This window comes from Carassius auratus, chromosome 36 (genome assembly GCF_003368295.1).
Source record: "Carassius auratus strain Wakin chromosome 36, ASM336829v1, whole genome shotgun sequence".
In the NCBI taxonomy this organism is placed as follows: Eukaryota; Metazoa; Chordata; class Actinopteri; order Cypriniformes; family Cyprinidae; genus Carassius; species Carassius auratus.
The window spans coordinates 14538835-14664405 of record NC_039278.1 but is presented as its reverse complement, the minus strand read 5'-3'; the positions used below and the strand labels follow the sequence as shown (position 1 = coordinate 14664405).

General features: G+C 37.4%; 5 protein-coding genes across 7 annotated transcripts in view; 2 read left to right on the top strand and 3 right to left on the bottom strand.

The window, feature by feature from the left end:
- Positions 1-17607: 17607 nt before the first annotated feature.
- Positions 17608-82574, bottom strand: LOC113055381 (signal-induced proliferation-associated 1-like protein 2). The gene is given in 22 exon segments (XM_026221655.1): positions 17608-18956; positions 19103-19184; positions 19323-19443; positions 22870-23001; positions 25894-26113; positions 27586-27715; positions 29334-29558; positions 31400-31821; positions 33263-33369; positions 33572-33666; positions 34275-34412; positions 35882-36106; positions 38520-38794; positions 41064-41596; positions 41599-41648; positions 42369-42526; positions 44522-44625; positions 46511-46685; positions 49723-49911; positions 53041-53168; positions 53304-55025; positions 82429-82574. Coding segments are annotated over 21 exon segments (5025 nt in total). The 5' UTR covers positions 54673-55025; positions 82429-82574; the 3' UTR covers positions 17608-18809.
- A 2796-nt stretch (positions 82575-85370) lies between these two features.
- Positions 85371-97907, bottom strand: LOC113055379 (uncharacterized). Its single transcript, XM_026221654.1, has 17 exons — positions 97251-97907; positions 95014-95181; positions 94820-94920; positions 94624-94738; positions 94443-94514; positions 94086-94201; positions 91942-92098; positions 91595-91707; positions 91357-91450; positions 90976-91254; positions 90668-90799; positions 89572-89724; positions 89070-89287; positions 88732-88900; positions 88476-88598; positions 87415-88161; positions 85371-87013 (listed from the first exon to the last, which is right to left on the bottom strand). The coding sequence occupies exons 1-17, from the start codon at positions 97671-97673 to the stop codon at positions 86447-86449; spliced, it is 3747 nt and encodes a 1248-aa protein (XP_026077439.1). The 5' UTR covers positions 97674-97907; the 3' UTR covers positions 85371-86446.
- A 2110-nt stretch (positions 97908-100017) lies between these two features.
- Positions 100018-110106, top strand: LOC113055377 (mannosidase, alpha, class 2B, member 1). Its single transcript, XM_026221652.1, has 22 exons — positions 100018-100165; positions 100502-100604; positions 100853-101026; positions 101657-101850; positions 102168-102300; positions 102560-102705; positions 102812-103011; positions 103125-103245; positions 103351-103429; positions 103512-103621; positions 103752-103859; positions 103952-104068; positions 104155-104337; positions 104835-104932; positions 105148-105390; positions 105504-105605; positions 105789-105876; positions 106089-106169; positions 107112-107333; positions 107439-107588; positions 109398-109494; positions 109572-110106. The coding sequence occupies exons 1-22, from the start codon at positions 100073-100075 to the stop codon at positions 109679-109681; spliced, it is 2952 nt and encodes a 983-aa protein (XP_026077437.1). The 5' UTR covers positions 100018-100072; the 3' UTR covers positions 109682-110106.
- LOC113055378 (tRNA (guanine(26)-N(2))-dimethyltransferase-like) lies at positions 109894-116791 on the bottom strand. Its single transcript, XM_026221653.1, has 15 exons — positions 116040-116791; positions 115735-115954; positions 114074-114261; positions 113636-113751; positions 113442-113554; positions 113203-113351; positions 112707-112790; positions 112528-112597; positions 111813-111947; positions 111612-111697; positions 111237-111345; positions 111084-111160; positions 110811-110930; positions 110609-110723; positions 109894-110416 (listed from the first exon to the last, which is right to left on the bottom strand). Exons 1-15 carry the CDS (start codon positions 116393-116395, stop codon positions 110339-110341), a joined length of 2016 nt encoding a protein of 671 aa, XP_026077438.1. The 5' UTR covers positions 116396-116791; the 3' UTR covers positions 109894-110338.
- Positions 116792-117556: 765 nt separating this feature from the next.
- The window catches only part of LOC113055366 (nucleus accumbens-associated protein 1), a 12251-nt gene continuing 4236 nt past the window's right edge, over positions 117557-125571 (top strand). The window contains exons 1-6 of one of the 3 annotated variants that reach the window (XM_026221636.1): positions 117557-118006; positions 122168-123186; positions 123978-124263; positions 124721-124818; positions 124937-125209; positions 125300-125571. The exon at positions 125300-125571 is cut by the window's right edge and continues 4236 nt beyond it. In XM_026221636.1, coding sequence (XP_026077421.1) covers positions 122193-123186; positions 123978-124263; positions 124721-124818; positions 124937-125209; positions 125300-125322 — 1674 coding nt within the window. In that variant the 5' untranslated portion in view covers positions 117557-118006; positions 122168-122192 and the 3' untranslated portion in view covers positions 125323-125571. Of the gene's footprint in view, positions 118007-118191; positions 119042-122167; positions 123187-123977; positions 124264-124720; positions 124819-124936 lie in introns of those variants that run through there. The other 2 variants (XM_026221634.1, XM_026221635.1) reach the window with 2 other exon arrangements.

Here is a 125571-nt window from a genome sequence, read left to right as displayed (position 1 = left end):
ACCACAAAGCTTGCTCACTTGATTCCAAATCAGAAGGACATCGACTTTTTTTGCGTTTGCCGCAAGCTAAATTATTTAAAATGAGCAAATTGTTGCTTGTGCATTACTGCTAATAAAACTAATGCCAAGAATCATTGGTCATTTATACACTACAGCTAAATTTGTTTGTCACTTCACCTTTTATTTGCGCATACCAGCCCCCGGGCCTATACAGTACACAAGGACAGTGTTGCCAGATCTTACTATTAAAACCTGTAATTGAGTCTGACAAAACAAGCCTGAAATATAACTTACCTAACAAAAATAAGCTTAAACCACCCAAATGCATGTAAATAACTACAAAAGCTACCCTCTCAACAAGAGTGTGTTTTGTTTAAAAGCATCTTTGCAGGCATAAACAAAATAGTACTACCTGACATAATGCACTTTTGGTCCCTGATATTACATAACTGGGTTTGACAACACAACCCAAAGATTTCTCTGTAAATGACTACATAAAAAATTATATTGCAATCTATTCATAAAGCAACTTTAAAATATAAAAATAGATGCTTATATAATAAAAATACATGGCAACCCTCAGTGAGACTGATTTGTTTAAAGGCAGCTTTGTGAGAATTAACAAAACAGCACTGTCTGTTGTGGTTGTTTAAAATCACCAAACATAATACATTTTGGTCCCTAAATAAAGCTAAAATTGCACAGAAAATTTGCTAAATTAGCCTACACCAAAAGGTTTATCGGCATTCGTTTTCTTGTTCACAACCATCCCTTACGAGAGGAAAATATATTTACCAATATATTTCTTAAAATATATGGTGATATATTGTAATATATTATTTTCCCTTTTTATTTTCTAATATTTTATATTTTTGTATACATTTAATAATATATTGATGATACATATATTATATAATATATTGCAAAATATACAAATGATTGCCGCTTTCAATATATTGCAATATATTGGAAAAAATAAATATTTATAAGAATATATGCCTAATATATTACATGATATTTTCCAATATACTGCAATATATTTTTGTTTCATAAGGGATAAGACGCCAGACATTGCTATGGTTACCAACACTGTTAATCATAACATCTTACATACCCATACACACACATTCATGATTTAGGTCAAGGATTACCAATAAAATATTTACTTATACCCCTGAGTTTTAAATTAATATTTCAATAATTCAGCAACACATTCACATGTTCACAGTTCTCTGTCAGTTCATGGTCACATGACATGCCGGTAAACAGATAAAATATTTCCAATTTTTAGTAAGTGTTTTGTATTCTTTTAAAATTATAATTCTACATTTTATTAATTTAATGAATCAGTAGTTTTCACACACAGACCTCCTGCAGTTATTTAACAAACACCCAGTAAGGGAATCTCTGAGTTAGAGGATTCACTCCATCATTTAAGTATGGTTGTCATATCCGAAATGTAGCAGTGTGTACATGTTCGCTCTGACGTTGATTTATATTCAGCGCACAGTTGAGTAGTTTGAAACAGGACCTACAGAAATGTCGGCCCAAGCTTCCAGCATGTTCTGTCTGTAAATAGCTCTCCAAGCAAAGCAAACAGAGTTGAATTCCTGATACCCACACAGCTCTTCGCTTTGAAGTCCTTCCATCCTGACAGTAGAGCCTGTGTGAGGGACGGGACTAAAATGTGTTAATTTTTTTTCAGCAGATAGCCCATCGACCTCCCTCCATGTTTCTAATTAAAATTACGGCTAGTCCCTCAGTACCTCCACATGCATTGTCGAGTGTTCGATGCCACTGTGGGTAATCCTTTGAAAAGGGGCTTAGAGATTTTCAAGGGAGTCTTCTTCAAACTAGCCACCACCACCTTATCCGCACTCACATGGTGATGGGGATAAATGAATTTCTGGAACAGCCTCGGCTCAAGCATGCACACATACACATACACATTTAGATGTGATTTTCAAAGGGAGATCATTACCATAGTGCATTTCACTGATTTCTGCACACAAAAAAAATGCACTCAAAGAATACAGCAGAGGTGGTGAAAAATTAGAAAAGAGAGTTCATTAGGATCACAGAATATTCAAAGGAAACAAATGAAGCTGACCCTTGAACCGCGAGGGAAATTACCAGATGGCCTTTATCCCCGGCTCAAACTAACAGATGATGGTTAATGACACTTTAAATATTTTAATGTCGGCTTGAAAAAACCTCTCATATTAAAGTCTGCCAATACAGAGAAACACAAAGATTAAATATAATCCAAAACAGCTTCACATGTCAGTTTATGCACGTAGCTGAGACGGAGTAAGTAAAAGTCCATCATTGTGAAATGCTGAAGGCCATTTATGTCAAATACTAACACTTTAATGTGTAATGTGATGAGTAGCACTTGAGACTGATCCAGTCAAGATGGAGGATTTTGGTTTCTTGATAATGCACTACAAAATGAATTCATATGGACCACAAAACAATATACTGTCTTCTAAAGTAATGCTTATTGAATGATTTTGTCTGGCAAAAAAATTTAATTTAATTTATTTAAAGGGTTCTCTCAGGAAATGCATTTTGATGTAAGTACTTATTTATTACATTAAATTTAGGGACGCATTATTGGTTCTATGTTTGTTATTGGCTGATAGAGATCATTAAATATGCAGTGTTGCATATTTAATTGTATCTTTGCCACAACAACGCTGAATTAAAATGAATATTAAAATCACTAAAAATAACTACTGAACGTAATTTTAAGCAAAAAAAATTTCATATTGTTAATTATTTTATGATGCAAAAATTGTGTAGCATTTATTTATTTTCATTACTTACATTTATTTAGGCTAAATTATAGAATTTTAATAATTAAGATTTATATTTTTTTCGGACATAACATAGGCTACTTTTAATATCGATGCACTGAATTTTTCAGTTGGCAGCCATATATGAAATATTTACAAACATTGCGCAAAATGCACAGATGTTATTATGAAGAAAGCTGAAACAGACGGACCTCAAAACCCCATGTAAATAGCTGTTTGGGTAATCATGAGCACATCTAGAGAGGTTACCAGGAGACATGGCTCTTCGCTGAGATCTATTAATCGCATTCATGAGAATAAAATTCAGGAAGGAGAACAGAGTCCTAAACAGCCTGTTCTATTAGAGCACAACAAGACAGGAGCACAACTCCAGATGTCTCATGCTCTCGTAGGACAGAGATACGGACAGAGTGAGTGGGAGAGAGGGAGGAGAAGAAAGGGGGAGAGGAAGAGGCTGAAATCACAGATGGTTGTGAGGCCCGCCGGGAGGAGGAACTTAAGACGAGTAGTTTTCCAATACTTCATAAAACACTTTTCAGAAATAGAAGTGAGTCACACGCATGGCAGGCTTTGTGAATATCAACAAGGGCAACAGTGGCTTGTGCCGCTCTCATGATTGTGTAGTCAACCGCAGATCTGGTGTAGAAACTCAAAATATGTGCAGTTAATTTATCAGAAATACATCAAATAATCATAATTTCTCAGGATGTTCAGAGTCTCTTCGTAAATGTAATCATTCAGTCTATTCACAATCTTAAACAAAAACCATGTTTCTCTGACCCGACTGCATTATGTAATAGAGGTGGGAGTCTCGATTTCTGTGGATCTTATTTCAAATAGATTAATAGATTTATAATACGTTGTAATACAAACCCCTAAAGGACTTGCAAAGTAGCACAATATAAATGCATTCTGAATCCCATGATATTCTCTCTTGCCATATGCTGTTTATGGGACATGAAATACTCTTGGGAAGTTGACATGTCCTTCAGAGTGACCATTGGTGATTTCGTTTAGCCAAATAGGCCTTTTATAATGAATAACAGCTTTAAGTGTTATAAAAAAGCTTAAAAAATAACATTTGTGTGATTTTGCGGTCACAATAAGGATCAGTTACTTACAAATGGTTTCATAGCTCTGTGAAACATTGATCTTGACATGGAGCAAATTACAGGTAATATAAGATTATCTCTAACTGAAAATATCAATACATAGTGCCTGTCTGTTAAGAAAAGTCAATGAATGTAGTGTCATTGTGGAGATGAAACATGCTGTAATGGACACAGATGTGTGCGATAAACAAGAAGAATGAAGGCAACCTACAGCAGTCTGTGGCTGCATGTGCAGGAAACAGAGAGATCAAATCTCCAGGGACCATCACCACACAAAGCACTTAAGAAAAGATATGAACTAAATGCCCAAGAAAAGTGTGTCGGAGGCTGTCTGAGAACTGTAGAAATGCTCCTGACCTACTTAAAGAGAAGGATGGAAGAAATGTGTGCACACACAGAGAGACTGCTCTTTCACTTCCTCTGTAACATGAGAATCTGTGGTCAACATCACTGATGTGGAAGATCATAAGAATTATTTGATAAAAAAAAAAGAAAAAGATGTTTTTATTTAATTGTGTATATAATATATTTATAATACAATATAATTTTTAAGTATTTAAATATTTTATGCATTTTATATGCTAGATAAAAGTTTTATATTCATTTTTTTTTAAAATTAAAATTATAAATCCATTCTGCATTAAGCATGGAGATGGTAATATCCTGTTATGTGGTGTTTCTCTGCAGCAGGGCTGGAGCACTTGTCAGGATAGAAAAATGGATGGGGCACAATACCATCAAATTCATAAGGAAAATCTGCTGCCCTCTGCCAGAAAGTTATCAGTGTGAACAAGTTTTACCTTCCAAAATGATAATGACCCAAAGCACATAGCAAAACTGAGCACACTGGTTGAAGGAGAAAAAGGTGAATGTCCTTGCATGGCCTCGTCAGAGCCCAGACTTAAACCCCATGGAAAATCTCTGGAATGACTTGAAAGACGGCAGTTCACAGATGGTCACCATCAAATTACCCAAACTTGAACAGTTCTCGCAAAGTCTAGATGTGCAAAATTAGTAGAGACATATCACAATAGACTAAAGGCTGTAATTAAACCAAAAGATGGTTCAACAAAATACTGTTCAACAAATTATTAACACATTGTGTTTTTTCTGACATGTTTCACTTTCACTGGGATAAGTTGCATTGATTAAATACAGCTGGATAAAGCAAAAAATGTGTCAGTCTACATTTCATACTGCAAAGCAACAAAATATGATTATTTTAAAGGGGGTGATTCTTTTGTAAATCCACTTTGTGTGTGTGTGTGTGTGTGTGTGTGTATATATATATATATATATATATATATATATATATATATATATATATATAATATAAAGAAAATATATTAATTAATATGATTAAAATGATCCTTTTCCTACAATGTGTATATATATATATATATATATATATATATATATATATATATATATATATATATATATATACACAGTATATATAGAAAATATCATTAAAAATCTAAATTTTATCGGTTCTTGTTGCCCCATGAATCCTGTTTAAAAAGTGTAATAAAAAACTGTCCCGGATAATGGATATACCTTCCGCAAAAGCCTGCGTTGCAGGAACATCCAAGCGCATCCATGTATGACCCACATGCCCGAGAGAGCTGAATTAGCACCATCTGCTAATGATCAGCAACCTTGGGTTCCCATCCTGTAACACACAGTGAAATGGATTAGAGGAGCAAAAGCACATATAATGCAAGACTGTGTATGTCCAGCCTCATGCTGAGCTCAGCTCTCCAGGGGGAGAGTTTACCCTCGGGATTTCATGTTCAAGTAATAGCCTCCGTGCCAGAAGGGGTCACTCTGACACTATCAATAATCTCTTCTAAGATGTCTTTACCAGTCAAATTGTCTATATCCTGAATCTTCTGTTTAAGGCAGTTTAGTGCATGTTGAACCTCTTGAATACTTGCTTCAGGTAACCAAATGTTCGCCCATATCTATCTCCTGTAATAAGACGGCATGTCGGCGATACCGCAGAAGGAATTCTATGCTTGTGTATTAAACTGGAACTGAATGAAACTTAAATGAAATTAACTGAATCTCAAAAGAGTTTGTCTCAGCAGATGAGTATTAGCAACTTCTAAAAAAAGAAAACAGTCTAAGAGGAACAACAGGGTGAGATGATAGTTCTGGAAAGCTTATGGTAATATATCTTTGCCCTTTCCTCGGGCCCTGTTCATGAAACATTAATGTCAGTATGTAGATTCACCACCTGCCTCTCCTGACTCACTTCATTAGGGGAGTGTTGCTTTGCTTTGAATTCAGCATGCCTATATATGCGAGCACCTGCATTTAGGAGAGAAAAATGTATCGTGCCATCTAGAGATGTACTTCATGACCTGATTTTTATGTGCTGGGACACCATGGACTGATGAGCAGGCCTGCCCAAAATCAGAGCCCGCAGAAAGCTCAGCAGATTTCAAACAGAATGCAAAAGACTTCCATCTACAAAGTAGTAACATCCCAGTTTATTAAATATTTCCCTTCATGATCGGAGTCAAAAAATATGTAAAAAGTATGCAGAACAGATAACCCAAGAAAATAGATCATATTTTGCCTTTTTTTTTGTTACATACAGATACTATTATGCATTAACTGTTTTTTTTTTATTTGCCTTAATATGTTATGATTTAATTATTTCTGTAAAGGACTTTACAAGAAATATGTTCTGCTCAATCAATCAAAGCACGTGTGATCTGATGAGCCTTCAGTGGGCATGACAGATAGCACACAACATTATATAATATTACAATATGTAATATAGCCTATAATGTATGATATGTTATTGATGAAGCTCTAATAAAACTAAGAAATAAGGTTTTATATTTTTCTAATAAGGTGGTTATTAATTTGATTGGCATATATGACAGTTGTCCATATAAATTATAAAACACTATGACAAGGTCAAAAAATGTTTAATTTACTAATATATATATATATATATATATATATATATATATATATATATATATATATATATATATATATATATATATATATATATATATATATATATATATTAGTAAATTAAATTTTTTTTTGACCTTGTATATATATATCATGCAGTCTGAACTCGGCTTTATGTCTCTGCAGAGCAAGACGCCCTGATCTGGTAACTCCCATTACTTTCCTGCAGAGACCTATACTTGAATATTTCGGTAGTCTCGCACATTCACTGGAAACAGCTTACAAAAAAAGCTAGTTAAATGACTAGTTAAAGGAATTTTGCAGGACAGAAGTGAAATTGAGAACACAGGAAAAAATACAAAATTTACAAGACAAACAATTCAATCATTTTTCTTAAAGAAAGGGGGAAGATAAGACAATCCTGAATCCACATGGTAGGTGAGGAAATGACAACAAACAAAAATGACAACAACTTCTCAAACCGAAGTAGTGAAATTATTTAAAACTTTTTACTTGTAATAAATCAAAATAATATATACTAAAAATATTTTGTTTCTCAAAATAAGAACATCTTTAAACATTGTGATTCTACTTTTTTATCTACTGTATTGATGGGGACAAATGTTCCGTTGGTCATGGAAAGCAATGCTGAATGAAATGGAGTTTTCCGTACCTGTGGGATATAGATTATGGTTTTGCATAGGCCAGTTTTGATAAGACATGTCTTCAAGCCTGTCAACATCTCTATCTGTAATGCTCGTCTGCTGCATTTTGTTCCCATACTGAGACCTAATAATAAGTGACTCTTATTTCACCCTCCGGCAACACCACCCTGTGTCTGTGTTAGCGCCTGTCAGTCTCTTCGCTCTCATGTAAAGCTGTGGCTTCTGTTTGTGCCTCAACCTGTAAATCAGTGGGAACCCAGTCACTGCTGCTGCGCGCCAACATGACATCAGTAACAGGAACGTCTGCAGGCCGGCTCCATATGTCTCTGTTCACCTTAACACAGTTGTATTTGCCTCTTATCTGAGATATTCATGCTCGGATACCCCTCAGCTACAGTGGCTCCCTTGTGCTGTTAACGGTTTTCCTTTTGTGGCGCGTCCCTTTTGTTTTGCCTGTTGTTGTGAGATGAGAACTGACTACTGTGTGCTTCTGTCATAGCTCTATTCACACGAAGAAGACTAATATTGTACCACCGTTGGTTAAGGTTCTCGTAGTCAGACAGTAAAGTGAGTTTGCCTATGTAAATTCTCATTTATGCAAATTCTGCCGTTTGCCTTATCTCAAAGCTGGCCAAGGGCGAGCTCCCTATTGAAGGGGGAGAAACTGCCTAAAGCTTTTCACATAACTGTCTGCGAGGCATTAACAAAACACAAATGCTCATTTTTCATGGGTCTCAGCTGGAGAGTCCCAATGTGCCTCAGAATGTGCACAGTGGGCCGCCTTATGTAAACAATATAAATAAATGCTCTTGATAAATGTTCTCACATTTATCGAAACCGGCCTGTGACAACCACACAAAACTGAATACAGTACTGGAGCATCCAAGAAGGAAGCAATTAAATCCTGTGTCCTGCTGGGCGGATGGAAATTCACCCTTTACAATAAAGAGACCGGGAATGAAGAGGGAAGATACCACTAAATGTAAATGCCATGGCAACTTCAAGCAACCGCTACACAATGTTTCCTCAACTGGATGGATGGCATTCCAAGACAGGCAGTGTGAGATCTGTAAATATTACATTTGAATCTTCTACTCTGGTCTCTGGCCATATTGACAGCAAAAAAGTAATGCGCATACTTTACCAAAATATTTATATTTGGTGAAACTTCTACTATATTTCATTCTAAATAATAATCTTAGACTTTTTACTCCACTATTTAAAAATTCATTTTTTTTATGTTAAAAAAAAACCCCAATAGCAATCATTAAGTTAAGTGGTTTAAATGTATTTATCTGTATTTATATATTCTGTGGAAGGCAAAGGACCAAGAAATGTATGTCCAATCAAAACGCTCAGTCCGAATGTTTTAAATTGCTTTCCTACCTGCCTGTCAACTTCAATTCAATTCAAGTTTATTTGTATAGCGCTTTTTACAAAATAAATCGTTACAAAGCAACTTTACAGAAAATTATGTTTCTACAATATTTAGTAGTAGCTAGTAGTTTGTGCACATTTGACAGGATTTTAGAAAAAATAAAAATAATAATAATAATACAAGACGTAGTCAGCTAGACGATGAACTATCAATATTATTAATTAAGTTATTATATGATTCAGTCACACATTTAGCAATAATTGTTAGTTCTGTTTGTTGATTCAAGGTAGCATCATCTGGGGTCCTCTGAGGGTCAGCATCATCTCTTCTCAGGTGTTCTGGATCCAGACTGGAGCTTGTTTAAATCCTAGTTACCACGGGATGTAAATCCCGTGGCGAAACATAGAAACAAAATACAGACATCATTAGCATAGCTGCTGATCCAACAAAGTAAAATTAGTTTAACCCAAGTTAATGAATAAAAATGCACCTTTGAACAGATGCAACTACACTCACAATTAAAAAGATACATTATTCGAATGCTGTTCAACGTGTGTATCTGCATCCCTCTGTGCACACTGTTCGTGCAGACAGAATACTTCATTAGCGCATTCACGCACGCTATGCAGACCGAGCTAGAATGGCAGACAAACATCAACTACCCAGTCTTCCTTCCTGGTATTGTAGTACTTTTAAAGTTTTCTCGCTGGTTAATGACACATGATTTAGCCCAGCGGTTCCCAATTCCAGTGCTCGCGCACATATTTTGCATGTCTCGCTTAGTTAACACACCCGATTCAGATGACCAACTCGTTAGATGTGAGCTACGTGAATGAACTGTGTTCCGATCGATACGATCCCTACAAGGTGTTCATCGCTCCCTACTCCCTGAGCAGGGTTTTACTTCACTTCGGAACATGGACTGGAATTGGGAACCGCTGATGTAGTCTATTGTAGTAAGGTTTTCTGGTATTCTGGTCTGTGAGAATAAATGCGTTGAGGGGGCGTGGCTTTGGATGATATATTATCATCTGCTGTATTAAACATATTGTCTTACTTTTTGGACACACTTTGGGAGCTGACACTCGAAACGGTTTAGATGTTCCAGACTTATAAGTTGTGGAAATGAATGTGTATTTATCATAGCTGTAGGGAACGACAATAAGATTGCAGAAGAACAAACAACCAAACATGACACATGAGCATATTCAAGCATATATTAGCCAGCATTAGTTCTGTAAAATCAAAGCAAAACCAATGTTAGTCACCTATCAAGAAGAAACAAAGCAATCCCAGCCTCACATTGAAGGCCTTCCTGCTCCTTGAGTTCTCTCCAGCGCTGGAAAGCTGATCCGAAATTTACACGTGTCCTACTTCTTGCCTTATCGTAAGCCTTCTTTTGTTCTGTAGACGTTTCCTCTTTTGTTTTTTGTCCTGTGCACTGAGCACTCTCTCCTCCACATCATGAGTTGCCATGCCCCTTAATGTTGATTGGCTACAAGATTGTTTTACTCCGATTTCTAAAGCGTTTTTGGAAGAAAAAAAAATACATACCCCACCTTTAACAAACCACTGCATATGTCTAGTCATAATTCCCTTTAAATTTGAATTGAAATTTAGGCCCATGTATCTGAAATCACATTTGGTCTGAGTAGTTACTACATTTGAATTTGAACTTATTTAGAGATTGTTAAAAACGTACATTATTTAGTATGAATATGGTTAGTGTGAAATTTGGATGTCATTTGCGTCACTTCTGCCATTCTTAAAGGCGGGGTAGGCTCGTTGAAACTTGAAAGTCTCTTCACATCCCAATTATCATCTGCGGAAGGTGTAGGACAATCAAATGTTCGTCCAATCAGATTCCTTGGCTTGAGGACTATGATAGGACTGTCCTACCTGCCTGTTAGTCTTATGTAGCTAGACCTTCAGACTGATGGCTGAAAGTCTGGAATCCATGGCAGCTTTCATTGGCCAAGGTGACCAAAGGTACCTTTTTCTGATCAAATTTTGAAGGCATCACAGATGGATCCTTCGCTGACTTTGATATCATACAATCCCATGTGTTCCATTCTGTGATGGTTGAGCTAAAAATAAAAGATGGCATCTGAAAGCTGCGTTTCGTGGTCAGTTTTTGTCTATATTGTATATGTAAGAGCATTAATTGTTTGTTATTTCTTATTGGTTATTCACGGTCATGTAGGCACAGGTGATCACTTCCATTTTCTTTATTATTTCCTTTGTCGGATTGTTTGTTAGGTTGAAAGTGGAAGCCAACTTTCTGATGACCGTATTGCATAGGTCTGATCATGTTTTATATGCTTTTATAAAATTGAAAGCACGTTAAGATCGTCAGTTTTTTCCTTTGATGAGAATGACCGAGTGTGAATGAGTCACAAGCACTTTTGGCACTTTTGCTGTTAGTTCTAGCCAGAAATCAGTGTTATAGTAATTCAATATTTGTTTAGTTATCACAGAAAACTTTTATATTTTGTTGTACATCATTAAACCATTACGCTGCCTCAGAAGTCTGTCTGAAATCAGTTTCGTGAGGTACCTTCGTGCAAAAACAAATCAGCTCCCTAAGTTTTGGGATGCAGCCCTAATGTGCGTTCGGTTGTAAAATGCAGTTTGAGGACCAGACAGAGTTGTCGGTGATTCTTCCCATTGTAAAGTCATGCAGTGTGTGACCTCCAGTTGCTGAATCATGAAATGTGAGCATAGCAGCAACTGAACCCTACCCCAGATAGTCATGCAGTGTGCAGACAACGTTGATCCAACTCATTTTATAATTGTGCAGTGTGAATTCGGCATTAGCCTCTGGTCTGCCTGTGCGCATTCATATGTTTTGGAGGAGGCATGGCTTTGAAAAGTAATTATGCAGTGAGGGTGGGATCTTATGCTTTCAAACAAAGCTAGCATGCTTTTGTTAGCTTCTCCGAAATCACTTATCCTACATTTTAATCCTCCTTCATGTGGCTTCTTGGGAAAGTATATTGTCCATCCTATGCACACTTCAGTTTTCTACTCCTGTTTTCAAATATTATGAAATTGGACATATTACTTTTTGGTGTGCTGTTTTGCATACTATAAAATGGGGAAATATTAAATTTCTGATGCAGCCCCACTCAGAATCCTGATAGCACAATCCTGACATCAATGTTAGTCATTTCATCCGTTTCTTCAACTCGGGTATAGATACAGGATTTGTATACCTCATCCACAATTTAAAATCGTAACTGCATTTATATTCTCTAAAGCCCCTCACACACACACAAACATGCACACACACGCACACACACACACACACACACACCCACACACACAACTGAATCCAATATCTCAAGGTAAGACATTCAGTTTTCCTTGAGCAACCTTGGTCAAAAAAGCTCTCATGTATCTTTCATTCAAATCTTTTTCTCTATACTGAAGATCACCTTGCCCCAAACAAAGGCTCACGCATTCAGAACCTTAGTGGCAAAAAAAAAGAAAGCAATGCCTTAGATGAAAAATACTTAAAAGACAGGGATATGCAATTGGGGATATTTACTTCAATAAAACTATGGTTTGCTTCATATTAATTTTCAGTATGCATTTTCACCAGGGGAGACTGGGAATAGATTGATGCTGTAAGGCGAGACAGCTTAGAGGAAGATTCATCTAGTTCATCCATGACCTTTGCTGCTGTGTACTCTGATTTGAAGATATATTCAAACTGACATAAAGTTCAGAGTCAACAATGTTGCAGAACAAACTTTTGAAGAAAGAGGCAGGCTTCATGATTCTGCACTAAATCAAAGTACATTATTCAGACTTTTGAGTTTGAGAAGCATTAACCAAGCAGAATGAAAAGTATAAAAAAGAATTTCTTGCAGCGAATGGATTTTCAGGATTTATAACATGAGCTATGAAGGAGTAGAAAAGTTCTTGGAACTGATGGGGCTGGTTTTTTAGTGCCATCTCTGAGTTCTAGAAGTACCAAGTTTGTGAGCACCAGTGCTTCTCAATCGCTGCCTCGTGGGCATTCTTTCACAGAGCAACCCTTAACACACCTATGTACTCTGAAAACTGAAATCAGTGTTGTACTTCTTTGTCAGACATGTTTCATCCTCCATCAACAGATAAGTCTGCACTTAAGCCACATACAAAATCAAGTGCTTTTGTGAAGAGTTTAAACATTCATGATGTTAAGATGGAGGAAGCAAGAGGGGCATTGGCACGTTACAAACAGCCGGCTTTTTGAACAGCAGTCACTATGCTTTATAACAAGTGTGTGTGCGCATGTGAGGCATCACACAATTGTTGACCAGCAAAGATTGCTTGGCAGTGCAGCCGCTTCATTTCCAATTACATGCTTTTTTGGCAAGGCAACCAGGGGTTGTATTCCAGAAAACACAGTTAACTTACCATCTGCTAAACCTTGAACTTTCGGTTGATTAACCCAAAACCTAGCTTACTCAAGGTATGTGGTTCCAAAGATGCATCCGGGAATATGTTCACTCAACCCAGAGTATATTCCTGGTTAAGGCCCTGTCCACACAAACACGGTTATCTTTTGACGTCGTAACCAGTATTGTAATCTCCACCTACTGGAAACTTGTTCAGGCTTCTGATTGGCCAACATGACTTTACGGCTGAGATTTTATCGCCACCTGTTGGCTTGGCATGCTATTGACAATTAAGAAAGTGATTTGCTGAGATGAGTGTTAGTGTTTGTCCCTTTTTTATATCTATCAGTACATTACATAACCATTGGGTATATAGAAAATTTGGATAAATAATCACACCACTGTTTTATATTAATAATTTATATATATTGTTTCATTTTAGATAACGTAATTTATATTTTAGTGGTCGGTCAGATTTCAGTTTTATGTCATTTGTCCTTGTAAAACTGATGTTAAAACAGCAACTATGGAGGTAACTTGCAATTTTATGATTCAACCACAAATGGTGATAAAACGTCTTTCTTCTGTGAAACAGAAAATAGGATATTTTGAATATATTTTGATAATATTTAGTCTATAAAGAAGAATTCAGACAAAACATTTAGTTAACAACATTCTTCAAAATATCTTTATTTAATGGAAATGTACAAAGTTCCAAAAGTGTTTTTTTTTTTTCCTTTGCATTCTGGGCTGCCCAAAGAACGTTTCAGTGAAATTTCAGTGCTTTTTTTTTTTTTTTTGGAATGGAAAGGTTACTTGGATGCTTCATGGATTCATAAATGCAAATAAAGAACATTTATTTATAAGAGTGTAGAAGAAAGTTATACAGGTTTGGAAAGACATGAGGGTTGAATGAGCATTTTCGTTTCAATGATACCTTATTTTAATATAAATGTAGCTATACCTTTGTTTCTAAAACAGCTTTGACTCTTCTTCTATCTGCTTTTTTCTTCTGATGTTGAAACATGACTTATATTTGCTCCCATTCAGACACAAGGGCATCAGTAAGGACAGGTTCTGATGCTGGGCTGCCATTTTTTACAATTTTATGTAAGAAGATAGCATAAAGATAGACTTAATTTTATGCATCTGTTAGGAGTGTGTGTGCATCAAGAAGTTATTTCCTATTTTATAATTTTAGCCCCATTGGCTCACCCTACAACCATCTATGAAGACCTTAGAAAGCATAGATTCATTATTGAACAGCAAGTAGAGAAAGATCAAAATAATCTATCAAGGCTTACAAATATCCATTTATGCCCTATAGTTCATTATTTCTACATGTCAGCAACAAATACAGGGTGGACTCAAAACAGAGCCCAGAGGCACTCCAGATTCAGGTAAAGTGTGGCTGCATAGCTTATCTTCATATACTCATTACATTTGACAGTCTGTGTACATCATGCTGGATCTAAAGGAGAAATAAAAAGCATCAAGGGGGCTGACGAGGCACATCCACCCATTTATGGCACTTCAGTTGTGGTTACAGAACCAAACACACAAAGGATTCAATTCAGCGTATGATTATGCTTGTCACTTATTCTGTAGCTTAATGTGGTTTTTAAGTCTCTAATCAGTGTTGTGGTGGTTCTATGACATGTAACACAAGGTGTGGCTTTGCTATTTGATCAGATTTATAGCTAAGAAAGCATACATTTCTTATGGTAGTTGTGGATAACTGCAATCTGTGAATTCGTATCCTTCATTTTTCTTGATGCCAAGCAGTGAAGCTTTCTAATCACAGGAGCTTTTGATTTCTTTCCCAGAGGCAGTGAGATTGACTCACTCAGCAGTTTTTATTCAAACTTGTGGTAAGACCTGAAATTTTTTGCTGAGCCTCCTTAGTGGAATACCACAGAAGTACTGGACTATAAAGTTTCCCAGTACAAATCAATGTAAAATAAACTGATTGTAAGTCAAACCACATGTTTGTGGTCTGAGAATAATGTGTAATTGTTGTGCTTTTATCTTTTCAATTTGTGCAGTTATCTATGATTTGCAGGCTTGCTTAAACATTTCAACCCAAATGTTTCCCAGATCTTCACAACAGGAACATCGTGGTTTGCCTGAAATTGTTCATAACTACAAAAGATCACACATGAGTAGTGTGCATCAGCTGACATTTACTGACCTCCACTTGAACCCTGCGGCAAGACATGAACCATTGCTTCGTAATGATGCTAATAATGTAACATGCATGCATGCACAACAGCACACAATTAAACAGGACTTCAGATGTATAAGGAAAGAGTTCAGAATAATGGAAGGCAAAACCAATAAAATAGATTTTGAATTCTGTCTCCAATCAAACTCCAATAAACACGTCTACCTCTTTTGGGAACTGAAATGGAAAAATATATATTAAAAAAAGAAAATATAACTTCCCTCTAAAACTTAAAATGGAAATGCATTTCTGCCACATAAGAAAATAATCATGCTTTGGTAAATCGTAATTAGGGTATAAAAGGCAAAATTATGACAAGCTGTCATACAGTATTTATGAGATTCAATTCTAAATTAAGAGGGTTATATAAGGGTATACAATATAAGGGTTATAATTATGCAATAAAAAGTAACTTTTGTGACGTAAAATGTCATAATCATGATTTAACAAGTCAAGTAATAAAAAGTAAGCTATGTCAAAATTAACAAATATCAATTGAGATATAAGTCATATGTTACGAAGTCAAAATTATGATATAAAAGTGGATGTTTTGTAAACATTTTTGTCATGCTTGATACTTTGTCATAATTTACTTTTTATTGAATATTTGAAACTTTTTATGTCACAATTGCAAGTTAATATAATTGCAAAGTTTTATGTCTCTCTCTCTCTCTCTCTCTATATATATATATATGTACCTTTACCATTGATTGCAAAGAAATAAGGCATAACATGTCTGTTTTCAGCAGGGGTTAAATTTGGCTGCCTAGCACCTTTGATTTAATAATAGCATTAATAAATAAATAAATAATTGGTGAAGGTCATGTCTTGCCAATAGGGCATCAGAATCACATTCAGATTTAAGGGTTTCCCCAAGTCTGAAATCCCAGTTTAACCCTTGGTTACTAGTCTGTGCTTATACAAAGATACAGTGAACGATATTGGAATGACCGTCAATCGTACACCACTGTTTCACCTTGTCAGTTCCCACAGGAGCAGATACACCTTGTTCCATGCCATCCATTACAGGTCACCTAAGAAAGTTGACATTTTTCCACTGGTTTTTCATGGATGTAAGGCAGTGCTGCCATTTCTGTTCTCAATCATAACCAGCGAAAGGAGAAATGTATTGATTTTTCTCTGCGTTTTCACAAATAACACACGCTCCTGAAATGGGTTGCTGACTATTGCACATTTCAGCTCCCCGTGTGTGTTCATCCATCTTCTCAGCTTAATCCATCAAAAACAAAACTACAGCCATGAATGTAGAACATGTCACAAACATCTCTGAAATGGATTGAATATGTTGGTTCTTGGTCATATTTCATGCTTGTAACATTGTAGAGAAGTTCATGGATGGTCACACTTCTGTCATGCAGAGGTACTACTTCCCAGCTTCCAAAGTGTTGGATCATAACAAAAGCCAGTATCGATCAAACACCGACTTTTAAAAAAGAAGCTGAGATGTATCGAGTTCATAAGTTCTTCAACATTAATTCCTTTAGATCAATGGATTCTAAACTGGTTCATGACACAGTTCACTGACAACGACCCAACACACTGACAAGTGTTTATAAAATTAAACATCAAAATGTATTCATCTTAACAAATGAATAATCATATAATATTTTAAACAATTAAAATTACCATCAACTGCAATTTGATGAGCTGATTTTGCATTTGAAACTGACCTATTGACCAATGATAAAAATGAATAAAAGTGTTCCTAAAATTAAACATCGTAATGTCCTCACTTGAATTAATTTATATAGTATTAAAATAATTAACATTATTATGAACTGCAATATGACTGGCAGATTTTACACTGGACATTGACCCAACACTGTACCAAAACCGACAGCGTTCCTAAATTATACATCAAAATGCATTAATTTTAATTAATTAATATTATTTTAAACAATTAAAATTTTCTTGAACTGCAATTTGATTGGACAAAAAAAAAAAAAAAAATACGATACATGTTTTGCAATCTTAAATATGCATACATAAATTTTGTAAAAAAAATTCCCCTGCTGTATATTGCAAAATTAAAATACAACAAAAACTGAATATTAAAAAGACAAGTCTACATTATTGACATCCTAAACTTTATTTTACAAAGGTAAGCTTTTCATCCCAACCTCAACAAAACAGATTTACAAAGAAATAAAAACCTCTTTAAAAGGCCATAAAAAACACATCCTGTCATCTAGCAGCATCCAAACTTCCCAGAAATAAACCATTTTATATTTACAGTTCCCTCTTAGCCAAGCTACACACAGTACTGCTGACATGGTACACGAGTATGGAGCCATTACTCTTTTTAGTGCAGAAAAGGAAAATACTCTCATTAAAATAACAATCTTAGGTTAAATAAGCTTAAATAAAAGGGGGAAGGTACAAGACATTTTTCTGAGGTACTTCACACCAACAAGCAAATTTGGCTTTTATGTTAAGTGGTTTACAGGTGCTAGTCCGCATGTACTCACGCAAGTTCAACCGTTTAATGTCTGTTGTTTGGATAAAACAAACTCAGTCGGCAGCCTAACGGATAAGAGCAGAGGGCATGGATTTTATAAGTACTTTGACAGTAATATGGATTAACGAAAAACAACCAAGAGATGATATTTTTTTACCACCAGTAACGTCAGGCACACAAAATACTATTTTTGCTTTTTTTGCTTTTTTTTTTCCTACATAAAAGCTTTTGAATACAACCAAACCACACTCAGTGCTAATCTTATGAACAACTGTGATTACAACATCAGCAAAATTATTGCTACAACATTTCTTTCAATGTGTTACTTACAAAAAATGCATTTTAAAATGGGTATACAGTACACCTAGTCTTGGCGAGCTTCGGACACTAAGGGACGTTGCGTCTGGCTGGTCTACATTTCGACAAATGATGGGGGTGGACAGCCACAAAGCAAAGGACTGAACTTGAGTTACGATGGTTGCTTGAAGATGTTAAGCCTAAAGAACTAAAGAATTTTGAAATCATTCTCTTTCACGATCACAACGTGTTCGTACCCTTCGATTGGTCATAAACTGTTTAGTTTTTCACTTCCAGTCCTTATCACATACCTTTTTAAAGTCTTACTCTCCCTTTTCTCATTCACATTCTCATGTCCTGCCAACTATGACTTAGTTTTTAGCGTGTTAGCGTATTAGCTCGGCACACGTTCACATTCAAATGCTGGAACATCTTTACAGTACGCTGGACTAGTTATCCTTGGGTTATGTAGTTTGCGAAGCACAACAACGGGAAGCTATGGCCTACTTCAGCTCAAGGTTTCATGTCCATTGTGTTCAGAAACAATTCAGTAAATCTCCTCAGCTGCGCAGCTGCTGTCTGGCTCTCTTCATGCAGTCGAAGGTTGTCTTGACGAAGGTGTTGAACTTGTTCCTGGAGCATAGCCTTGTCTTCTTGCTCCTTTGGAGAATAATAACAAAGCATGTTACAAATAACTACCTTGAAGTGAATGCTAACTGCTAACTGTGCTTGTTCAGCTATGTTAAGGATTTGTTTAAGGATTATGTTTGCACATTAAAGGCCTGTTATTAGTTTGAGACTCTTACCTTCCTTAGGTCATACTGCAATTGTCGAAGAATGAGCTCCAGCTTGTTAACCTTCCCTGTGAGCAGAGTAGGAGAGCCTTCCCTGTTTGGATGACAGACAGACAGACAGAAACAATTAGACACACATACGGACAGACAGATGTGCATACAGACACAGAGAAATACATAGATAGACATACAGATAGAACGATGGATGGATGATATCTACATCAGCACTTACCCTGCTGGAAGGGTTGAGGCGTCCACGCATGCCACTCTTCTGTTCAGCTCCTCAGAGAGCTCCAGGACCTGCTTGGTCTGCTCTTCTTCAGTCAAAGAACTCAGAGAGGTCGCAGTCTGATCTAAAAGGGAGCAAAGTCGAAACATACATTACCATATCTATACAAGGCAGTAACAGCCAAAGACTGTGCAAATGCTTATCATTTAATATAAGACTCTGCAGATTGTAAATCTATTATAAAACAACTCTTTATCACTCAACAGTAATGCACAGAGAAAAAAAAACTCATACTGCTTCAGTTGAGGTGATACAGGCTGATGTTTCAGGTAGGAGCTCTGAGCAACACCCAGAGAAAGGCTTATTAAATACGATCCTCCTTTTCAGCTCTTTGTGAGGTGTTAGAGCTTACTGTTACCCAGCTTCAGCAGAGCAAGGTGTTAATTAAGTGGGGAACGGAGCTAACGCAGAAGACGGTTTAATGGCAAGATGGGAGCATGGTTCACAAAGCTTTCAGGTGAGTTAAGCATTACACTGTCAGTCAGGCATATCATTAAGCATTCAAGACCAAGAACAAACTGATATAGTGCCTTTACTTCCACTGAGAGGACAAAAGGGGGGTGCAATTGTCAAATGTGCTACTTTTTCTGATAAGCCTAAAACAAAACTTTATAGATCCATTTTTAAATGTAATTGTCTGCTCACTGATAGCAAAAGATGGACCAACTGTTATTTGTTTTTATTGAGTTTAAATTAGAATTGACCCCATATCACTGGAATGTAACGGTCTAGAACTATATTTAAATTTCTATTCACTAGTGTTCCAAAGATGGACTAAAAGTTAATGTTTTTTAAATTGTTTTCTGGAGTTATTATTTGAATTGATTCCATATCATTGACATAATGGGTGTTTTGCATTTGGCTAAAACTATCTCAGTTTTTAAACCATTTTCTTTTTTCTTTTTTTAATGGAGTTTTAATTTGAATTTACCCCATATTACTGACATAAATGTGTTTTGCACTTCTTTTTTAATTACTTTTTGATTCATTTTTAAATACTAATTTCTACTGACTGATAGCAAAAAGGTTCATGACCATACTTTATGCTTTCTAATGTTTTCATTAAACTATAATTTAATTTACCTGATATAACTGAAATATAGGTTTTGTTCTGTACTTTCTACTCACTGATAGCAAAAAGATGGACGAAATGTAAATTTTTTTAATTGGAATGTAACTCATATCACTGAAATGAATGTGTTTTGCCATTGCAATTATCTAGGTTAAATTTTTTAAACACTGATTTTTATTTGCTTATAGTAAAACATATACCAGAAGTTAATAAATATGTTTTTATAGAGCTTTTATTTGGATTCATGCCACGTCACTGGCATACTGTAAAGGTTGAACGAGCAGAAACATGTAGGTGTGGTCTTAAAAATGGAGAATTTCTTTTGTTTCTTTATGAAGACCTACAAGCTCTTTGTTAACAAGAATGCATGTCACGACCCTTTATAAATATATTCAACATACTGTGAGCAATCTCACACGATGTTAACCTGCCATTGTTTTGTCAAACGCCAAGCTAAAAGCGTTTATGAGGTTCCTTTAAGAGCTCTCAGCTCTTCTAACACCTTTCAGCGCTTCCTCCACCCCCCTCTCTCATTTCATTTCATTAACAGGCTCACAGTAAGGGGTGTCATCTGAGCCAGAGTTGAACAGACAGATAATTATTAGCACTCCGGAAAAAAACACGCACAAAGCAGCACAAGAAATTCAACGATGTAAGCTCACCTCCTCCCCACCCCCTTCTAGTCAGAACCCAAACCCTGAGGCAAAAGCTAACTTAATCATTTCTCCCAGCATGAAACATTAGTTTCACGTTTGTCACTATTTTGGGATCGAGCTGCACACTCATTCCATTTTTCATATCCGTCAGGTCCCAAGAGCGAGGCTCTAAGGAGTTGCGAGAAAACCAATGCTAGCAGGGGGAGCCCGCACACCGACTACCTCGCCGGACGCCCCTCCAGCCAATCAAAGCCATCTACCATGTATTTCCCCGCCCCCTTGTTCCACATGCAGATCAGAAGGAAATTCTCGGTTCAAGAAGAGCTGTGCTGTGCCCTCGCCAACATTTTCTATGGTCTCCACAGCGACCGGTTGAAGGTGAGGGAACAGCTGTAATTGCACACGAGTAAAAGCGTCCAAAACCCAAAATCTGTAATTACAGCGAGCAATGGCTTGAGTCATTTCCCTAAGTGGTGTCTTGCTGGGCTCACATTGCGATAATGGCTTAATTTCTCCATGCTCAAAATACATTCTCCGCTTCTAATTAGCACCTTGCGGAACAATGCGCCTTTAGGCAGTCACAGGAAATGAATGGGAGGAAAATAGAGACGTGGTGATTTCGACATGGTCAAGAGCAGTGTTGGCGTTGGGTGCTGTTGTGCAACCTTCAGTTAACTTTGTTAATGGCATGTGGGAGTGGCTAAAGCTTTGTTCCGGGGGAACACCATGGTCAAAACAATTCAAATAATAGTACAATAAGGCATTTTAAGGTTTTAGTTATTTTCTATACTTCTCTAGCCTATAGTGAATACATTGAGCTCTAAAAATGTAAGGGGATGAATAAAAATGTTTAACTTGAACACGTTGTCTGTATTGTCTTAGCTCCAAATTCACTAAAGGAATTATGCAAATCAGGTAAATACACAAACACTAAGTTTGGGGTTAGTAAGATTCATTTTAATTTTTTATTATTAATACTTTTATTTAGCAAAGATGCATTAAAAGTGCCAGTAAAGACTTTTATAACATTACAATTTCTATTACAAATAAATTATGTTTACCTTTCTGTTTATCAGCATATTCAAATGATTTCTGACACTGAAGACTGGAGTAATGATGCTGTAAATTCAGCCTTGCTATCACAGAAATAAATTACATTTAAAATATATTAAAATGGAAACAGCTATTTCAAATTGTAATATTATTTTACGATATTATACTGTTTTTACTATACTTTATCAATTTGTAGCCTTAGTGAGCATTTGAGACTTCCGTCAATAAATCTTACAGACCCCAACATTTATTTTTATATTATTATATACACACTGCAACATTAATTGCGCTGAGCTAACAATTCTGACCTTTGTGAATAAGGCAATTTTTTATAATGAGCCTCATTTGCATTAAAAAGGCATGTTTGAGCTCGAAAAATTGCCAGTGACTAATGCCTGGTAATACCGAACTAGTTCGTAAGAAAGGTTTTGTGCTAAAATACTCTGTGCTGTTGAATGAATCTGCCCCATAGTCTTTGTCAGACAAGGAAACATTGTACTGCATTTGTCTGGTACAAAAATATCCACAGAGTCAAAGGCTCAGTGCTGTCCCTGTGGAAAAAAAATACCAGTACTTGTTTATCCCACAACAATAAGCAATGAGTTTATGATCACAAAGCTTGCCAAGCAGGTCAAGACCGTACTCTGCTGTGAATATGGTGTTTCTCAATGACAAGTCAGCATATAGTGTATATGATGAAAGCTTGTACCTTCGAAAGCCCGAGCAGCATCCACAAGATGAGACCAGACGAGACCAGAAGAGGGGTCAGGCAGGGGCATCATACCAGTGTCCACCAGCTTGGCCTTGTCAGCCAGTGAGCCGTCAGAGAACCAGAGCTCATCTGCCGAGACAGCACACATAGTTCATTAGAGGACAGTCAGAGTGCATGTTTAGATGGGACCCATCCCCCATTCTCACTGACTAAACATCATCTCACTAGTCTATAAAGAAACAGACTTTACTGGAGATTTAACCATTTCAGCATACAAGCAACATACTGGGACTTCCATGTTCACTGATTTTGTCTCTTTATTTCTTCACGATTCAGTTATTTTCTCATGTGAACATTCACCCAGTTAGAAGTCTCATTTGTAACCCATTTCGCTACAACATGATGCATCTAGGAGGGATTTTCTTTTTTTTTTATCACTAAATCACATAAAATTATATTAGAATGGAGCTAAATTTGCACTCTGGTTTGCTAAAATAATGCAGAGATTTCAGCTTGACAGAAAAGCAGTTGCCACTGCTTAACAGCCAAGGGCAGCTTTACCCACAATTCATTGTACTTAGGGCCGTTTCATAGTCAACATGAGCAAGCAACATGAGCAAGCAACGCGAGCGACGCGCTCCCTTTCATAGTCTAAACAGTGAACGCAAGCGTGACGGGTGATGCGTGTATACAATACACCGCTCACGCAACAGGGGGTAGTAGAGTCGGGTGATATTAGTAGAGTCGCGTCGCATGATATTCAAATCACAATGGCAACTGAAGAGGAGTGTATTCTGTTGTTGATGAACTATCATATAAATGTGGATGAATACGTATAAGTTCGCATAATTTTTCCCCTTCGCCCGCCATTGTATTCAAACCTTCTTCTTCGTAACGATGTGTAGCCTCGGGGACGCGTATGCTTACAGATGCGTTGACTATGAAACGGCCCTTATGGTGAAAGAATCAAACGCGGCAGGTTACAGAAGCAGAGTAAAATTAGCTCTAGGTGACCAATAGAGCACATGTACGCAAATTCACATAAAGTCTGCTCATGCAGGCAGACAGACAGGCCTTGTCTGCGAGCAGAGAGGTGAGATTGATTTGAATAATGAATGAAGGTGGCTGGCTTAGAGTTCTGCTGTAATCAGAGAGGAACTGTACTTTTCAGACAGCTGGAGAACAGCTCAAGTGTCTGTATGCCAAGCACGCCAGTAGGCATTAGGGTGTTCACAAAGGACGTGTTCTTGTGTTCCATATTTGCCATTTATTGCTTTTTCACTTGTAGGTCTATTTAAATGTGCATTATATGGTCTTGCTAATTTTTCAGCATCCTAAACCACAAGTACAATGTTTCTAAAAGTAGTAAAGTTAGAAAATATCTCCACTATTACATCCACTAATATGACATAACAAATTTGACAAGAAATGTAATTTTAAATATGTGGATAAAAAAAAATATTTTTCTATTTTTTTTTTTGAGTTTTTAAATGGTCGGAAATGTATTTCTTGTTTTAAAAATATTTAATTTCCAAAATAAACATAGAAACAAAATTAAATTAAATTAACAGAAGATAGTCCCCCATTTAAGGAAAACTGAATTATTGTATTTTAAGACGTCAAAAAAAAAAAAAAAAAAAAAGAAAAAAAGAGAAACCGTTTCAAGGATTGTCTAAAACATTAATAGGTTACTCCACCCCAAAATGAAAATTTTGACATGAATCAATTACCTCCATATCGTTCCAAACCCATAAAATCTCAGTTCGTCTTCGGAACGCAATTTAAGATACTTTGGATGAAAGCCTGGAGGCTTGAGACTGTCCCATAGACTGGCAAGTAAATAACAGTGTCAAGTTCCATAAAACGTATGAAAGGTCATCGTCAGAATACTCCATCTGCCATCAGACGCGCAATCTGGTTTATATGAAGTGACGGGAACACTTTTTGTAAGTGAAGAATAAAAAAATTATGACTTTATTCAATAATTCCTTTGTCAACGGTCTCCTCTGTGTCACTCATATCGACGTGCTGTATGTGGTCTTCTGTGTCATCCGCACCACAAGGATGCGCTGTTTCTACGTGTAATAAATAAAACAGCGCAACCTTGTGGCAGATGGAGTATTCTGACGACCACTTTTCATACCTTTTATGAACCTTGACACTGTTATTTACTTGGCAGTCTATGGGACAGTCTCAAGCCTTCAGGTTTTCATCCAAAATATCTTAAATTGTGTTCTTAAGACGAACAGAGCTTTTACGGGTTTGTAACGATTGGGGGTGATTAATTACAAAATGTTCATTTTAGGGTGGATTATCCCTTTAACGTAATTTTTTTTTTCACACTTGCTGATTGATGTTCATCAATTTTACCTGAAAATCACGATTTTTCTAAAACATACAAGATAGAAACATTGCTTACTTCACATATTTTTGCAATATTACATTTCTTCTCTTAGATGAAAACAATTGTACATAGAAGTTGCCATGAACGTGCCTTCTGTTCAATTGCGTCACGCTCCAGATGTTTATCGCATGAACATGTCCAGCTTTCAGTGACCAGTCCAGCATACTACAAAATTCATGCTATTAAAATGATTTTCCTATTACAGCACACTCTTCATCCTACTAGAATATTTCAGTAGACGTATTACAGTATGATTAGCACCAAGTCTCTTGAGCATTAGCAGCAGATTTATAATATCATTTCTTGCTTCATTACTAAGTACAACATTAAAGTCTGCGGAGGATAAAATTACAGTAACAGGAAGGAATGTGGTGAGCTTACCAAGGAGATGGAAAAATCTGTTATAAGCCAAAAAAAAGCTCATTTATTCCATTATCATCAACCCTGTCTTAGTGCTGGCAATCCAAGGTGTTTACATTATATGTACAGCTGGTACCATGATGCATTCTGGGATAAAGTGGACAGAAATTGAAGCCAGACTATATATAAATGTAACATGCGATCCTTAAAACAATGTTGGCGTCACCGATATGGTAACGACATATGTGAACACTCACTTTTGAGCTGACTGGCGGCGTGGTTGAGACCCATGCGAGGCGGTAGGGTGCTGTGGTAGGGCAGGGTGCTACTGAACAGGATGTCGTTGGGCACAGCCTGGTCCAGCATGGAGCTACGAGAGCTAGCTAAGGACAGTGCCCTCCGGTGGCTGCTGCACAAGCTCTCGTCTGAGAGCGTCCGGTACAGGGAGCGGCGTGGAGACTGACCCACAAGTGGTATCTGAAGTAACACAAAAAGCAGAGATAGACGAGAAGGAAAGAGATGGATGGGATAGAAATAGAAGAAGATGGGTAACAGGAAGACAAAGAGAAGACCGAGTGGGAGGGTGGAGAGCAAAAGATATTATTCATCAGAATATGATTATGTGGAAGGCTCTGCAATATTGTTAATAAAACAGCCTTGGCAATAAAGCACATATCCCTTAATTGAATTGTGGGAGAGAGGTGGGGGGTGGAGAGCAGGAGGAGGGTGAGCTAAGGGAACACGAGACTCAGCTGGGGACCAATCAGCAGTCGGAGTGAGTGACTGGGTCTGTAAGTCAGACCTATTAGAGTCATGGCGCGCTCATCAATAATTCAGGCGCGATGGACGCGGTCCTCACGGGGGGTCTACGGGCGGGGGGAGGGGCTCAAACAGACAATTAGACACATGAACGTGACAGAGGAGCAGAACTCAGAGATGGGCTGCTTATAATAGCCTTCAGGAACTAGAAAAATGAATACTACACTGTTGTATTAATGTTTGTGCAAAATGAGATCACTGAACTATGGATTCCTATTTTATTAAATGTCGCTACAACAGCAACAACGACAACAACTATAATAATAAACAATAATATCACTTATTATAATATGTCGTCACTGGAATATATTATTTCTATTAACAAGGATGACAATGAAGATTATGGTTATTTTTTATTATTATCATTAGTATTATCATTAAGTCTTCTAAGATAACTGGAAAATACATCATCATCATCATCAATAACAACAGTTAACTTCAATGACAATAATCATTCTTTTATAGGATAATAATGACAATAAAATCATAATAATTAGTACATCAGCAACAATATAAATGCAAATAACATCATTATTATTTTATTTTTAAATCCAGTTAACTTAATAAGAATAATATTTCCAATAGTTAATATAGTAATACTTATTATTCATAATAATTAATAACAAAATGTATTTTTAATAACAAAGCATTAACTCATGTTAAAGAATTACAGTAGCATGTTGTCTAGGAATTTCATAATTTGGATTTTGTTTCAAATTAAACACTTTGCCTTAAAAGCTGCTTTGAAACAATATGATTTGGGAAAAATGCTATGCAAATGAAGCAAATTAAAGCTTACAGTGAGACTAACACGCATGGAGAGCGTGTGGGCATATGCAGCTTTATAATCCACACTGCTGTGAGCTGATCAGGTGAGGAAAATGACTGATTGTTGTGACCTCGTTTCCTTTAGACACCTCCATTAGTCAACCAAATGGTTGTTACCCGGACTGCTGACTGGTTAGTTGATTTGCTTGTTATTGTAACACACCAGTGAATAATTTGTTTAGTGCAAAACATGCTTAAAATGTATAAATCCTTTGTTTTTCAGTGTTGCTTTAACATGTCCTAACTACAGCAGCACTTGCTCACTGCATTACGCAACCTCCAGGGCTCAGCTCCACACTCACCTTGCCTCGACCTGCCTGCCCCGGGGGACTGTCGGGTAGAAGCATCCTGAGGAAGGCCTCCTTAGAGAGCGTCTGGAGCTTCTCACCAGCACTGGTAACCACCTGGGATGGGTCTCTCAAATAGAGTCCCCTGAGAGAGAGACAGAGAGACAGAGACAAAGGAGGAGAAGAAGCACAAAAGAAAATGAAACAGATTAGACAAAAAAAAAAGAGAGAGATACATTAGCAGGTTTTGCTGTAGTATCAATCTAAAGTGAACTGTCCCTCCTCTCTAAGTGTTCCTGTAGATTTGGGTTTCTCTTTGTAAAGGTGCTACAGACAAAACATTCCAAGGACTACAAGGATGCAGTTACATTAGTGATGAAACAAAGGATTATGGGAATAGCCTTCACACAGTCATGACAGGGAACAAATCAAAACAGATCATTGACTCGTGTGACCTGAAAGGACTAATTCACCCAAAAATAAAAAAAATTGTCATAGTTCACTCACACTCCTGTTGTTTCAAACCCACATGATTAATTCTTAGTGAATTTTTCAGCCATATCCTGGTCGGCCCCTTTTTAATATAACAAAGGACTAGGACTGTTAAGTTTCAAAATTATGAAAATAAATCATAAAGGTTCACACCATTTCTTGTCTTTTGATGCCATATAAAAGCTTTATGTGAGGAACATACCTCAATCTAATATTTTAATATTTTCCCAGTAGGGTAACAGGGTCTGATTCATGAACAAATCTTTATTTTTTAATGAATAACTTGATGTCGTTCACCAAACAGGTCTGAATTCTGAAGACTTACTGACTAAATAACAAGTTACAGCTCACTAAAGGGGAAGATAATCAGTGAATAATGACTTAAATGGATTGTTCTTCCAATAAAACTATCCCATGACTCAAATAAAAAGAGCAAATGTGCTGGTTTTACGATACTTTTATATTGCTTTTGCATTATTTGTTTTGAAACTTGAAAGCTCCAGTCCAATCAAAAAGGAATTATTTAAATTATTATCTGCTATTATTTAAAACTCTCCTTTTGTGTTTTACAGAAAAAAAGGCATATAGGTTTGGAATGGCGTGAGGGTGTGTAAAAAATAACAGAATGTTTATTTTTGTGTGAACAGTCCCTTTAAGGGTATAGAGAGTGCCATTTTTACTGGACAAGAGGGAAGGAACAACACAGTGAACAATTCAGGGCCAGGTAATGATTTGACTACCTTGATTTCCTCAACAGTGTCTTTAGGAAGAAAGACAACAAAGCCTCTGACCGACTGAGGCAGCAACAAAGAGGAGAAAAAATGATTACACAGAGCTTTGAATCGATTTAGTGTCCATTTGGTGTTTAAACCTGGCACAAGAGAAATATTAATTTCCATCAAATATTGTTTGCATCAGGAAAACGTCAGCATCCCCTGGTGAGCCTGTCAATCAAATCAAGTCTCTGCTTTAATCATCGGAGAAACATTTATCAGGCCTTCAGTCTGATAATGTGAAGTGGCAGGTGTCAGGTAGATTCTGTCTGGATTCTGTACGATGGAGGTTACATAATATGTCTGTTGACATCGATCACCTCTGAGATGCTGCCAGCAAGAGATGTGTAACTGACCTAAAAGGTTTTCCGAATGTCACTGCTATGCACTGGTCAATGCATTTGTTAAACAAAAAAAGCAACATGATTTAATCTCACTATGAACTCCTCTCTAGCTCCAACGTTACATAAGACACATAAAACATTAAGTGCTACTCACCTGAAGTCTCTAGCTTGCCCTTGCTCCTCCAGTAAGTGGTCATTTTCTCCTTTCTTCCAGCCAGTCAAATACTTCTCCCCATGTGACTGGCAGCTAAGCGAATGATTTTCCCGCCCTCCAATTGGTGTCGTGTCCGTAGGAGAGATAATGTAGATTTTTGAGGGCTCGGTGGTGTTGGAGTTCTTCGAACCACGTTCCGAGGGGCTTCCAGAATGACGAGAACCACTGGGAGAAAAAAGGGGACCAAAATTAAAACAATAGCAGAATAAATAACTAATTTATCAAGTAATAGTGATGACTGCATTAGTAAGAACCATTCATTATCAGATTTTAAAGGGGGGGTGAAATGCTATTTCATGCATACTGAGTTTTTTACACTGTTAAAGAGTTGGATTCCCATGCTAAACATGGACAAAGTTTCAAAAATTAAGTTGTACATTTGAAGGAGTATTTCTGTTTCAAAAATACTCCTTCCGGTTTGTCACAAGTTTCGGAAAGTTTTTTTCGAGTATGGCTCTGTGTGACGTTAGATGGAGCGGAATTTCCTTATATGGGTGCTAAGGGCACGTCTGCCGGAAGAGCGCGTGCTCCCGTATAGCAGAGCACTGAGAGCACAACAGACGTTCACTGATCAGAGCGAGAGCGTCGCGAAATGTCACAAAAGAAGTGTGTTTTTGGTTGCCAGGGCAAGACAACCCTGCACAGATTACCAAAAAAAAAAATTAAGGGACCAGTGGATGGAGTTTATTTTTACAGAGCATCAACGGAGTTGTGCAAGTGTTTGTGTTTGTTCCCTGCATTTCGAAGATTCTTGTTTTACAAACAAAGCCCAGTTTGACGCCGGATTTGCACATCGTTTATTTCTTAAGGATGATGCAATCCCAAGGAAAAAGGGTCACGATCGTATGTCGGAACCGCAGGCGGTGAGTAAAACTGCTTCAAATATCTCTGTGTTATTAACTTAGCTATCGGCGCGTAAGCACATCAAGTAAACAACATGTGATGTTGTCATCAAACTGCACTTTCCACATGTAAAGCTTAAAAAAAAAAAAAAAAGACGACAAAGTGGAACTTAGTCATTTTCCAAAACCGATAAGCAAATATATACAGTTTCAGTACATACCACATAGAGACGTCGTTGCTGATGCATGTTCTTGTTAAATTTCAGCCTCTGGATCTGATTCTGGATCATAAATAAATGGCTGAATCTGACTGTTAGCCATGGTTTGTTTTGGATGTTTTTTTCCTCACAGTAATGTCACAGCTTCCAAACGCTCTCAACGCAAAAGCCTACTGGCGCTCGTGATTCTTTAGCTCCGCCCACACGTCACGCCTCCAGTCGGTCGTGTTTTTCCGGGAAAAATCGGTACAGACTATCTTTCTCTTATGAATATAATAAAACTAAAGACTTTTTGGAGTTATGAAGGATGCAGTACTACTCTATAGGTACTCAAGATTAACAGGATATTGAGTGAAAACAAGCATTTTACCCCCCCTTTAAGAGCATTCTTGTCAAGGCAAGAAAATGGTAAAAAAAAAAAAAGGAAAAGTAGTAGGTGTTCTTTTCATATAATCATTTTAAATTTACATTTGAGTAATTCTGTTGTGTTTTTGTAAAATTTATTCATTTGTTATATGTTATTAAATTTTTTATACTTTTAACTTTTATTTCAGTTTTAGCTGTAGTAATTTTTTCATCTTATTTCAGTTAGTTGCCAAGGCAACATCTGTTAATTTTAAAAGTTTTTTTATCTAATATTTCTATTATATTTCAGCATTTTTTCAGTTGCTGAAAAAAATAATTATGAATGGTTTTAGTTAACAATAACAACACTGTGCACAAGATACTTGTACTATTTGTTAAACCAACTCTATAGAACAGGAATTCAACTTAAAAAGATAAAAGGATCTTAGAAGATCTTAAAGATCTTAGCTTTCATTGTTATTACTTCAGGCAACTATAATACTGAAAGGACTAGGCAAATGTTGAATGAATAGTCAAGCATTATCCAACCATTAAAAAAAAAAAAATCTATAATAATTTTTCGCTCTCCTTCTCATCTCACCTAGAAAGAGAAGAGATCTCACTCAGATCTCCGGTGCTGCCATCCGTGGTATGACCGGTGGGTGTAACAGGAACATATCCTTGAGACAGGAACATCTTTGCCCTTCCTTCATCTGTCTCACAATCCTCATGGTATTCCAGAGGCCATGGGAGTCCCGACTCAACCCTCCCAGCCCTCATGACCATCCGAGAGGGTCCCATCCCAGTCAGGGGCAGGGCAGGAGGTGGAGGAGGCATGCAGGGTGCTGTATCAATGCCACTGTCAGTAGATGCCCCCTTTATGTAGATGAGACCCAGGGACTCTGAATCCATCGTGTCTCCAGGATCAAAATGTTTCTCATCGCTGCCGCTAGAAGCATTACTGGAGAGGGTGTTGTTACTGGAGTGACTGGAGCAATGACTGTGGCAGCTCTTCTCACGGGTCTGGAAAATTATGGAAGATGACTCTGAGTGTTATGGTAGAAAAAAAAATGAAATACAATACAGTGAAAAAGTTTGGGGTTGGTAAGACTTGAAATGTACTTGAAAGAAATCTATGCTCAACTGGGCTGTATTCATTTGATCAAAAATACAGTTTGAAAATGTTTCATGTTTTGAGTCGTAAATAAAACCAAGGTCACTGGAGAAAGTTTTACAAGAAAATACTATTGCAAACTTTCTAATTATTTCACATTTAATTCAGTGTTTTACTTCTGTTTCACTTGTTGCTTATTTGTGAAATTGACTAGCAAGTGAAAATTGTTTCAAAGTAAAGCCTACACAATTTTTCATCTGGGCATTGTGAAATATTTATTCAATTCACTGAATTTTCTATTTTTATGACCTGAACTAGGCAAAGAAACCATTTTATCAAAACGCAACATATGTTTACTCCTTGGTGAACATATAGCCCAACAAAAATGGATGAAGAAAGACCCCCGGGCGCTTATGTGCATTTAGAAGAGCAATAACAGCAACAGACAGAAGAACCAGCACTGCACCATTACCACCTACTGTAACCAATCTCATGGTAAATGAATAATTGATTATTCTGTTAAATTGCATGGTCTAAATTTATGCCCTTTCAAATGAATGGAAAGTGGATGATTTTAAAACTTTAATGCATGGTTTGCTTTGGAAGATCTATGGTGCACTATTTCCAAATGTCTCCTTTGGCTAAAGGCAATGTGGTCAATACACTACTGCAAAATCCCGACAGTTCTGTGAAGGGCTTTGCATAAGTAATACGAGAGAAACATGACCAAAAAATTTACTTCTTGGTGTTAGCATCAACATTGGTTGCAAACAGCAAGGGTAGGGTGACCTTTTCACGCTTGATAAATCAGGTGGATTTGTAGTGATGCACAGGCTCCTGATGTTGGCTCTCTCTAGCGCATGAAACGAGAGAATGTAGTGTCTTGTCCTGTAACTGGTGTCCAGTTTCGTACATTAATTCCCACAAGGATTGCATGACTGGATGTGACACTATGAGCCATCTGCCATAGATTCCAACCTCTCCTTACTCCAAACCATGACCTCCCCTCCACAACTACCCAACCACATGGAGAAACATGGTGAATTTGCAGCGCTGCCAACTACACGTTCCCGACTAATGAGGTCACTACACCCCTCAGCCACATAGAAACACTTGAACTGACACATGCATTCACTTAGCATATGTTCCTTCTGCTGTACAGTAAGACATTTACTGTATCTTAAGACATTTTCATGCTCCAATATCCAAAAGTTAATATGTAAACTAGGAAACTGAAGTCTGGAATGATGTAAACGTAGACAAGTGGAGTAATACAAGTCCTAGCACTATTAAAAAAAATGTATTAGTCAGAGGAATGGATCTAACAGTTTTATAGTACTGATCACTTACCCGAGGGAATTTACCAGGTGATTCTTTTGTCCCCTGTCTCTGCAGGCCTCGGTTCAGGATCTTGGTGGATGGGATGTGCCACTTGGCTTCAGGAACACAAGGCGATCCTGGAAATCGTGGATGTGTTGTTACATGACATTTATAGGAGCGCTGTGCATTTAAACTGATTTACAGAAAATAAACGTCTCAAGTTGTTTAATGCAGCTTGTTAAATTCAGTCAATTAAAGTGGGTAAATCAAGTCTATAAGTCATTAAAACGGATGTAGTTTAATCTGCACTGGTGCTTGAGAAAAACAATGCTTCCGTACCGGCAGATCGTGTCCTCTCCAGCTTGTGCTCTATATCCCTGTGCCCATCTGCCTCTTTTTCTTCTGGTTGGTCGTGAAGGGCAGGCGATTGTAATCTATTGGACAAATAGAGTTTAATGGTACACTGGCATTGCTCATTAGTGATATTTTGACTTTACTACCCAATGATGCTGTATAAGCCTCATGAATGCATTTCATATGGAGAGTAAACATGGCTCATTGTCTTAAAGGGGTCATATTATACAAATGAAAAAGATATGAAAGAAGTATTGCAAATATGACAACGCATTCACGTCAACAATGACGATTTATTGGTCAGTAAATTTGATTCATTTGGTCTCATTCAGTGTTTGAAAAAATACTTAAATCCCACGTACATGTAAAAGTATCCTGCTTTAATATTCAGAAAAATGGCTGTGATTTTGAATAGACCTTTCTTTTGTTGTGCGTCTGTCTGTGAATGAACAGCTGATGTTCACATAGCTGATCATGAAATATATAAGTTAATTCTGGACATGACGGAAAAGAGGACATAAAATGACACTCCAGTATCACTTCACTTGACTTAATCTTCTCCTCTAATTCTGTTTGTACCAAAGATTTGCACCAAATCTCATGTGATTAGACTCTTGTGATAACCTCTAAACTTGCTGAGCTCTTTGGTTTCTGAGTTACAAGGCTGCTTCGAACAGAAACTCATTACCCATCATAACCGGCTTTCTGAGCCCATGTGCCGCAGGGACCGGGGTCACTGGAGGTTGATTGGTTACTAGGAGAACTGCAGTAGTGCTGTCCGGGATTTCCAGACGGACTCTGAGCCATCTCGAAGTCCTGCAACACCCTGCAATGAGCAAACACAAGGTAGAAGCTCATTAATCAAAGCTCTGGTGGCAAAAGCAATGAGAGCGCTATAGCAAGACTCATTCATATTCCAGACCGGGGGAGGAAACACTGTCAAAAAAAAAAGAAAAAGTGGTGGAGCAGATTCTATTCATAGCAGGACCCCGTGTCTCTAGGGCTGGGGAACGTCTGTGCATTCCAGGGGGGAAATGAGAGAAACACACTCCAGGAAGGAATGACAGTCCATGTGCAACACGGATCCCAGAAGAGGATGAGATGACAGCCTGGGTGAAGAGGCCTCAAAGGTGTGTGCGTTTCAGACAAGGTGAAGACACAAGCATGCAACACACAGTCACTCAATTGCACAAGACGACACGCATTATGAAGAGATCCCAATTCTACAAAGTTCCCAATTAGATCACCCTGAAAGGCGTCTCCTGAGAAATACGAAAGCATGAATCAATGCCACACCAGACTATAACATAATCATTCCAAACTTTTTTCCCTTCCTCTAATCCACAGGGTGGCATGTATCATCCTTAATAGCCTCTATGTGCTCCCTTTTTGGGCTTTCCCAGTGGGAATGTCGGCAGAGATGTGTCTGGATAATCAAACATGACCGTTATGAATCATTGTTTCTTAAAGTTCCTGTTGCTGAGCCCGATAAAAAAAAAAAACAGGTGTTGCTTTTTGTTAAACTGTCCTGACACATTGACAGTGGCGACCAAATACAGCAAATATAGCTTGTACTGAGATTATACTGAAAATACTATATTTTCTCGTAGGCTTAACATCTGGACTCCATTCAAATGTATTTGGGACAAATATTTTTGGGTGAATGTGCCAAATATGTCACAGCAAAAACATGAGCCATATTCTCTCTCTATACATATATTAATAATATATTATAGAGATGTTATATATCATATAAAAGCAATTTTTTTATAAGTATGTATTTGTATAAGTATGCATATTAAGGTTTTACTGAATTTAATTGATTTAATTTTAATAATTTATGAAGTCTGGTTTAAAAAAGCAAACAAGATTTTTTCTGCATTAAGGAGATTGGGGGGTGGGAGGTCCTTAACACTAATTAAAATAATGTTACATGTAAAAACTAACATAGTCCTAATATAATTGTACTTTACTTGATACAGTGAATATTGTGAACATTAAAAATTCAATAAAGAACAGACCAAATTCAATTCAGCTTTAAAGTGAAACGGGATATGGGCATTTATGAAGGCAGTCCAGTATTTAAAGAGATAATATGACATCATTTAATCAATTTTCATTAAGTAATATGAGCCAGAAAAATGTTTGTCCTTGTATCAGACTTCAGCCATTTTTGCTTTAGCTGTTCATGTAAAATATGTAATGAAAGTATTTCCATACATAATCATGAGAGTTGGACCACAATATGATACACGATTGAAGTAATAGGTGATAAATAAGTCACATATCGCTGACCTGGATCCATCCTGGTACTTCTTATCAAAAGAAGTGCTACGCGAAATGGCAGCTTGGGCATATTGGAACATCTGCTGGCTCGGGGAGGGTCGATCTGGACCCTGAGTGGGAGAAACACGAGACAGCGGCAGCCCCTGGGGAACATGACTCATCCTGTGCCAACCAGGCCCGGGACCAACAGTCTTGTACTCCATGTAGGGGACACGATACAGTTCTGAGGCACCTCTGAAAAACACACAAAAAAAGGAAAAGTTCAACAGCTTTCTACAATATTTTATGGAAATGTATGAAAGTAACACCATCATAGTAAATACTATACCATTAAAAAGCTTTTGAATTAAGTCTCTTCAAGGCTGTATTTATTTGACATTAACATTGTTAAATATCACAATTTAAAATAAATCATTCTAGTATGCTAATTATTTTGTAGAAATGGTGCTACATTTTTTGTATTTATTTTATGTTCCTTTTTTTACAAGTTGAAAAGAAGCTAAGAACCACATTTATTTGAAAAATAAATCTCTACTGTTAGTTTTGATCAATTTAATGCAACTGATGGCCTCAAACTTGTTAGTAAAAATCAGCCCATCGTTTTATTGTTGATGACTTTGCTGACCAAGTATGTTATTTGTAGTGACTCATTTTGAACATGGAGAACGGTCATAAACTGATAAGTGCTTTTAGGTTGAAATCGCATGAACTTTTCTCTAAAAGTTAGCCAGCAGAAATTCCTGCTCTGATAATCAATGCAGCATGACATATATCCAGTGTTACAGGCATCATTAGTTCATTTTTCAGATACTTTGAGACAACAGTCAAATATGAAGTTCAAAATAAGTTAAGCTTGAAAACTTTTAGCATTTGGATTCATTTAAAGCAAATTTATTAAATTAATCATGTGACTACTTCCTCCAGCTGGTCAGATGTAACCAAATACTAACACACACAAATTTTTCGAATTTAAATTCCCACTCAAAATGTTATTCTAATAAAATCATTTGTAATAATAATAATAATAATAAAAGTGTATTAAATGAGAACAATGCTAAACAGAAGCAGTTGTACCAGTCGTCTCAGGCTTTTGGACCCCACTGTACATAACTGTGAGCTATATTTAGAGCCAAGCTATTTCTATGAATCCATTCCAATTTATTAAACTGGATAATTTTCCTAGTCAGTCTATTCAGCAAGTGAAATACAAAATTTAGCATCAGTGGAAGATCTTGTAAGTGAAATTGGCAGAATGTGTTAAATGATAATCACTGCAGGGCTGTTTGGCAAGAGAAAAGACACATCCACAAATGAGATGACAAATGGTATCAGATAAATGATGTACTGTATTTTGCTGCGATTATCTGTGGCGTGTGTTATTAGAGAGGAAGATACCAAAAGAACAAACAGAAGATTAACACAAGTCCAGCCCACGCCAGCAGGATTCACTGATGGTTAATGATGAGTTTCTGATCTAATCCACTCTGATCCGACTACAAGCACCAAACTACTTCTGAAACGAGTATCTCTGGGGATCTCCAGGAATGGAAAGCTGGAACCAGCGTGGGCTCTCAAGACAGATTCTCACAGCCTCTACAATGAGATAAAGTACTTCAAAAAGTACTTCAATGAAGAACAACACACTCTTAGACTCTCACACCCAAATTCCTGGAATTGAGAAATGTCTTACAAACAAAGTGTTGTGAATGGAAAAAATACGGATAGTTGCTTCCAGTTCAGGACATCTCTAAAGACGACTAGATTTAATCTAGATTTTTACAGAAATTGGAGTTTTGCAGTTGCTCTGAGTGGTCTTAATGTATTGCTAAGGTGCTGCAAGTAGCTTTAATGTGTTGCTATGTTGTTGCCCAGGTGCTACAATTAGTTAAAGTCCATTGCTTTGCACTCAAAAGGGTGTTACAAATTTAAAACAAATGTTTTTGTTAAATGCTATCCAGTTGGACGATTACTTTTAAACTCACTGTTCTGATCTTTACCAAATATAGCTCTGACTTGTCCGGGCATGCTTCAGTTAACTATAGTTCGCTAAAAACAACTTGCCCAAGATACATATATATATAACGCAGTTAAGGCTAACCCAAAGCAAGCAATCCTCTACAAATTTGTGTTTACAAAAAGCACCGAGCGCTTGATATCTCTGGCTTTTATGCCTTGCAGGGAGGCGATAAATGTCAATCCAGTTATTGACAGTCTAGAGGGCCACTTTAATCTCTGCCTTCAGATGTTCTTGGTAAAGCCCTCAGCTCTTCTGAAAAGAGCAAACAGAACATGAGCCACGTGTTCAACTAAATTCGACAGGGTTCTGGGTCACTTTATATTCCATGATAGTTCGTTGTAAGTGGTTTCTTCCATTTAAAGGCTTAAAAAAAAAAAAACATGAGCGGACTATGATCATATCATTCACAGATTATCCGAAGAGGATTAATTTTCTCTTCAGGAGATGACCTCTGTAACCTACGAGAAACTGGTGTGGCCCATCTGTCCATGAGTTACATTTAATAAAGGATAAAGGTTCAATTTTGAGGGTTGTAAATGTGGCCACAACATGACAAAGCTATGAATATGAACATGAAATTTTTTCACATTTAAATTTATCTGCCAATGTAAGATGGAGGACAAACTGTACCTTCTTGGGGTGCCATCCTCGTGTGGCTGTATGACCACCACTGTAACAGGTGTGGAGGTCCTCAAATATTCAATCATCTGCTCGTGAGTTAGAGTCCCAACAGCGACCTTGCAGATCTCCACCAAACGGCAGCCTGGGCGAAGTCCTGCCTGCCAGGCAAACCCGAATGGCTCCACATCGGCTACCACACCTTCAAAGTTGACATGGAAGCCCAGCTGGCCCAGGGCATTTCTGCGCAGGATCATCTCTAGCGCCTCACAACCCTTGGTGACCATCTGCAGGACAATCGTACAAATGTTAACCATCTGAAACAGGTTTTTTGTCACCTCAGTGACTTAAGATAAAATCTGTGCAGAAGGTCCGGCACATGCAATCATGCAGATGCATAAGCAAGTACGCAGAGATACAGATGATGGCTGAAGCCAGGTCTCTCTGGGATGAAATTAACCGACGACAAACCAACATGGGAGAACACCGAACAGAACAGACTGTCTCATGAATAACACAACCCAAACTGACAACCTGTGGCCAGATTCACTACTGTGAATACTACTAAACTTCTGTTTTCTTCTTATCTTCACTAAACATTCTTCTAAACTGCTGTTTTCTTCTTATTTTCTTATTTAGAATATTTTATATTTCCAAAAATACTTCTTTAAATGTTATTTTTAAAATTCTTGAAGAGCATTTAGAAATAATGTCTTACAGTTAGGATAATCTAACCCCCAAAGATGTTATGTGAAATATTTTTATTCTCCAAATTGTTGTAATTAAGCATTAAAACATAACAATAGCTACATATAATATTACTACTACTGTGGCGAAATTCTCTAAAGTGACAGCAATAACTGATAATATATAATATATAATATAATCATTGCGTCACGTGACTTTTTGTTGAATTCAAAATTCAGTAACAACTCAACAAAAACACGGATTTTAATGTAAGCTCATAATCATCATATAATTCAGAAACACAGCCTGAGTTGGCATGAGCAGTGAGTATTCAGAAAGAACCGCAAAAAGCCCAAGTCTGTAAATGTTTTTTTAAATAAGTGTTTAAAAATAAAATATGTGAGAACTTCTTTGAAACGGTTTGGAATTTATCTTAAGAAATGTCTTCATTTCTTTCTTAAGATTTTCCATGCATCTGAATCCTGACTCCTAAAACAAACATGTTTTGGACATAACAGCTTAAACCTTCTGTATGCAACTACTTGATCTGAAAAATAAACAGTTTTAAGCAAACCTCAGGTCGGCTTATATTACTCTGACTCTGCAAAGTTACTTCTCTTAGCACTCAATATAACAACAAAAACACTTTGAAGAGACTGAGGTGGTTAAAAAGAAATATAAGCTTCCTTTTTTTAGTTCAAAAATATCTGTCGCTCAACAATTCAGACATAACTTCGCTCTTACCACACAAAACCATATTCCACATATATACACACACAGTACTGTGCAAAAGTCTTAGGCTGCTAGTATTTTCACCAACAAAAATGGGTTTAAGTCAGTTATTTCTATGTTTTGCTGTAGTGTGTCAGTAGTAAATATCAGTTTACATTTCCAAACATTATTTCTGCCATTAATTGTAATAATCGAGTGAAATTTTGGTTTACACAAGGAGTCTGACAGCAGACAGTGCTCCACACAGAGATCTGATCTCATCAGTCTGTCTGGAATAACATGAAGAAACAGAAAACTGAGACAGACTCAATCCAGAAGAACTGTGGCATCCTGACCTGTATCAATTTCTTTCTTCTGCATAACACAAAAGATATTTTGAAGAATGTTTCAACTGTTTTTAATCAATGAAAGTCATTGCGTCCGGAGGCAATGTACATTGTTACGATAAAATCAAACAAACATTTTTTTTTTTTATGTTTATTCAAACAATATTTTTTATATGTTGACTTCAATAAATAAAAAGTCAGTCATACAAGTTTGGAACAACATGAGGGTGAATAAATGATGACCGAATTAAATTTTTTGCTTATTTCAATAAAAACGTGCTGATGGTCTGCTTCACAAATGCTATGATGATGACAGGAAACCACCCATTGCTATAAACACATTTAACAGCATGTTTAAGAGTCAAAGAACAGTATTTTACAAGCTGTCAAATCTCACAAGGAGAATGGACCACACATGCTGACTGGGTCCATCAACTTAAACACCAATTTAACCCTCCACTGCATTGTAAAAAGTGTGAGTCTCCATGTCTGGACCAACTGAGCATGAATGGGCAGCAATAAAGCAAGAAGCGGAACTAATATTGTTTTATTAAGGAGTGTGTTGATGTATGTATTTATCCCAGAGTGAATAAAGTGAACGTTCTGGCAAGCTTAAGGTCAAATAAGGTAGGGTAATCTGTTCCAACATGGTCTGTCTATCTTTCTAATGCTAATACATTGACCCTTGGCCCCTGATTGCAAGAGTAACTTGATCCTGTATACCAACACAGCTCACTTATTCACAGTAAAAGGCAAGCTTGGTGTAAGCTTCAGCTTAGACTAAACTTGATCTTGGATTGGCTACTCATACCTCTAATCGCTGTATGACCTCTCGAACTTCCTCTGGGCATCCATCCTGCACGGAAAACACCACACAGTCGCCGCGCTCGTAAAAGAGCTTCACCCTGCCCACCATTGAGGACGAGCTCCAGCCAATCACGTCCTTACAGTAACAGTTGAAAACCACTTCCCTGGACGCTTCCTCAATGAGCACCACAAACTCTCGGGAGATGGCCAGCAAACAACCAATATCAGTGGACTGGCAACTGTCCCTGGCAACCACCGACCATGTGATGGCTCCCGTACTATACAGATGAGCATTGTTCCTCGGCCGGCTGCGCTCCTTCCTTTTGGCACCTAGGTTAATGAAGCTGAATTTTGCACCCGAGGCATCCACAGGCGTTGCACTGGTGAAGTTCTCCACCAGGTCTTTGAGGTATTCCTGGCGGGTACGCGTCGCCATGGCACGGAACTTCTCAGACTTGTGGGCCGCGTTTTCGCCGTTGATCACCTTAGCCAGCAGGAAGTCCCGGAATACAGCAGATTTTGGAAACATCACTCCTTGGGTATGGGTGGTCCAAACACAGGCACATCTTTGGATCTGGCAACTGCAATGCTAATGAATAAAGAAATAACAATGAAATTAGTTTTAAAAAAATGTAATCAAGGTTTCCACAAAGATATCAGGTATCATATTAGATATTCCACATAGATATCAAATATATTTTAATATAATTATTTTATACATCCCTTTTTTGGGACATTTATCCAATTAGCCTATAAATAACTTACATCTATTTCCACATATTAATCTGGGATATATTAAACTGAGATAGTATAGCCCTCTGAAAGAAAAACACATAGAAAGAATTTCCGTTTGACTTCAACATTGACATCAATTCTGAAATATTTCCGCAGCAGTCTCTCAAAGATCTGCTCAGAAGATGAGATGGGCAATTTTGCTTTGAGCCAGGTTCCAGCCTCCCTCAGCTCTCTGCAATGTTACGCTGAACAAGCTTAAGAGGTACACACTGAGTAAATAAGACTGGAAATTGAATTCCCTTCTATCTTATCCTTTAATCCTCCCTATCGTTCTGAGAGGTCAAACCTCACTGTCACCAAGCTGTTTGGAAAGCATCTTCATCCCCCCCGTCCAAACAAGATGAAATCTTTAATTTACTAAATTGGATTTATTCAGGGTGGGTTGGGTATGACTTTGCGAAAAAAAAAACGTATTTTAAGCAAAGACTAAACTAAACCACCATCTTTATTGTAAAACAGAAGCATTTATTTTACAGGAATTAAAATTTGGAGTAATTTACATTTTACATCTTACCTGTAACATACATGCTCTGTGCAAGGATTGTGAACTTTGACAATGATGAAGATATGTTGAAAGTGAGAGCGAATGTTTTGGGGTGTGAATGGAAAAGCTCCTGGTTCCTGGAAAATGATGGTAACGATGTCATTTCCAATGTGCCTTTTCCTCAGTAGCTGGATAGGGGTACAGAAAATATGACGAAAGTCATTAAAGTGCACCTTTTAACAAGAAACTAGTTACAGATAATGCCACACAACCAGAAACCTGAAGCAAAAAAAAAAAAAAAAAAAAATTACAACTTTACAAAAAATTACAACAAAATACATGCATCGCATGAGAAATAAAATAATAAAATATAAAATAAAATAAAATGTAAAAATCCAAGATTGAAAACATCCACATGTAATAGTCAGTCAGTAGTAAGTACGTCATTCTGAATAATTAATTGTTTGTAAGAAAAATTAAGTAATGTGTAAATGTTAGACTTGAAAATCCTCAGACTCTTTGAGCTTCTGAAATATGGACAATACGATCACAGTGTATTAACATAAAGAGATCTGTTTCCAAATCTCATTTAGAGAAGATGATTTCTTACATTTGTTCCTTTTTATCCACTTTCTTCCATTCGACCATAATTCCCTTCACTTAGCTAAATTAGAATGGACAATAGCATAATATAATTTTCTACATGAATGCAAGTGATCGTCACATGTAAATGTAAAGGTTTAGCTGTAGTCTACTGTATATCCCTTGGGCTCATCTCTCTGTCACCAAAAGAGCGTGTACTGATCTGAGCTCAAAGCTGTGGAGATCTTCACCAGTTTATTTCCCAAGATAATCCCTATCGGACCATGATCCAATGGACAGAAAACTACTAATCCCACAAATTCAGCCTGACAGAACCATACAAGGGCTCCTTTACTTCTCTTTCTACACATTCTGTAAAAACAGCTTTCTTTTAAAAGCACAAATCTCAGTTTGATTATCCGACTGAGCTCAGTGTAGCCATGGGGATTTCAGGAAGTCATCGATGGAAAGCTGTTACGGCGGTAAATTAATCTGCGGCAGACTCTATTAGGATTGTTATTCCCATTGTAAACAGCGGATGAAGGAAATAAATATTTTTAAATTTGTTCCACCAAATAAATAAGAAGAGCCTTTCACATTTTAACTGCACTGGAAAATGACAGATACCTAATTATTTATCCCTGATATGTCCCTGCTCTTCACTTGTCTGGGCAAATGGTAAGGGAAGTTTTTTTTTTTGCTTTGTTTTGTTTTTTAAAAGATGAGGCATTCAGATGGTTGCCATGACAACATGGCCTGTCCGCTGAAGTGTTTACAATTAGCAGGATGCAGGACTATTGGTCTAGGTTCTATGAGGTCTGTAAGGATGCACAGATCAAGACCAGCCACTTGAACAGAGAGCTGACGAGGGCTGAAAGAGTTTTGTGTAGACAGGCATGAGTAAGTGATCAGACCCGAATCTCATTCGCGTAGGTGCATGTTCAAGTGTGCATAAATCAGCAGGATGGCTGATGATATTTTAGACTATCAGCTTTTTTTGTTTGCAGTAAAAAAATTTAATTGCACCTGACCAAGTTAAATATACCTTTAAATGAAAATGTTGTCATCAGTTACTTATACTCCATTCAAAAGTTTGGAGTCCGATTGTTTGTATATATTTAATACGTTTATTACAGTATAAACAGTTAACTATTTTAATATATTTTAAAATATCATTTATTTCTGTGATAGAAAAGCTGAATTCTCAGCACCCATTACTCTAGTTTGACACAAACCTTCAGAAGTCATTTTAACAAGCTGATTTTAATAGAAAATTCAAAAGCATTTATTTGAAATACATATCTTACATTTACTGTCATTTTTTTTTTATCAAATGAATGTCCTTACTGAATAAAGGTATTCGTTTTTGACCACAAACTTTTGAATGGTAGCGCACATTCAGGTAGTTCCAAACACTTCCATACAATACAATAGAAGAAGATAATTTATTTCTAAAGTCATGTAAAAGCTAACAGTCCAGACATTTTATCAAAATGATCCAAAATATGTCCTTTTGTGTTCCATCGAAAAAAATTCACATGGGCTTGAGTAAATGAAATGAGTATATTAAAAGAATGGAGTAATTATGAAATCTGACTCACTTGTTGTTTGTTGTTGGGTGTATAGGGCAGCATTGTAGAGACATGAAACATCAGTTCAAAGTCTTTATAAGTGGTGTAAAGAGAGTGAGTGCCAGTGGAGTCCGCTGCAGAAAAGATACAATTATATCACAGACATTGGCATAAAGGCAGTAAAATTATAAGACACATACACTGATGGTGAAATATGAAAGTTGTCTTTTGCAGTTCAATGTTAATTGCAAATGGCTCATCTGAACGAGCTGTGTTCAACCAAGTCTCTGCCATTCTCACACCGCGTCAACAGCAACCAGTCTGGTTTCAGAAGTGGACATTCAGCCGAGACTGCCTTGTTCTCAGTACTTAAATACTTTTCTTGCTGGATCTGTTCGCTGCTTTTGACACAGTTAACCACCAGATCCTCCTGTCAACCCTATTGGCAAAGGACATCTCAGGAACTGCACTCCAGTGGTTTGAGACTTATCTCTCAAATAGGTCCTTTAAGGTATCTTGTAGAGGAGATGTATCTAAGTCGCAACATCCACCCACTGGGGTGCCTCAGGGCTCAGTTCTTGGACCACTTCTCTTCTCGGTCTTCATGGCATCACTAGGTTCTGTCATTCATACCACTGCTATGCTGATGACACTCAACTCTACCTCTCATTCCATCCTGATGATCCAACGATAGCTGCTCACATCTCAGCTTGTCTAACAGACATTTCTTGCTGGATGATGGACCATCACCTTCAACTGAACCTTGCCAAGACAGAACTGCTTGTGGTTTCATCAAACTTATCATTTCATCACAATTTCACCATTCAGTTAGGCACATCAACCATAACTCCTTCAGACAGAAACAGACCGAAACCTTGGAATTATGACTGATGATCAGCTGACTTACTCAGACCACATTGCTAAAACTGCTGGTCCTGCAGATTTGCTTTATTCAACATCAAGAAGATCAGGCCTTTTCTCTCGGAACATGCTTCACAACTCACTGTTCAAGCTTTTGTTTTGTCCAGGCTGGACGATTGCATTGCTCTCTTGCAATGCTCTCCAGCCAGTTCTATCAAACCTTTACAATTAATCCAGAACAAGGCATCAAGATTAATTTTTAATTGGCCGAAAAGAACACACGTCACACCTCCGTTTTTCAGTTTGCACTGGCTACCAATAGCTGCTCACATAAAATTCAAGGCATTAATGTTAGCCTATAAAACCACCACTGGCTCTGCACCCTAAACCTAAATGAATTACTTCAGATTTATGTGCCCTCTAGAAGCTGCAAGTAAATGTCTCTTTATTGTGCCATCCCAAAGAGGCAAAAAATCACTTTCAATAACTTTTAAATTTAAATGTTCCCTCCTGGTGGAATGAACTGCCCAGCTCAATCCAAGCAGCTGAGTCCTAAGCCATCTTCAAGAATCAGCTAAAAACACATATCTCCCATCTTTGTTTGACCCTGTAACTCTAACACTCTCTATTTTAATTTTATTCTTTAATAAAAAAAAAAAAGAAACCAACACTAGCTTTTCTAATCTCTTTTATTATACAATTAACAAAAGCAAAAAATAAGGCCTCTAACACCAGCTTGCTCTCTCTTTTCCTATTCTATCTTTTTATTTTAATATTATTACAAAATTTTCGTTTTCTTTTTATTATATGATTTAAAAAAAACTTGCTATGTGAACTGCATTAAGCTGACACTTGCATATCATTGCTCTTTTGTTGATTTTAATTGCTTCTATTGTCCTCATTTGTAAGTTGCTTTGGATAAAAGCATCTGCTAAATGACTAAATGTAAATGTAATCTGCACAGACTAAGAGATTATGAGAAACTGTCCAATGCCCTATATGCACTGACTGAGAAAAAAATATGGTATTAACAAAACCCATTTAAAAAATGAACCCGAAGCTGCCAAGCAGCTTTCTGGCTTGTCAAAGACTCACAGCAGTGGAAGTGGATCAAACGTTCAAACATTTTGAGGATATCATCATGAGAGCAGCACTTACTTTTGTTGTCCAGCTGTGCTCTATACTTGTTGAACCCCCTCAGACGGACTTTCTGTCCCAGCAGCTCCAGAAACTCTTCCAGTGCGGGACTACCAGTCTCATTATTGTACATCTCCTCCTCTGTGCTCTGCCCAGCCTGGCAGTACAAGATGCCCGCTTTGTGCTGGTAATTCAGCTACAATTTACAAAAAAGTAAAACCTCAATCAGTTATAATCATTGTAATGATATTTGACAAGTTTTTTATGAATCACTTTTCAGTCTGAACCAGTTATTATATCCTAAAGCCCTAATTACACCTATTACATGGCTCTCTGGAATACTTGATTATGACTGACCAGAATTCTGGGGATATATATAATTCTGTGGTCAGTTTGTTTATATATATATGTACATAAATACACACACACTGTTGTTCAAAAATTTAGGATCAGTAAGACTTGTAATGTTTTTTTAAGGAGTCTTTATGCTCATCAGGGCTGCATTTATTTGATCAAAAATACAGAAAAAAAACTGTAATCTTGCAAAATGTTATTACACTATAAAATAATGGTTTCTATTTTGATACTCTTAAAAATATAATCTATTTCTGTAATTAAAATTAGAATTTCCATCAGCAATTACTCCAGTCTAACGTGTCAAATGATCCTTCAGAAATCATTCTAATATGCTGATTTATTATTAGAATTATCAATGTTGGCAACTGTTGTACACACACACACACACACTTTATTTATTTTTTTATTTCAGTTTTAGTTTCAGTTACAAGTACTTCAACTTATTTCAGTTAGTTACCAAGTTCATGTTTTTCATCTAATAGTCCTATTTTATCTAAGTTATAATTTTACTGCTTTTTTTCAATTAACAATATAAAAAAAATATTGCATAGCGTCCCTTACATATTACATGGCATGATTTATCATGTAACAGCATCAATTCTATAAGAGAACACAGTAAAGAGTGATAAATTTATATAATCTTCAATGCACATTGTACAGGAAACCTTCAAAAGCACTCTTAAAGCATATTATGGGACAGTGATATACATCGCCTACCACAAGTGGTGATTTAGTCATGTTAAGTGCTATCAATCTATGCAAAAGCCTGACACATAATGACATGCAGACTGGCCTCAGATGCCACTTTTGCATTATGTATGAGACAAACATACTAGCCATGAACTCAAGAAAGAAGCTAGGGTTTCAGACGAAAAAAAAAAAAAAAAAGAAACCAGCACAATTATTGAAAAATTATTAGAAGTATGCTACTTAACATGATAGTAAATCATGATAGTATAATAATACTATAATAAAAGCAATTGCTGATCGGATGACAAACTGAAGAATGCAGATTTACAATGACAAAGGAATTTTAAGAAATCTATTGTAATTGTCTGAAATTGCATGTAATTCCTAGCCTGTACCAATTTTTCAAAAATGGTGGAAGCAATTTTAGTGCTATTCTTACAATTGCTATGGCTTTTGTGCCATAAAAATAGTCACCAACAGTCTCTAGAGAAACAAAAAACACCATTATCAGAAATGGTAGAACTGGGAGAGAGTCTGGAGGCAAGATGGAGAAATGGATAAAGATGGGGACTCAAGAAAGCATAAGAGCAGCAATGATTTTCTTTTCTTTTCACCCTAAGTGTCGCTGGTCACAGGCAGCGTCTCAGACGGATCAAGTGGCTGTTATGTGTGGCTAGGTGGTTGCCATGGAGATTTTTCTGTGGGTTTTGTCGAATAATTTGCCTGGAAAACTAGTTAGCTTTTGTCTGAACGCTGGAAATGCAGACAATTGCTGAATTACCATTTTACAGTGAGGTCATCAGTAGGTATTCATTGAACATGATTAATCTGAGATGAGAAAATACCACTTAAAATAATTACCAGCATTCATTTTACAACTAACCTCTCTCACTGCATTCATTGTTCTACAGCGTTACTCTTCAGATTTCCCTTCTGGCCGTCGTGTGGCTGTAATATCGATCAAGACTATAACTGCTCTCAGATTCCATTCAGTCAATATAAAGACAAAACTGCTCATCTCTCTGTTCCACTCTAGCCCTGAGATGTGCAAGTCTGGGTCTGTCAATATGTAACTGGATCTTTGTTTTTATAAAAGGCTTCTTTAGTAAAACACGGTCTCTTTCTGACACACCTGCAATCCGAACCCTCAAACTGAAATGTTGCAAGGCCATCAGCAGGCATCTGATAGGCGCCTTGTCCAAAGGAACCACTTAACAAGCTCAATCTTGCTTAAGTTATCAAATGAACAACAGCTTTTAAGGACATCACATCATCAGAAGTAGTTTAAAACATCTGTTCCTGGTTTTATCAGTATGCATTAAAACTAAGCGAATGGGACGTATGAAGGATATAATTGATGGTTTTTTAAACCCCCACTTGAGTATGTCTTAGTAATTACAAGCCTTGCAGACATGTATGGTTCACAACATTGTACACAGTATGCAATGAATCATCCCTGAGAATGAAGGTTTATTCCCACCTGTCAGTTTGTGTTAGCCAAACTGTCTCTTACTGTCCAAACGGTAGTATGATCATTTTACAGCCTGGCTGTATTGTGGGAAATGCTTATTGTTGTATATCTTACCCATTTAAGCAGTTACAAAGGGTAGTTTTGGTAGTAAATGTAGAAAAAAAGTTATTTTTAACATGTTATATTTGTTTTATAAACTGGCATATCCGTATAAGGGAAACGGTGTCTCTTACATTCTGTAACTGCAACATTACTTTTACAAGATTTCAAATTAATTTTAATCAATAAACGAATGACTTTAAAAAATTCATTTTAAATTGTCATCCCGCGTAACAAATAAACAAATATATATTTGATGCAATCTCTGTTAATATATTATAAGGGCATAAAAACTGCTAAAGATCAAATTGTAAAATAAGAAAAACTAAGGTTTAAAAGACATCTAGATTAATTACAGCATGCCACACTATGGGAAGCTGCTTAAAATGATGTCAGTTACATATTTATTATTGCAGCGATGTGTGCTACATGAGTTGAACACGCATTTATAGAGGTCATTTTTCTCTTTTAGCTGAATACCAAAAATGCCATTTTTGGAGGATATTTTTCAGTGGCCGAAATATTGGTGCATCCCTAGTTTATAGTATTTAAAGTAATTTATCTATACCTTTTCTATGTGTAAAACTGACTGTAGAGCTTTTAGTACAGTACTTACCCCCTGCTGATCCAGCTTAAGCAGTTGTTCTGGGACTCTAAGTGAGTTGGTGGCCAGTCTGAGGCACTGAATGTTGACCTCGGGAACTACGTACTCCAGCACCTCTTTAAGAGGGAGTCCACGGGAAGTCCCATGCTTAGCCGTGGAGGGAACGGCATCCTCCATAATTGAGCCTCTCAAAGTGGTGAGCTGAAGATGTATGGAGAAAAGAGAGAGAAGTTTATATTAGTTAAAAGGAGGAAAGAGTCCACAACACTGGTTGAACTAGGCAAATGTATCCATTAAATGAATACACTGCATGTTGAACAGATGGATAAACCATTCTCTTTCATCGTTTTCTCAAATGGCAAAGCACTCTCTAAGAGTGTCCCTGCAACAGCGCTGAATGCAGCGACATGCCCTGCCAACCTTTTAGATGAATAATTGAGTTCAACTAACTGTGGCAAATGCTGAAGTAACGCTTTGGCTTTTAGCAAAAGGACTACTGTATGCTCAACCGCCAGTTCAGCAAACTATCCAGTCACCCTTAGGAAAACCCCTGGCAGGCCACATATGAAAGATCCCTTGCCATTTTGAAAACCACACTGTTTGGGACTTTTATATACCATGTCAGTGGTGGGAATCATGTAGTACAATAAGGTAATTTATGTCACCATACATGGAAAAATTCAATAGTACGACACAAACATCATCCATCATGAGCTGATTTTCAAAACAATCAATGCTATTAGTGAGGCAGCTCTGATTTGTATTCAGAGGAGATGATGTAAAAGCTTTGGGAAATGCACTTAATGGGAAGATGGAAGTCCACTCATTGCCTGATTAAAAAAAAATGCAGTAATATAATAAATATGCAGTATATATATATATATATATATATATATATATATATATATATATATATATATATATACACACACACACACAGCCAGTCAAAAAAGTTTGGAATCAGTAAGACTTATTTTTTTTAAATAAGTCTCTTGAGCTCATCAAGGCTGTATTTACAGTTTTTTTTTATTCGCTTTGGTACTATTTTCACAAGCAAGGTGTACATTTTCACAACTCATAGTACTAATATCACAACAGATCATCAAAAGTGCACTTTTTTCAAACATTTCAGCATATTTTCGATTGTGTTAGTACAATACACAAAACCACAAAGTATCCTTTTCACCTTTATAAATGTTTTATTCACAGTAACCACCTTTCATAAATCTCTTACTATCAAACTTTTGATTTGCATCTCTTCTCGTTCAGTTTAATACATTTGTTTATTATTTAATCCAACTGATCTTAATGGTTAATCACAGAACCGTTTGGTAAACCTTTAGATTTTAAATTGGTTTGTTAGCAATATACAGTATATGGATTTTGAGAACTACAGAAATAAAAATGTGTGTTTGTAAGAACATATAAATTATGTGTAACCACATATGACGAATACTCGTTATTGCTAATTCATTTCACATAGTAACCACAATTGGTCACTATATAAAAGTGGGGGTGTAAACAATTTATTTCAACATGGAGCAGGATAGACAGCAAGGAATAGAAAGAGCTTGTGGACAAGGGATCCATCAGAGAGGTGGACCCCAACAGAGAGGTCATAGAGGTTGGCATGGGGCCCGTCAAAGGGTTGGTAATCAGAGAGAGGGAGTCAGAACCAGAAACAGCTATCTCTGAAGATGGTGTTGTAGGACGTAAGCCATTACTTGGCTCCTATAATGCTCCACATCTTATTGAGTTTCTCAATGAAATTGAGCCAGCCTGTCAAGGTGAAGGGGTCACTTATGTAATTGTGTGGGACAATGTCAGGTTCCACCATGCAGAGGTAGTTCAAGCATGGTTTCAGGCCATCTCCGATTCATGACCCTCTACCTGCCTCCATACTCTCCCTTCCTCAACCCTATTGAGGAATTTTTTTCAGCATGGAGGTGGAAGGTCTATGATCGCCAACCCCTTGAGCGTGCTACCCTCCTTCAGGCCATGGATGATGCATGTGATGACACCAGTGTAGACCAATATCAAGCATGGATTCGCCACGCCAAAAGGTTTTTTACAAAGGTACTTGAACAATGATAACATTCATTGTGATGTGAATGAGAATCTATGACCAAATGCCCAAGACAGGCTTGATCCAAATTAATGTAATGTGCGCACTTAATGTTATGTTTTCTTCTCATTTAGTTGAATTTCATCATCAAGTATACCTATGTTACAATTATATCTGAAAAATAAAAACTAATGCGCCCAAATTATTGTAGAGGATGTCTTCATTGATCCTTCACTTGATTACACATAGGATGGATATTTTGGAAATCATAGATTATGTAAATGTTGGTTAATGTATTAAATATATTGGTATACAAGTGTATTGCCTAATGTGAAAACTGTGCAATCTGTCTTTTATAGTATTGTAGCAAATTAATTTCAGCACTTCTAAGGCCGATTTGAAACCAGTATCTTGCATTGTTTTCTGTTGGATGAACTGAATGTTAAAAGTACTAAACTGAAAGAAGATCATACTGTTGTGTTTCGGTGATTAAACCAAATGTTCTCATTACATATTACAATAATATTGTGTTTGAAACAATGATTATATGGAATGAAAACATGTGCAACTGAATTAAAGCATGAGATCAGGTTTTGAAAGAATGACTAGCTGTGTTACAAGTGTGATCAGTTTGGATTTTTGTACTAAGAGTTTTGAAAATGTACACCTTATTTGTGAAAATAGTACCAAAGCGAATTAAAAAAACTGTATTTGATCAAATACAGAAAAAAACAGTAATCTTGCAAAATGTTATTATAATATAAAATAATGGTATCTATTTGAATATCCTTTCAAATATAATTTATTTCTGTGATTCAAAGCTGAATTTCCATCGGCCATTTCTCCAGTATAAAGTGTCACATGATCCTTAAGAAATCATTCTAATATGCTGATTTATTATTAAAAATATCAATGTCGGCAACAGTTGCAGCTAATTTTTGAACTGGTACTTTTTCAGGTTTCTTTGATAAATAAAAAGTTAAAAAGAAAATAATTTATTCAAAATATAAATATTTTCTAACAATATAAATCTTTACTATCACTTCTTAACAATTTAACACATCCTTGCTGAATAAAAGTTTTAATTTCAACAGTAGTGTTTATTGTTAGAAAAGATTTCTATTTTAAATGAATGCTCTTTTTTTTTTTACTTTTTATTCATCAAAGAATCCTGAAAAAAAGTATCACCAATGAAAAACCAATGTTCTACAGAAGTTTGTTAAATGGTGCATGTTAAACACTGTGTTTTACAGATGCCATCCTACCTCGCTGGTCCTGAAGATGACCCTATAATTATACTGTGGTCCCTCCTTCCCCTCCTCAAGCTTCTCTCTCCGAAGGCTAACTGCCACTGGGCCCAAGTTCTCATCAACACCGAAGTAGTTCTGGTGCTCTTTGGAGAAAAGTAAGAAGAGTAAGAAGAGATCAACATTATATAGTGAGAGAGAAAAATTTTAGTAACCAAGTGTAGTAACTATCATTATAGTATGTAGACCAATCATATTAATGTTTAGATTGTAAAACATACCTTTACTGAAAAAGAATTTGTGGTAGTAGTATGCGCCCATGTCAGTGTGCTCAATGATGTAGCGTTTTATGCATTCCCGTGGAACAGCGTAGTTTTCACGAGAGGCGTAATTCTCACGGGACATTTCCAAGACGGAAACCCCCGCGTTGGTGCAGTTTGAACTTAAAGTAGACTCTATAGTATAATTGTCACCTACGTTGTTGTGTGGTCCACTGTTTGGTTTGGTGGCACTCAGTTTCCTTTCACCTTCACCCCCTATTTCATTACGAAAGTAAGGGCAGCTCAGCACCAAACCATTGCTCTTCCCATCCCCTTCATCAGGGTCTGTGGAAGCTTTTTGCCCTAGTTCCTCACAGCCATCCAAAGGAGACTCGCAAATAGACACGGGGTCAGGACTGTCCATTCCCGCACCAATTTGGTGTTGGGATGCTGCAGATGCCCCCGTGGTAATATTCTTTTGATATGCTAATTTGGCACGATTGGTAACATCCTCACTAACATTGAAAAGCACGCTCTGGACGTCATAGTGGGCAAAATATTTCTGAAAACTCAATGGACGACCATGTCTACTACAATCGTCATGTTCGCTTAGTTGCCGCTGTTCGCTCTTCATAGTCTTCAGTCTGCGGAAAATGGACGTCTCACCCTTTTCAGATTTCTGTCGCTGAAGGAAGGACTTCTCCCTTTCCCGACCGTAGAAGAGCGAACTGTCCACATAGTCTGAGTAGTTTGGAATGCAGAGAATGTCCCCCCTTGCAATCTGTGCAGCAGTCTGGAGACTTGGAGAAATGGCGGCCTCATATCGGCGAAATTCTGGAAAGCCATGCGGAGGTGGTGCGCTCGGTTGCTCCGAGAGTTCTGGCTGGTAAACTTTCAGATTTCCTAAAAAACCTTCATCGGGCAAACCCTGGTGATTGATGGAGGAAGCGCTTCCATACTCTCGGTGCAAAGTGGCACCTGTATTGGGGTTGACTGCAGTCTGATCCATGTCTTCTGCTCCTATATCGCTGATGGTGACATCACTATTGCTCCTCTTCTGGAGAGCGTGCCGTACTTTACCAGGAGAGTGGCTCAGAAGTTCACCAAGTCCATATTTTGCCTCCAGAAAGCTGGGATTGGGAGGAGAAACTGGGCTTTGTTTGACCACATCTTCCGACAACTGACTGGGTTGTCCATTCTGGAAGGTCGTCATTAGGCTTTCGTATCGGGGTGGTGGGCCGTGGCCATCATTCTTCAGTGGCCAATCTGACACTCTTGCACGTACACCCATCTTGGGCACTGCTGGTGTTCCCTGTGTGTTTGCACCAGGAGGTCCCATATTCCCATTCAAGGCTTGAAGCTTTTTGGCAAATAGATCATCAGTCTGCATCTCTGAGGTGAGGTGCTTCTCAAGCTTCTAAGGCCTCGTCTGCTGTATCCCTGGTCCTAAAGTTAGGGACATTCATACCTGGCGCTAAATTGTCCAGACCAGAAATTCCAACTCGAGCATTTTATGGAATAGAGAAGAAGCTTGACTGCGATGGGAGAAGTCTGTGAATGAAGACTGACCCACGTCAGGGTGTTCAGACCTATAGGTCTGTAATCCATAGGAGGAGAATGGGTCTCTTTATCTCGGTTTCACTGTCAAGGACAACTACTCACTCCATGGGAGGGAAAGCAGGAGATGCGGTCATTTCACAGGCATGTAGGCTTAACAAAGCCAGGTGGGATCTCTCTGATGCTCTGGAAGGAAACGAGAAAGAGAGAGAGATCATTAGAGAATCCATTTGGGAGGGAGAGATACCAATGTGACCTTGAAAGAATGCAAAGCACTCAAAATCCTCAACTGAACAAAGCATCAGCAAAAAAGCCAATTAATTTAATAAGGGTTTGAATGTCTATTCAGAAAGCACATTTCGATTTCACCTGAATGCATACAATTTCTGGATAATCTATATAACAAATGTACCACTTTTTTTTTTAGATAAAAATCTAATGAAAAAGCATTAGTGATCTAGGCAATCTACCACCTCTGATAAATAGCAAAACAGATACAGACCACTTTGCCGACAGTGTTAAGTCGTAATGATATTCAGTGTGGTTATTGAAAGAGGTTTAGAAAACTCTGAAAAAACAATGCAATTTTTGTTTCATTTACATAATTCATTTACATAGCAAAACAACATTTGAAAGTACTTGACAGATGGCCATCTTTTTAAGTCCTTTTCACAAATAGCAAAAAAAGATGCAAGGTGATGTACTTAATCAGAATGAATGGCGTAAAAATTCACAATGAAAATGACAATTTATTAAAACAATTTACAGATATTTATTTATAAATATAAATTGTTTTCCAAATTCATCACAATTTTAAAATCAATGTTCTTTCAATGAGTTCAGTGGTTCTCAAATAGAAAAGAAACAACATGATCAATAAAATGCAATAATAAAATGGCCTATGAACTTTTAAAAGGGAGATGAAAACACTTTTTTATTTTTGGCTTCACAAATCGTACATCAAATCAACTCATAAATAAAGTTAAAGTTCGTTATTAAATCAGTTCCAATTATAGTTGGCCTATGAAGTTCACATTAATTTCAATACATTTAAATATATGACTAAATAACATGTTTTAATTTTGGTATTGTTTTGGGTCACCACTTGATATTCAATGTAAAAATAAAAAAAATAAAAACTACAAGAAAACTCAGGAAAAGAGCTTTGCAATATCATATTATCCAACGGAAAAGAGTATAAATTTACAGTTCTGACAGACACTGCTACGGATACACACTGTGAAGTTCAACATTCTAAAATCCTTCGAAAGAAAAGCAGATTAAACTGGCGTTTATTAATATTGTATTTTGGACGCACAGTCCTGTGACCTGTCTGTCTGTTACATTCACACTGACCCCAATACCTTTAACCCTTTTAACCCTTTAGTATCAACACCAGCTGTCTGCTGGATTGAAATTTTCTCATTTAAAACTGCAATACCCATCTAGACTCCGGAAATTCACTGGATTCAGAACTGTGATTTAATGTCCATATGAAAACAAAATTGACATTACTTTTTTTAAAACCGTCCCTTTGGAATTATAAGGTTCTATCTGATATTTTTGTCAAAATTGAGTTATTCACATAATCTTATTCTGTCTCATTGTATTTACATTATGTGATAGATTTTATGTTGTGTACATTATGGGACTTTTTATTTAAAAAAACAATAAGGTTCTATCTACACGGTCGAATGGAACACAAAAACTTTGAAGCTCAATTTCTCAAAACAACTCGGAATGCAGATAGAACCTTATAATTCCAAGGGGACGAAACATTTGTTACATTTGTCTCCTTGTACACAATTCATGGGAGAATGTTTTTCCAAGAAAACAATAGTTTTTTTAATCTTTAATCGTTACATAACTCCTTTAAAACGACATTCCTTTTCAGCTGATATCTAGATAAAGCAAAGAGGAAATCTCTGTAATTTATCAAAAGACATGGCACTGACATTTGGAGAAAGTAACACACCCCCAGAGGACATGCAGAGGAATTATTGCTTTTAAAATGTGGGTGTAATTAAAACAATTTAAAATGCAAATGTTCAATGACCAAAAACATTCCCAGCAGCACTGCACACTGGCATTACTGAACATGGCATGAACAGAGAAGGCCTGTCAGGCTAAATTTAGCATTGGGCAACAGACAAATGACAAGCTGTTTCATTATTAAAGAATGCTGATAAATTCTAAAACGAGGAAAAAGCAACATGAGTATCTCAAAGCTTTGATAACCTGGCAAGTGATAGGGTGAACCTCATGAAAACGGCCAAAAATGGTCTAGAACTCTATTTCTATAATAAATTATACTTTGCACTAATTGTAAACACAAAAATGTTATTAGTAACATTTAGGAGACATTTAGACATTATTTTCATGACAATTATGCAAATGCCATAAATTCTCATTACCATAGTGCCATTAACAAGCTTTTAAAATATACAATGGTAAAATTTGTTGTATGGAATTTATTATTATTATCATAAAAAAATAGTAACAAGAATAATAGTAGTAAGAATATTTCTTACAGAAGTCCAAAAGTAAAAATCATAACCTAATATCCACAGCTCATAGCCTAAACTCACATCTTAATAACTGAAAGAACATCAAATGTTACTGACATGAATTATTCCCTTCCTTCTGTGAATCCACGGTGGTTTTAAAAATTCAAATGCAAGAAAGAAGTCTGTTTGTCCTCCAAGACATACAACATTACTGTCTTCCCTATGATACAACAATCTTTGACCAGTTTACTTTGAAATGAATGGAAATATGCACCATCTTTGGAGGCATTATTACATTAGTTTAATAAACCACCAATAAACCAGCCTTATCCAAAACAAGAAAAGAAAGGGAAATAGAACATCTGAAAGCTCCCACCATCTCCTGCTGAGCTTCAGAGCCAGGCAAATGGCCAATCCTGTCCCCTCCAACGTCCTCTGTCCAGCTGCAGTTCCTGTACAGGTCATTGATTACCATTATGAACCAGTCCCCTGCTTTCAAACGCTTGCTCACATGCATCGTGCCTCCCAAACAACAGAGCACATCATCGCTATCATCCCCCACCGAAAAGAAACACTGACCCAATCTATTTAGACAGCTGCCTCTATAGCGGAGACTGTGACCACACTGGCCCGTCTATCATTTCCAACAGCCACAAAAGTTAAAACGAGGCCCTGTCTGCCCAGGGTTTGATAGGCCAGAAAATATAAAGGGAATATTTTAACTAAAGGTTTTTTTTTTCTCTCTTTTTAGAAATAACAACTTTCTGACAGGCATGACTCAAAGCAGTTTTTTTCCACAATCAGAATAAGCAGCTTACATGAACACTCTTGTTTGATGTCAGGTGATAAATCTACAACATTTTGATTGTTTTCTCGGAAAACAGATTTGGTTAGTCGAATGTTACTTGAATTTAGACTACCTCAGTCTTTGCTGGATGATTGACAGGAAAAGCAGTCTTTTTTGAGACATGGGTTTTGAAGTGTGGTATGAAACGGATCAAAACAATGCTGGAAAGGAGGTCAATGCACTCACAGAGTCTGTCTCCCTCTGTCCAAACCACATACAAAAAGGCCCAAAAGTCCAAAAAATCTGGAATTTAAAATCTTATTTAAACCTCCAAATAAACAAAGTTTGAAGTTTTTAAATGAAGAAACATTTAAGATTCACTAATCAACTAATCTCGGCCAGAAGCTGCAAAAGAAGCTCTCTGGATCTTGAATCATGATAAATAATATAAACATTCAATTTAGCACAAACTTTTGGAGATCGAGCACTGCTGCCATTAAAGGGTTAGGTATTAAAGTTCAGTATTAAAGCAAATGAGGAAATACAATATCAGAAATTGTCAAATGTATTAAAAAAATAAATCTGGTCCCTACTGTGTGTTATATTTCAAAGATTGAAATACTGAAAAATTTTACTCCATTTCTGAGTAAACTGAGACCTTAAGTCCAAATCAATTCTACAAGGTTACACTATTGCTTCCTGTTCTGTCCACTTTTGCTTGCTCCTGGGTTTTACTGAAAAAACTCAAAACAAAAGGATGACTTTGACAGAAGGACTGAGTAAACTGAGCCCTGCCATTTCAGCAGGGAAACTGTGGTGAGCAGACACCTAGTAAAACCAGAAAGTTTTGTCAACAGCCTCAGTGAACACCCAACATGGGCACAACCCTGTCAGATGCTGTCAAAGCTATCCAGGCTCTTTCGCTTCAGCCCTGAGCTCTCCTACATTACCCATTCCTGAGATGCTGCCGGGAGGTCCTGTGTTCTCATTTCCCTTTCCTTGTTAGGAGTAAGGATGGAGTCTCTTTGGCGCTTATGCATTCCAGTGCTAGAGGCACTATAACAAGAGCCAGGAGCCGATGTGCCCTAATGCCTCACATGCCACGAACACTTCTGGATTTATTCCAAGCGACGGCATGCAGGAAACCTACAATACTATTTCACACGGATATTTCAACACAGAGTTCATTTGCACGGTCTAAAATCCATAAGACAAACATGGATAAATAAAAGTGCTTAACTTGCAAATGTTCTTAAAAAGAATAATATAATAACTAATTATATATTTTTATAGAAAACAATAGTTAAACATGATTAGACAGATACTTCGGCATCTGGCTGATTTATTTGCTACTTCACTGTATTCTACATATCTTTCCAGCAAATATAAAACTTCATTGCTAGAAAATAAAAATAGCTTATTCTCATGTGGCAAGCAGAACGGTGACTAGATATATCATATCTAGCTGTCTAAATTTAAATAAAAATATAGTTTTTATTATAAATAAAATATTTCAATTATATATATGCTGCAAACTATACGTGAGGATGTGAATGTGGGAAAGAGGGGAAAAGGAACAGACCCAATGAGAGATTGGCAAAGGACAATAAACAAACAAAGGGCAGGTCTCACACCCTCACAGGGAGTGTGGGCACGAGTTGAAAGGTTGGCTCCCAGGGGGTGCACTGAGGGGCTTTCTGAAAGGAATACAGCAACTGACCTTTACCATTTGGGTTAATATAATTTCCAGGTGTTTACCAAACGAACGTGGCCCTCCAACAGTGAGCAAACAGGCAAGGAACGGCCCGTGAGAAAGGGCTGTGGTTTAGCATTGGGTCAGTGTTCTGGCTTGAAGACAATAACCCACATTTCCTTCGTTTACAGTATGATACAGCCCAGACATGACTACTTCCTAAGTATTCTGCAAAGCGATATGACCTTTACTTGGCAAGATTTATGCAGGAATGCAGGCTTGTGTGCCAGAACTTGTCAAGATCTTGTCATTTTCACTGCCAGAACTTTAACAAGGAAAACCCATCATTTTATGCTAAAAGCTCACAGCTTGACTGTTTCTACTCCTCCTAATTTAGGCGGAAAAAAGGCCCTCGATAAGTCAAAGTGTGAGAAAACACTGTTTTTTCCCACTCGCTTTCATGACTTCAGACTCAGCTTTTGGCTTAGGCTGACCTGCATAACGTGTATCAGCTGTTAAAATGAGTCAGACGGCCCGTCAGCATCTGCTACACTAGAAACAACTGCTTGTGTTAGAGTTTATGGGAGACGATCACACTAATCTGTTAATCACACTAACTGCGAACACAGAATTTCTTGTATTCACTATCGCTCTTATCAATAACATCTGTAATCACCCTTGTTTAGACAAATTTCCCCTCATTCTCAGCTGCGACAGAAGTGGAAGAGACAGGCGAGCATTATCATCGAGATATTTTGCCTCACAGCCAGTTGATTCAAACATGAGCGATGCCCACCTCCTCCTCCAAACCCCATTTTTCCTCAATCACTCTAGGCCTGAAACATACTCTATGCAAGCAAGTGAACACAAGTGATTTTAGCTAAATGTGTCAGCAATTCATAACGCAAACCAGTACGATTTCTCAACAAAGCCAGAGGGGGCGTTTTACCGTAAACGGTTTTCTTAAAGCAACAGTTTGAAGAAAAACTTGCTTAGCAAGATAAAGTTAATTTAACTGTCAGCATATTTCAAGCTAGCTATCTGAGTAATAACATAGGTGGCAGGTATAAACTGACAAATATATGTCACAATAGGGAAGAAAAAAACAATTTCTGCTGACTTTAAGTAGGGGTTGACTAAAGTGCGTTAGTGGCAGCAAATGGAACCACTACTGGTGATGAAAATACATAAGACTACTCACTATGTAATTACAGTAAATTAGACACAAATTAGTGTATTAGTACATTAAAATTACAGAAATTATATTAACACAAATTTATACCAAATTTACTCTAATTCCATTTTTCTCTTTGTAAACATCAATAAATAAACACCATCCAAACCCTGCTGGTATTTTCAGAATCTGGAAAGGCAAAGCTTAAAAAAAAGGCAAGCTAAATTCCAAAATTCCAAGCTAAAACTTATGTTAATTAGCCATGTGGATATGATTATCAATCCCAACAAACAAACAAAAAAATAGGGAAATATCAGCCTGTGCCATTATGTACAACAAGCCAGCCACTTGCAATGCACAGCCCAAGCATTTTCACACTTGCGTAGTAAGTATGCTTTTGGCACACACATTCACGGTTTTACAAGGAACCCAACTATTCTGGCTAATGAGCTGTGTTAAGGATAAGTTATCCTAATTTTAACCCATTTAACGTCTTCCATATGACACATCAACCGCAAACGAGACCAATCTTCTGCGTAATGGAACCTTAAACAAGGCCATGAGGTAAATTAACCTCCAACCCTTCAGTCCTTTAAATACCAGAAATCTTGGCCTAGGCCCAAGAGGGCTTACTTCAACAATGCTCATCAGCTAGCAGCTAAAAAAAAAAGTAGAGTTAAGAGTTTATGTAAGCCTTTTGTAAGGACACAGATCCTTCTTTTCACACTCATCAATGAGGGTTTAGGACTGGCATAAAGGGCGATTCGGCCTAGTGCCTCGTTTAATTAAAATCTGAATAAAGCAAAAGCTCGCTCAGTTCGTGTACAGCTGCGGGGCGAAAGACAAACATGCTGAAAGTCTGACAGGAGTTTCGATTTCTGCGGTTCACCTGCTGACAACACTAAAAGGGTAAAAGCACATTCACGGGACACGACCAGACACAAATAAACATGTAGGGACTGGTTGTTTCACACATGCACGGCAAGTTTCGACAGCAATCGATGACACAACTCTAAATCTCGGCTTCTTTAAGGTAAGGGGAAACATGCAGAGGGTCTTTCACAGAACTGACTACAGAGTGGAAACACACTGCCTCCTTGTTTCTGCCATTCAAGTCGTTCCACTATGGCTTGGACAGCAGCAGGCATCTTTGTGGAAGCAGGACTGCTTTGTCCCACCCAAGCTGAACTAATTTCTTCTCGCGCTCAAGCGGCAACCTTCACTCACCGGGAGTTTCTGACGACATGCTGCACTTGAAAGAGCGGCTGAAAGGGCCTGTATGAGAGAAATCGAAGCAGCAGGTAGCTTTGGGTGTTGGAGAATTCTGTCTGTCTGAATTGAGGCCGGTCATTCCAGACAGCATGTGGTCCTCACCGCGGAGCTCGAGTCGAGAGTGGGAGAGCTTTTTGAGTTTAACAAGCACCATCTGGCATTCTGAGCTCCTCACAGCAGCCGAACACACACACACAGACACACACACACACACACCCAACACCCTGCTGCACCATCCCCGCCAAATACCTTAACCAGCATACACACACTCACTGCTGAATAAAAGACCTGGGCTCCTCGGGCTTATTAAAAATATGACCTTTAACCAGCATCCCTTAGAATTGTGCTTCTCAACTGGTTTTACAGAGCCAGATTTTACACCGAACATCAAATGATTTTTACAGTAATTAGCAAAACTACCTTGTTGGCTAACTTCTATTAAATAAAATATTTATTTGCACCCTTCAGACTAAAACATTTAAAAAAGATGAATTATTGTTTTAGTCTGAGTGCAATCAAACTTTTAAGGCGCATATAAATGTACTTCGTAACATTATAAATAATGTTTCTATTTACTTGCAGTTTATTTCCCAATCATTTGCTTATTTGCACTGGCACAAAAAAATTCAAGCCAAAATACAGAAGATTTAATTGGATGAAAGAGCTCTGACATAAACAACAAAGGACATGTCAACTGTTTTATATTTACATTTTAATTAGCATATGTATTGCAGCCATCATAACAGTTAGCTTTTTTTTTTTTTTTTTCATCAGTGTTTTTCCCCCACAACATCATAAGAACAAACATGAAACCTACTTCTGGATCATGAATGCAACCAGAATTTTTGACCTAGAACTTAAGAAAATACACAACTGAATTTCAAGACATGGTTTCTCTTAAATATATAAATTTAAGTTCCTTTAATTATTAAGCAGTGAAGATGTTTTGTTGAATTATTTTGAAAAAATAATAACATGATTATGCCAAACTATTACTATATAAATTTGTATATATATATATATATATATATATATATATATATATATATATATATATATATATATATATATATATATATATATATATACACACACACACACACACAGACACAAACACACACAGATATATATATATATATATATATATATATATATATATATATATATATATATATATATATATATCGTTTTTTTTTTCCAGTTGTATCCGAATAAATTATCATAAAACATAATTATAATGGACTAGTTGGTTGATGGATGATTCGTTGGCCATTGCGAACCATTCCTAACATAAGCACTCTACTGCCCACTACATACACCATCACTCAACGCTTTCAGTAACTAAACACACAATCAAAATGCAGAGAAATAAAGAAAAACAGTGTAAACACCCCTTTCACTGCTGAAGGGCATCTATCCAACACAGTTAAATGTAATTATACTGCAACCATTCTCAACATTACAGAGCTCTCCATCTAACCTCAGAAAAGCCTGCTGAGAGTGATCCAGCACGTTACAAATGTCAAACACAAACAAGAGCAACTCGCCAAACAAATCCGCATTCTTCTCCACAGCAGTCACGGATACAAATTAAGCACACATTGGCAGTCATGTCAGGACCGATCAGCTCAGTCAGTAGGTTTGGATCAATTGTCCTCCGCCACATCCTTACTGCAGAAAAACAGCTGTAAATCCATCCATTTCGGCAGAAACGTCCTCAAGGCCTTGGCTTAACAAACCGACATTAAACACCCTGCCAACACCTGGAAACCACACCCAAAGATGTACCTGGCAATGTATTATTTCTCACAAACAGCGTTAGATTTACCTCAGCCAATCAATACATTCTCAGTGTAGGCCGCAAACTTCACTGATATGGAAGATTGATGCTGGTTACTGATTAAGGCAATGTGTGTGTTGAAAACACGGTTAAGATAAAGAGAGAAGTGAAAAGATAAAAGTACTCATATATAGACAGAAAGAACAATTAAAAGAAAGCCAAACCTCATTTCCTCAACCCCCAACATTTCTCCAGACCCCTTTGCCCTCCAAACAAAAGTCCCTAACGAGCAGTGCCGCTGACTCAGATTAGCATTTCTATTAAAAAAAAAAAAAGCGGTACCATGGAATTGGTTATCGGACTGTCAGATAAACCCCTTTCCCCCACTTCTTTGAACTCAACCTACCCCCCCAAACCTATTCAGTCCACCTGCATTGATGCAAAAACCCTCAAAGAGGCACAGAGTCCACAGCTGAGGGGTTTCTACATGCTTTTTATTCTACAATTCGGTTTTGGGGGTTATTGAGGGGTGAAAGAAAGAGAAGTTTTAAGAGTAACAGAGAGTACAGAGGTGGAATAATCCCATGTACGAGCCATATGCTGTGGCGCTGTGAACTCAAGACTACCTGTGGTGGCAGAGGGCGAGTGGAGGACAACAACAGTGAGACAAGCCCTGACAGAAATACTCACACACTCCATTTTAAAAGTCATATGCCATTTTTCGATTTAAAAATAATTGAAACAATCGAATCGTGCCCTTGGCCACCTCTTCCAGCCGGGCCAGGGCTGGCTAAACGAACCAGGCCCCAATCGTGGCACTGAGCGCTCACACTAGTCAAACGAACCGGGTGCGGCTCAAAACACCTAGTGCGAGTACACCCTAAAAGTAACCTTAGTAAGTTAAGTATAAACATTGTTTGTAATAAAACGCTACTGTTTGTTTGAGAATCCCGCCCAGCACATCAACAGTGGCTCAACCAATGGTGCAAGTATGGGGGCGGGGATATCAGTAGTAACCAATAGTAAATGTAATGAGGTTTGTTCTTGTGCGTCAATCAAGTATGGTTGAGCTTCTGTTTATGTTCGCTGATCAATGAAAATATGCTAATAAAAGCCTAAACTAAATCTGTTCATATAAAGTTATCAGGTTTCTTTCTGAAAAGTTGGAGTAAACCACTGAATTCACATGGATTCGTTTTTTTACAACCTCTTTATAAACTTTTTGAAGCGTCAAAGTGGTAGGTGCCTAGACTGTCAACAGTGGGACAGAAATGTCTCAGATTTTATTACAGATATCTTTATTTGTGTTCATGTTCAACATGAGGGTGAGTCATTTATAATAGAATTTTGGGTAAACTATCTCTTTAATAAACGTAAAAACTGCATGATATTAAAACATATCACATTCTCATATCTTACGACAGCTTTGGTTACAGCTTTGGATCTGTTGTCCAGAAGCCAAACTTCTTAGTAATAATATTTACTATACTGCATCTGTTTTCCTCTGTTTACAGGAAATGTGCTATACAAAGTTTGATTGATGGACCTATTAACACACACTGCAGTATCAGCTCTTTACATACACTCCAAAACACAGTTAAACATTGAACAGCTCAAACTTCCTGTCAGTATAGGCTGTGCGTCACTAAAAATGCATCTAAGCAGACAGTGACAATGGGAATGAACCTTTGGTGCAGTTGGACTGAACCCCCAAGCACACAGTGCCGGACAGTAATGCAGTGTGATCGAACCACTGCAACAAAAACCCAGGATACCTCGCCTCACTCTGCCTACAGCTGCCCCAAGTCTCCAGGGGAATATTTACACTTCACTCTGTCAGGCTAACCCAATCTGTTTATACAAGTCCAAATGTAAGGAAAGGACACACAGTCCAAACTTCCTTCTCCCTCTCGTTCTCTCTCTACCATGTCAACTGAATCAGTGGCACATCTGAAGTTACCTCTGTGCATTGTGGTGAACTCTAGGTCTTCAGGGCCTTACCGCTTGTAAGGGTCTTTCTCTCTCTTCCAGGCTGCACTGTTCTGTTGAGGCTCTTTCTTTCTCTCGAACTCACTCGTCTTCATTCTCCCTGCACCTTGGCTAATGTGCTCATGGATCACTGCAGCCGGCTTTGTACATGCTCCACTGCAAAGTTTCCAACAGACAAGCCCAGAGCAAGTTAGACTAAGCGAACTGGAGCTACTGGATAAGTGAGTGCATTTCAAAATTTACATTTAATTCCAATGCTATTATTTGATTGGACACTTTTAATTTTGCAAGGACGCAAATTAAAATCCACAAAAATACAAGAGAAACTCAAATCAAATTAATAAGTATTTTTGTCTAATTTCCCAGTTAAAATATATAAAATGTACTTATATGAATTTATAGATGATAATTATAATTAATTATTATTATTATTATTACTTAAAGACTTTTTCTTCAAGACTTTTTTACTTAAAGATTTTTTCAACTTGTTTTAATAATAAACAAGTTAAAAACAATTGGGGAAATAAAACTAATACATATTTCTGGCTAGTCTTAGAATAGTTGGTTGTTGTGGTTTTCACTTATTTTGGAACTACTTTTGGTGGTGGTTGAAAAATGAAAATGAGTAGCAATATTGGGTATAAAATTATATGTAACAATAAATTCTTGTTTTTAATGCTGCAGTCAAGCTATTTTACTGGATATTATGTCATCATACTTCCCTTCATCTTGTTCCAAGCCCATTTCTGAATGACTAAGGCCTACTTACTAAACGAGTCACATGGACTACTTTAATGATCCAGATCTGTCAAAACTTGAAAAAATATTGAAAAAAACTGTGCATGATATTCTTCATAAATTTACCATTTGTGTTCCAAGGAAGTCATGCAGGTTTAGAATGACAAAGAGGTGAGTAACTGATGACAGAACTTCAGTTCTTTTGGGTGAACTAATCTTTTAAATCACAGATAATCACTAACCTCAGTATGGTTAGTGAGTTGGTTATGCAATAGGGAGTTGAAAAGACAGCCCCCCCACCCCCTATAAAGGTAAAGGTCACTCAGTATGAGTCAAGGCTTGGAAGTAGCAGTGTGTTTAGTGTGAAAACTCCTCTCACAGCTGCTGTGTGATACTGTGGCCAAACGCCAGCGAGATGCCAAACACAGCAGCTTCCCAAACATGTTATTAGCCGTTTTCTGAAATGTGCACTTGCACAGTTTGTTGTTTTTAGTTAGGGGTTTGGGGTCTGTTTTATCCCGTTACCTAGCAACCTCTGATCTCATGCCTCTTTGATTGACAGCACATTTCCCTCTCGGCTGGGTTACTATGGTGGAGAAAGCGGGTTTGCCATCAAACCAAATAGAAAAGATAAAAGCCAAAGATGGCTAAAGATGGAAGAGAGTGTGTGTATAGATCTTAAATTCAACATGAAAGGCATTCAAAATCTCTAAAATTATTTCAGAGCAAAACAGGATATTAAATGAGGAAAATAAATACATTTATCAAGAAGGAATAATGGTAACACTTTGCAATAAGGTTCTACAGTATATGTAAATATTAAATAATCCAATTAATGCACAGTGCTTTTGTAGCATTTATTAAACTTGGTTCATTTTAATCTGAATTCCCTTCACCATCTGCATTTTATTTTCGGCAAATCAGTTTTAGCGAATGCAAACAACGTGATTATTAATCATGAACCCAATACGCAGAAAGACAGGAAAGCATGCAATCAACCTTATTTCATTTTTGTAAATTATTGTTGTCAAATAGAAAAAAAAAAATTAATAGTTTTTAAAAAATTATGAGGCCGTTTGACCAACATGTCAAACAACCGATCAAAGTTCGTTTGTCACGTTTTCCATATCAAAAATCGAACAAAACCAGAATGAACTATTACAATCAATCATGGAAAATATTTTCCCTGTGGAAAAACTTGCGCAGATCAGATGTGCAAAATGAGACCAGGAACTCAAATCCAATCCAAATTCAAGTTTATTTTAAAGGTTAACTTGAAATGAAAGTTTTGCTTAACCACACACACTTCTCACTGATCCTCAATCACAATCAATGGATGGACCTTTTACTTGTCCCACACTTGACAAGAGTATCTACACAAACACACAGACTCTCTCTATATCGCTCTGAGGTATGTTTGTGTGCATTTTCATTTATTGTAAGGTATTAAATGTGTTGATAGGAGCCCAAAGGCCTTCTGGATCTGCAGCAGACAGGATAAAACCCATGCACCCTGAGGAGAAACACAGCTGAGGTGCTTGTATGTTTATGTCTGTTTATATAGTGTGAACTGCATACATCCGTGTTTAAAACGAAAACCCCGTCTGCAAAGGTGATTCTCTTTTTCTCTCTTGTACACAGATAATGAGTAATTCGTGAATAGCTGCTTTTATTAAAAGGAAAAGTTTATAGCTGCCTGTGGCCTCATAAAGCCCCAGTGATGAAGCGCAGGAGGGAGAGGCTGTGAATTATTCTCATTCCTTCTCTCTCTCGCTCGCTCTAATGGGCCTTTGCGTCTTTATCTTTGCCGTCAAGTTTATTAGAAAGCACTGTTTAAATTTAGTTTGGAATTGTACCATTCTGTATCAGGTAACACAGTTAAAGTCTTTGTAGGGTAAGAAATCTCCCTTCCTCCACACAGAATACAAATAAACAGAGACTACGTTTATATTAAAGGTGACATTTCTGCGCCACTAGTAGCAGAAGTCTGAAAAAATAATAACCATTTCCACAAAAGGTTTCATGTGCAATACCTATCACACTTCTTATACTTTTAATTAACATATAACTAAAATACCTTTTAGTATTCACATTCGTTTACATAACTGTATCTTTACATAGATTATTTTTCAATTTACAGTTAAAAGAAATTAAAAGAAAGAAAAAAATAAGGATGAACAAAATTAATACATACTTTTATAATATCAATAATCAAGCAATGTGTATGTTGACTTGATGCATTAAATACAATACATTATGTAATCTTCTATCTAGTTTATTAATTTTATAAAGATGAGTAGTGTCATCTTGTTTTTTTTTTTGTTCCATTTGTAGTAAGAGTGCTATATTTAGCATGTTTAGCCCAGTGTTAATTTATTATTATTTATATACTACTAACTACAGTATTTATTCCTATTTTTTTATTAACTTTTATTTTTGTCTCTATGCACTAAACTGGTGCAAGAGAGAATTTTATGATCATCATCATCAAAAAAGAAAAACCTATCTATCACCCATTAACATGCTGTTGACCACCTCAGGCAATAATTTCAACATCTCCCTCAGTGTTTATAAACACACGAACCATGCGTTTACAGTAAGCACGCATTTATTGTCTGAGGTAATCGTCGGCACTCCACAAATACGGCAAACAGACGTCAGGTCGCAATAAACCCGGAATATTCCTTCAGCATTCCTCCCTCCCCCCTCATTGAGGAGGAGAGAGATGGGCAACAGCTGCTCCTGAGGTAGAGGTGTGAATTCTTTGCCCCGGCACTCTAGGTCACATCAACAGATCTGAAACACTTGTGTCACTTGTATTAACGTAAGCCCATCCATCGTTTACGGCTCTATCGTCTGCCCCTGTCTACACCGCCCAGCTATAGGCCAGAAACCTTCTGCTCATTGGTTCCCTTCCTGTTGTTCCTCCTAAATAAAGACATAAAAACCTGTCTGTTTTGGTTCCTTGCTGAGTCTATGTGCAGCTGTTGGGTGCTGCTTGCTCACTCTGCTGTGGAACGAGCACTCCAAGAGACACGGAGGGGGATGGAAACAGCTGTTTCTCATTCGCAATCAAATGTCAGTCAGACTCGAACACATTCCCTCTTTATTCTGCTGCACCACTGGCGAAGAAGTTACGTGTTTGGAAAAATAAAAAGAAAGAATAAAGGAGTCACTTTATGTAAAAAAACTTGAATTTGTGCACTACCAAATGGAAATTCAAAAATAACTGGATTTTTAATAGAAATTACATGCAAGAAACTCAAAGGGACAGTTCTGGTAATATTTATTAACCCTCATGTCGATCTAAACCTAGTCTTTCTTTCATGTAACAAAAAGTGAATAAAAACTAAACAAAAGTGACTGACGACTGGGGCTGTCAAGCTTATGTATGACAAAAAAGCACCATTAAAGTATCATACAAATAGTCCATATAATCATCATTCATTGAAAATCTTCCCTTCCTCACAAAAATATATGATTTTGCTTCGGAACACTTACAAATCACATGGACCGGTTTTATGGTAATTTTGGAGACCAAGAACACACACAAAAAAAGTTTTGAGGAACGTTGGGTTCCAAACAATATCAAATTTCCTTTATGTTCCACAGAAGAAAGAAAGTCATACAGGTTTGAAATAACATGAAGGTGAGTAAATGATGAAAGATTTTATTTTTGTGCAAACTATCGCTTTAAAATGACAAAAAGGGAGCTAAAATGAGAGCGAAAGATGAAGACAGAACAGATGAAGAGAGGAAGAAAAAGACAAACACACACAGGAACGGTCCTCTGGTCGTTGTGAAGTATTCCCATGGCTCTTTTCTTCACATTACAAACCACACTGGCTCTCTGAAATAAAACTGTCCTCACTTGGTTGCCCAGCTGTGCTTGCCTGTCCCTTTCTCTTTCCTTCTCTCCCTCCATCCATTCCTCACTCATGGTTCTCCTTGGCATTCAGGGAATAAACACAGCATGAATAAGATCCGTTCTTCCACATGGGAACAAAACCTCCAGGCCCAGTGAGCGACATCTCTGAAGACGGCTGACCTCTGACTTCTGAAATCCACTGAGAATAAGATCCGTTAATGATCTCATGAGCCTCCGTGCAGATGAAAGGCAAAACAGGGAAGAAGAGGAGGAGGAGGAGGAGGAGAGGCAGAAACTGAATCTTATCGAGTGCCTGCATTTTACCAGCCAATTTGTTCAGGACTTTGTTGCATGTAAACAACAAAAACATCCAAGATGGGATTTTTCTGAATCCAATTTTGAACCATTTCAAACATACTAAAACATCTGATCCATCTCTAAACATACATGGGGTCAGTTATTATTTTGAGTTTTTAGGAAAGAAATGAATACTTTTATTCAGCAAGTCGCATTAAATTGTTCAAAAGTGAGAGTAAAGACATGTTAAGAGAAATCTGATCTTTTGAACATTATACTCTTCAAAGAATCCTTAAAAAAAATTATACTAATAAATTTTTCCATAAAAAATATGAGCACCAAATATGCATATCAGAATGATTTCTTAAGTAACATGACATTGCAGACTGAAGTAATGGCTGCTGAAAATTCAGCTGCAATTATAGAAATAACTTACATTTTAAAATATATTAAAATAAAAAAATGTATATATTTTAAATACCTTTTGTTTGATTGGTTAGAGTCGGGAGAGTAATTGTATACAGGCACAGTACAGGGTTTCAGACCTTTGTGTTCCCTCCAAAAATCTGTTTGGAAAGGACACAGAATGCATTCTTGGATAGATGGAGCACAACTGATGAAATTGAACAGGACAGATCACAGGGGTCTTGAGACATGGTTTTAAAAGCTGAACAATTTTTTACTTCCCACAGAATCTTAAAAATGCAACACACATGGTTAGAGGCACTGAAAAAGCAGATGTACATGTATTTTGGATGTAATTTAAAATATGACTGATATCTGGTATTTCCATGTTAAACTATATCTAAAACCTCATTTTGAATCTGAACAAGATATGATTCAAGACATCACAGAAGACAAGGACTGGAATCATCACTTGCTGCTCAGGTAAGGTTAATGAGGGCACACAAATTCCTATGAGTGAATCATGCAGGAAATATGAGTGATGAATACATATATATATAAAATATAGTCGCACAGGAGGTGTTATTTAGTTAGAAGCTGCATGGGAAGCAAAAGCTCCAAAAGTGAGGTGCAACTTTGCTCCTCAACTGAACTGCATTATAAAAATGTGAATTAAATAAAAATAAAAGATAGAGAATATATAAAGTTTTGAATGATAAATTACAATATTAGTAAAATACAAAATAAAATAGAATATAAAAAAATAAAAAATAACAGAATTAATCATTACAAGAAAAGACATAACATTTTCTAACCGACTTGAAGCACACTTAAATTGCCCCAGCTGGGAATGACTGATAAAGTAATGCCTGGTGTTTGAATGGGATGTATGAAGTCAGGCTGGGGTGAATGCTAAGTGTGTGTGTGTGTGTGTGTGTGCATCTATAGGCTCCAGTGAGCTGAAGCAGCACTCTGCTAGCTGAGTCAGAAAAAGGCATTAGACTCAAGAAACACATTCACACCAAAACACACAACACATCAGTGCCCTGAAGTGAAACGTCTAACCGTAACAATAACCTCTTCCTCCTTCCAAGTACAAGAAACAATACACGTTCTCTCACACATCAAAGCTCATTCAATACATAAAACAGGCCGAACTGGCTGAACTGCAGCGCCTGATTGGCTGCAAGCTCAGTGGCTCATTAGACCCTAAAAGCTGCACATTCATGCATATTCTAGCTGTCGAACTCTTCTCCTCTCAATCTCCATCTCACAACATGATCTATTACAAAAAAACAATTAAACGAACCAAGCAGGTCACGTGGACAGGCAAATACACTGCCGTCTGTACAAATGACACGTCTGGCTCGTAAAAATCCCATCATTCCCGTGACTAAAGATTTTATAGAAATAATTGTGTTATTGAAACATAGGCTAGTCAACTGAACTGATGGAAGACAATAAAAGAGTGAAGATTGTCGAACATGCAAAAGGTCGAAGACAACAGCTGCCCTTTCATGCCGATGTGAGATTGGTAGTGCGGTGTGACATACACAAAGAAGAAGGTGAACCAAGATCAGCATTAAAATCACAACAACTACAGAGGGTCCATGTTTTAAAATCAGAGCGATATACTACCCTGGATTCTCGTTTTCATTAGCAGAGAAAAGTTCTCAAATTCCATGAACTTAATCCCACAGTTACAGGAGAACATCTAGATCTGCATTTATTACTTCCTAGAATGAAAAAATAAAACCTAACAACAGGAAATCTCTCAAAAATGTAGGTAGATTTCTTTTACAGCTTGTGAAAATTTTATCTTTTGTTTGTGAGTAGACAAAGCATGGCAGATCAACACTTCCTGAACATCTGTCATCACTTCACCATTTTGAAATGTTCAGCCAGAACGATCCGCATAACTGAAACTACTAATCTAGTGCGTTAGATGACATTTAGGTGTCCGAAAATGGATCAAGCGAGGTCTTTGATCACCCACAACCCTTTCCGACAAACACAGAGTTGTTATCTTTATTTTAATGTGAGGAGAGCTGACGGAAGAGTCTGGAGGCTGCACCTGCGTCTCAAGGCAACACGTGTTTTCTCCTCATCTTTTTTAATTGCCGACAGCCATTTCCTGCCACCATAATCACACCCATAATTTCCTGCACAAATGTCTCTAATTTTCTAGGTCATAGGAGCTTCCAGAAAATCATGAAGCCTAACATCTTATTTCAGTTGTAAAGGCGGAGAATGATGGGTGAGATTAAAAGTAAAAAGAGAAAAGAGAAAACCTGTGGAAAAGAAAGGATCCATAGTGTTACTAGAAATTCCCATAGGATTCCTACTGTGGCATCACATTTGCTACAGTGGGAAGAAGGAATGCTGGGAGAGACACTAATCTGCTCTTCTTATCTGGAGGACAACAGGTCAACCATCTCACCCCCACCAAAAAACCTATGGAAACAACACATTGTCTGGGGTCTGGCCTATGGATCTGGGGGTATTACCCAACAGCAAGCACAGGTCATCAGATTGTGAACCATTAACCTCTTTTGAGTTAATCCCTTTGTTTCTCCATGTTTATCTCTAAATGGTGCTACATATAGATTTTTCACAATTGGATGAATAATATGGCATTGCCCGATTTTACATGGGTCAGTGGTGCGCATAATGAAGCATGCACAATAAAGTAATAAGTCACGAGGCATGCAAGATACAATGAGCCTAAAACACCCTTAACATTAGCAATCCAGTGTAAACCAAAGTTTCAAATGGATTATTGCTTTCACAAACTGGTGGTAACAGCTCTTTGTTGCTAAATGTTTAAAATACAGCGACTCATACATAGATCATCCAATCAAAGTGTAAGGATCAATTTGAAAATACTAATAAAATTATAAATTGGTTTTAAATATAATATTAAGAGGTCTCTTCTATGACCTTCACTGGTTAAACCCTTGAGGCACCCAAACAAACTAGGAGGGCTTAAAGGTGACCTTGCTGAAATTCAGCACAATGACTGAAGCATACGCAACAGTATTCATTCCAAACCAATGTGGACACATCCATTGATGAGACGAGATCAATAAGACTGAAAAATAGGAAACCCTGGGGAAAGAGGCACATTGACCTCCAGAATAAACCTGTCCATCTGTCCCTGCTGAAGTGGCCAGTAGAAGGTCACAGGACGTCACCTTCACCACTATCTTCACCAAACCGGGGGCAAGAAAAGTTTTCTACAATTGTTATTTTAAAGGTAAAATTTGTGATTGTGAACAGTGGCACCGAAAAATAACTGAAAAACAATATATTTCCAAAAAGCTTTTTACCAGTATTTGCACCCTAAAATCATGCCACTGCTTTTCAGGCCACTTATTTAATCAACCAAAGATAAGAAAAAGAAAGAAAGAAAAGACAACGAACAGCAAAAATTAAGTTACCGCTCCACATTATACTGGGATAGAAAGTATTGACACATCTTAAAAAGAATGGACTTAGCCTTTAGTCCGAAAAAAGAAAAGTCTTTAAAAAAAACATTTATAAGTGAATAGACTGGGGCATGTTGAATTATTACCTTCTTAGACAAAATGGTTATGATTTATTAAAGGGCTGTGAGGGTTTGCTGTGTGTGCAGAATAGCAGCAGCTATACCACTGCCGCAACAAACAACAGCTGTTTCAGCCACAAATAGCCTTGCTGATTATGACCAACATATGTAAACTACATCTAGAAGTGCCATACTAAATCTCCACAGTACATATTTAGTACTCAGATGAGAGATATACTGTAGCAAGGACAGACTGTGATCATAGCGTAAGACTGCCTGAAACAGTCCTGTCCACAACAATGCAGCCAAAGACAGAGTCCTGAAATATGTGTTTATATAAAGTTCAATTTAAAGATTTCTAACATTAAGAGTCCTGATTATTACATGCATTTAATCGTCCTTGTACACGCATGACTGATAAACAACCCCACTGTCATGGGAATTATACATCCAGGCCTGGCAAGGAGAAAATAATAAGTAGGGCAAAAATAATAAGCTTTCCACTCGACTTGCATTGTGGAGGGGGCGCTGTCTAGCATACAATGCATTTAATCATTGCGCAAATACGCTAGAAGAAGCTAATGCCTAATGAGCCACAACAATGATGCAAAGTGAAGGAGACCGATGTGCCATCCTCCACCTTGCAAGCGGTCTACTGTGCATCTTTACTGTCCGTCAAAAAGACAATGATGAATTTGAGCAGAATCTGAATTAGGGCAAAAGAGCAGAGCAGTCAAGACAAGATAATGAAATGGTGAATCATGAATCATGAAGGGTAAACATTGCAAAACAGACTTCACAGGTACTGAGCAGCCTTTATCGCTTTCTTTGCTTTGGGACACGCCTCCATGACAACCGACACAGGTACAACACAGCCACTGTTCTCTGAACACTTGGCGGGAGCTGTTAACCTTATGCAAGGCCTTATTGTGCACATAATTCATTTTTTTTCAGCTCCCCGTCAATCATTTGATTAGTCATACCATGTTTCTCCAGGTAGAATCGAAGAAATCTGAGAACCAATTACAGACTTGTTAAGAGGTGACATTCCTCAAATTTTCACCCTGAAGGCTTCTGCAGCAATTCCCCCTACTTTATGAAATTAAAAAAAAAATCTAATTGTGAAAGAGCTTGGCTCAGTCTGCTGATGTTAATGAAAGGCTCAAGGTTTGATGTTTCCACCCACCCAACGGACAGAGAGATGGGGATGCTTATGTCTTCGAAACACTTCATGTAGATTCGCCTGTCCCCATTTGAAGTCCCTCTTTGTGGTGGAAACCTCCAAAGAGTCCACTTAGCAAGTGCGAGAGTCATATTAGTCCCACTGAGAACAGAGATCTGGTTCAAAGAGAGAGAGAGAGAGAGACAGAGAGAGAGAAGCCAGAGGGAGAAGGCCCTGTGTGCGTCAGCCAACGTCCTAAAATCTCCTCCTCTCACAATGAGCATAGATGCTTGAATGAGATTCGGTTCAGCCAAAGTGGAACTGTGGAAATCTATCTACTGCTATTTCAATCTTGGTCCCCAACTCGAAACAAAATCCCCACATGGAAACAAATGTCGCAGAACCCAATGCAGTCGCTGCACTCCAGTGCTCTTGTTTTTCGTAGCGTTTGTCATTTTAAATATTGAGCAGCTTGTCACTTGAGGTTACGCTCACGGAACAGGTGGAAAGGAAAAGGGAAGATCCCAAAGGATGGCGGGAATGTATAAGCCAGAGTGAAAGGGTTTGAAATGAAACCATTGTTAATCAGGAAAAGGCATTTGGTGGGGTTGAGACCCAACTGGATGGATGGAAGTGAGTGTTAGAGTGTCAGGTGTAGAGGCAGATGGCTCCATGCATCTGATAGGGATTGCCAGCAGCCTGGCTCTCTTTCCCATGGGCCTTTGCATTAGTCAGAAAAGAGGGAATGGTCCAAGATGGCGGGGTTATTATGAGGCAGGGGCTGTAGGCTATTAAATATTATATACAATTTTGATACATTATAAAAACACACTTATCTTGGATAAATATCTTGTTGTTCTGTGTTCCAATGAAGGCAAGTCATACAACAAAATGTTGTTGAGGAAACTTTTTGATGAGTTATTCCTTTAAAATGGAGAGTATTGGATTAGGTAGAACATTGAAGAGCAATCCTGTATGTGGATTAGGGCTGCACGATTAATTCAAATGGAATTGAAATCATGATTAGACAGAAGCTGCGATTGTCCTGCGTATCTCATGCGTAACACTCATTTTACATACAGAACACAGAGAAAATGACATGAATAGGACAGTGAACAAATGCATAAAGCGCAGCATAATTTAAAATCACGAGTTTAAAGTTTAACGTCTTCAATTCACACGGACTGACCATCACACAAAGAGCACGTGATCATGCTGGATAAAAATGCACACTTCACAAGTTAGCAAGGTTTGTGAAATTAAATGTTCATAGGTCATTCAAAGATTTGTTTAAATTATATAAATTCGTATTTGCTTAAGGCTGATGGCAAATGAGAAAGTATTACAATGTTTGCCTTTCTATTACTAATAGACCTAATATAAAAGCAATCCTTATAATACTTTCTGTATACATGAATTCCTTTGTTTAACCATTCTATCTGATTATTAGACAGACTTCTATCCATGTTAGGCAGAAATGTTAAAGATGTCAATGAACAAGAGAGAGAGAGTGTCAGGCACTGCGCGTCAGCCTGCCTTCAGTGCTGTCAAAATAATAGTCCTGCCTCGAACACATTGGTCAAGCAGAAAAACTTATCGCCCAATGCTGATATTTGAAAAATGGCAAATATCAGCCAGTATAACAGCCTTGGCAATATATTGGTCGACCACTACTGCTGATTACAGAAATTGCTTCACTAACAAAATTCACATGACAATCACATTTGATTAATCATGCAGCTCTAATGCGGATGTGAAAATAAAAGAGAAGTCATTTGGTAATATAATAACAGAACCATTAGATCCATTAAAGTTTCCAGTACAAGCCTTGGTCTTCTGTCAAATTTCCAGCACTCATATACCAGGCAGTTTCCTCCTTCTGTGATGATCTTTAACAGTTCTGCTAAAGTCGTATGACTGCAATACAACACCTAAAGCCTGACCTTTAAGTTCTGAGATAACACATCCATGCTTCATAGCAAACCCTGGCATGAAACAACATACAGAGTATCAACACAAACTAATGCTCATACACTTGTTTTTTCTAGTCTACCAGCCACACAATGTCTTGGATTCATAAATGCAGGGTGCTAAGGCCAGGTAATTCTGCCAGGAATGTCAGGAAAGTCACTCAGGCAGAAGTGAGGAGGGTGGTCAGAGTTGGCATCAGCTCTATAGGGTTGTCTACCGCAGTAAGGATGAAATGTTTTACTCTATATCAACCTGTAAACCGAATCCCCAAACCTCCAGGCTGCGGAAGTGTCAAAAGAAGATACTCCATTGTGTCGACACCTTCAAAAAGAGCCACAACAGAGAAAGGGTGAAGGAAGAAAATAGCTGGGAACTCAATGGCCAACTAAAAGGAAACCTTTTCTTGCAATGTAAGTGTCCGCTGGGACACCAAATAACAAGTAAATATTTTAGAATGAGTAGAGAAAGCTTAACAGAAAATGTAGGAAAACACTAACAAATGAGTGTCCAATATGGCAGCCTTGTTAAAAAGCACATTTGTAAAGTTTAAGAACTGACATAAGCAGTTGGCTGCTGAACATTCAACTGAGTACTTTAAAGCAATTGTTCATCTTAACAGGAAATTTGCAAGTCATGCAGGGTACTGGAAGAGTGGGAGTCGTTGTCCTGTTTAAGATGTCAGTGTATGATCGAGCACTCGATATAAAGGGAGTATCCGAGGTCACTCTCGGCCAAACTGAAGTTGATGGAGTGGTGCAGTGATCCTTTCCTGTACCCATGCAGGGAAGCTGAGAAAGGTCTGGCTATTGATTCCTCGGGCAACAGATGGCCATAGCTAATCCCTGTCTGTGTCCATGCATTCTCCTGATGCTATCCATCAGTGAAAAAAGAAAAAATATATATAAAATTAAAAAAATATAACAATGTATCCTTTGTCATCTTCTTCTCAGACTCTACTTCAAAAGAACAAATTTTGCTACCAGCAGTCATTTCAAAAGCTTTTCTTGATCTCCAGATGATTATTCAACCATTCTGTTCTTCTGAGAAAATAATCTCACAATAAATCAATGAACAAAGAGGGTCTTGCATGGACATGAGTGACTATTTTAGGAGTTTACAGACGGGCAAACAGCTTTGGAACTAGAACATCCGATCCGAGTCTCGAGATAATTAAATACTTCCTTTTCGAGAGAAGCAAAAGACAAACTCTTTTAGAAAGAGGTCACGCTTAGAGCAGGGACTGTTTAGTCTTCGAATTAAGCCATTTGGATCTTGTTCCCCAAGGTGTTCTCAACTCCTGACCTTGATTTGGTAAACTTGAACCACATCCAAACTTATTTCCTTTCCATTATCTGTGAATTATGAAAACTATGCACATAATCTGCCCCACTTTGCAGAATCTGGGCGCTCAAATATGCTCTGATTGTTTACCATCCCTAGGGAACCAGAGATGCACAGAGGAAACAACCGAGTCCTCCTCCCAAGGAGCCAGACACAAACATTCACAACCACCCACACCGGACTAACACAGTCGCCTATGAACAATGAAAAGGGGGAGGCGTCTTCTGATTTGCTCACTAGGGTCAACCGGGTCTTGCAATAATTAGATAAGTCAATCAACGGTCAGTCTAGGGCAAACTTAGACTCAGCTGCATCTAATATAATTTGCTGAATTGCATTGCACTAACCACTTGAAAAACATCTGCTGATCTTTTCCTAAGATCTCAAGGTAGGTATAAAGCCAGAGGGACGAGACCAGAGAGTCGCAAAGAAAAGATCCAAGACTTAATTACCCTGACCGCACTATGTCGGGACAACTGAAAAGTCCCACAGGGTCCACGTGAAGAGTCCCTCAGTGCTGACAGGTGCCTGCCAGGACACCGAGAGAGGGGAAATTAATCTGCTAACACAAACTAATCGCCCTCAGGCCTGTTTTCTGTCAGTGGTAGCGACACAAAGGCCATTGATTTGAAACCTCATATCTGAGCGAAAGGAAAGTGATTTTGACGGGTTCCCTGCTGTCAGACATTTGGGGTGTTTGACTTCTAATCCACCCTGAGGGGGTTTCAATTGACCACAAAAAGCAGCATGTCTATTCATTCAGAGGTTTAAAGCAGTATATTCCCATTTAAGTGAGAATATGAACATTTCACAGAAACAGCACAACATTTTTAAAGCTGAAAACAACAGGACACAGATGTGTTTCTTGGTTGGCCCCCAAGTGTTTCTGACTGAATTTAGCTAGACTGAACATAATTACATTGGAGTTTTGATAATTAAATTAACAATAAAATATACAGCAAACTCATTAGATAAGCATTCAGAGCCATCTGCACCTCATCTGACATGCAACAAGACATTTGGGCAGATATCTGTTGTCTCCATTTGATGAAGACATTTCATTTACATGCCACTCAGTTTCTAACAGATGAGAACAAAGTATTTGCTTGAATTTGAATAATGGATGTGCCTAAAACAAAGACAGCGGAGCTACAAAGGGTTTCAGCCTGAAAAGCACACAAACCCCTCCAATTTGGGCATCAAAACCTCCAAACCCAGGAGATGAAATAAGACCGCAGATTTACTGGGTAGACTGCCAAGATGTTCGAAGCAACATTTGGCTACCAAGGTTACTGATGAAAAACTAATTTTCTTTAAGCATTTTTTTTTAAACAAATTATGTGAGACCATGCCATTTCGGACCATTGCAGGGTTTTCAACACCAGTGAGTAATGAGTACTTTCAGTTGATCTCTCTTAGGATGAAGACCAGCATTTTCGATATAAGATTGAAGATAATCATTTGTACTAAAATGACTGATTTCCTTTTGGCAATCACAAAACTCCCTTGTTTCAAACTGAAAATGTATAGGATCTGTTGTAGACTGAAGGCTTTCAAGGAATAGTTATCACAAAAATGAACAACTATACAGTCATTCAAACCTGTATGACTGACTTTCTTCTGTGGAGATAGGAGATAAAAAATTTTTTTTCATCTAATGCCAATAAATAACAACACTTCAAAGATGGCACAAAATCAGCATAAATTTAACAAAAATAGTCCCTGTGACTTGTGTGTTATTTTTCAACTTGCCTGAAGGCCTACTATACCTTTGTGTGAGGGGGAAAAAATTAAGTTATAATTCAATGAAGATTGTGATATCTGCCCTAGCACTTCTTGGCAAGTTCATTGGAGAATCAGCCATACACAATTTGTGAAAAAGTGAGTCTGAATTAAAAAAAAAAAAATGAAATTAAAGGCTTTTTTTGTCTGCAGTATAAATACACACACACACACACACACACACACACATATATATATATATATATATATTTTTTTTTTTTTTTTTTTTCTCGTAATAGCTTATCAGCCTTAAGGGATAGCAAAGTGATCACTTGTTCTACACTTCGAACCATAGAATGCATCCAAACCCACATACTCATTAATAAATTAGCCTACTTCATTTGAAAACTTAATAATATAATAATGCATTATTATTAACATAATCCAAATGTAGGCTACCTAGGCTACACTTCTCATGTTGTTATTGTCATGTGACAGTTGACGATGGTAATTCACAGGGTAGGTCATTCAGGTATTGTTCACAGGGTTTCATGAAACTGCGCATTGTGTCATGCTCCTGATTTCTGCTTATAATACAGCAGGGGAGTAGGCAAATTCGGACACGGTGAATGATTTGTTCATGAATCAGACTGATCCGAATCTGGAGTTCAATTCACTGACTGAACAATTCGGTAGCAGCGTTTAATAAAGCGGATGACGGGTGGATAACGACTAAAATTTGGCCTGTTCCTCACATAAAGATATAGCGTGGCATCACAAGACTTGGAATATATAGGCCTATAACGACTCGTGTCGATTACTTTTGTGTGTTACGGAAGAATGTAAGTCACCATGAGGGTCTGAAATGAAATGAAATGAAGGGGAGTAAATGAAGACCTTGTTAATTTTGAGTGAACTATCGATCTATCAAGTTTTAAAGTGCAAAGAAAACGACAAAGCGAATAAATATTCAACATTTCACACAAATCACATAATGTAGCTACAACTCCTAGAGTGCAATCACATGTATTAAGGTAATGTTATTGTAGGATGCTTTTTAACTCCCCTATTCCCAAACACTGGATTGAATAACACTAACGTTACTAAACTCCCTTAGCAGCGGCACATATTTTAAAACCAAATAAACTTTACCTAAAACAAAGCAGTTTCCCCTGCTTTGCTAAAAGCATCTTTTGTTAAAACAAAAAACACGCGCTGTGGACCCGGATGGATCTGTGTGGACAAACCCCACTAAACTCCGCGGAGTTTGAGAAAAAGTTTATTTCAGAACAAGTTCAATTATACAACAGATAAATTCAGTTGTTTGTCATCTTACCTCGCCAAGCACGAAACGACAATCCAATTGAATGTAAAAATGATACAAAGCAACGATTCCCTGTGTCAATACACGCGTTATTTCCCAAAGAGACGCGCCTTCCACAATAGAAGCGCCACAACTCGACACAGGACGCAGCGAGCGGCTGACTGACAGCCCCACCGGCACAAACCCCGCCTGTGCTGCTCGCTGATTCGCCGTGGGGCAGACAGAGCCACGCCTCCTGTGATAGAGGCGTATCATTTGCTATCTGGCCTGTCAATCTCGCCCTGTGACTTTAAAGGGGCTGTTTGGGACAATGTTGTGAGACTCATTTATGTCTGACAAGGAGAAAATCGCATTTACTGTGCAAAAGATGCAGTTACTACCGTTTTTATGGATGAATACGTTCAAAAAAGTCCACTTCTTAAATTACATTTTGATTTATGCATTTCTAAATTGTAAACGCTCATTTAATCCACGAAATTGCCTCAGAGTAAAAAGCACATTATGCATATTAGACAGCCATTAATAACGAAGAGATGACATTTAGCAAACAAGTAAAAAGCTTTGACTTGCTCACGCTAACTACATCATCATGGTCATTTGAACTTATTCGTTATGAGGAGACAATTTTGCTCTAAAGGATATTTTTGGTGATTTTCACACATCAAAAAATATGATTCACATTTTAAGTGATGTTTGAAAGTATAAACAATTTTAATGAGGATTTGCTTAATGTGTTTGTTGCCTAGAGGCAAAATTATGCAACAGTGGAATGGATGTGAATCCAGTGCATAATGCATGGAAATCATTATTGAGTATTTACAAAATCCCTTTAAGTCTTTGGTATTAATTAAATACTGCATTTAAGTGTGTAGGCTACTTAAAATTTAAGTTAAAGTAAAACGTAAAAGAAATAAAAGTCATATACTATCATGTAAAGTCATTTTACCATGGCATCAACAGATTATATAATCACTAATTTTCACAACATATATTTGTTTACACAGAATATTTGCAGTCTTTGATGAATTTCGTTCCATTGTCACACAGTGTTCCCTATAAGTGGCATGAAATATCCACTCCCAAATATCATTTGTTGTGATTTTAGCATTTATGATCGTTATAAAACATTTTCTAGATAGCATCGCTTTCGTAATGTGTGCAAGAGAGGGCCAATTTGTCATAAGTTGACTTATGATCATATTTAAGCCTTATATTATTGGCATGAACAATCTTACACGCTCCAGTAAAATGTCAGGTTATTTTTAGGTCTGATGGCAGCTACCCTGTGACGTGTGTCATCTTATAGCCTGTCAAGAGTTGTGGTTCCAAGACTGTAAAGTGCTTTTACAGTGACCTACATTTATTACGATCCATGTTTTCCTTACCTTAAAGCAATCAGCATATAAATCACACTGACATTTATGTGGTTTCAGGTTTATTTTGTGCAAAATAGTGAAGAACATAATCAACATGACCACACAAAACAGTAATAATCCCGTCAATTACACATATGCACCACAATAGTGATTTACAAACAGTTTTCTCAGATGTACAACTTATTGCATTGGAAACTGGTTATAAAGGAGTGTGCAATTCATATGCAAGGCTTTTCATCCATGTTTAGTTATTATTTCCACAGGATCAGCAGGATGAGGTCTCTGGGCATGCTGATTCTGTTGTTAGCTCTAAATAGGTGTGCACAGAGGTGCCTTATATTGAACATGGGTTTGACCATTCATTCCTCTGTGCTTACCAAATGCTGCACAGTACGCATAAAGCGTGACAAGGGCGCCATCTGGAGTTTGCCAATGAAATTTCAAACCGCTTTTGTGTATCTGCAATGTATTGTCTATTAGGTGATCTTAGATCAACCTCTACAGTTACATTTACCACCATGATATAGTGAAGAATACAACCAAAATACCGAGAAAAAAAAACTTCCGCATAGTAAATGTACAGCAGATAAATGGCAAGGTGTGAAATAATCCATCTTGATGGGGTTATATCTCATCCATGTAGTGGGTGGGCTACCTGTCCCCTGTTGGTTTTGATTGATAGCCCTGCAATTAATAAAAAAGAATAAAAAAGATAGAAAAGCTATTAACCTGGCATTAAAAAAGGAGACGTAATTGTTCTTTTGTTTTTCATTATAAATCTGCATGTGTCATATCATATACTCATTCACATACTCGATTTTAAGCACATTTTAAGTCTAAAGGGAAATACTGGCCTAATTTCAAAAGCTGTGTGTTGGGCCCAGCACAGCTGTCAAACATGGCAATCAATTTCAATGTTATCCCCATGAGATATTGTCATTATTACAGCCTCGAGTATTTGTCAGTGTAATAAAGGCCACATCATTTCATGATTAATAACTGGAGCATAAAAATAATGCAGTTACAGTCTTTTTTTCTCTCTCTTCATCCAGAAATACAGTTGTCCCTCTATTAAACGTCCATGAGCTCTTTATCCATATTAATGCATAGATTGTACTTCTCAGTTGCAACTCTCATATATTTTATTAGATATGTTATCATTGGTAGCTGTAGCTCGCACACACTCTCCCATAATTTGCCCAACAGATGGAGCTATTTGCTAATCACATCACACTTTGGCAGGTCACATAGTCTGGCCACTGGTCATTAATATAAATATGGCAATAGTTAACCATATGATGTTATATTATCTCCTAAGAAGAGCACTACTTTATTGTTTTATATTCTATCAAATAATTTTCAGTGTCGGCCAGTCAATTAGACAATATTTATATGTGTTATGTGTGTTGTTATCCTCAACTAGGCTGAATTGATTTATCAAAAAATGTAGTAAAACAAATAATAATATTGTAAAATATTGTGCTCAAGAAATTGTGCTTTGTTATTCAGAGTTGAAAACAGTTGTGCTGCTTAATATATATGTAGAAAAGGTGATGCATTTTTTTTCAGGATACTGTGGTGAATAAAAAGTTTAAGCATTTATTTGAAATATAAAGATTTTCTAACATTACAAATGTCAACATTATTTACAGTCACTTTAGATCAATGGAATGCATCCTAGCTGAATAAGGGTATTAATTTCTCAAAAAAAAAAAAAAAAAAAAAACCTTTATCCCAAATGTCTGAACAGTAATGCATAAAAGGATTGTATTGGAGCGAATTTGCAGTCTGCTTTTAAAAAAAAGCATTTCTTTTGAAATATACATATTTATTATATTTATTATAAATGTATTTACTGTCACTTTTGGTCAATTTAAAAGGTCCATGATGAATAAAACTATTAATTTCTAAATTCAATATCAGTCATTAACCTTTATTGTAAGAATCCTCTCCTTTCTCTTCCTCCGTATTTGTTTCCACAGTACAGTTGGAAGTGAGATTACCCACTCTTCCTCTCCAGATATCTTCCAGTTCCTCTTCCTCCTGCTGGAATAGCCAGTGGCCTGGTTTAAGAAGCTCCTCCATGCTGACGTCAGGTTTCTCTGCACAGTCTACACTTGTCTCTTTCACTGTATCACTGAAACACACTGCACAGTCCCTCACACCACAGTTTATGATGCGGCCGCTCTTACGAGAGACTGGGCTGTTAGGGAACAAGTCTGTCTTCTTGTGTTTGGATGTGTAATATAAGTGGCCATTCAAGTCTTTAATTTTAGTGTAAACACTTAAGCAATTGTGACCACCTGATGAAGAAGGACACAGAGGCCTACAGTGAGTGACCGAGGTGGAACCATTAACCACTGGAGAAGAGGCTTCGTGATGGCTGGAGGAAACATTATCAGGTTCTTCATATTCAACCGACGTGAAAACCCTAAGAACAGGCCCCATGCTTTCATAAACTTGGTTTAACTGTTGGGTCTCAGGCCTCAGTGGTTGGTTCTTCTGTGCTGCCCAAATCTTCAATATGAAGGTTTATTTCAGTTTGTTTAGTATGAATCACTGGTTCTACCTCCATTTCTGACTGTGGCGTTCCAGCCGAGGGTAATGTTTGGTTGTTTGAGTCATCATAGATCTGGGCAGGTTGAATCTCCTGTTTATTTTCCATGTTCCAAGACACTGTTGTGAAAGCACTTTGGAAGATTGAAGCTAAGAGTGGATCCTAGAGACAAATAAGAGCAGGTGTTTTTAACTGGTCCACTTAAAGTCTTGACAGCATTAGGGAAATTGTCTTCTGGAAAAGAGTCAGTCTTGTTACTGATGACAGAATTCACCGGCAACATGTTTTTTTTAATGAAAACCTGAAGTTTGGAGTTTGATTGACTTTCTTTCGCTCTCCTTTCTCCTTCTGGCCAAGTGTTACACCTTCGCCTGAAAATGCTTGATGGTTTGCCAGACTTTTCCGATCCTACAGTGCCATGCAGAGAGCTCCTTCGCTGGATTTCCTCCTTACATCTGATTGGCTCTTTCAGCTTGAACAAAGAACTTGGCTTGAATCCGTTGTGACTGTAAACATTTTGCCAAAGAGAGGAGAACGATTGAACTAAGGAGGAACCTGATGCAGAGGTTCTCACGTCCCGCCCTGCTGCATGTGTTGAGGATTCAACCTCCAAGACTCGCCCTGTGGATCTGTAACTATCCGAGACATGCAAATACGTGAACACCTGCAAAAGAGAATTTAATGCAAACCTTACAATATTATAAAACCAAATGTACGGCCAGTTGATAATGGCCCAAACACATTCTGAAAGCATTAAAATTGAATGCATACGTACACAGCTGTGATGGCAATAGCCGAAGCATGACTAATACAACTGCATGCCAAGTTAATAAATCCTATATGGCATATAAAGGCTTCACAGCGAATTATTACAAAACACACCACCAGGAGGCATTTCAAAGCCACGCCATGGAAACTAAATCATGAGGTCATTGTTTTACCACATGGGACAGGATGCACAGAGCCGGGAGAATAATAAGCACATGCATGTCTGGTTTGTGTGCAAGCTTTGAGTTGAGTTTGGAATGTGTCTGAAGTTTACACACTATTCAAAGTGATACTTACTCTATGAGTGATTTCAGTCGGCACTTCATGCCTCAGGTGATCGTCACTTTGGTTTTGGTTAATTTCTAGATTGTTGTGTGAAGATTTTTGCATCAAGTTCTGACTGTAGATTTGTGACTGAGGTTTTTGCAATTGATGCTCTGGATTTTGCATGTTATCAATGTCTGGTGATAGCTGCAGATATGTTTGTTTGTTGCTGTGGTGCAGATTCTCTGGTAGGTGATTGCAAATTGATGATTCAATGTTAAATTTGGACAATTGGCTGGGTATTTCCTCTTTGTTTAGTGACTGGTCTGGTTCTCCTTGGTTTTTGATTTGCAACTGTGCAAGATTCACACAAGATGACGTCTGTTTGGTCTCTTTACTCATGACCAATTCATCTGGACATCTCAGCTGAAGCATTTCTTGTGGTTCTTGCATTTGCATTGACTTTTTGTCTTGTGATTGACATCTGTTTCCCTGAATGCTGCTTGCTGACTCCTCAAGTATTTCATTATTGCTGGGTGACCATTGCTTTGTCACTTGGTTGATGCCCGAAGACTGTTCATCAAAGCTCAAAATGAGACAGATGCTAGAGCCTAGCGGTGTCTTTGAAAGGCAGGACTCCTGACTAACAAAACCGGACACATCATGCCTCCCACTCTGTTGCTCAAAGTTGTTTTGAGAGGGTTGTGTTTCAGTAGCACTTCCTTTGACCTCTCCATTTACAATGCACTGACTATTAGAAGGTATTTTGACAGGCATGGCCTAAACAAGAAAAAAAATCAAATGGAAAATTAACTACAAAAATGATTGCACAAATAAATGCATGATTCTGAATGGTCATTTGAAGAATTTTGCTTTGATTGTAAACGATTTCAATATAAGTGTGCAAAATTGTGTTTCATAGCTCTTGCATGACTATTTCTTCTTAAACAATAAGGCTTATTAAAATTAACCCCTTCAGGGTAATCCAAGATCCTGGTGGGGTTAATTTTGTCATTATTATCACATGACTGTACATTTTCCCTGATTTATTTTAAATCCTTATTAATAAATGATGTCGAAAAAATTATAGAAACCTGCTGTTGAACAAGATCGTCTGGTCTCCCATTCTGGTTTCTTATAAGCTGCTCTCTTTGAGCGTGCCAGTTCACCTGGATCCATCCCAGCATGCTTTGCAACTCATCTGTTCTCTCCTTGATCTGAAGACAGGAAGATTATAATCAAGAAAACATCATAACGAACATTCTGCGGTTGGACGCTGCATATTTAGACAGCTGACATCGCTTTTAGATAACCATGTGGCAGCTGTAAGTAAATCAATCACACACTCACAATGTCTTTAAACTGACTCTCGTCTTGCATAAGCATTTGACCAGCTGCAGCTAGTTTGCTAAACTCATCCAGCTTTGTTTCAATGCCGTGCTCAATCTCTGCAACTTCACTCTCTCTCCAAGCAGAGCTGCCAGCAAGGATACAGGATCTGGTGTTCTCCGTCCACGTACTACAGAGCACAGGAAGAGCGACTGTATCAAAATATCAAATTAGTCCCAAACTAAATTAAGATAACGAGACCACAGATGGGAAAGTATTTCTTGCTAAAGTTGTCGGCATTAAGTATGAAATATTCACTAGGTATAATAACCCAAATTAGTCAGACTTTCTCTTCTTACATCATGGCAAGATAGTTTTCAAAGTAGTCCCGAATCTGGTGGAACTTCTCCAGGCGCCCTCTGTTTTCAACCATGTTGCGGCCTACTTCCTCCCAAGCCTGCAGGATCGCCTGAACCTCTTCCCTGAGAGGGTCTCTCTGCTCTGGGGGATGAACTTGTAGCTGACCGGTCAGTCTCTCCATCGCTCTCACCTCTCCCTCAATGATATTATGATGAACCTTTGTGGGACAAAAGAAATGCATTCTTTAGCATGATGTTTATCACTTAAAATGTCAAACAGAAACTCACTCAATCAATTTCAGGGTGCAGTTTAAAACTAATGTTTTATGAAAGAATCTATAAATAATTTAAAATTGTGTTTAATCTTTTAATACCTAAGAAGCTGGGCCCATCTTTAACTATTGCAGGCAAAGGTTCATTCCTGATCTAAGGTCATTCAAATAGTGACTAATATCTATTCATATTCAATTAGTAAAGTTTTTTTTTTTTTTCATTATCTGACCTCTAGGTCATCCTGCTGCTCCTGTAGTCCCTCCAGACCACTGAGCTCAGGGTCACAAAGCACAGCCATTTCTGTTTCTATGTCCAGGAGGTCCATACTGAGCTCAGCACAGCGGCAGAGGTGCTGGTTTATCCGCAGTGTTAGAGTTGATAGCTGAGAAAAGATACATATTTAAATTAAATGTCAATTGGTTTTATATTTCATCATATAATTCAGTGACATTAATACATTTGCCTTAAAAAAAAACAGTACTGTGCAAACCATTCCATTATTCTTGCCATTAAATGTAATAATCCAGTGACATTTTTGTTTGCACAAGGAGTCTGACAGCAGCCAGTGCTCCACACAGAGATCTGATCTCATCATCATCTGTCTGTCTGGAATAACATGAAGAAACTGTGGCAATGTCTCCAAAACACTTCAAGAACCCTGCAAAGCTACAGGACTGTGCAGATTTTGGGGGCTTGTGTAAAAATGCTGTATGGTGAGGACGCCGTCAAAAAATTATGTCATAAATAGATTTTATGAATTAATTTATATTAACTTAACTAAATTAAATCAACATTTGGTGTGACCACACTATGTGTTAAAAGAAGCTTTTGTCCTAGGTGCACGTGCATTGTTTTCAGGTAGCTTTGCAGGTAGGTTTCTTGAAGTGTCTTGGAGACATTGCCACAGTTTTACTGGATTGAGTCTGTCTGAGTTTGTTCTGTTTCTTCATGTTATTCCAGACAGACTGATGAGATCAGATCTCTGTGTGGAGCACTGGCTGCTGTCAGACTCCTTGTGCAAACAAAAATATCACTGGATTATTACAATAAATGGCAAAAATAATGTTTGGAAATGTAAACTGATATTTACTACTGACACACTACAGCAAAACATAGAAATAACTTTTTTGGTGAAAATACTAGTGGCCTAAGATTTTTGCACAGTACTGTATATACATCGTTAGATGTTATTAAAGTAATTTTTGTGATATAAATGAGTGAAATGTGGTGCTTTTAATTTATTTATATGTAAATCTCTAATATCACGTTGATATTGGACATTGCTTTGTGAAACAAGCTCTGAGCTTTGTAGCTTATTTTTTTACCGAGCTTTGTAGATCATTAGTGATTTGGTCCTGCTTCTGGGGTCTTTCTTGTTCAGATTGATGGCTCAGTAGATTTAGTGACATTTCTGCACCCTCAGCCATTTCTTGCCTATGCAGAGATCCAGGAACATCCTAAAGCAGATTTACATCAGTGTAATTGGTCCTGCATTCATCACATTTTTAAAAAAAATCATACACAAACACACACCATGTTATGAGCTTGAAATTGAGTAAGCTACTTTTCTATTATTCATGTTCAGGTTTTGGTATCATTACAGTTTTAATGAAGGTCATGATGCTTGGCTTACCTGACTTAATTTGTGACAACCACTGTGATCCAGCAGTTCAAGGAACTTTTCGAGCATTCCTGAACTGCATTCCTCTACATTTTCTGAGAGATGGTTTGAAACGGTGAGATCTGACACCATCTGTGCAGCTTTATCTCTGGACTGTTCCTTTTCCGCTGGTTCCAACTTATTGTTTTCTCCATATTTCTCCTGCAGAGCATCCCAAAGGACCTCCACCTGGCTTAGGAGCTCCTCTATTTTGAAGTCTTGTCTTTGTTTTGAACAGTCATGCTCTTCAGTCTTTATTCAGTTTACAAAAAAGGATGGAAAGAGTTAAGTGTGATCATTTATATATCAGTTTAGTGCACTGTTATGAAAAAAAAAATCTTGAAATTGTATTACAGTTCCAGTGGATGCTGTCGACTCCTTCAACAGCTTGGGTCTGAGACAATCTTGAGAGGAAACAGGGGTTGTCTGAGCCCTCTGGCCGATACAGCTGCGAAAACATTATGTGTTAATGAACACTTCACTCAACAACTGCATCTTGAAATCCATTGCATGAAATGACATCAGACATTTATGGATCATTTACTTCATCAGTCATCAACAGATTCATAGTGAAATTAAAAATTAATTGCACCTCTTCCTGTCCTGTTTTTCAGAGACATTGTCCAGCTTGGAACAGCTGCTCTCTGACAATGAGTCCCGACTGCCTACAGAACATTCCTCAACCGGACTCCACATCCTATGTGTCTGCACAAATACATGTTCAGGCATAGATTAAGTTTAATCATATACAATTCATGCATACCACAGATATGGGGGTGACATCTTTTGACTTGGGTGGTAAGAAAAAACCTAGCCTCAGGGTAAAAGATTGTCTCACCAAACAGAAATTTCAGACCAATCGACTTTTTTTCTATGTGGTCATGACTGGTCATTTATAATCACATGCTTGCAAATGTTTTTGGAGGCACTGCAGCTAACCTCAAATCCTCGGAGACGGTTTTGCTCTTCTTTGACGTCTTTTCCCATTACGCTGTTACCCTCATTTCTAGCAAAGCTCTGTGAGTCAGGGCATGTGGTTAAAGGATCAGCGGGTAACACTGACGGGCATTTTGGAGAAACATCTGTCTTCTGGTTCCTGTAGAAGTGGAACTAAACTTTACCTCTAATGGCACCACTGGGGCATCATTACTCTTCAAAACATTTCAAACATATCATGACATTTCATCATCATTTTAGACAGTCAGTCAGTAGACTGTAAATCTTTTCATGCTAACAACTTGCAGATTGAAAATATAAAATTATCCACAGAACACTAGCATCATATCTTTGCAGGTTATGTAACTCTGGACAAAATTTTGCAGCAATTGTTCTGGGGGTGGGAAGATGTTATTTTTGGCAGTCTTCGTGAGCAATGATGTCACCTCCTTCTTGTCTGGTTAGCTCATAGTTAGTGATAGAGGATTCAGCGAGAGAGCCTAAAAGGGGTGTATCCATTTTTTTGTTGGCTGCATGTAAGCCAATGCAGCAGCTTCTTTTTTCAAAAAAAGTTGTGATAATTTTTCCATATTAAAAAAAGAAGAAGCAATTTATTGTTAGCGAATAACAATTGGAGATAGAGAGAGGTCTTAGCCCCATTATCGAAACCTATTAATACTGGAATATATAATAATATTTAACATTCCTTCCTGATTTTCAAATTGTTTCCAAAGTTATTCAGTTTCTAGTAATTTATTTGTATATATATATATATATTGGTCCAACAAATCATTTGTTTCTAAGACCACTGGGAGATTTTTGAGTATGTGTGGTTTTGGTTAGTTTATTGAAATTTGGGGGGAGTGGGGGGTAGGGGGCTTGAATCATGATTTCTGTATGTATGCATTCTACAAAGACTTTACAAAAAAATCTACAAAGATCAATTGGACAAATTTTGTGTAGTACAAGTTATAACTACATGAGTAATCTTTTACGTTTTCCAAGAAAAATTAAATAATATAAAAAGTAATAAAAAATATTTTTTAAACTAAAGTCTTATCAATATATGTATCTGCTAAAAGGTGAATTTTCAATAGCCTCAGTTCCAAATAGAATTACAAGCTAACACAAAAATAAAAGGTAAGTATAATAAAAGTTATAAGTAGGGCTTATTTGACTCTGGTTTGTTGTTAAATCTTTCTGTATCAGTCTGAAATTGTTGCCTTAGTAGTGAGATTTATGACAAACATTCAGACAGTTATTTTTCATCAGTTCCTTCCTCTCTGCACGGCTACATTCCTCTTGATGCGGTTTCACAGAGTACCTGTCTCCATCATCATATCTTCATACCATACATATGAGCTATTCCTCACATCTGCACCAGAGCTGAGGCTAAATCTTCTTCTGTTACAGCCTTTGTTCATCCATAACCACCCTTTCTTTCCCTCTATTTCTTTCCCTGTCTGTCATTTATTCCCTCTGTCTTTTTTTTCTGACACTTTCAGAAGTCATACTATTCAGCAGAAGCCATTCAAATCTGAGTTTCCATAATGGTGTGAATATATATGTAATTCTGTGTCTAAAGCTGTTCACTGTTCTGTGATAAGAGCTATAATACAATGTAATATTTTGTAACTTAAAAGGGTGAACTTTAGCTCAGCCACTAATTACAGCTTTCTATAATGGTATTGGCAATGTTTTAAACCAGCTGTGCATGATTTAATAGAAAGATTATCTGAAAATCACTCAATAAGTATGCAGAATAATATTTGTGTTAGCTCTTAAGTGACATTTGTCTTCCTGGATACAGAATCACACTTTAAATGGAAACAAACATTACATAAACTGGCAAATGCTTAAACAAATTAGTGTGTGAAACAGAATATAGCATTTGGGTCAAAACAACATCTACCATCTATGATCTAAGACTCTGCAATAGGTCAGTATCAAAATAAAAGACCATAACATTACATCACTGCACCACATGTCAGCTCCACTCCTGCATCTTGACAAGTATGGATTCCATTTAAGCATGATGTCATTTACTATTCCAAGCCTTGCATATGATATCACTGCGCTCAAATACTTTGTTTATTATTGTTTTTTGTTCACTGGAGGACAATGGGAGTGAGTGGACTTTCGTTTACCGGAGAAAGTCCTGCAGAAGTGCCCAGTTCTCCTTCACCTCGGCCTGTTTGCATGTAACTCTTTTGGCCAGGGTTGGGTGAAGAGTTGACAGGCAACACGCAGACTCATTCAGCATCTGGAAAGAGAGTTGTCCAGGGAGGGGTGGGGTCATGGAAGGAAATGACATCATTCATTTGGAGTTAATTTGCTACAGTCTGTGTGTGAGACTAATACAACCGTCTACCGTCTGGCTGAGTTCAGAATCATATATAAAAACACAAAGTGACTGTGGCACTGTGACACTTTTTTGATGTTCTCAAATTCAGGTTTACATAAGGAGACAGTATGTCCTCTAATGAGATCATGGGTTGACTTACGTTGATCCGACAGGCGATTTCTCTGGTCTCTTTGTCGCTTTTTTGGATGTCGCCTGCCAATACACGGCTCCTCTGCAACGAAATTCATCCTGGATCAGGACTTGTATTACAATCATGATTTATAAAGACAGTTTGAGGTCTTCTCTAAAAGCCAAAACTAATCAACCCTTGTTTGCACAACCTCGCTGTTGATGGTGCCAATGATGCTGTCGGCTTGTTGGTAAAACGACGAGACGTCTAGAGCTAACATGAGATCCTGATGATAGTCCCTCAGGAGTGACCTCAACTTCAGCCACCTGTAGAGAAAGCGAGCATTTTGTGTCACTAACAAAAGAGTAATAATGCGCTATGCTCCACACTGTGCCAGGAAATCTTACGATTTGTCAGCGTGGTCCCCCGGGCTTTGTCTTCTTCTAAACATTTCCAATCCTAAATCTACAGCATCTGTCTTCTTCTGAAGAGGTCTTTTTGGGTCCTCCTGGCAGAGGAGATGAATTAAGAGTACATGAGGTAATGGTACAAAAAGACACATTAATAATCAAAGCAGAAACATCATTATGGTGCATTTAACCTGCATCAAGTCCAGACTCGTCGTCAGTTGGATGAGAGAGTTCTCAAAGTCTTTGAAATCTCTCCTTTGGCTGTGAGACGTGTCCTCCGGTTGATCATGTGGGAAAGTTGGCATGCTGTAATCATACTGAAGGTTCCTTATCTTTCTTCCTATAGTCCATGGATCAGTCTGTAAAGATATATAGCGGCTAGAATATGAGCTGTGGGCGGCTAGAATATGAGCTTTACACTGTGTTTTCAAAGTTGTAAATTAAAGAATGACTATTGGAGTACATTTCAGTTTTTCACTTGAAGTATTGCAGTATTCACTCTCTACTTGAATTCAATGTGTTGCTAGCAATTCTGAGTGAAAATACCTATTTTACTAGTTTATGTGGATTCAAAGTTTTTTTGGTGACACATTTGAAACTTTTTTTAGCTTCTTAAGTTTTTATCAATTTATCTTGCATTTAAAAATATTTTCATTGTGAGTTTTTTTTTTTTTTTTGTAGCAGTAATATTCTATTATGGTTTTCATCTGTACTCTTCGCCAAGTCCGACAGACTATTTTTCATTTTGTAAATCTTCCAAGATGTCTTACATAATTCTATGTTGCTGCAACTAATTCGATTTGTGCGCCAAGTTCTGGTTCTTCTGCAGTTTCTCAGCTGTTTTTTTCTTCAATTTTGTTTGTTTGGGTACATGAAGTACAGATTAAGTACTGAATTGATTAAAAAAAAAGATTACTTACAAGATGATATGCCAAAACATTCCCTTCAGAGGTATCAGATATCTCCACAGTGAACACCTCATGATTATGCACCTGTGTTTAGGACAGCCAGGGGATTTTTAGGATGTATTTTAGAGGGTAAAACACAATAATAGCAGGATCTGAGTCTGTTGGCCCACCAAAAATTCACGAGCCTGCAGCAAGGTGTGGTACTGCCAAATAATGATCTCATCTATCAGAGGTGGTGTTTTATGTTGCAGATCTTGCATTGCTTAACTTGCATTCTGCACCACTGCGATGACTGCATCTACGGACATGGTGTTAAAATTCTTTAAGTGTGTGCAAACCACACCTTTTGCCCTTTAACATTTAGCCTGTAGTTTTGTTTTACCATTTATACAAAAAAGGGAATCAAGTAAAAGTTGTGGAATACTGCAACATAATGTGGCACTTATTTATCCATAAAGTACATCACAACTATTAGCAATCATCATTTTTTATCATTAGTGTCTGATCATCAGTTTAGACTCAGATCCTTCCATGTGTGTTCCAGTTTGGAACTACTCTGCATTTTTATGGGGAAATTACCAGTTCATCTCGACTGTGGGCTTGTGTAATGAAGGGCCTGGCTATGACCTCATCTCAATGAGCACAGTGTGCAAAACTGTAGTAATCCACACAGATTTTTCTTTCTTTTTCTTTTTCTTCTCTCACAATAAGACAATGTGTTCTTGTTGTACTCATTTGTGCTATAAGAAGTTGCATTTCAAGTTTTGCAGTGAGAAACTCCTCGCAGACATTTGTGGAGACTGTGCATGGGCAGGCAGTAATAAACAGCTCATAAAAAATGTTGAGAGACTGAGAGAATAACAAATATGGGGCTGGTGTTTGTGCTGTTGGTTTGTGACCTCTGTGAGAAAAGAAAAAGCCAACTAACTAAAAATGTTTACATTTGAAAAGTGTAGAGTTTGGTTTGTTTCTGTTTGTAAGTCTATAATTGAATTTAGTGGGAATAATTTAAAGTGGGATATGTTTGTGTGTTATTATATTATATATATATATATATAATATTAAAATATATGTATATATTTAATTATTTACATAATAAAGAAAATTTATATAATATATTATTTAATATATTATATATATAATTTATATTCTGTAAATTTAATTATATAATTATTATTTAAAACACAACAAACCTTTTGGTTATAATCTTTCTTTATTTTGTTATCTAATGCATGTATCATCTTTAAGTTTGAAATTAAATGAAATTATTGAATGAAATTATAAAAAATTTGCTATAATTTTAAATGATAAAGCTGTAGAAATATGTATTTACTCTTTCACACACAAACAACTTTATCATTTACAATTATAACTAATATTTTATAATTTCATTAAAAAAAATGAATGACTGTAATATTTTGTAATATTACTTTAAAGTACTGTTTTTTTCTATGTGTGCAAAGAATTTCTAGCTAAGGAATATAATGTCCACCACATGCAAACAGAGCAGTTTTGCTCACCTCCAGCTGTGCACCGTGCTTGTCACTTTCCTCAACAAGAAACAGCTTTTCAGTAGAAGTAATGGGCTTGTTTGTCTCACAGTTTGCCACATTAAAGCCAGTGACAGTCTGGTTTTCAACATTTGCACACATAGCTATCTTCTTGATGGATCTGGAGGAAGCCGGTGGGGACACAGAGTCCCTGTCATCTCCCTCTTTAATATCGTCCGAAAGTCCCTCCACAGGTGTAGATGTGGACACTCTGTCCTCATGGAAAGGAGAATCGTCATTGCTTGAGTCGTTTCTTATTTCACAGCAGTCCAGAACTGGTACAGGAAGCATGATGCTCACATAATCCAGACATCTGTTTTCGGATGGGACAGATAACTTGGTCCCAATAGTGAAAGGTTGGATCCTCTTCATTGCTGTTCTTGCTTTAATCATCTGATCGTGGAACAAATAAGCATAAAACTATAAAAAACCATTCTCAATGTTTAAAAGAATCCTCCTTCTGGTACATCCAATCAAGTTACAAGCCTGAGTAAACCGAGTCAGTCCACGAAGCTAAAATGGTCCACTCTGAAGTCTTCTGAGACACTGTAGACAGACTTTTGAGATGCAGACTGCAGGAACTGTGGAGAACTCCAACCTCACTCCTGCACAGACTTTGAGAAAGCGAGAGGGGGTGAGGGAGGAGAGGAGTAATAGAGAGTTTAGGAGAAACAGAGTGAGGTCATCACACTCAGTCATGGCCCCATTTGGAGAGAGAGAGGGCTGTAAACCCAATCTGTAAAAGCTTCCTCCCCAAATAAGACGTAGCGGGCAGATAAGAGTCAGAAACACAAAGTCGAGCCCTCTCCGAGGCCTTGCTTCTCAACAATGATGTCATATATTTTTCCTCAGCTGTTCTCTTTCACTTTCTTTTTTTTTCTCATGCATTCCTTTTGTCAGATTTCATACAGCATGCATGCAATTCACAGATCTTTTATGTTATAGAATATTTGGTTAATCAATCTAAAGATACATGTGCTTGGATGCTTCCTGCAACAAGCTTCCTGCTAGGTGAGTAGATGCAGGAGGCTGTAAGTGCTTTAGACAGTGGTTGCCTCATACTATTATCTAAATGTTTACAGAGCAGCAGCAGGGGAAAACATTGCACATTTTAACTGTGACCCTCCTCTGATTTAAACCAGGTGTTTGGTGCAGTTTGTTGGAATAAGCTACTGTGTAGCAATTGTCTAAAATGATCAGTTTTATCTCAAAATGCTGATGCTCCTGACACTTCATTTATTTATTAATTAATTAGTATGAAGTTTACTTAACAGACTTAAAAGTTCATAATATAGCAGTAAGCCACAAGAGACCAATATATAAACACCAATAATATAATATAATATAGCTTATATATGTTTATGATTGTGAAGCAACATAGCAACCTAAAGGTATTGGTTTTTTTTCTGAAATAAAATATTAGTTTAACTGTTTCATGCAAATAAAAAAAAGGAAATAAACAGCAACATGTCAAAAAAACAAAACATAATGACACACCAGCAATGACCACTATACAAGATAGGCTAGGGCTAGTTAATGCTTGTCTAGACCTAAAATTATTTGTGCCAAATCTACATTGCTGTACAAAGAACAGAGATTCCTCAAAGACAACAGCCCAGTTTGAGTGAAAATCTATGCAGCAACATGATCGTGGATTCCTTTCGATGTGGCTCATCCTTAAGCTTGTCTTTTCATGAACAGACTAAAGTGTGAACAAAGCCTTTAGTCACAGAGTCTCCCTACAGATCTTTTTTTTTTTTCTTCCGTACTGCCTTTTAGGCTTCTCTTGGGTTTTTATTCTCACAATATAAAGTCAAAGTTGTTTGAATAATTATGCAGGGACAACCACAGGGGGAGTCAATCTGCAGGTAACATCAAATTGAATATTTTGATTGGTAAATCCTTTGATTGTGCAACAGTCTGACATTTTAGATGATGATGAATGACTTATGGTCTAACTAGAAGTACTTCTGACGTAATGCTTTAAACGCCTGTTTAAAATGTCCTACCACAGTTGTTTCTTCAGCTTCTATCATGATAAGCCCTTCAGTAAGATGTAGCTACTCAGTTAAATTGTTAAAAGAAAAAAAAATCTGTTTAACATGAAGCACTAATAAAGTCAAAAATGCATCCTGACATACCTTTATAATGCTTTTTAAAAACATTTTATCTACTGTTATTGAAGATTTTTTAGTTTTTAATCAGTCCTTCAGATCTGTGGAATGTTAGCTATTTGTTTAGGGAGTCAGGAGATAGAGATAGACAGTAAAAGGGAGATAGATGGTAGGTAGCCTACATGAACCTTGTAAACCTGCGAGGGAGGGGGAAGGAAAAAGGAGTATGAGAGAATGAAGTAAATAAAAGATGAGGTCATCATGGTCCCTGCCACAGACAGACATGGTAGTAAGTAAATAAAATAATTTATAAAAAATGTTTAATGTTCTTTATACGCAGTTTTGATGTGACAGGAATTGTCTCCCTAATAAATAGATATGCTTCAGAAAGAATTTTACTAAGGGTAGAATTGCTTCTTGTGGTAGAAGCAATAATATAATATAATATAATATAATATAATATAACATAACATAACATAACATAATATAATATAATATAATATAATATAATATAATATAATATAATTCACGGTAGTCCTGTATTAGATGATTTTATTCTGACCTTTTATTTTGTAGATATTTAAGGACTTTTATTATGTTTGTTCGTAAGCTGTTGAGGAGAAGTCACGTGACACAACACAAATTCGACGGTCATATGATTGTAGCTTAATTTTCGTCATGGCTGTGCTGTACTTCAGTCTGCTGTTCCAGCTATTCATCTGTCTTGTTTTTTCTTTACCCACAGGTCGAAACTCCATTTGCGGTTATAGGGTGAGTTGTGGTTTATTGTGTGAATATTTTTAAGCTCTTCGTTGTAGGACCTTTAAGACAGGTTTGACTAAATGTAAAAAAAAAAAAAAAACATTACAGGAAATATACAATAATAATAATAATAATAATAATAATTAAACGTACAAAAACTACTTCCACTTGATTTTTGCACCTATTGTCACTCTATTACTGTAGTGATTTGGGCAAGTAACGTTACCTTAGTAACTTACATTTTTGTAGGAGCAAAATAAAAAGGAAATTATTCTATAAACGAGGAAGTAAAAGCTATTATTGTTGTATCTCTCCACTGATAATGGATTTGTTGAATCTCTGCAGTCATGTCCTGCCACAAATCCTTCCATGCTGAACGTTCACCTGGTTCCTCACACACATGATGATGTTGGCTGGCTCAAGACTGTTGATCAGTACTACTATGGAGGTGAAGTTTGGCTCATGTTGAATTGAAAGTGTTTGTTCATATCTTGCATTGATATGTATGTAGTAGATCACATTCTTCATGTGACTGTCCAATGATTTATGTGTTGCTTGTCATATGATAATGGCAGTGCATTGGAGTGATAAAACGTAATGTTTAACCTTACAGCATAACACAAAACGTTTTGCTTGTTCAGGCATGTCAATAAACCACAAACCTCAGTTTTTTAATCCAGTCACTGTTTTTTTCAGACCGAAACAACATCCAGCATGCAGGAGTTCAGTATATTTTGGACTCTGTAATAGACCAGCTACAGAAGGATCCAGCCCGAAGGTTCATCTACGTAGAGACGGCCTTCTTTTACCGCTGGTGGAGGCAACAGAGCCAGAGCACACAGAGAATTGTAACACAACTGGTCAATGAGGGTGAGGAGGGCATTTGTTTTTAGATTAGAACATATATTTAGAACACATTTGTGACCCTGGACCACAAAATCAGTCATAAGGGTAAATTTTTTGAAATTGCGATTTACATCTGAATAAATAAGCTTTCTATTGATGTATGGTTTGTTAGGATAGAACAATATTTGGCCGAGATACAGCTATTTGAACATCTGGAATCTGAGGGTGCGAAGAAATCTAAATCGCCATTAATGTTGTCCAACTGAAGTTCTTAGCAATGCATATTGCTAATCAGAAATTTACTTTTAATATATTTACGGTAGAAAATGTACAAAATATCTTCATTGAACATGATTTTTACTTAATATCCTAATGGTTTTTGGCATAAAAGAAAAATCAATAAATTTGACCCATACAATGTATTTTTGGCTATTGCTGCTAATATACCCTAGCGACTTAAGACTGGTTTTGTGGTCCAGGGTCACATTTCTACAAAAATGATTCTAAATCTAATTATGCTAAAAATGTGATGTAAATAATTTTTTTTCTCACACAGAAACTTTATAATTATTTCCCCCCGAATATTTTTGATCAAAGTGAAAAATGTTTTTCACCAATATCATGAATGATATGATTTTCTTTCTTTCTTCATAGGTCGTCTTGAGTTCATAAATGGTGGCTGGTGCATGAGTGACGAGGCCACCACGCACTACAGCGCGGTCATAGATCAGATGACTTTGGGTCTGCGATTCCTAAATGACACTTTCGGTGAATGCGGTCGCCCCCGAGTGGCCTGGCACATCGACCCGTTTGGACATGCCCGAGAACACGCCTCCATCTTTGCTCAGGTATCCATGGCACATTATTTGGGAAAAGTCGTGACTTAGTGGTTAGAGAGTTTGACTCCCAACCCTAGGGTTGTGGGTTCGAATCTCGGGCAGGCAATACCATGACTGAGGTGCCCTTGAGCAAGGCACCAGTGGCTGCCCACTGCTCCGGGTGTGTGTTCACTGCTGTGTGTGTGCACTTAGGATGGGTTAAATGCAGAGCACAAATTCTGAGCATGGGTCACCATACTTGGCTGTATGTCACTTCACTTTCACTTATTTGAGCCTGGTGTGAATGGGTGGCATAGTGATGCTGATGACTCTTGAATTGTTTACAGATGGGCTATGATGGTTTCTTCTTTGGCCGTTTGGACTACCAGGACAAAGCTCACAGGATGAAAACCAAAGAGATGGAAATGCTCTGGAGGGCCAGTGAAAGCCTGACTCCGCCTCTCGCTGATCTCTTCACGGGTACTAATCTATAAACTTGCAGCTTTTGCTGTTTGATTTTTCAAATTCTCCCATAGTACAGGATCAGCCCTTTCTGTTCCTTGATGAGTTGTAGATATCTATACATAATTAAGATTTAAACCCATTCAAAAGTTTCAGGTCAGTCAATGATATATAATTGATCTTGCAGTCCTTGAACAATAGGGCATGGGTATGTGGAATAGTGAATATTTGTTGTCTTAAATGAGGAGACAAATGTTTGGGCCTTTCATCTCTAAAGGCGTTCTTCCCAACGGCTATAACCCACCCGAGGGCTTCTGCTGGGACCAATTGTGTGATGATGCTCCCATAAGAGATGACCCAGATCTTGAGGACTACAATGTGGATGAGATCGTACAGAAGTTTTTGAATGCTTCCTATAAGCAGGTAAATAAACGGCATTGCAGAAATTCTCAGTGCAGTCGATCATATGTAAAGTTCACGTGTCTGTGATAAGCATGGAGGTGCCACATCAAGAGATTTCTGTTCCCAGGCTGCCTTTTATAAGGCAAACCACATCATTATGACCATGGGTTCAGACTTCCAGTATGAGAATGCCAATCTCTGGTACAAAAACATGGACAAGCTGATCAAGTATGTAAATGCCCTGCAAGCTAAAGGAAGCAAGGTGAATGTGCTTTACTCGACACCATCCTGCTACCTACAGGAACTCAACCTAGCCAACCTCACCTGGTTAGTGTTCATATACATCTAATACATTCGAATATGGCATTTTGAGCTGTCCTTTGGTACTGAAAAAGAGGATCTCCTCATGTGATTTTTTTGTTTTTCCTGTACTTTCTCAGGCCTCAGAAGACAGATGATTTTTTCCCTTATGCTGATGATGCTCATGATTTCTGGACGGGTTATTTTACCAGTCGACCAGCACTGAAGTTATACGAGAGACTGAGCAACAGCCGGCTACAGGTGATGCCTACGGTTTTCTTCTCTAGAAAACAAAACCAAAAAACATGTCTACAGTGTTTTTTTCTTTTTTTCTGTAATCTGTATTTTCTGATTTTGATCTTCTAGACATGCACCCAGTTGGAGGTGCTTGGTGGGCCCAAGTCCAAATCGGGACCCTTTGGTGAAGGGGACAGTGATACTATGAGTAAGTCTGCATCTGTTGTAAATATGTCACTTCTGTTGGCTTTAATCGATTGCTCTTTTTGACATTTTGACTTGTCGTTCAGAGAGGGCGATGGGTGTTGCCCAACATCACGATGCTGTGTCTGGGACAGAGAAACAGCATGTGGCTTACGACTATGCAAGGAGACTGGCTACAGGCTGGGCACATTGTGAGGTACAAAAACATAAGCTGTCATTTATTCTACAAACCATATAAGAACTTCCAAGTAACAACTGTAAACACACTAGCAAATACATAGAAATGGCCAAACAACACCCTAGCCACTCTGCCTTTCATGTTGTAGGTGCTTGTTCTTAATTCTCTGGCTATTCTCAGTGGTTCTGAAGCTCCACGTGTGTTCTGTGAGAATCTCAACATCAGTGTGTGTCCCCTTACAGAAAGCAGCCATAAGGTACTACACACAGATTTCACTGAATGTGCTCATACAATAAAAAGCCCATTCGCTATTGAATGATGATCTTTCTATTTCTTATTTGCTCTCAGTTCTCTATGAATGTGTACAATCCTCTGGGCAGGACTGTAAGCTGGCCTGTTCGTTTGCCTGTCAATGGTTCAGCGTACAGTGTAACCGATGCAAACGGGAGAGCAGTGGAAAGTCAGGTTGGTAATGTGTTTATATAACTTAAGTGTACATGCTACATTTATGATATGAAATCATCCTGTCTACTTCTCCTGTTGTCTGTCAGGTGGTTCCACTGTCTAAGTCCACACAGGAAGTAAGGCGGAACAGGGGTTATGCTAAAGGTGAGCTAGTTTTCCAAGTTGAAGCTCCTCCTCTTGGCTACACTACATACATCATCTCCATGCTTCAAGATGAGCCTCCAGCATCCAGAGGCAAACCCACAGCCGCTCGCTCCATTCAGAACAAGGTCAAATCCTCGCTAATCTGAGATACTCAAGACAAATACCATGTCAAGATATTAAGAAAATGTAAATGGATTTTGTTTGCTAAATTTTAAATTGCTAAATTAATTATCCTTCCTTAATTAAAATATTAATTAAAAATATTAATAATTTTTTTATTTTATTAAATTTAATAAATATATATTTTTTTTAATTAATAAATATTTTATATTAATACATTTTTAGAAATATTTTTGGAATTAAAAATAAGAACGTTAAAAGAATATGACAAATTATTATGCTTGTGAATACTCATACATATGGTATTGTGCTTAACTCTTATTAGTATCAAACAGGTCACCTGCCTTATTTTCCTCATTCACAGATTGCAAAAATGTGATGTTTTGTTGAATTTGTGTTGTGTTTTGCAAACCAAGAATAATTGGGGTGAATTGTTTTTTTTTTACTTTTCCATGCTTCAATTAGCATAAATAATAAATCTGCTCTTCTGTATGTGTTTTAGTTCTTGAAGGTGACCTTTGACGACACCACAGGTCTGTTGAGCAGCCTGACAAACCTGGAAACGAACCAAACCATTCGACTCACTCAGAACTTCTACTGGTCAGTTTAGGCTGTCCCTTCCAGTTTCCGTCTACCATAGTATACCTTCACGTTTTTGACATGATTGGATATATTACAGAATTGTTTTAATTACCGTGGAGTATCAGTAAATACAATGGTATGTTGTATGTTAATGATTTAGTATGTATCAAAAAAGTGGATCGTACACAAAATAAGGAAGTAATGTGTGTTTTTGTGCTTTTTGATAATCACAGGTATAATGCAAGTGCTGGGAATAACAAGGAGAGCCATCAGACATCGGGCGCTTACATCTTTAGACCGAATTCTTCAGACCCCTTTGTCATTAACAAGACTGCTGTAACACAGATCGTTACAGTGTCCAGCACAGTTCAAGAGGTAACACAGTGGTTCAGCCCATGGGTGTCTCAGGTTGTCCGTTTGTATGAGGGCCACAGGGAACTGGAGCTGGAGTGGACTGTGGGACCCGTGCCTGTTGCGTGAGTCAACACACACACGCACACATTTCTCTGGATTATAGATTTGTTGTGAAAATGAAAGGAAGGCTTAATGGCATTTCCTCTCTTACGATCTGCTCTCTCTCTCTTTTCAGAGATGGTTTAGGGAAAGAAGTGATCACTCGTTTGGACACAGACATCAAGTCCTCTGACTATTTCTACACTGATTCAAATGGCAGAGAGGTTCTAGAGAGACGGTGATGAGATTAAAATAAATTAGAATTTTATTAAAACATAAAAAAAAATTATATATAACTGTTTTTATTATCATTTTAACAAATTAAGCAGACTTTGTGAGCATAAGAGACTTCTTTCGAAAACATTTTTGAACAGTGATGTACTGTTGTTGGGAAAGTTATCTTGTTGTTTTGTCATTGTAGAAAAGATTATCGGCCAACGTGGGAACTGAAGCAAACGGAGCCAGTCGCTGGGAACTACTATCCAATCAATTCTCGCGCTTACATCAAGGCAAGTGTCGCTCAGCCAATCATGTCAGCTTTCTTGTCTTTTTTTGGATCCTATGTCTATTACTTTGTTTGTATATTTTAGGCACAGTTTACTTTTATTTACATTCTCTTTCATTTGTTATCTTCACCCTCGCTCTCTGTTGTCACTAAGATTTTCATAAACCGTCTTGAGCCTAACCTGTCAGGAATTATAATATTTCTGTGTGCATTTAGGATGACAAGCATCAGCTGACAGTGGTGACTGATCGCTCTCAAGGGGCCAGCAGCCTCTATAACGGCTCGCTGGAAATCATGGTAAAATAAAATTATTGTCCTTTTTCTCTGTCAGTCTCTTTCAGTTCAGTTTAAAACAGAAGGTACAGTGTATTTTCAAAAAATAAGACTTGGAGAACAAAAACTAAAATAATGAATTAAAAATTACAATTTTTTCCCCAGACTATAAGTCGCACCTAAGTATAAGTCGCATCAGACCAAAAATACGTCATGACGCGGGAAAAAATAAAATAAAAAATAAGTCGCATTCATTTAGAACTAAGAATCAAGAGAAAACATTACCGTCTACAGCCGCCAGAGGGCGCTCTGGTTTCAGTGGTAGACTACAGGAGCACTGAACAGCATAGAGCGCCCTGTCGCCGCTGTAGACAGTAATGTTTTCTCTCGGTTCATTTCTCTTGGTTCACGTCAAATTAATTTGGATAAATAAGTCGGAAAATATGGTAAAATAAATAAACATACAAATGGGTATGACACTGTGTTCATTATGTATAATTTCGAAATAGGTAAAGATTTTTTTTCACACGATATTTCTCTCTCCACATATACTTATAAATATACATTTAAATAAATGTCCATAATCCAGACTTCACAAACTGATTTTGTTAAGGTTTTACTTTTTTGTTTGGCATAGTTTTTTTGTTTTGATATGTATGCTTTTTAAATTTGTTAATTATATTATATACAAATTTTTTTTTTTTTTAGAAATTTTTACATTTTAAAATGTATTTTAAATATTTATAAATATTGATATTAAATAATTGTATATATGAATTTATCAATTTTTATTCTTAGTTTTGTGTTCATATGTATTAAGTGCCTCCAAAAGCTTCTTTTAGGACACCATATTAAAATATATATATTTTTTATACATAGTTTTGTAATAATATAGGAATATTATATATATTATTAATCGTGACATGGTCTCAGTATGCTAACAGCTAATCATCAGCTCTCTCTCAGCTGCACAGGAGACTGCTGTATGATGATAATAGGGGGGTAGGAGAGCCTCTTTCTGAGCCGGGAGACTTTTTGGATGGTTTAGTTGCCCGAGGGCGTCTGCTGCTGACCTTAACTCCACCAGACACGGCCGCAGATGTCCACAGACCCCTCGCACAGGGTATGGTGCTCCAACCCCTGCTCTCCTTCCAGGACGGCACACCTTCTGCAAACACTAAACTGGAGGTTTGTAGAGGGTCAATAGATGGGTGAAGTGAACTAGTTTCTTATCATGAGCTTAAACTCTGCCGATGACTGATGAAGTAACCTATCATTCCCTCTTACCCATAGTTCTCTGGGCTTCAGACTGTTCTCCCCCCTGCTGTTCACCTGTTGACACTGTCTCAGTGGGATAAAGACACGGTTCTGATTAGACTGGAACATCAGTACCAGGCCAAAGAGAGCAAAACGCACTCGCAGCCTGTTACAGTAAACCTACAGGTAACACACATTTTTCATTCCCACTTACAAAATAAATAAATCCTGCTGCAGTCAAACACTAATTGTGTTTCTAAGGGCTGTATATAAAGTCTCTGGACAAACATCCAAAAATGATTGTCATTATGAAATATGACGTCATGCAAGTTCCCGTCGCCCATTAGAATCCCAACACGTTGTTGTAAAATATTTTTCTTATGCATTTAGCGCTGTGCTAAGCTAGATGGATAATCAGTTGCTAACTGAAAACAAAGTGCAAATGAACGTTTTTAGCTTGAATAATGTAATCAAAGTAATTTAAAAGACATTAGTTAACAGGACTTCCATCTAAGATATACACCAGAAAGTGATTTTTCTGTAATTTATAATCAGGCGGCAAATATGTAGTCTCAGCCAATGGAGTCTAAGTCTCTTTGGAGTCTAAGGGTGATAGGGTCTGACATGACTGTCAATAATTGTTTTAATACAAATTTGTAACCTTAATATTTTTATGTTATAGATTAAAAAAAAAAAAAAAATAGCAGTATAAGGCACTTAAAGCAGTGCATTACCTATTGTGAATGTAGTCAACCTAAAGGGATAGTTCACCCAAAAATGAAAATTAGATGTTTATCTGCTTACCCCCAGGTCATCCAAGATGTAGCTGACTTAGTTTCTTCAGTAAAACACAAACTATGATTTTTAGCTTCAGTCGTTGTTGCAAAACATGCAAACACAAATCCAAATTAAACCCTGCGGCTCGTGGCGATACATTGATGTGTAAAGACACAAAACGATCGGTCTGTGCAAGAAACTGAACAGAATTTATACAGTTTTTTTTTTTTTCTTACCTCTGATTCAAACAATGTCCGTACTGCTTTAACTCTTTTGAACCAGGGGGGCAGAGTTTCATATTTTATTGAAGCTTCCCCGGGCGCCGCCATTGATTAGCAGATCCCACAATGTTGTTCAACAACGTTTTGAGGAATTGGAAATAATTCGGTATGTGGCAAGTATGAAGTATTCATTACATATGAAGTAACATTTATCCACAAATTTTTAATAATTTATCTATTTCATTAAATAATGAAGTATGGGTAATGGGGTATCTATATTATTGGGGGATGGAGAAATTATCATGAAATTATATTTGCAATGGAAGAGAGAAAAAAAAAACTTCTCAATGCATTAACTTAATATGGCGTACTGGCGTTAAATTTTAAAATAAATAAATACCATGCTAAGTGACAAAATAATTAATCAGAATACTTGCCTAAATTTGCTCCTGTTCACGCTCGCCGTCTCTGCAAGATTCGGTGGGTGATTCAGATTTCTATTGGCACAGCGATTAGAAGACTTACAATTGTCAGACAGGTTGCTCACGTCACATCTACGTCATCAAGCTCAGTTTGCGCAGTACGCTCGACCCCCAGGAAGTGCGTGCTTCTAATTGACTTCACTTGTCTCCGTTGAATCCAATGGGGTCGCTGTGTCCATTTCTGTTACCGTCTATGTTGTGAACATGCTTCACAGCAGCAGGAGTGTGAGCCTTCTTCTTCTTGCATTATGGCAGATCGATCGCAGACTTATAAGTGCATTACCGCCACCTATCTCTCAAATCATAATATATAAAAAAATAAATAAATAATCATAATTTGTGTTCTACTGAAGAAACAAAGTCACCTACATCTTGGATGCCCTGGGGGTAAGCAGATAAACATCTAATTTTGATTTTTGGGTGAACTATCCCTTTAATATTGATTGCCTTATTGCTTATATTAAATTAGAAAAACTGATAAATCATTTTAATATTAATAAACTTTGTGTGTGCAGAAGCTGTTTTCTACTCTCGATGTGCTCGGAGTGTCTGAGATGAGTCTAGGGGCAAATCAGTGGAAAGAAGACATGAAACGCTTGCAGTGGAACACGGGTAACAAATGTTAATTTCTCTAATTTTTTAACAAATTATTTCTCAGATATACAGTAATTAAAGTGTTTGTCTTTCAGGTAAGACATCAAAGCCACTTCCTCTCAGTGCCAAAGACCCCTCACCACGGGAAGTGACACTAAACCCAATGGAGATCCGCACTTTCTTGTTACGAGTACAACCGCTGTAGAACTGACAACCTACAGAGCACCACAAGAGCAAATCAGAGTGCCGCTCTGGAGTATCCAAACTTGAATCCACTGAATCATTAAGAGCTCATCTACACTGCATCATCCAACTAGAACTGGTCCTGGGGACCAAAAATCTATCAATCAGTTTTTTTTGGTTTAATTTTTAAATTTGGATATGGATATTCTTCACACATCACTTGGCCTAAAAATGTATATGATCAATTTTTTTTTTATTTCTTCTGCATTTATCTCTTGGGCTCTACTTTGGTTAGCCACTGGCCAAATGGGCATCATGTAGACACAGATCTACTGTTCATTTGTGCAATAATTTGATTGTATTTTTCTACTGTGCCTTTCATTTGAAAATTAACACTTTTTAATGAAATAAATTTAATGATCAACAATAAACAGTTTTTAACTGATACATGATGTGTCTTGCTCATGCTGAATAGAAAAACAAACATTCACTTAGGCAAAAAATAAATAAATGTAAAATGTAGGGTAAAATGATTTAAGACAATGTGTGTCTATGCATCGCCAGAAAAATGTAACCTGCAGGCTGCATCGCACAATTCCAATTAATGTAAAACAAGTTTAGGTGCAAATCTGGACACATCCAGACATGTGTGATGTTTATCCAGTAATAAGAAAACCAACTAGTCCATCTTTTCCTCATTCGTTTCTTGCTCAAGTTCATGTGAATAACAGCATTTGTCTCCATGTGTACATGTTCCCTAATAAAGGAAGAAAACACATTAGCTTTGTTAGGTAAAATAGCAGTTTTGATTTAATATGTATGAATTATTGCTTTTCTGACTACTAAATTAATGAATGAATTAATCGTATACATAAAACATTTATTACATGTTTTAGAATAAAATACTGACTAGTTTGGTAACAACAACTTCAATGTCAATTGGACGTACCTTTCGAAACTTCTTACAGGGCAAGCTTTTGAGTTGAGAGGAGTCTGTGATCGGTTTCTTTCGTTTACCCTGAAACTGTTTTCTTTTGTCCTTTAGCTCCGAAGAGATTCCTCCACTTAATTAAAAAAAAAAAAAAAAAGATAATTTACACGTTTAAGTTCAGCTAAATGATTTTGCCAATAACCTTAGCAGTAAGACCCACCCAGCGTTGGCACGTGCTTTTGGTCCCCAGTTGGCCTGTGGGTTCTCCTGGAAGCGTGTGAGGTGACGTTTCCGTGACTGAGGGTTTGCGTCTTCTCTGATTTCAAAGCAGGCTTGAAGACTACATGAGAGAATATGGTAATAGAGTTGTATATTCTAACCTAACCTTAATTAAACAGCAATTCAACTACACTAAAAGGTACAGCAATATACACAAAAGAGATTTTAATATCAAATAACCAGATTAAATTAGTATTAGGCATTTGATCCTTACGTTGGCTCTGCGGAGAGAATGTGGTGAGCAGGACTGGTTTCTGATAAGCGCTCTCTCTTCACGGGGTTGGACTTTTCCTAAAGCATAAACAAACAGAGAAACTACATTAGAAAATGAAGCAGAGGTTCTTAAGAGTGTATGGTGACCACTTACCCAGCAGCGAATGAGATCCCATAACACCCCAGCAGGAGCATCGGTCTTCACTGCATTTTTACAGGCGTGAGAGAGAGACACTCTGTACCCAGCATGCATGAGAGCTGACCTACACAACAAGAACAAAGTCTATTGACCCAAAACTCTCGATGCTTCAGAAGTTTAGGAAATATAATTTATCAGTTTATCAACATAAAGGGTGAAAAGACTGACTGGAGGGGATTTCATTAAAAATATCTTCATTGGTCTTCTGAAGTCGAATGAAAGTCTTATGGGTTTAAAATGACTTGAGGGTGAGTAAATGACCATTTTTATTTGTGGGTGAACTATGCCTTTAAAAAAGAAACAGGTTGAATATGCATGTATTGAGTTTACCTGAACTGCAGCATGGGCGGCGTGTTGCAGTGAACTGTGCTGCTCAAATGATCTAAAACATAATACAGAGGAACGTCCTGCAGTTCCTGAAACACGCAACTCACATTATTAGCATGCATTCGCTAATCAGAGAACCTAAGCTGTTATTACCAGGAGACATTTACCATGTTATAATCACGCTGATGTTTATTAATGACTGACCTCGGTCACCATGCTAAGCACCCCCTCGATCCGCTTGGACGTTCTGAAGCGGGTGGGGTTCCCTGAAATGGCCCCCAGAACTTTCTGAACAAATGTAATGTCATGAATAGGCTCCGCCCAGATGGGACCGCCCAACTAAAAACACAGAGACAGGAACAAAGAAACCAACACATGGCGAAGGACGAAAAGTTCATGGTTAATATGTACTGTACAGTTATTTTTTTTATTCAGTGATGCACTGATATTACAATTCTGGTCGATATTATAAGATAATAATACTCTGATAAATGGCTGATATAAAAATCTTACACTATTTTGTCAGAATATTTGAAAGAGAAAACATTCAAACTAAAATTATCCATTTTAAATACTACAGAATAGGCATTATAACTTCCCCAAACATTAATATTATTGCAAATTAATATTAGTTAATTTAGATTTTATAAAGATACATTTAACAGAGTTATAAAATTACTTGTTTATATACATATGTGTGTGTGTGTAAAAACAAAATGAGATGATGATGAGCAGAATTAAATGTCCAATATTGTTTAATTCATAACCAAAATCTGATACCGATTTATTAAAAAAGTGTCTTAAATCAGGAGATATATGGGTAGGGGATTCATGACAAATCAGTACCACCAACTAGTCAAATTTCAAAGGAATATTTTACTTTGTTATACTCATAAGAGGAGATTTTAATAGTTCATACCTGGTGCCTCTGTCTACAGTGTTCACAGTTAGGCCCTACTGGTGGTCCATTGGCTGCCGAATACTTCATACTGTAACAAACATATAAATACACTTACTGAAACACATAATGATGATGAAAGCACAGAAGCAGCATTGAGAAAAAGCGAAAAGATCAATCATAGAGGTAGAAATACTGACTGTTTGCCTTGGCTCATCTTCTTCCCCATCCTCTGCAGATGAAATGCACCACAGCCGACACAGTTATACAGCAGCGCATGCTTACTGTGAAACACACAGAAACCTGGACTTACTAATAAGATAATACATTTACAATAAATGTTTGGCATTTGTTAAATTTGTAACATATGTGAAAGAAGTCGCTTGTGCTTGCACGCTGCATTTATTTAGGAAAATACAATAAAATCAGTAAAATTACTATTTTACTTTACTATTTCAATAGTAAAGTAATGCAATATGTGATGCCAAAGCTGATTTTTTTAGCAGCCATTACTCCAGGCTTCATTACAGGATTCTTTGATTAATTAAATTTTAAAGAACAGCATCTATTTGATTTTTTTTTTTTTGCAACATTATAAATATCTTTACTGTACTAATTTCTTAACAAAAAAAAAATTCATATTCAATTACTAGCAGCTATTTTATCTCTATATAGACCGAGTAAACTCTGTGTTACCTTGCAGAGTTTTTGACCACGACCTGGCCTGTTTTGACTCTGACGAATACACGAATGTAGAAATCCACACTCACGCTCAAGAGAGGTTCAATGTAGCGCTGATACACAGCTGCTCTCTGATCTAAACTGTGCAGAATTATACGCAGAGCCTAGAATCAAAAGCAAAAAGCGTGTGATTAAAACATGATACGAGTTTCCTTTATTCCATCCATACACAAACAGCAGTGAGCCCATCTTACCATCTCATGACAGTATTTGGACTTAATGGACATAGAGCCATATTTGCTGTAGCAGGTCTCCCCGCTATTTCCAGCCATTACAGCCATGTCCGTACAGGTGACACAAAGCAACCCTGACAATAAGAGAGAGAAAATACTGTATACGTGCCAAATAAATTCAGATTGTGGATGTGAAAGAACAGCGACAGACTCACCACCCTCACTGACGGCCTGCACAGCTGCGTCCAGAAACGGAGACGGGCTGCCATAGGGGTCAAGATCAATGACATCATAGCGTTCCTTCTTCCCTCTAACCTCATACATCACCATACTGGAAAGACGTTGTTATACCAGGGTTTAGGATGTAACAGGATCACCGTAGTTATTGCTAACTAATAACATACATTTTTCAGTAATTAAAAAAAAAAAAACTTTATTTTTATTAAACATTAAAAAAATGTTACAAATTAGGAATGAAATACTAAAATTACAAAAAAAGCTTAAAATGACAGAAATAAAAAATTCAAACTGAAAATAAAAAAATTACAGTTAATTTATATATATTTATAATATATTCATGTACAATTTAAAATATTAATATTTCATAAATAAAGATATACTTTAGTTGTCAATACATGTGTTTGTGCTCTGACCTGGCATCTCTTTGGCTGGCTTGCAGTATGTGGGACACGTTGTTGTGTTGTGCATTGCGGGCGATCAGGGCAGCAGCTTTAGCGGAGTAATCATTAGCAGTGATGCTCTTCAGGCCTGGGATCTCCAGAGCAAAACGTACAGAGCGTAAGCCTGATGCCGCCAAACCTTCCAGCACACGCAGACCTCGCTAGAGCAGAAAAAAGAGAGAGAAACTATTCACATTTATTTATTTGTCAGACAGTTTTAGCCAAATTGATTTATAAATATGGGGGAAAAAACAAGTGACTTATATGAGTCATGGTAGAATACATAGTAGAAAAAACAAGACAAAATAATATTACATAATTTAAATTATTTTTGAATAAAATGACATTATTAAATAAATAAATGTATATGAATTTATGTACTGTAAAGTTAATCTGATTACAAAATAAACTGATAAAATATATATAATGAAAAACATACATGAAAAAATAGAAATCCTGCAATGGCCATCAAATGAACGTTTAAGTACTACAATTACTAAAGCTAAAACTTAAATAAATAATAAAAAAACAAGATAATTTATTAATTAAGAACTATCTAATAAACATGACTAGGGCTGGGACAACGCGTCGAGGTCATCGATGACATCGACGTATATGCTCATTGATTCGTCGACCTGTTTTTATTTCTCTAAAAAACTTTTGCAAAACGTTTACCTTATGTGTGCTGAATATACGCGATGGCCGGATCAACATTCTGTCCAACGTTATATAACCAATCCAGGGGTTTTTCTGCATTGATCTTTTATTTTGGCGGTTGTCAAAGCCTTATTTGATCAGTGAGTGATGTAGAATAGACTGCTGCACCTGACAGGGTGCGTAAGAGAGAGAGCCCCGGCTGTGCGTGCACACTCACAGTCTTCAAACAACACGAGCGCTTCTTGCTCTCTCTCTCCCTTGTGCATATTAATCAAAATCATTAAACACGATAGAAAAAGGAGCATTCAGAGATTTTTTTTCTCCATGACAGGCTGCTGGCTCCCACTGTTAATTTTTTATTTATTTTTAATTTTTTTTGGAAAAACACTCTCTGTATTAGCTTAAAGCCCTCAAGTTTACATTGGTTACTGTATTCTTTCAATTGCTCTAAACAAGTATTTTGGGTGACCTTTTTTATTGAATGCTAGACATCAAGTTGTTATTTTCATCTGAAAGAAGAAGTTTTTTTTCAGTAAGCTAGGCCCTATGTGTTCAGTAAGCTTGTTTCAGTAAGCTATGTGTTTTCAAGGCTTCAAGGTTTTATTGAATGCTATCTCTATACAAGTGCAAAGTAATGCATTCTTAGTCCGTCTTTTATTTTGTAATTTTAAGAGCAATCAACATATATTGCAATGTTAAGGAATTCATGTTTTTTTCATTCAGATATGTAAATCAACATGTATAAATTGTTAGTCAATTAATGGGGAGATAATCGAAATCGAATCGGTCTGAAAAAATTAATCATTAGATTAATCGATGCATCGAAAAAATTATCGCTAGATTAATCATTAAAAAAATAATCGTTTATCCCAGCCCTAAACATGACAAGAATACATAACAAAATAATTACAAAAATAAATCAAATTCAAAATCTTAAGCAACACTATCAAACACTGGTAACTGGCCCGCACACACACCTCACATCTTTCCCCTACAGATGCAGTGATGTACTCTTTCTTGTCACCCTCATCTTCCTTTTGCTGCTCTTTTTCAGGCTGTTCTGATGCTTCTTGGTCCTCTTTTCCATTCTCCTCCTCGGAGAGTCGAACCACAACTCGATCTTTCTCACCCGGGACCAGAATCCGGACGCCCCTCTGAGCCAGCTGCTCCCTGGCAAACTCTGTGATCACCGCACATCTGATCACAGAAGGTATATGGCAAGTTTAAAGGCAAGATGAGAAAACAAACCATGACAGGATGTCACACTGGATGTCGTACTCACGTTAAATCTCGGTTGAACTCCTGCACAGGGTTGTAGAACACCTCATTAGCACTTGGGAATAAAATGGCAGCCTTTCCCTCCCTGACCACTGTCTCCCCTGCTAAAAGCCCTGGGTCTGTAGATGAGGTGTGACTGCTTTCTGTAGAGCTGGAGGGATTTGTGTCTTCCACTGGTACTGCACTGGTCGTGTCCTCGGATTCTTCAGGCTCTTTCTTGCCGTCCATCCTGAATGTTTTGAAGCCACTTAAAAACTGTTCTGTAGTAAGGGTCTGGAGGAAGGATATTCTCTTCTTAGGAAGTGCTGAAGACAAATCAATACACCTAAAGGATACCTGAAGTATAGTTCTTGGTAACATCTACCAAAACACAGCCTTGTGACCGGTCAACGAAACTTTTGGTTTGGTTTTTGTTCTTTTTGGAAAAGATTTTGGTTAAGAAGCGCTTACAAACTCTTACATGATACATCAATTTACTTAAAATAAATAAAAAAATAAATAAATACAACGATTTCACATTCACAATGTAACTAGCCAGGCTAGCATTAAAATTTATCTCGCCTCAATTGACCGCTGATTATCCTTCCTAAAAGATGTTTAAGTTAAGCCATAACAAAACATTCACGAACAAAAACAAACCGGATCACAAAATGTACACTAGTGCAGAGTCCTGACAACTGTTAGCTGAAGTGTTTTGAGTGAAAAGTACCACGTGTAGCTCAAGCTGAATGTGAACTACGGAAGCCTTGTAGCAATCAAATCCTGACGCCAGTCACTGCGCACGCGCACGCGCAAAACGCTACAGTGTAAAATAAAGGCACCGACGACAAAGCAGGTTTTCTCAGTGGAGGTTTCTCTCTTTTTCTTTTTAAATAATTATTATAAAAGAGGCTCACAGCAGTACAAAATGTTGGAATTACTTTTCCTCTTTTAAAAGTCGTTTTGGAAATATGCAAAACGTAAACGTGTCAGAATATCATAATATTATAATTTTATTATATATATTTTTTTTATTATTATTGTTGACATTATGGACTCTTATTTTTATTTTATTTTATCTGTGCGCTTGCTTATGTTTTTGTAATATTGTATAAAAAAACTGGTGGATACACAATGAAGAAAAACAGGTGTATATTTACCATTTACAAACTAACATAGCATATGTATACTAATAAAAATAAATCCTTTGGGTATTATATTTTTGTCATTAACAGTATATTTAATGAAATTGTAATTATTGTTATCAACCGTGTAAAGTGATTAATATAAATTAAATTTTAAAAAAATCTGAGTTGGGAAATAAGTTTGTATTGTAACTGTACTTTGAACTATAATACAGCCTTTGCAGTTGTCAAGACAGATCGTATATTTAACTATTTTCTTTATTTACATTTCTGTATTCATAATTTGATTGTCTTCGTAAAGTATGCCTTCTCTGTGCAGCAGATGCTCCTTCTATTCAAATGGCACATTCGATCTAATCACAATCTAGTCACGCTCTATAAACACTAATTGCCTATGCGCCATATCATTTGACCCCATTAGAGCGGCGTGATGGACATATTTTGGAGGCGTTTAGTGCAACAACTTCTCCAGTGCGCCATGCAGAGTTGAATTGGCATGCTGTGCGCGTAGCACCCAGACCCCTCTAGGGCTTCACCTGAGTCTAGACGCTCCACACATCTCACTTTCCCTGCACTGCCGCACGCTCAACCACGGCCGCCTCGCGCACAGGCTCAACGGAGAGCGCGCGGCACCGGTCGCACGCATCGGCGTTCAGACAGCTTTCTTCAATTCGGTCTGCCTGTGATCGGTGACTCTGTGCTCTAAACCGAGTGACAGAATGATGCACCCCTCGATAATTCTGTGCTCGGGCGTATTGCCTGTGCGTTCACGGTGAATAGCTGCCTGTAGAGAGAAAGTGTCCGACTCCTCCATTGAAACACTTTCCAGCAGATCGCAAGCAAGGAGGTGAGTGTTTTAATGCATGCATGAGCGGTTCGTGCCACTTTAAATAAGGCCATGGGCAACCACGTGGGTTTAACAAGGGGGTCACATTTAGTTATTGTTGTGGCACGGGGCAGTTGAGAAAGATTTGAGGGGATTTTTGGATGGGGTATTGTTTTGTGAAGGTGTGCGGTTGCATTAGATGAGGGGAGGGGGGATGGGTTTGCAAAACTTTAACCACTTCAATGACTTGCTGCCGAGAGCTTGATTTATGAATGTTAAGTGGCATCAATGCGTCCATCTATATATTTCCAACTTTTGAGCCATGCATAACATCTCTTGCATTGTTAGCACGTTTTTCTGGAAGATTTGAGGATTTATACTGGAGGAGGGCATTAATGTGTATTGGCTTTCAGACATCAAATGGTTAATGGTGTCTTGTCTCGCGGATCAGTCTGACTCGCCCCGAGTTGCTGCATTTGTCCCGGGATGACCTGTTGATGTCGGGAAAAGATGGTGTCGAGACCCCCTTCCTCCAAAATGGAGTAGAATTTAACCACATAATATTGCATGTAAAATTCAATAATTGCGCCGCGTGCAAACAAATATGACTACTACTTCTTAATTTGTATGCGATTTGCAACTATGCGGCAGGAGAACGATAATAATAATGCATGCATATGGATGTTGCTGGGCGAAATGATTTGGGGATAGACATCATGGTATGTGCAGGACTGTAACTCAGCCCGACATTGCATAGCATTGCACTGGCACCGAGGGGGCGAGAGAAACGGATGTGCGCTCCTCAATAATTCATCTGTCTCACTATTTTGGTGACAGGGATATTTGAGTGAGCTGCTTTTAGCTCTTTGGTCGCTGCATCAAGTGTGGAAACCAGGCAATCGGGGAATTATTTCTAATTTTCCCGCCCCCCCGGGGCCCGTGCCAACCCGGAGCTCGTATCCAGCTGGGCAGCGGTGCGGGCACACACACTCACCGGGGACCGCAGCTCTGCCGCGGCCGCCCACAACACAGAAACACCGGCGCCCGACTTTGACAGTGAGATTGCAAACTATTGTTAAATTATTACCTTAATGTTTTTTTTTTTATTAAAACTGTTGTTATTATGTCATTCTGAAATGGTGCTTTGCGAGTGATACAAAGCACAGTCTGGGTGAACTAAACGGCATTTTAGCTGCATCCTGAAGCTGAAACCACATTATCGACAATCGAAAATACTAGTTTACTCTTAAACACTATTCGCTCGGGGACCTCGTTTGATTTAGAAATTGCCCAAACAACTTCTGATTTTAAACTAAGTTTATAATATTATATATATATATATATATATATATATATATATATATATATATATATATATATATATATATATATGTTACATAATTAACTAATGTGATTGATATTGGGTTAAGGACTAGCTTCAACACTTTAAACTAGGGTATAGTGGAATCCGAAAACTATTTCCAAAACGAGATATTTACTACAGTTACTATTAGTGCTGGCAACACATTCATATTTATATTACATTTTCTTCAAATAGCATATGAATCTTTCTGATATGTACATTTTATCAGTGAAGTGCTGACTACTAGTTATTAGAGTTTTATAGTAGCAAGGATAACCCACAGTAACTGGTAAACATTTGTGATTATTTGATCCATGTTCCATGTATACTCCTTTTAATTATACCACACACAAACACACACACACACACACACACACACACATATAGTCGACATTTGAAGTGGATTAGAAAAGTTGATCAAAGTTGTCCTAAGACACATTTTGGTTTTAAGACAACTTTGATGATAGGTTTTGATCTACTAAAAAATAGGTTAAATGAATAAAATAAAATAAAATAAATAAATCCATTGTATTGTATTATCTATCTATCTATCTAATCATAAAATTGTATTATAAGCCAATAGGTTAAAAGGAGTATAAACGGATGTTCTTTAAAAACAAGTAGAGGTTTTGTAACGAAGCAGAAGCTTGCTGCTCTGCCAGACGAATCTTTGATCTGCTTGCTTTAACCTCCTGATCGACCTTTGTACAAAGACACAAAGCAAGAAATTACTCAGTACACCTTTAGTGGGGATTTTTGATTAAACTGTTAGGTACTTTTCAGTAGCTTTGTCTCATTACTCCGTAAAAAGATCCGGTGATGATGATGAACAGAGCTTTTGGTTGTTAAAAATGAACATATTCTGTGAGATACATTTATACAAGTGTTCAGTTGATCTACATTGCATTCTATATTTAATGATTTAGCTGATATTTTTGTCCAAAGCGTCTTAGAAATGAGGAATACAACAAGCGATTTATCATAGGAGGCAATAACATGAGAAGTGTTGGCATTTCGAACATTTTTATAGAAAAGAAGTTAGATAAAAGAGCGACAGGAATAGTGAAAGCATAGAAAGTGAAGCAGGATGCAGGTTAAGTGCTCATTAGCAGAAGGATTGAACACAAGTTAACAATGTATGTGTTTGAAAGTAACTGCACTTCAGTTTGAGTGTTGTTGGTCACACAGAGTACATACAGTTAGTACTTTATTTAAAGTGCAACCAGAAACCTCAAAATCTCAAGAGTTACTCCTTTGCATGTTGGATAATATAATACAGGATGACATTGTCCTAACTGGCTGATATATGACCCCTAGACAGTCATTGCATCAGGGATGTTTTCTAATTTTCTGTTAAAGAATATTATTGAATCACTTTGTGTGTGCAATCTATTTATCTTTTGCTTTTGAAAAAAAAAAACAATTATTTTGTTTGTTTGAAAGTATTTGTTGCCCTTTGGCTTAAGAGCAGAGAGTATCTGTATGATCCTTAAAACAATAGACTGTAGGATTATAAATGGTTTATGACTCATAAATAACCTCTGGATGGCCCTAGGCATAATCTTCGGTTATATTAAGAATGTGTATCAACATTTATTGCTTTTGTTCATTGTCTAATTTCCTGGGGAGAATGTATGCATTTTCTGTTTCTATGTTATGGACTTGACAGTCATGGGATGTTGTTTGTGAGACTGCATGCACTGACCTTGGAGTTAGAAAGTTAGAGCGGCGAGAACCACTGTGAATCCATGGTATTATAAGAATAGATGATGATATACTGCAAGTGTGTGTGTGTGTGTGTTTGGTGATTACAGAAATCTTTGAAGCTTTATTTAAGAGTCACATTGTTAAAATGTAGGTGTGTAAGACAGTTGATTTTTTTACTACTTAAATGCTTCTGTGCTGTCATTCAAAAGTTTTTCAAGGATGGATAAAGTAACTGTAAAGGAATTAATAATTTTACATATTTTTATTTCAAACAAATGCTGTTGTTCTTTTGAACTTTGTTCATAAAATTACCCTGAAAAAAATATATTAGTTTTTTATTTATTTATTTTATTTTATTACAAAAATGCACAGATTTTTTCAGCATAGATAATATGAAGAATTATCTTTTTAGCATTAAAACAGCACATTAAAATGATTCTGAATGATTCTGATGTGAGACTGAAGACTGGAGAGTGGCTTTTCAACAACAGAAATAAATGATATTCTTTAAATATATTAAAATAGGACATTTATTTCAAACATAAACAATTTTTGTGCTTTTACTGTATTTTCAGTCAAATAAATAGAGTATGAACATTAGAGACACTAAAAACTAAAAACCTTAACAAACCAAAACTTTTGAGTGGTATATGTGGATCAACAGTCTACACATGCCATTTTTGTTTGCTGTATAAAGTCATCTTGTGTAAACATTTTTTTAAATTATTTTTAAAATAGAACTTCATCTTTTTAGGCTTCTTTTTACATCTCAAAAACAATGTTTAGTTATGGTTATTAATATATGAATGAAACACCTGTCCTCATAACCCACTGGTAAGCATTTAAGGAATCTGCACACTTTCCTTTTTTGTTGGAATTTTGGTTGGAAAATTGATTGAATTCTTCTAAATAAACACCTGAGGGGTGGGGCTGTGTAGGAATGTGAATGACAAGTTAAATTTTGTGGAAATCTGAAGATATTTTTGCAACCATCTGTAGGCATGGATTATGTAGAAGCCCTGCCCATTGGTCATTATTATACAAACTCTGGTCAAATAATTTAGAATTTTACACTTTAGTTCTGAAGTGTTTTGTGTTTTCTTTTTCCACAGACTCTGTAGTGCTGAGCTTTAAGATATGGCTCAGATGCTGCAGATGGCAATACCAAACTTTGGCAACAATGTCTTGGAGTGTCTTAATGAACAGAGACTTCAGGGACTGTACTGTGATGTATCAGTGGTGGTGAAGGGTCACACATTCAAAGCCCACCGGGCAGTGCTGGCTGCCAGCAGCTCCTACTTTCGAGATTTGTTCAACTCTGGATGTAAGAGCTCTGTTGTGGAGTTACCACCAGCGGTCCAGCCTCAGAGCTTCCAGCAGATCCTTTCCTTCTGTTACACAGGCCGACTTAGCATGAATTTGGGCGATCAGTTTCTCTTAATGTACACGGCAGGATTCCTGCAGATTCTGCAGATTATGGAAAAAGGCACAGAGTTCTTCCTAAAGGTAAGCTCACCAAGTTGTGACTCACAGGGACTTCACACAGAAGAAACACCACCATCAGAACCCCAGAGCCCTGTTACTCAAACTGGGAGCGGTACAGTAGGAGGGGGTGCAGTTGCCACTGCAACAGCTCGACCTGCTTCCTGCCTAACACCCCTTCCTTTAGTGTCAAGGGTGAAGACAGAGCAGCAACCTCAAGCCCAGCAGCCCCATCAAGAAGCATCATCATTTTCAGTGGTTTGCACTCCAGTTGCTAAGCGTCTTTGGGAGGGAGGTAACCGTGAAGGAGGTGGAGGATCTGGAGGAGGGGGAGGTTTAAGGAAAGCAGCCCGCTATTCACAGGAAGTGGCACGGGGCACGGGAGGGGCACTGCCTCAAAGTGCAGCATTATTGGGTGGAAGCGGTATCACTAATAGCAACAACAACAACAATAATAATAACAACAGCAGTAGCACGCCGGAAGGCACCAGCCCAGGCACCCCCAGCATGTACACCAGTGACTCGCCAATCTCGTACCACGATGATGATGAAGAAGAAGAGGAAATCACAGACGAAACGACAGAAGAACAGTACAGACAGATCTGTAATATGTACACTATGTACAGCATGTTGAATGTAGGGGCAACAGGTAAGAATAGCTGAACTAAAATTTGATTTCATTGATAAGTTGCTGATAGCTCTCAAGTAAATTTATTAACTGACACTTCTGAACACCACATTGTGATAAGAGACTTTAGTATGTTGTATAATTGTGGGAAATAAATTGGGCCAAGTATCGAGCCCTGAGGAACTCCCATCAATAGGATTATTTAAAAGTAATCATGCAGACAACAAACCAAACAAAGCTCATTTGCTTTGCTTTGTAGACCTTTTAAACATATTTATAATATATTTTTAAAGGTTATCAAGAAAAGTCAATATTACTTATATACTCTAAACCAGGGATCCTCAAATCTGGACCTCGAGATCCACTTTCCAGCAGAGTTTAGATCTAACCCTAATCAAACACACCTGAGCATGCTAATTAATGCCAATCAATGTCTTTGGGATCATTAGAAAACTACTGGCAGGTGACTTTGATCAGGGTTGGAGCTAAACTCTGCAGTGCATTGGACCTCCAGGGTAAGATCTGAGGAAGGGGGCTCTAAACAATAGGTTAAACTTGGGTTTAAACAATAGGTTATAATTGTTTCATCACTGGTCCTCCGTTCACCTACTCCCCCGCCCCCCAAAAATAATTCAAAGCAAAATACATGTTTATATATTATAAATGCATTTAGTTTATGTATGTCATTTTTTAAATTTTTTATGTATGTATCTGTCTTTTTAGATATTTAGCTGCAGCTTTATAGGCAGTTTAGAGTCAATGTATGTTTTTATTTTTTATATTTTTCAATCCCCTTTGTAATCTTGGTTCAGCCAGCGAACGAGTGGAGTCACTACCAGACCACCTCACAGTTGAATCAAGGGGAAGAGGAGTTCGAGTGAGGCAAGATCTGGCCTCTCTTCCCACTGAGCTCATTGCACAGATCGGAAACCGCTGTCATCTTAAACTCTATGAAGAAGGTGACCCTGCTGAGAAACTGGAGCTAGTAACAGGCACCAGTGTTTTTATTTCACGTGCTCAGCTAATGAACTGCCACGTTAGTGCAGGCACACGTCACAAAGTGTTGCTCAGACGGCTGCTTGCTGCCTTTTTTGACCGGTGAGTGAAGTTTTTGACCTTTATTCAACAGAAAGAAAAAAAACACTGTAATTAGTATTTAAAGGTATTGTTCATACAAAAATAAAAATGTTGTCATGATTTACTCACCTTTATGAATTGCTTTTTTGCCAGAATGGAGATGTTTAACATAATGTCAGTCTTTTCTATACAGTGAAAGTTAACTTTCATACAGGTTTGGAATGATATGATAGTAAATGGTGCCAGAATGTTCCTTTCTTGAGTGAACTGGCTCTTTAAAATTAAAAATGTAAAAGTTATTAATGGGAATTTTTTTGGGTTTTTAAAAAGTTTTTTTTTTGTTTGTTTTGTGAAGACCACAAAAAACTTGGTTTGCTGAAGAGTTTTCTTGGTTTGGAATCCCAGTTGCTCTTGGGATTTGCAGGTCAGATTTGTATGTATTCCTTTGAAAGTGTATCATCCTTTATTTTTTCTGTAGAAGCACTCTTGCCAACAGCTGTGGGACAGGCATTCGGTCCTCCACAAATGACCCCAACCGCAAGCCACTCGACAGTCGGGTTCTCCATGCTGTTAAGTGTAAGTTGCAGTAAAAGGGGTTTTATCTACTTAATCTACTTTGAGTTTTCAAAAAACATTTAAAATAGCTATGTGTAAAAAGTAACATATAACTTTTTTTTGTTCTCTTTATTTCTAGTTTACTGCCAGAACTTTGCTCCTAGTTTCAAAGAGAGCGAAATGAACGCGATCGCTGCAGACATGTGCACTAATGCACGCCGCGTAGTACGCAAGAGCTTGATTCCGAAACTGAAGCTTCTGATGGCAGAAAGTGACGCATATGCCAACTTTCTTCCGGACACTTCCAAATTGGAGTCTGATGGCTTGGCTGTGGAGCATGCTTTTGAAACAGGATCCCTAGAAGGTGGCACAGCCTCTGAATCCGGCCAGTCAACTACAGATGCCCTGCAAGGTGTGAGCGGGGAGGGTAACAGCTTGTTTTAATGAGTAACACTACCATAGTTCAACCATTAATTCCATCCACTTCTCCATCACATCCCAGTCTCACCTTGTGCGCTGATGTAATTTGGAAGCACATTCCTGAAGAGGAGGGTCCTGTAGGTATATTTGAGATGAGCGGAAGGGGAAATGGTGTCTGGAAGCTCGTATCCAGTCTGAAAACACTGTCATGATTCTGAATGTATCATTTTGGAGAATCCAGAAAGCTAATGTTGCTGGACATAAGATTGTATTCATCTGTTAATATTTAGTGGCTATGTACCTGCTTCCTGGACTCCATTTCCTCTTTCTGCAATAACACCCTGAGACACCTTT

What these genes read in the sequence shown, in the direction of transcription:
- LOC113055379 (XM_026221654.1), bottom strand. Translation starts at nt 97,673, where the DNA reads ATGATTAAAGCAAGAACAGCAATGAAGAGGATCCAACCTTTCACTATT. An exon ending in GGGGACCACGCTGACAAATC is followed by an intron (nt 94,739 to 94,819) that starts GTAAGATTTCCT and finishes CTTTCTCTACAG; the next exon opens with GTGGCTGAAGTTGAGGTCAC. An exon ending in CGACTGAAATCACTCATAGA is followed by an intron (nt 87,014 to 87,414) that starts GTAAGTATCACT and finishes TCTCTTTTGCAG; the next exon opens with GTGTTCACGTATTTGCATGT.
- LOC113055377 (XM_026221652.1), top strand. Translation starts at nt 100,073, where the DNA reads ATGGCTGTGCTGTACTTCAGTCTGCTGTTCCAGCTATTCATCTGTCTT. An exon ending in CAGGCTGGGCACATTGTGAG is followed by an intron (nt 103,622 to 103,751) that starts GTACAAAAACAT and finishes TTCATGTTGTAG; the next exon opens with GTGCTTGTTCTTAATTCTCT. An exon ending in ACGGCTCGCTGGAAATCATG is followed by an intron (nt 106,170 to 107,111) that starts GTAAAATAAAAT and finishes GCTCTCTCTCAG; the next exon opens with CTGCACAGGAGACTGCTGTA.
- LOC113055378 (XM_026221653.1), bottom strand. Translation starts at nt 116,395, where the DNA reads ATGTTACCAAGAACTATACTTCAGGTATCCTTTAGGTGTATTGATTTG. An exon ending in GGGATCTCATTCGCTGCTGG is followed by an intron (nt 111,161 to 111,236) that starts GTAAGTGGTCAC and finishes TTTATGCTTTAG; the next exon opens with GAAAAGTCCAACCCCGTGAA. An exon ending in ATTCTCTCCGCAGAGCCAAC is followed by an intron (nt 110,931 to 111,083) that starts GTAAGGATCAAA and finishes TCTCTCATGTAG; the next exon opens with TCTTCAAGCCTGCTTTGAAA.